At 40.4% G+C, this 144,179-nt stretch overlaps 2 protein-coding genes across 3 annotated transcripts in view; both read left to right on the top strand.

Annotated features, from left to right (window-relative positions):
- Window positions 1-28,427: 28,427 nt before the first annotated feature.
- On the top strand, window positions 28,428-124,907 carry LOC121528781 (PH and SEC7 domain-containing protein 1-like). 2 transcript variants are annotated; one of them, XM_041816372.1, is made up of 14 exons: window positions 28,428-28,546; window positions 31,140-31,607; window positions 48,541-48,735; window positions 49,382-49,462; window positions 53,197-53,309; window positions 56,337-56,395; window positions 58,330-58,419; window positions 92,844-92,887; window positions 108,920-109,110; window positions 110,174-110,244; window positions 114,198-114,355; window positions 118,145-118,289; window positions 120,298-120,441; window positions 122,044-124,907. In XM_041816372.1, exons 1-14 carry the CDS (start codon window positions 28,449-28,451, stop codon window positions 122,317-122,319), a joined length of 2,133 nt encoding a protein of 710 aa, XP_041672306.1. In that variant the 5' UTR covers window positions 28,428-28,448; the 3' UTR covers window positions 122,320-124,907. The 2 variants fall into 2 exon arrangements, with proteins under 2 accessions (XP_041672306.1, XP_041672305.1); XM_041816371.1 differs by lacking the exons at window positions 28,428-28,546; window positions 31,140-31,607 and adding an exon at window positions 41,385-41,706.
- Window positions 124,908-132,773: 7,866 nt separating this feature from the next.
- The window catches only part of LOC121528381 (inhibitor of nuclear factor kappa-B kinase subunit alpha-like), a 27,961-nt gene continuing 16,555 nt past the window's right edge, over window positions 132,774-144,179 (top strand). Inside the window, exons 1-10 of the mRNA XM_041815822.1 lie at window positions 132,774-132,879; window positions 133,388-133,506; window positions 136,123-136,217; window positions 136,670-136,787; window positions 140,411-140,480; window positions 140,554-140,642; window positions 140,730-140,819; window positions 141,571-141,695; window positions 143,780-143,887; window positions 144,037-144,172. Coding sequence (XP_041671756.1) covers window positions 133,402-133,506; window positions 136,123-136,217; window positions 136,670-136,787; window positions 140,411-140,480; window positions 140,554-140,642; window positions 140,730-140,819; window positions 141,571-141,695; window positions 143,780-143,887; window positions 144,037-144,172 — 936 coding nt within the window. The 5' untranslated portion in view covers window positions 132,774-132,879; window positions 133,388-133,401. The remainder of the gene's footprint in view (window positions 132,880-133,387; window positions 133,507-136,122; window positions 136,218-136,669; window positions 136,788-140,410; window positions 140,481-140,553; window positions 140,643-140,729; window positions 140,820-141,570; window positions 141,696-143,779; window positions 143,888-144,036; window positions 144,173-144,179) is intronic.

The following is a 144,179-nucleotide window of genomic DNA, read 5'->3' as shown; positions in this document are numbered from 1 at the left end:
TCCATTCCCTGGGTTTGTCAGGGGCCCATTTTCTGGGTCTGTCAGGGGTCCATTCCCTGGGTTTGTCAGGGGCCCATTTTCTGGGTTTGTCAGGGCCCATTCTCTGGGTCTGTCAGGGGTCCATTCCCTGGGTTTGTCAGGGGCCCATTTTCTGGGTTTGTCAGGGCCCATTCTCTGGGTCTGTCAGGGGTCCATTCCCTGGGTTTGTCAGGGGCCCATTCTCTGGGTCTGTCAGGGGTCCATTCTCTGGGTTTGTCAGGGGTCCATTCCCTGGGTTTGTCAGGGCCCATTCTCTGGGTCTGTCAGGGGTCCATTCTCTGGGTTTGTCAGGGGTCCATTCCCTGGGTTTGTCAGGGCCCATTCTCTGGGTCTGTCAGGGGTCCCTTCCCTGGGTTTGTCAGGGCCCATTTTCTGGGTTTGTCAGGGGTCCATTCCCTGGGTTTGTCAGGTCCCATTCTCTGGGTCTGTCAGGGGTCCATTCCCTGGGTTTGTCAGGGGCCCATTTTCTGGGTTTGTCAGGGTCCATTCTCTGGGTTTGTCAGGGGTCCATTCCCTGGGTTTGTCAGGGCCCATTTTCTGGGTTTGTCAGGGGTCCATTCCCTGGGTTTGTCAGGGGCCCATTTTCTGGGTTTGTCAGGGTCCATTCTCTGGGTTTGTCAGGGTCCATTCTCTGGGTTTGTCAGGGGCCCATTTTCTGGGTTTGTCAGGGCCCATTCTCTGGGTCTGTCAGGGGTCCCTTCCCTGGGTTTGTCAGGGCCCATTTTCTGGGTTTGTCAGGGGTCCATTCCCTGGGTTTGTCAGGGGCCCATTTTCTGGGTTTGTCAGGGTCCATTCTCTGGGTTTGTCAGGGGTCCATTCCCTGGGTTTGTCAGGGCCCATTTTCTGGGTTTGTCAGGGGTCCATTCCCTGGGTTTGTCAGGGCCCATTTTCTGGGTTTGTCAGGGTCCATTCCCTGGGTTTGTCAGGGTCCATTCTCTGGGTTTGTCAGGGGTCCATTCCCTGGGTTTGTCAGGGTCCATTCTCTGGGTTTATCAGGGCCCCATTTTCTGGGTTTGTCAGGGGTCCATATTTGGGTTTGTCAGGGTCCAGCTAATCCTGTGGGCAGGCATTCACACCACCAACACATGGAGTCATAGGACAGTCCTGACTGTACAAACAAAGGAAGTGTCTGGGTTATTTGTGGGTTATGAGAGGCTTTTAAGATGCAGCGTAGAGGGACTGCTCTACTACACTGAGGCTGAAAAAGTGACACACTTATCTCCTGTTCAACATTTGCTGCTGTTTTAGAGCAAACGTAAAAGTGTACCTAAAAACAGAGGACGTTTTTTGTACGTTTGGAGCTTTCATGTTTCTCCTGAATATTTCATTAGAGAGAGTGAGCGTTTACCTGTTCTGATGTTTCAGAGACTCTAAAAGGGTTTTTGTGAATCATAGCTCATGTGCTCCCTACATTTCCTTTGTCTTCCTTTGAAAACATTTTATATGTGGTAATGAGTTGATGTCTTCTGTGTTTACTCCTGCAGCATTAAGAGGAACTATGATGATGGAACTTCATGTTCTCTGTTGAATAATTTAAAGACAGCACAAAATAACATGGAGAAGCAGGGAACACTGACCTAAAGCTAACCTAACCTGCAGTAGATATGGATGTGTACGACAGAGTCTGGCAGCCTCATACTGTTAACATTATAATCATCAAATCAGATCTCACAGATAGATCTGCTTCTGGGTGACAAGCTCACAGTAAATTCTGTACTACAGAAATCTGACACTCTGGATAATATCGTCATTTGAGTAAACTCTGGAGAACACTGAATATATGTTACATGTATTTTACATGTATGTCCCAAATTGTGCATTTAAAAGAAGGCAAAATATGTCAACAAAATATGAGCATCAATGTGCAAGTGAGGTGGATGAGGTGTCAGGAGTGTCCTATGGAAAGAGTCTGTTGATTTCCACACTCAACAGAGGACGGAACAACAATAATAAAGATAGATATATGGCTTTCATGCTTGCGTCATACCCACAAGTTCTGCTAATCCACCTGTGCTGCATTCAGAGCCATAACCATTGGCACATTCTTGTACGGGAGAATAAAGTAGAAGGAACTGAAATAACTTTAAGGGAAAACTTATAAAATAACTGGGGGAAAAAAGAAAAAGTGTGTCAAAAGAGGCAATGTATAGGTCAAGAAAGGTTTAAAAGGAAGGGAAAACAGTAAACAGTGGCAGTAATTGGTTAAAAGATGCAAAAACAGGTCAAGAAAGGCAAAAGGGGCAAAAATGGTGAGAAAATGGTAGAAAGTGGCAAAAATGGGAGGTTAAATTGTAAAAAGTGGTTAAAAAGTGTTTTAAATGGGATTAAAGTGGCAGAATTGGTATAAGTGAGGAAAAAAGTGGCAAAATAAATGGGAAAATTATGAAAAGTGGTCAGAAAGTGGTTAAAATGAGGTGAAAGTGGGGAAAATGGGTTAAGAAATGCCTAAAGAGATCGAAATGGGTGGAGGAATGGTGAACATTGGTCAAAAAGGGGCAAAAATTTGATTTAAGAGGCCAAAAAATGGGTCAAATAAGTCAAAAAGGCAAAAATGTGACAGTTAATGGTGAGCAGTGGTTAAAAAGTGGCAAAAATGGGATAACAGAAGGGAAAATGGGTCAAGAAATGCAAAAAAGTTGCCAAAGCTGGAGGGCAAATTTTAAAACGTGGTCAAAAAGTGGCTAAAGAGGGACAAAAGTGGGAAAAATTGGTCCAAAATGCTAAAAAGGAGCAATAATGGGAGGGTAAATGGTGAAAAGTGGTTAAAATGTGGTTAAAATGGGTGGGGAATTGATGGAAATTGGGTATAAGAGGCAAAAATGGCTGAAATAATGCAAATATGCAAAAAGTGCTAGCACCAATGCTACTGATCCAACACACATGCATATATATATACAGATGAATCCCAGTTCTGTGGGCGGGCCTGATTGTTTTTTTATTGCCTGAGGTCATTAATAAACCATGATTTTAATCAAAGGAGGGTGTTATCACACACACTTACACCTTCTATTGGAGAATATATTCTGTTGTTTCACACTCAGGTAGCTAGCGGAAGGTCTACATTGGATGATGGCATTATGGCTGATAATCAAATCACTATGGAGAAATTAAATTGGATTTTGACTTCTCGATGAGCTCTATAGGCATACTTTTTATTTCTTAATGTGTGGCTTTTATATCAATATTGTAATGTAGAGCAGAAACATGAAATAGCACATATATTATCAGTCTTAGTTGAAACGTTTGCAGGAGTGATATCGACATTTATATGTACTGTGATAAGAATTTATCCATGCAAATTTCCTGAAAAGCAAACATTACCATGCAAACCGTCTGAAATTATGCTCTCCTCCTTTTTGGGTGTCTTTAGGAGTTCACACATGCTCCTTCAGAGCAGTCCTGATGTCCAGATTTCATCACTGCTGTTGTTTTTCTGTTTCCTTCATGCAGAGCGCCTCTCGTGCATTTTAACACCTAGTCTCCCCGCCTGTCTTGCATGTTCCCCTCCCTCTCCGGCACTTAATACTCTTCACTGACTCAGCATGCATGTGAGAGGCTGAAGGAGGGGCAGGGGGCGGGGCTGGGCGAAGCGAGCATGCTAACTGGCTGAGTGGGAGCAGTGAGCAGAGGAGGGAGGGAGTGAGTCTGCTGGTCGGACAGGTCTGTCTGCAACACTCTGCTGGAGAGGAGGAAGGAAGGAAGGAGTGAAGATGAGAGCAGAGGAAGAGGGAGTAAGAGAGAGGATGAGACCTGATAAAACATGTGGGAGGTGTAAATCCTGTACGGATGGAGCGGCGGTGAGAGGAGGAGGAGAGGTGAGTGTAGAACAGAGATGTTTGTGTTTGTGACAGCTCAGATAAACAAGCAGTGAGGTGGCTGAAAGCTTTGCACCAACATACAGATGATCCAGATGTGCGTGTCACTCTGCAGGATGGAATCATCGTTGGAGGGGACGTGGATCTTTAGGAGACTGTGTTTATGTGTGGGTGGGCAACACTGAGAGTGTGAAGGCATGAATGAGAGAACATGTGAGGCTGTGTGAAAGCAGGGACCACATATTTGTGCGTGAGCGTGTCAATACATGCAGCTTTACCAACGTTTAAGTTGACTTACTTGTCAACAGCAATGTCATTTACTCAGCTACTGATCTGCTTATAAATATTTAGATTCATATTTATCTGTGGTGTTAATTCTGCTGCAGTTTAGACTCTTCATGCAGTGGTCACTTTTCATGTATTTCTATATCCCATGTTGGTCCCTTTTGTTTAATCTCTTGTTTAATCTCTTTATCTTTTATCTGCTTTTCTCTATTTTTGTCTTGTCTTTTGCTGCCGGGCAGATATCACAGACTAAATATAGTTCTAAGCATGAAATAGCAGTAAAGTATCATATCCTGTCTTCTTTTTACTGCTGCAAACTTTGCCTTGAGAATATTTTTGTCATAGTAGATTAAACACTTCACAAGTCCTTTACATCTTAAAATAAGTCAAACGTTTCTCAGTATCATAAACAATTCAGAGAAATACACTATATGGACAAAATATTCGACAATTACACCAACAGAGACTGTAATGACACTGTATTTAAATACTTTAATATGGAGTTGGCCTCTCTTTTGCAGCTCTAACAGCATCCACTCTTCTCTGAAGGCTTTCCACAAGATTTTGGAGCGTTTGTGGGGAATTTGTGCCCATTTTTTCTGCAGAGCATTTATGAGGTCAGGCACTGATGTTGGATGAGAAGACCTTGCTTGCAATCATCTTCCCCAATTTGTTGCCACAAAGTTGGAAGCATGGCATTGTCCAGAATGTCCTGTATTCTGAAGCATCAAGATTGGCCTTCAATGGAGATAAGGGACCTAGACCAGACCCTGAAAAACAGCCCCATACCATTATCCCTCCTCTATCAAACTTCACAGTGGAAGAGAAGCATGATTGGCCACTCCACAGAATGTTTCCAGTGCTCCACAGTCCATTGTCAGTGCACTTTATACCCTTCAGTATGACGCTTGGTATTTGAGTTGGTGATGGGAGGCTTGCATGCTGCTGCTCGGCCATGGAAACCCTTTTATGAAGCTCCATTGCACAGTCTAAGTGCTTACATTATTGCCAGTGGAAGGTCAGAACTCTTCAGGTTTGGATTCAGCAGAGCATTAGTGACTTTTAGATGGCTTTTACACTAGGGACCCAGTCCTGCATCCAAGTGCGCATGAGCCCAAAGTCCAGTTCGTTTTGGTCGGTGTGAATACAAATGAACTGCACCCGGGCACTGGACACCAATAGGGGAGGTGGTCTCAGGCGCAGTTAAAGTGGACTCTGGCATGGTTTTGGATGAGATGTGAATGCGACTGTGCCCGAATATAGGACACAGTGTCATATAAGCTTTAGCTTTTTGGGCACATTTTTCCTCAATAAAAGGTGGAAATCATCAGAATAAAGTCAACGAACAGTCTGTTATGGCACAATTAAGGGTGAACAAGAGTTGGGAGTCAGTAAGATGAGATGCAAAGGTGATAAAATCTTCTGTCACCTCATAAGCCGCTGTATCCATGCAGTGTGAGCCATTCAATCCTCTGAGCTGTACATAGATGTGAAGATATGAACAGCGATGTTGCTGGCATCTTTAAAAGTCATTTTAAAAACGTCCATGGTGGCAGGATGGACTTTTTGCCAATTTAAACAAAAACAATCTTGTCTCAGGTCATGACCTGAGTGGTTGCTATGGTAGCTTCTTCTTCTTTCTCCTTCTTGGTGGGTTTGTAAACCAGCCATATGCATGCCGCCACCTGCTATTTCAGACTGAGTACATACGCAAGAGGGCCCGTGCGTGGATTGAAGTTAATGGGGGGAAAGCAAGCCAGCGGGCTGGAGGAAGGAGGGGGAGAAATCGCATCGTGGCGTGGTTCGAAACTACTGGACCTAGTGTGAAAGCAGCCTTACACACCATGAGCTTTAGCATTCGTTGACCCCGCTTTGTGATTTCACATGGTCTTCAGCTTCAAGGCTATGTTGCTGTTGCTCCCTCCAATTCCTTATAATATCACTTTGCATCCATCACAGTACCACGCTTGAAAGTGACTGAGCTCTTCAGAATGACACATTTTGTATCACAAATGTTTGCAGAGGGAGACTGCATGGCTAGGTGCCTAATAATACACCTGTGGCAACAGGTCTGATCAGGTCAGGTCTTTTTAAGGACTGAAATGTGTCATTTATTTCATCCTGAAACTTTAAATTATGGAGTGGACTCAGCTTTTCTGATTAAACTGCAGCTACAACTACATCTGAGCTAACCACACCAGCAGCAGCAGCAGCCATTGTTTACAGGCTTATATCAAAACCTCACCAGTAGCTACTGCCTTGTTCTCCTCAAATGATGCTGATTGGTCAGTGTGTTTCAGACCAGGCAAAGTTATTGGCCTTAACATATTTTAAAAATTCTTTAAGATTTTAAAATCCTCTGATGTGAGACCAGCATATAGAAAAGCTTTACAGCATTATTAGTTGCAGCCAACTTTTTTACATGAGCCCACAGATTTTTAAAAAAGCTGTGTTGTGTTTGGTCATAGTCATAGTATAAAAACTGTAATTTTTAATCCAATCCAAATCTGTTTTGACCATTTTAGTCTATAAATGACAGTGTTCTGCAGTCCTCTTTAAAGTTTAGTACATGGACCTGTTCAGCTGGACTTGACTGTGCAAAGGAGATAATTAAATGAGCAAGGTCACTCCCTGAGTTCTGATTTAATCTGAACCGTGAGTCACTTTCTGTTACAGTTTGAAGTCTGAGTTTTCTGGTTAGGATTCAGAATTTATGTGAGAGGATGGAGCCTGGTGGTGATATTAATTTGAAACCAAGAACAGCCTTCTTTTTAAATTAATTTATAATCTAGGTAAGTCTTAACTGATACTGATCAAATTCATGTCATCATAATCCCTGCAGAGTTCAGGATGTTCTTTTATGTCTTTAAACATTTTAAGCTGATGTAATACAAGCTCTAGGTTAGAAATATCATTACTGGTGTTTCTCCTCAGAGTTAAGTTTCACAAGTTCAGATTACATGTCTAAGAGTTCAGCGTTTATTTCAGTGCACTGAAAAAGTTGAATAAACTTTCAAAGAGCAGCATTCAGCAGTGACAGTGAAACCTTGTTACACATGCTCAGCCCTCCTCGGGGTTTCCTGACATTGTCTGGGTCAGCGGCATGTGTGAATGAAAGCAGCCACACTTTTCATGCTGACTTTTTCCTGCAAGCAAGAAGTCAGGGTGAGCAGATCTGCAGAAGCCAGGCAGCATGAGTTCCACGTCTCCTGCACAGATAATCAAGAGAATAAGCTGCATGCAAATCTGCAAAAACAGACATGAAAATGAGCACTGGAGAGCCTTATTTAATCAAGTTTTAGCAGAAATGCATGTCTGCATTGGTAGAGTATGTTTGCATTGTGTTTGTTCACAACACTGATGAAGGCCACAAGCTGGAAAGCACCCAATTCTCCAAACTTCAACTGTTGCTGAAGCTTTCTGATTTCATGGTAGAGTATGTCAAAGGGAAGGCTAGCACAGTATAATTGTCCTTCAAAAGTGAAAGCCTGGTGAAGCATTTACACGGAGAAACTCACCTCACCTCTTTTGTAAAGAATGCTTTTATTCTGATTTTTTCAGCTCAGTTATGCAACAAATCAAGTCACCACTAGGGAGACTGATTTAGGTAAAACATGTAAAGACAAGGCTGTGAAAGAAAGGAGATACAGCCAACAAGCAGCTTAGACAGTGTCACAGATGCACACAGCAAACACAGGTGGAAAGATGTGTACTGGTCAAATCTGTTGCTCTTCTTAGCTAAAATGTTAGGAATAGTCTTTAAAGTACTACACTGCGACAGTGTTGTCCTTTATCTGAAGTATATCAGTAGGCTAGTGTGATCAGTGTGATCTTAAAGTGTATGCCCCTCCAAAAATATCATGTATAAATTGCTTGGAGTTGTGGAAATTGTTGGTTTACAAGCACAATATACCTTTGAAATACTTAGCCTCTGTTGTTAGCGCCCTTCATGTTACTCAAAGGCCTTTGGGGAAACTGAGGACAGAGATGTAGCTACAGAATAAAACAGAACCAAGTGGTATTGATCAGCCTAACCTCCAATCTTCAAATACACCGTACACAGATGTACAGAAGTTTTGCTCTGAGTGTACACAAACTACCTCACAAACTGTAAGCATGTCTAGAGTGCTGTCAGTGCAGCCATGAGCAGATTGAGATGAGAAGCACAAGATCACAGGCAACTATGAGTCCACGCAGGAATAGTATATCAGTAGTGGATTATTTTGCCTTTTTGGGGTTGATTTGCTTTTCATTTTGACATGATTCCATGATTTTATTGCTTCCGCCACGGCTGAGTACATTATAAAGTTTAAAGGTTAATTTTAGCTGCCCAGGATGTGTTTATCGATATAAAATTATAAGGTTTTCCACCTGATAATTTAACTCTTCCTTGTCAGTGGTGCTGCAGTAGCTATATGAACCACTGATTATGTGTGATGATTTACTAGGGTTTTAATGGTTCACAGAGGTCACAGTTTGGTTTGTACCTCGATTTTAGGGTCATGGTTCAGAGTTCGGCTCACTGATAATTAAGGAACATGAGTCAGAGATTTATAATTCTAGGTTTCTCTTGCTTATTTTTTCTTCACTAACATGAGTGCAGCTCATACTTTGTCTCATCTAGCGTTATTTAGAACTAACAGTGTTAAGTGATGGATTAAACATGAGACAAAAAAGGAGCAAACAAAAGAATATGCAAAAAAGCAAAACAGAAAATAACAGCCCAATATCTCCTGATTTGAAGTAGGGCTGAACGATTCGCAAAAATAATCTAATTGCAATTTTTTTTTTCCTGATATTGTGATTTAATATGTGATTTTTATTAGATTACTAAACCCTTGCTTTTTTCTACAAATTCAAGCAATAAATCAATGTTATAACCTCCATTCAGTCAGGAATGCTTGTCATACATTTTACCATTTCATTGCAAAATTGACATAACCTACAGTTTTACTTGGCAGAGAAGGCCCTGCTCCAAAGCTGCTCTCTGAGTTAGTCCAGCAGCTGGCTTTGACTTTGCACAGAGTGCAAGGCTAGAAACCCCCATATGGATGAATACATAAATGACAATGTGTATTGAAAAAAAATGAAGAAATGCTAATTAAATATGTGCATTTTAGAGCTATGTAACATGTTTATGACTCATAAAGTGTGCTTTCACATAGTTATTGGTAAAAAGCTGGTGCAGTTGTTGCTTGTGCAGAATCTGGACTTGTGTTTGCCACTGTAGGACCCCAGACTGGCTCGTGTTAACACAGGATGTGACGTTGTAATGGAGCCTGAGCAGAGCACTTAAAACACGTTGAAGTCGGTGTTCTCTACTCTTACAGGTCCATGTTTTTAAAATGTATTAGCAGTGGTATGTCTTTGACGCTCTCTGCTTTCACATCCAGAGGCGATGTGCAGAGGCGATGGAGAAAAAGCCAGCAGGCCTGTCTGCTCTTCTTCTCTTGTAGCATCGGAGCAACATTTTCTTCTATGTGTGTTTTGTTAGGCCAACTTCTTCCTCTTATTCGTTGGTTGTTTGATAGCAGTCAGCAACACTTAGGAACATTACTGCCACCAAGATTGGTGGGTAAATACTTGTCACATTTGTTTGCTTTTGTTAGCTTTTTCGTATGCCCCAAATTGTGAACCAAATACCTTTGCACCCCTATGATTTACCATTGGGAGTATGTGCGTTGTGTTGTATCTTAAAGTTGACCTGATACTTTGCATGTTTTCCTGGGATCACACTGCTGAACGTGGATTGACACTGTTTGACAGTAGCATGTGCTGAAAATAGACCTTGTGCATATCTCTGACGTTGTAGAGTGGGATGGCACTTCTGGGATGAGCCCAGACTACGGGCAGTGGAACTGCCCTGATTGACTAGAGAGGGAGCAATTTGCTCTGCACTGTTCTTCTAGGACGGATCTAGGTGCAGGTTGCATGTGGAAATTGAAGGTTAGGGATACGTCATGAATCGGCCCTACCAGAATCAGATCAGGGCGCCCTTGTCCATTCTAGGGGCAGACTTTCCTAAGAATCTCTTGTGTTCACTTCTCAGAAGCCATTGTAGCAGGATTCATTCATTTTTACTCTGACTATAAGCCTAGTTGTTTCTTATTTAGTTGTGCCTGGATCTTGCAGCTCTGTCTTTTGTGTACAGAGCAGCAGCTAACCCTTTTTTAACCTGTAGTGGGAGGAGATTACACAGAAAGCTGTGCAGAAATAGAGCTGACAGCTGCAGTATTGGAGCAGAGAATGTGGACATCCATTGTATCCTGTGGAGCCGTAGTGCATAAATGCATTACAGAACAAAATCAGCCTGAGGATGTGGAGCCAAGAAGTTTGGTTTAAGTTTAAGCTAGCTGCTTTATAACCCCTTTAATTTCCATTATAAAGTAATATTTGTGTGAATTTGAGATTTAATTGAAGTAAACGTAGCTTCAGCGTAGCCTGCTCGTGTCAGGTGTGATTGGAGGAGCGTCAGCGTCGAGGTCACGGCCGGCGTACCGCTGATTGAATGCGCCTCCCTTCTCCTCCTCCTCCCATAATCACGCTCTCTGCAGCTTTCTTCTCACACTCTCTTTGTGAGTCTGCATGAGTCAGAGGACTCATCTCTTTTGTCTGACTATCTTTGAAGGCAGCGGAGGAGACAGCTCTGACACTTTAACTTCACTTCTTCGTGGGTTCATTCTGAAGGTTTTTGAGCTTCAGACGGGTTTTCTGAAAGGGCATTTGTTGGGAGTTTTGGAGGAGTAGGCGGCTAAATCCGGCGTGATGTAACGTGATGATACGTGCAGAAAAATCAATGGTGACTTCGATGTATGTGAGCAGTATTTAGAGGGTTCTTATTCCTCCCTCGGCACCCGTTTACAAACCTTATTAATCCCCCAGGCTTTCATATGTTAGCTGCAGAACCTGTCCAGTAGCTGAAATCGTATCTGCTTGTGCACAGTGCCAGCAACAAGCAAGCAGGGGGCTAATATTAGCACGAGAAGCATCCCGCCCACTGTATCGTATCCAGGGAGCTAATATTAGTGCTGCACACATTGCTGTAGGTTTAATTACCTGTGATGTGGCTGGTAAAGGTCCAGCACAGACTCTGCAGAGTTCCTCCATACCTGTGCATGTCTGCATGCATGTGTTTGTGCCCTTGTGTTAGAAAAGTGACCCAGAAGGACAACAGGAGGATGAGTCATCAGTGCTGCAGCTGTAGCCTCGTCTTTTTTAGGTATGTGCAGAGATGCTGTTGAAGTTTACACGCTGTCCTTCAGTTTCAAACTCTCACATCAGGTCTGTTTATAAAGAGGAAGACTGTTTTTGGAGATTCTTCCCAAAGAGGATGAGATAAGTCTCTCAGGGAGTAAAAGAGGAGTTTCTTCATGGCCAAACCCGAGACTCGCAGTAATTCACCCAGAATGGATGTTTGCAGCTCACACCAGCATCAAAGCTTTCTGCTCTCTCTCTCTGTCTGCCACATATGAATAAATGCACCCAGTCCCTTTTACACTCCTCTAAATACACACTCCTGCAGTCATCTTTTACTCTCAGCATTTACAAGTTGAGCTCATTTGTGGCTGAAGTGTTTCCCTCCTGTAAATCATGCAGCTATGGAAGATGGTGAGTGCTAACGCTCTGTTTCTGTTGTAACTTCTGGCACAGCAGTTCCACCAGAGCTGGAGCCAAACTGGACGTCCCACAGAAACACGGGCACGCAGTGAAACCCTGCAGCACAGCAGGCTTCAGCGTGATTTTATAGATCAGGGAAAATGTGGAGGAAGATGGCACACGTACGAGCTTATCGCCTAGTTTTCCACTGATATCTCTCCTCAAGTTTGCTAGAAAACACTCTCCATTAAAATAGAGTCAGGAACACATTGTTCTAATACGTTTTAAATCTCAAAGATTATTCATCTTGGACTACATGCAGGAACAGGATGAGCCTCCAGAAGATGTTGTTACTGTGGCAGTTGTGCTCTTTTGAAAACGGAGTATCTCTTTCATATCCACTGGTATTTAAACGGCCTGCATGAGGAGATAATTGAGGGGTTTGAGGAGGAAATACACTAAAGGATGGTTCGGTTAATTTGCGGTCCAACTCCTCTTCTCTGATCAAAGTCATCAATTATGTGATGGCTGTAAAGATTATCCTGCTGGATTTCCCTCTCTGTGAGGGTGTTAAAAGGAACCCGGCATATGTTTGTTTAATTAAATTAATGTCTTTTTTATGTATACTGTAAAAAGAAACACTTTAGATTCAACAATCAGGTTTACCTGCTGGCTGGACTACCCACAGAGTTAGCTGGACCCCTCACAAACCCAGAGAATGGACCCTCTCCATTTGGCACTTTTATCCCTTTTTTGCTTTTTGCTGCCCTATTTGTCACTTTTTTTGCTGTTCCCAGCACATTTTTACCAATATTACCACCTGTTGCCACTTAACAATTTTTTTTCTGTTTTTTTTTTTTGTTTTGTTTTTGTTTTTGTTTTTTTTTGTTTTTTGCCAATTAACGCCTTTTTTTTTGCAACCATTTCTCTGCCTTTCTGTCAATTTTTGCTGTTAATTCCCCTTTTTTGTCACTTTTTTTCCACTGCTAACCCGTTTTTACCCAATGTTGTGAAGTTTTGCCACATTTAACCACGTAATACCCATTTTTTTGCAGTGTTTGCTCATAAATGCCACAACTTTAAGCCCATTTTGCCCACTGTTTTGCCAATTTACATGCATTTGCCTCTTCATTTTGGCACTGTTATCACATTTTTGCTGTTTGTCTTTTCCATTTTATTCCAGTTTTGATGCTTATTTGGCCATTTTTACAGTTTGCTGCCGTTTTTGTCACTTTTTTATAAATGCTAACCTACTTTTGCCCAATATCTTTACTTTTTAGCCCTTTTTAACCAATGTTTGCAACTTAACGCCCATTTTTCCCATTGTTTTGGCACTTTACATGCACTTTTACCTCTACATTTCAGCACTTTTATCCCATTTTTTGCTGTTTTTCATTTCAATTTCAGCCCATTTTTGCCTGTTTTAACCCATTTTGTCACTTTTAGGCCTTTTTGCCTCTATTTCTGCCAGTTTGATATCATTTTAGCTTTATTCACTCTGATTGTTGTTGAGTGAATCTGTGTGTTTGTTGTGTTGTTTTTGTCTTTTTTTGGACATCTCACACTGTAAAAACTAAACTGTTGAATCTGTCATTATTTGCCATGTATGGGGTCTCTTATTTTTTAGGATAAGTTAGTATTTGAAAAATATGTTGCCTAGGTAAGGTAGGAAATGTGTTTCCGGAGATTAAGGAGAATAAACCCTTAAAATAACATCCTTTCTCTCGTTCTCGCTGCAGAAGAAGAAGTGTTGTGTTACATCTACGGTTGTGTTCCTGTTTCTGTTTTTCTCCTTCCTGTAACTCTACTCTCACATCAGTGTGGCCGACTTCCAGCAGAGCTCTCTCCTCTCCGTCATTGTGCTTTCCTTTTACTGTCACTGAAAGCCTCCATGTTTCCTCCTCTCTTCACTCTCTCTTCTGGGTCTTTATGTCTCTTTCCCCACCGCCGTCTTCTGTGATATATTTAGGGATCAATGTTAGAACATGTGAGTTTCAGGCTCTTCTCTGAATCAATAATGGCCGCTGTAAAGCCCAGCTCCTGGTGGCTGAAAAATCATGATAATCCCGGTGGATCTGCTCCTCACATCATGTACAGTTATATTTATGATGCAGCCATGAGTGAGTCTATATTTAGCCTGGCTGCTGCATCTGCACCAGCAGGTCATTGTCTTAATGATTTCACTCCACGATAAAACACTGAAGCAACAGAGAAAAAGGTTAAAATGCTCATTTTTTTGTCACCAAATCAAAGCTGTGTATCAGAGCCAATATTTGTCCAGTATGTAGGACAAACTCTCTGCTTACCCTGCCGCTCTCTGTTTCCATTTACACATACAGTTCTGTTTAAATATAGCTACAGAGTTAGACTGCATCCATGTCAAAGTCAGGGACTCCCTAAAGATACTTTTTACTTCTGTTCCTTATTTTTCTGATCATCAGTTTAATGAGTCCTGCTTTGATTGATTTATAAATGACAGGATCTTATTTTTGTATGTTTTAAACCTTCGTGCACAGAAGCAAATCAGAGATCAGTTTTTAAAAAATGTTGTTTTTGTGAACTTATGTGATACCACATCCTAACAGGAACTCTCATGAAGACCAGTACTTGAAAAAACAGTGAAGTTCAGTTATATTGATTGAGACATTTGGTGATTCCTGTCTTTATGTAGCAAAGATAATAATCTAAACCTGCCAACTTGTTACTGTTCAGGCGTTACGCCCAATCTGATCTGCCGGACTTTAAAGAGTTTCTCCAGAGTCAGATGAGCTGATGTGGTATGCCTTAAAGGGGACATTTAATTAAAAACATTTTTTTTTGTATTTGTGCACATACTCTGAATATCTGGAGTATCTACCAAACCAGAGAAATGTGAAATAAGCCAAGCTTGTCCTTTGCTCATGGTCTGAAACCATAAAGTCTGACAGTCCGTTAAAAATCTGTTCTGCTTATCTGGTATCTCCGTCCACTGATCTCCATCAAAGCACAAGAGCTAGTTTATACAGGATCAGATCCTTCTCTGGTGCTTTATCTTTAATGTATTTTTGCCAAAACATGGCACGGACGTCTTATTTTGACCACAGAGGAGTGTGTCGAATGAAGTAAAGGGTCCCTGTTAAGGACATTAGATCTGCGTTACCATAAGGATTAGGATACCAAACATTAAAATTCAAAAACCTGACGCCAAAATGTTTGGTAAAGCTGAGTAAACAGTCTGCATACAGGAAAAAGCTTGTTCTTCATGAAAACACACTAAAGCACCTAACATAGCTAAGGCTAAAGCTACATTAGCTACGTTAGCTAAGGAAGCTATATAGGTGACATTGCTTCAGGGCTGATGGAGCTAACATAGCTAAGGCTAAAGCTACATTAGCTATGTTAGCTAAGTAAGCTATATAGGTAACATTGCTTCAGGGCTAATGGAGCTAACATAGCTAAGGCTAAATATACATTAGCTACATGAGCTATGTAAGCTATGCAGGTGACAGAGCTCCAGGGCTAATGTAGTAAACAAAGCTAACGTAGCTACATTAGCCCAAGGAAGCTACATGAGCTTAGGGTGACCAGACGCTCCCTATTTCTGGGATCAGTCTCTGTTTTAAGAAACCTGTCCCCGCCATGTGCTCTCCCCAAAATATCCCTGATTTTTACTATGAATAAAAAAAAAAACTTCTTCTTTTAACACTACAAACTGACTGAAACTTCCCCAAATATATGTCAAACCGTTTCCCTGTCAAAAAATTCCTGAAATAATAAGTTTGTTGTCTGAAGCCTGGAGGCTTTTTGATGAGCAGTTGACTGCTAATGCTAAACTCAGGTATTTCCTGTAAGTAGTCTCATGTTCCTTCAAAATAAAAGTCAAGTTTTTTTTTTTTTTTTTGCTGGGTAAATGTTTTTAGTGGGAAACTGCAACAGCAGGAAAAGTTTGGTTTTCAGTAGCAATAACTTAGCTTTAGCTCTTTAATGGAAATTATTCAAATAACAGATAACATAATAAAATCCACTATTTTTGTTATTGATAATTCTTAACACAATAATCTCGGAGTAAGGCTACGAGGCTGTGTTTGATGTCTCTCAAATACATGAAACTTTAATTTTCTGTGTATCATCATGACAGTTTTTAATAGTTGTCGTCTGAAATGGAAACGTCTCCAGTTTTTACCTCAGAAATCTGGTCACCTTACATTAGCGATGTAAGCCCATGCTACATTTGCTAAAGTTCAAGTAGCTATGTAGCCATATTACCTATGTAGCTAACATAGCTATGTTAGCTTATGCTACATTTGCTAATGTTCAAGTAGCTATGTAGCTACATTAGAATAAGCCTGTTTCAGACTTGGCCTTGACATGACATGATGATAATTTCAGTTTGAATATTAACAAGTCAGGGCTTTCAATGGCCAGTGTGACCGCCACATCTCGCTTGGCTTAAATGCATATTTTAGGTGTAGAAATCAAGAGAAAAAGGGGGCTTACCTATTTTTCCCTGAGCTGTGTGCATCTCTCAGCAAACATAGACTGGAAAAAGAGAGCCATGTTAACTTCAGCATGTAGAAAGACTGTTTTCAATGTGTTTCTGGGGCTTTCTGTTACTGCCACAATATGTCAAAGGAAAGATAAACACGGTGAAAGTACACATCCAGTTTGTGCTTTTCAAAGTAAAAGCCAAATTCAGCATTTCTTTGGAGAAACTGCCTCCATTTGTTCAGAATGCTTTTGTTCAGAAGTTTTCTTGCTTCTACAGTCAGCCTCAAGCCAGCTCAACTACAGAGGATGCTTTTTGATCATACAGTCTTCTAACACTCTATTGTTTAGAGGCAGTTAGCTATAATTATGATTGCGTACCCATGCTTCTGCATGAGCTATCATATCATGCAGAGAGTGCATCTTCCAATCGTGCCAGGGCACATTACCTGTGTAGCTAATGTAGTACAGAGCATCATTGCTACAGGGAGGAGGAGGGGGACAACCAAGCTTCTGCACCATAAAAGGCACCTGGGCTTAGGATGAGTGCATCCTCAACCTCAGTCTAATTCACTTCAGTTCCTTTAAAGTTTTTTGAAAGTTTCCTAAAACATCCAAGTTCTCAATGATGAGCTTATGATCTGAATTAGCGCAGTAGTTTGATCCTCTTTGTCTCTCTCAGTCACATTTGATGATGATACATTAAAGGAGCCAGGTCGTCTCCCTCACACCTCCATAAACAATGGGACTCTGCAGAGCCAGCGACGCCTAGACAAAGGGCTTTTTTTTCTGTGAATGGTGGCGCTGTGGGAACTGTAGCTCTGAGGTGTGAAACTGAGTGTGACAAATGGAGGGGCAGTAAAAGTTCTGTGCTTATTAGAGACAGAAAGAGAAACATTGTTGGGGAGTTTTTAATTTAGAGAGTTTGGAATGGAAAAAAGCTCAATGAGATGTTAGATAGTGGATTTAAGTGTGAAAACCGCAGCAAAGAGACTGACGAATATGGCTGAAACTTCTCACAGAGAAGCTGGAGTAGCGATTAAAAGCCTGGAGGAGAATATGTGCCGATTGTTGAGACTGAATTTGGTCTTTTTCTCACATTAGTGGAGGTCAAGGAGGGAAGGTCTCTCTCTCTGCGTGCCAAGTCCGTCACAAGTCCTCTTTGTTCTGTCAAATTCAATTTTCGACACACACGTCCTCTCCCACCGCTACCATAAGGCAGCTCCAATCTGTCACTGCTGGCACCAGGCTGGAGTTCGCCGCCGTCCCTTCCTTTGAGATACTTTTTCTTCTGTACAAGAGTTCTGTTGTCTGCCGTGTTGCTGGCGTGGAAAGACGATCTGCATGCTAGCTAAACAGACGGGTGACGGCTGGATAGGATTCAGCTCGGTTTGGTTGAGTAATTGCCCGGGGATTGAGAGGAAAAATGGCTCTGGCACAGAATTTAATCACACCATAACAAAGACATATCTGTGATAAGAGTTTGAATGATGTGGAGGGTGTCCTGGATCTGATGTTTGACTTGTGGGTGACCCTCAGCAGTGTGACAGATATAGGTTTAGACAGTTAAGATTTTTTTAAGCTTTCTTTGCTGCATAAACGTCACAGTGAAACCCTAAAATGAACCATATCAGATCAGACAAATCATATTTACATCAATTATTTCTCTCTCAATCAGAGCCTCTGTCTTATGTATTCATCTCTGAATCCTTGCGTTGAATTGTCTCATTATTTATTTATATGAAGCACCATCAGCAGGTCCAATCAATGGTGAGTCAGAGAGCAAGTAGAGACATGGAGGGATCATTTCCTGTCTCTTCTCCCTGCAGAATGAGATCATGTTCCCTCTGACACCATGAAACACTTACTCACTTTACTACAGAACAGCGTATACATCCCACAAGATGTGGAAGTACAAGAGATTCCTCCTTTATGGACAGATGTATTAATGTTCATGTTTTTTGTAACATCTCTAGTAGGCCTGAGTGTTAAATCCATGTTAAATTGACACGTAAATCCACACAAAGTCAAAATGCAATGCTATTGTGGATAATTATTTTATGACCATAAGCTGGGATGTTCAAACTTTATTCCATCAAAGCTCACAGAGAAAAGTATTGTTAGAACTTGGCTACTTTGTTACGCCTCATCTTTATTATTATAAGTTAATAAAATCAATTCAGTATAAATTTAGACATGCTTAGAAACTGAAAATGCTTGAAGGAGTTGTATGGAGCTACTGTTGTTGCAAAACTATTTGCAAATGCGAGCACAGATCTGCAAATGTGTGCACCTTTGCCTTTGCCCGTCTCAGCAGTGAATACTGGTCCATGCGATGCATATGCTATGTGGCAGGCAGCCTTGCTTGTACACTTACAGATCTTAGTATACATTTGCAGATCGTGTATGGCAAAAGTGTTGCAAAATTTACGTGTGTATGACAGCCAATTGAGAGGCAGACTTCAGTTATAATTGATGTCTTGTGGGAATTTTGACGAGTGAGTTTTCTAGATCAAAATAGGCTACGTCCACATTTACAAATTGGTCTACACATTTGAAGATTAGTGCATGCATTTGTGGATCTTTATAAGAACTCACAAATCTTTTCACAGATCTGTAAATCTTTGCATGCGTTTGCAGATCTATGCGTACATGTGTGGATTTGTGAATGCATTTGCCAATCTTTCTATCTATGCATTTGCATATTTGTGCTCAGATACTGGCTCGTCCTGACTTCACACATAAAATACTAGCAGGCTTTCTAAAATACCCCTTATGAAGTCTAGGGAAAAAGTTGTCATGCACAAATGCAGCTCACCCAGACAAATTCAGAAAAATCTGTGCATTTGTCAGTGTGTGATGTTTTAGTGTATTTTCGTTTTGACTGAGATATGTTAACCAGTTGCTATATCTCATTCCCCGGAAGTCTACATCAGTGTTCCTCAACTCTGCTCAACCAAAGAGCCAAATTGTTGAAAAATAACCTTGCAAGAGCAACAATCAAAGTGGTGAAAAGGAGCAAAAATTAGTTAAAGTGGCAAAAATGGTAAAAAAAAAAAAAAAAAAAAGAATAAAAATTGGCAAGCAAGTAGCAAAAAATGGATGAAAGGGGGCAAAATGGGCATGAAATTGCAAAAAATGGCGAAAATGGGGAGAAAAAGTGGCAAATGATGACAAAAAATGAGATACAAGTCACAAAATGGTCAAAAAGCTGTAGAAATGTAACAAAAATGAGTAAAGAATGACTTAAATGGGCAAAAAGCAGCAAGAGTGGCAAAAAATGAAAAAAAAAGTGGCATTCAATGGCAAAAGGCAGCTTAAATGGGTGAGAAGTGGAGAAAGTTGGCAAAAAAGGGAGAAAAATCACAATTAGCAAAAAGCAGGATAAAAGAGACGAAAACTGGTTACAAAAAGGGCAAAAAATGGGCCAAAAGTGACAAAAGGAAGTGGCAAAACTGAGCTTATAAGGCAAAAAAAAAAGGATTATAAGTGGCAGGAAAAGGAAAAAAAACATTCCAAATAAGGGCAATGGAAATATACAAATGAAATAATAAAGGTTGACAGTTAAAGCCAACTGCATAAAAGTGGGCAACAAACTGATCAATGTAGCTTGCAATTGTTAATTTCTTAGGTCAAAGTTGCCCTTTTTAAGGTTTTCTCTGCAAAAAATATTTCAAATGAAGACATAGAAGAGCCACATGTGGCTCAAGAGCCAGACGTTGAGTATCACTGGTCTACATGTTTGGGTAAGATACTGAGCACAAAGATGCTCTCTAAGGTGGAGTATTCAGTGTGTAAATGTAAGTGAAAGCATGAATGTGATTTGTATTATAAATGGGCCTCCACAGGTCCATTTACCGTTTAACTTGTCTTACAAAGTGTGAATTAGCTTTTGGCCGGATGCCTCTGACTGCAGGGAAGTTTGGAAGCACTGAGAGATGACTAACACGATGTTGTTTTCATCTTTTCATTGGATTTGACAGTGATAATAAAATCTTAAAGAGCACAGGCCGTATCCTATCATGTTGGCTTCACACATGTCTCAAGACTTCACTGAGATCTGATAGAGAAGCAGAGAGGCTGGTCGCACCTCAAGCATTTTGTGTGCATGCATGACACTGAAATGTCCTGTGAGCATCTGTGCCCTGAGGATAAACAACATAACAGACTCTTCTCTCTTTCATTCACAGGTATGAAGAATAGGGAGCTGTTGGAGGCGTCCCATGGGCCTGTTTGTCCTCTGGCCATTCAGCCTGTGTGTCTCTCTTCACACAGATGCTCTGGGAGGGAGAAGAGAGTCGGTCTAAAAATAACTGACGCTCACACCAGCAGAAAAACAAAACAAAACAACAAATAAAGAGGACAGAGATTTTCCTTTTCTCATCGCTTAAACCCTGTCTGACTCTCTCTCTCTGATCCATTTCTGTTCCCGTGTCCTCAATACGGCCTGAGAGGAGGTCATGTCCCAGTCTGGAAAAGTCCTTCATTTGTATGTGGAAGTGAGGTCTGCCCCAGATCAGAACGGAGGGAAAGAAAACGGGGAGTTCGGGGAGAAAAAGGAAGGGATTTCTCAGGAGCATTCAGTCAAAGACAGTCCTACAGAGCTGCTCTCTCAGCTAACAAACCAGACAACCTGCAAAACCGCCAGCAAGACCTCCACACCTCAGCGTCTGGCTCAGGACTGCACGCACACGCACGGCATTTCTCCTTCTAGGAACAGCGTTAGCTTCCAGCTTCAGCAGGGCAGCAGCTCTCCTAAAGTCAACAAGCGTTGGAGCACACCATGTGATGGAGTTTACTCTCCTGGAAAGCTCACTAAAACTTCCCCCATGTGCCCGAGATTAAAAGAGGGAGAGGTCAGTGATGGTAGGCGGTCTGTGGTCACCTTCAGCTACATTGAAAAGTCAAACGTGAAGACCATGGACAGTCCGCGCAACTCTGCATGTGAGCGGAGAACCAAGGAGGATAGATCGACCTCCTACCACTTTCGTAAAAGACTCAGCGATCCGATTTGGTTTGGTAGTCCCAGTTCATCGTGCAGCTCTAGTCCTAAACTGACTTTCCGATCCCCAGGAAGTCACCAGCAGTCATTCTCTCCTGGCTTTCGCCAACCCCCCTTAGACCCCATCGGCAGGGCAGCTACCCAGAGAGCTGTAGAGGAGTTCGGCTCACCTTTACTGAGGATAAAACTGGCCCATGCTCTTGAGAACATACCGTCCTCTCGTTACGGTTACAGCCAACAGCCACGATGTCAATCCTGGGCTGGCTCTCCTGTTCAGCGTCAGAACATATACCCCAAAGACAACAACAAAGATAGGGGCCAGGCTGTTTGTGGCTTTCAGAGTCCAACGATCAAGTTTCCCCCAAAACCCAGGCAGTCCCTTCAGTCTAAACCTGCATCCCAAACAAGAGAGGACAGAGCTTTATCAGGCAGTCAAGCCAGTAAAAGACTTGTCCAAATGGCCTGTAACAGAAGCACTTCACCACAGGGAGCAATCCTTCAACAGGGCAATAACGTTATCGAGGGCTTGAACCAGTTAAGCGACAGTAAGTCTTCCTCCCCTGCTCAGAGTCCTGAAGTCGCCCGCAGGCTTGCAGAGGAGGCAACCAAAGTATCCTCTATTTTCACTGAGGCGAGAAGGTCCTCACTGCACAACGCTTTAGGCGATCCCGCAGGAGAATTTCACTCTTCAGCAACAAATGCACAAACACTCAAGATGAACATCCCTTTAAATGACCAACAGACGCCAGCAACCGACAATACTGATTCTCACCAGCTTGAAAACTCCACATTGCAGTCCCAAACACAAGAAACAAACTCTCACAACAACTGTGAACCCAACAAAGTGGAGTGCAATCAGAAATCCCAGCAACACAGCTCGGTTTTACCAGTGGCACACAGTTCCCCTGCCATTCCTTCACGAGTTTACCGACCATCTCATCCTCCCACAGATCTCAGCTCACCTTTAAGGGATCCAAGGTTATTCCAAGCTGAGATTCGAGCACCAGAAACCCCAACCCTTCATCGTCGCCAGCTCCCGCAGTACACCAGAGAAACTTGGGCCCCAATCCCAGACAGGGGAGGGGACGTAGGCTGCTTTGAGAAAGGGGATTGCACAGAGCTAGCTCGTAGGCTTTTTATCAATAGGAGTGTTGAGGAGACGCCAGTGAGCTGGACGTCCAGGCAGCAGTGGGGGAACCAGGTGGAGAACAACCAAAATCAAAGCGCTGAGACAGGAACTGGAACCGTGACAAACCAAACTACAGAGCGTCGATTCAATCGCAGACGCCGTCCGCTGAGTCCCACCACTCAGCAGAAACGGGCCGAGCAGAGACGGAGGGAGATCCTGCTTCTTGGACCAGTGGCGTTGGACTCTCCAGATGAGGATGAAGGCTGTGATGAGGAGGGTGAAGGTGATGAGGTGGATGGATTTGGGGCAGGGCAGCCGAGGGCAGAAGAGCCTGCAGACGGGGAGCAGAATGGCGGGATGGGAGGGTCGTCCTCACGGAGCTCCAGCGGGGTGACCGGCAGCTTGGGCGACAGGGACTGTGTGTCTCCAGAGTCTAGTCAGTCCAGTCACCAGAGCAATGAGACCGGGGCTGCAACCTCAGGAATACAGGTAGGCAACAGAAAGGGACCTGCAGGTTCTCATTCATCCAGGTCACAATTTACCAAATCTTGATCTACAGGGGCAGCTGGACTTGGTTGAGGTTCTTGAAGACATTTTGAAAGGGCTTCTTTAGTTCAGGACAGAATTGAAGAAGCCGTTTGGAGGGGAGACAAAATGTCTTCAAGGACCTCAGCTGAGTCCAGCTGCCCCTGCGGTTCAAGCTTTGGATAATCACTCTTTAGGTTTTGGTTCTTAAACTGCATGTTGTTATTCTAAGTCACTTTGATCCAGAAAATTAAAGGTACAGGTTTTGGGATGTATTCTTTGCCTGATGATAGTTGGACACAGATTTATTGGCTGCGACATGTTCAAAGGAATCCACTTCTTTACTATTTCAAATTTGGCAATTTGATCGAATAGGATAGCTGAAGCCAGAGCAGCAAATATGGGGTGGAGAAAGTGGCGATGGCATGTTTTAAAAGGGCTAAAGCTAAGAATCAAACCAGTGACCATCACTGTGCCTTTGATTAAGGGTCATCTTCTCTAACAAATTAGCTAAACCAGCAATCCAACTTTTGTTGTAGCCAGAAAGATAAGACAGTAAATTTCAACCAATCTTGTCACATTTGGTACTGTTGGGTCTCTCTATTTGTAGTCCTAGGTAGGGCCTTACAGCGAGTTACTTGACCCGTTTCGACACAAGGGTGAGTCAGGACAAAAAGTGAGAAAGGTAAGACTAAAACTGAAACAAAATAAAGATGCTGAGACTTGAACTAGAGCTACAGACAATTAACTCAGCCTTGCACTGGCAAAGAAAGCAGATGGAAATGCATAGCCATGTAAGCAACAGGGTTGAAAATTACTTTTTTGAGCCAACCTGACTGGTAAATCCATGTGGCATTTTCATGCATAATGAGTGTCAGACTTAAATGAATTAAATATTTTGTGCAAATTCATGCTGGAATTAAGACCTTGTAGAACTAGCTTGAACTTAAAATGACCAAACATTGGTTTGAAGACACCTTGAGCGGGTATACCAGTCGCATCACTACTTATACCAAGTCAAACCATACCAGCACACAGCCATCAGTAAAAATTTGAAACAGAAACAAAGTTCATAGAAACAAGCAAAACACCAGGACTCAGTCAATCTTGTTTACTGTAGCAAAGTCATTCTTTTACTTTTATTTGCCTGCTCCAATGGCTGGTACATTCACCAGACACTGGTCAAAGATACCCACATTTGGCTGATGTCTGGTATGCAACCTTTTAGAAGACAAGATAAGGCAGCTAGTTGACTAATAATCTTTAGAAGGACATGATAGATGCATTTTTCAGGTTTGGATCAGGTCTCTGTCTTCAGTCTTTATGCTAAGCCAAGCATCCCCCTTTATCTAGCTTTGTATAGACAGGATTGATGGTTTAACCATAGTCATGAAGACAGAATCATATCTTCCTTTTGTTGTGGGTTATTTTAAATATACGGAATGTTTAATTCAGATAGTCTTTGTTATTGTATAGAGGTTAATGCAAACTAGCTAACACTGGGCTATCCAGTGACTAGTCTGACATTTCAGCAGACACAACTCTGTTCTTTCTTGCTGACAAAGCAGTCACAAAGTTGAGACCAGAGTCATGTACTACCTGCACTTAGTATGGAGATTAACACCAGGTGATGATTAGCTTAGCATAGCATTAGTGTATGGACAAACAAACGCCCAGCTAGGCACACAATCCCCAGTAAAACAAATAAGAAGCAACAAGCTAGTCAGTAACCTTGGAGTTTGCAGAGAAATGATAGTTGTTCTTATCTGTCCTTACCTTGCCAAGCTAACTGCAGCCATTGGCTGTGGCAATTCTATGTGACCCTTTGATATCTGGACTGGCTGTTAGCCAAAGGTAGCACAACATATTATTATATGCTGATAACATATCTCTATTCATGACTAATCCTTCTGTTTCAGTTCAGTGCCTTTTCAGGGTGTAAAATATTTTTTCCAAATCTATTGCCATGCCTCTAGGTAGTTGGCACCATGTTCCTGGTTCTCCTTATTCATTTCCTTTTAGATAGTCTCCTGTAGGATTTACATATCTTTTTACTACACCATGTTTTAACCAGAAGAGCTGTCAAAATCAATCAGATGTGGCATGCTGGTCAAGCACCTGGTTGTCAACACCCGGAGTTACCACAGCTCAAAACAGGAGTCACTAAAGACAGCAAAATGAGCTGTTAGGCATTGGCGGAGATTTGGCAAATTTGTCATGGGCTCATCCCAAACATTTAGCTCTGCTGCTCATCCCACAAATGCATGTTCCTTAGAAATGTGGCGCCATTTTAAAGGGAAATAAACAGGCTCTCAGCAGTATAAGATTTATTGCCAAGAAGCATGGTCACAACAAAGAAACAATTTCCTTACTTTTTGTGCTAAGTTTAGAATTAAAAGCTAGGCTAGGCTAACAGCATTGCTAAAGTAAAAAGGCATAACTAGTTCATCTAACTTAAGACTCAACAATGTCCACTTGTAAGCTTTAAACATTGCTAAGGAAACATTTTTAACTTTGGAGTTCAGCTAGCTTGCTCCTTTTTATACCCTATCTAAGCTATGCTAAGCTAACTGGCCACCCCCTGGCTTTAGCTCCAAAATTACAGACATGAGTTTAATTTTTTATGAAGACCAAATGCTTTAACTGCTGTAAAAGTAGGTACAAAATCATGCTAATCTAGTGACTATTAAGCTAGTGCTAAGAGGCATTTAGCTTAACTTAGTTAAAGACGAATTAAGGGGAAAGTGTTAGCCTCATTGAGCTAACGCTCCCTCTGCTGCCAGTTTATATATTAAGCTAAGCTGATCCCTCTCCAGATCAAGGTCATCACTCATAACACAAACATAAACGTGGTAATCGTCATGTTTACTGAGTTAAATTAAGACTGTGTCCCAAAATGTCTGACTCTCCTGCTAATGCTCCACAGCAGGGCTAGCTTCCAGTTTGTCTCTGTCTGTGTATCTTTCAGACGGACAGTGGCTGTGCAGCACCCGTGCCCTCCCTCCACTGCCAGAGGATCGCTCGTGCCAAGTGGGAGTTTTTGTTCGGGACCCCTGCTGAGGAGGCTGCCAGCAGGGGGGAGAAAAGTGAGAGCATGTCCACCTCCATTTTTATCTGGTCTCGGCTCCTCAGCTTTCATCTTTTACCGAAGTGGATCATTTTGATTTAGTTTTTATTCTTCTTTAGGAAAATTGTCAGAGGAATCTAAAAGAAATAGAGAGGCTGGCTGTGTTTAATAACAGCTTGTGTGTACATCACAGAGCATTCATTCATTCATGAGTGATGCGTAATTCTGTGTGTTCCATTTGAAAGCCAAATAAATTATGTCTAATTTCTTTGTGCTAAAGAAACTCACTGCACCAAGTTTATAATGCAGAATCAGACAGAAATCATTCTGTAGCTGCTTATATCCACTAGAAAAGAGGTACCCATCAATTTCAGCTAACAACACCCCCCACGTAATATAAAACTAGAGACCCCCACCGTCCTCGGAGCTGGTTAAAGTATATCATGTGGCTGGAAGCAGAATACAAGGAACTGAGTGGACATAGAGCATTTAGTAATGCACAGGTGCTGTCTGTGCACATCTGCGTACATGTTCAAAGAGCATTAGACCCTAAGATTATTGCTGTCTTTTGTAAATTTGAAGGAATTTCATTCATGACTTTATATTCAGCATAAACCTCCATAATAGTTATATTTAAGATTTAATTAATTTTCCAGTGCTGTGAAAAGTACAGTAATGTCGCCTCCTGGTCATCAAACAATTGTTAATAGAAGACGAAAATAACCTTTGGTAAATTGTAAATAAAGTTTTTAAATGATAATTTGATTTCTAAGGGATAAAAGTTATCCAAACCTATCTGGCCCAATGTAAAATGTCATTGCCTCCTAAACTTAATATCTGGTTGTTCCACCCTTGGCAGCAATACACCTGCAAACAAGCATTTATACCTGTCAGTGAGTCTTTCACATCAATAAGGAGGAATTTGGCCACTCTTTTTTGCAGAATTGCTTTAATTCATCCATATTGGAGGGTTCCAGCATGAACGGTCCAGATTTCGACTAGGCCACTCCAAAAACCTGTTTTGTTTTGTTTTTTTGTTTTTTTTCCCCCAAGCAGTCAGAGGTGGATTTGCTGGTGTGCTATGGGTCGTTGTCCTGCTGCATAACCCAAGTGTGCTTAAGCTTGAGGTCGTGAACTGATGGCCGGATGTTCTACTTCAGGATTTTCTGGTAGATAGCAGAATTCATAGTTCTATCAATCATGGCAAGTGGTCCAGGTGCTGAAGCAGCATCACACTTCCACCACCATGTTTGACTGTTGGTGTGATGTTCTTTTGATTAAATGCTGTTAGCTTTACTCCAGATGGAACAGGACCTTCCAGAAGGTTCAACTTTTGTCTCATCAGTCCACAGAATATTTTCCCCAAAAGTCTTGACGATGTTTTTTGGTAAATGTGAGACGAGCCTTTGTGTTCTTTTTGGTCAGCAGTGGTTTTGGCCTTGGTGCTCTCCCATGGAGGCCTGCAGGTCTTTAGATGTTCTGGGTTGTTTTGTGACCTCCCGGTTGAGCCGTCGATGCGGAGTCATTTTGGTAGGCCAGCAACTCCTGGGAAGGTTCAGCACTGTTCCAAGTTTTCTCTATTTGTGGATAATGGCTCTCACAGTGGTCTTAAAGCCTTTGAAATGTCTTTGATTTCTAGATTCAACAGGTCTGGCTGTGATCTGGCCTGGGTGTGGCTTGTGAAACTTAACTCAGCTTTCCAAAATATGTGGTTAATCACAGATTTAACGAGGAGGGCAAATGCTTTTCACATAGGACCAGGTAGGTTTGGATGTCTTTTCTCTTTATAAATAAAATAATCATTTAAAAACTGCATTTTGTATTTACTCAGGTCATTTTTTGTCTTATATTAAAATAAGTTTGATGATCTGAAACATTTAAATTTGACAAAAATGCAAAAAAAAAAAAAAAAGAACTCAGGGAGGAGGCAAATACGTTTTCCTCATTGGTTACGGTGTGGTCGACTACTTGGAGCTCATTAATGGCCTAAATCTGTGTTTTGTATTATCAAACAGGGAATACTAATCTCTAAGAAAAATGTATATGTAAGATAATGTTTACCTCTCTCCTCCTGCAGATTCTCTAGAAACCTCCACAGCTCCTCCCAGTGGTAACTCCAGCGAGTCTCCCACCCCGACTCCCCCGTCCTCCCTGCCCATGCTCTCTGCCAATCATGAGGTGCAGCACGTAGAGGTCGAGCTGGTGACCCCTCCCCCGGCTGTTATTGGGACTTCACCCAAAACCGGCATCATTCGCCGCACTTTGAAGTACTCAGAAACCGACCTTGATGCCGTTCCTCTGCGCTGCTACAGAGAGACGGACATCGACGAGGTTCTCCTGGCCGAGCAGGAAGACGCCGACTCTGCTTTTGGGAGTAACCGCAGTGTTCAGGGTACCTCATGGACCGGCAGCAGCCCTTTAGGGGGTCTGGGTTATGGGAGGACAAGAGTGGAGGAGGGAGGAGAGGAAAAGGAGGAGGAGGAAGAGGAAGAAGAGGAGGATGAAGAGGAGGAAGACGAAGAGGAGATGGTGAGCTGGGCCAGTGTGAGGATGCAGGGAGACAACAGGAAGCAGCAGAGCGCAGCTGAGGAGGAGCCGGAGGTGTTCGGTCACCTGCTGAAGAGGTGAAACCAAAACAAGTCACACACACAGAGAATCACAGAATAGAAGAGATGTAGCCTCTGGTTGGGTGGGCTTTAACTCCAGCCTTTAGCCACAGTTAACTCTGATGTCTGATAGTCAAAGACAATAGTACTTGAGTTGGCCATAACTTAAGTTTTCTGCACCAAAATACCAAAAATATGATCACTAAGGATGACACATAATGCTAATCTCAAGGGTCCAGAATGAGGGGTGTTCAGAAACTGCTGATTGAAAAGTCTTTGACTTCCACTAGAAGTATTAATGGTTAAAAAAATAAAACATTTCAGAGAAGCAGGAGGATCTTCCCCTGACCTACATTTTGATCTGAATTTGGATGTCAGTCATAGCCTACTTTTCAACTAGATCATAAACAGGTTTGGTGGTTTTTACGCATGAATTTGTCACAGCTATCAAAAGCCCTGGGGTGCTGATGGCGTAGCGGTGAGGTCACAGCTCACGTTTAGAGGCAGTAAACCTTCAGTCAGGTGGCTCAGGTTTATGTAGGATTTGTGGCTCCTTTCCTGCATGTAGTTCCCTGCACTCGCTCTCATAATTTTCCACTCTCCTACCTGAGTAAAGGCAAACCCCCCAAAATAAACCTTTAAAAATGCTCTCTAACGCAGGGGTCATCACATTTGCACAAGGGCCAGATTTAGTCTCGACAGAAACTCTGGGGGCCAGACTTTCAAATACACAAAAATTAAATAAATATTTTGCTCTGAATGAAATATCATTGTGGTAGTATTTGTATTTTCTTTTAAGTCATTGCCAGTGAGATTTATCCCTATTATCATTAAGGAGACAGGCCTGACAACAGAGTTGGCTGAGCCCCTGAAAATCCCAGAGAATGGACCCTCCCCAATTGTGATTTAGTACCAGTATTAACTCATTTTTTAAACTTTTAACCCCTTTTTGATACTTTCTTGCCCCTTTTTGCTCTCTAACCCAATTTTTAACCCATTCAAACCACTTTTCCTGCATGTTTTATCCCCTTTGTGCTACTCTTATCCGTTTTGCCAGTTTTCTTCTATTTTTGCCATTTTTAACCCCTTTTTAATTACTTTTGTTGCACTATTTTTTGTCATTTGTAACCAATTTTTTTAAAATTTTTTGACCCTTTTTTCTCTTTTACCAATTTTTTGCCACATTTTAACCTATTTTCACAACCATTTCTGCCAATTTTTGTCCCCTTTTGCCACCCCACAACCCATTTTTGCTACTCTCTAACCCTCTTTTAGCCACTTTTTCCAGTAATTGTTGCAGCACTTCTGCCAACCTTAACCCTTTTTTAAATATCTTCTAATTATGACAGTAAATTTCAGTAAAAACAGATCAAATGTTAAGTCATTCTTGAATTATTTCAATATTTATTGTTTGTGGGATGGATTTAACAGCTGCAGACATTTAAGGCCAAAGGATACTCTTAAAATCACAACATCTTCTTTTCCTCCTTTTCTGAATTTAATGCTGTTTCAGGGGCTAGACTGAAAGCTTTGGGGGGTCTGATATGGCCCCCAGACCGCCAGTTGATGATCAGTGCTCTAAAGCCTTTTTTCAGGGTTACTCTTTATATTCTCTGCATTATTTTTAGATATTTGGAGACTGATGCTGTCAGGTACTTACCTCTGACACATGCACCCCACAGCTGGAGATTATCTCTGTTTAACTCTGAATAATCTCTGTTGGGTGTCAGTGACTGGGGTTGGCTGGGTTGTGTGAACATGAGGCAGTAGTTTTAACACAAAGCCCAAAAACTACAGTTATAGCTGACATAAAAGTCCAGCCTAAACAGAAAAAACCCTGAACTGACTGACTTTCATTTCATCAAAACGTACTGAAAACAGAACAGGGTATAAACAAATGACAGCTCCTCACTAATCCCTATACCACACAAGACTGGCATCTCATGTAGGACTGCTTAGGATTCCAGAGTGTGCATGAAGCCAGGAAAGAGGCAGAAACTTCAGGACCATGAGTAAAGAACAATGACCATGACTTTTTTAAAGTTACTACCACAAACCAGCAATGTTGCTCATAGACATTTACATTCGTAAATATTTGATAAGAATTATTTGTAGAAACAGCATTTATTCAGAATTAAAATGCAAATGAAGTCCACAAAATATCTGTTCTGTCAATGGTTGCGTTTTGCTCTTTATTTCATACAGAAAATGGTCCAGTTCTGATAGAACTGCAGCTTTACTGTAGCTTTATCTGAGCTAATCGCTGCACTAGCAGCAGCCATTGCCATCTGCTTCCAGTGTAACCAAAACACACTAGTAGCTACTGCCTCATTCTCCTAAAATGATGCTGATTGCTCCAAACTGTTTTCTGTTTGGCACAAATGTTGTAGATTGGAGCTTTACAAGATGTATTTGCTTGATGACAGACATCGAGTCTAGTAAATCCATCTGCTTTGCAGGCCCGCCCACAGAAATGTGGGTACCCTTGAAAGCCCAGTAAATAGAAAATTCACTAACATCAGTGTATGCAAATTGGCAGAATTGGCACTAGCATCCTTGCAAACATCTATGGCCTGACTCTGATCACCTTTTGGTCATTCTCTCTGTCTAGACCATCAGAAACGTTTTTTGACAACCACCATCCGGCCCTGAAATCCCCCATCCTGGTCACTGGCCCTCGTCTGGCTGCAGAAGACACCTTCAGCCGCCACTTCGAGAGCATCATGGAGTCTCACCGCGCCAAAGGGACGTCGTACAACAGCCTAGACAGCGAGGAGCTGCTCACCTCCAGCACCCAAACAGTCCTGACTTTTGACCTTCCCACACTTACTCCTGCCATCCACGCTCCAGTTTGTCAGAGCGCCCGGCAGATCGTACAGCTCAGCTTCGCCCCACTGGCGCACGACGAGAGGCCGAGTCTGTCTGATTCTATCTTTACCGTGACAGGGGACTCGGACGCCACCAGGGCGCCCTCCAGTGAGAGGCTGAGCAGCGGATCGGACGACACGCCGCACAGAGGTCAAGATGGCGCACAGCTGGGGAGCAGCTGGTACAGCAATCTAACTTTCACATTACCAAGGTGAGTTAACAACACTGGAAGTAGTCATGATACACCTTACTGACAAAAATGAAGCATAAATAACTCTGAATCCACCATTGTCTGACATAGTTGTGTCTCTGGGAATAGTTGATAACCTGTCAGGCTCTCTGGTGTAGTCAGGGGTCAGAAATGACTTCCATTTGCCACTTGGCGGCAGTGTAACAAGCCGTCAGTATCACTGATGAATAGTTAAATGCTCTTTTGTTTAACATGCCGCACACAGAGCAACATTAGCCTCTGTTCATCTGCCAGGACGTTTTATTTGTCCTCTATTTTGCACCTTTTTGTTCTCCACCATCTCCAGGAGAAAAGAGCTGATTCCTTTTGCTTCTTCGCACTTTCCTTGGACTTTCTCTCTGCAGCCAGGTTTCAGATTTTGTTGCAAGGAGCTAACACTGATGCGGATCTTATTGGAAGGCGAAGTTTAACAGTCGCACCGAGTTTTGATATTCAGGGCTCACATACATACTTTTTTAGCTAAAAATGTTGTATCTTGAGGAAAAGCTTTAATGTGGAAATGTCTAACAGAAGTGAGAAAAGTAGCTGACAGTGTTAACAGCTGATATGCAGATGACCTGTGCTGTGATGATTCAGTGAAAATCTGGGTCATGTTTGTTGTTGCATATTATTTTCCTCCTTTAATCTGTTTATCACTACGCTACTCCGCAATACAGCAAGAGTTAGTGCAGTATAATTATTCTAAACTACATTAATATTATATCTCTTTCCATCTTCAGTCATACTTACGATAAGAAGAGTAAAAATATGTGGGCCTGTCCATAGAAAGAGCCCAGATATGAACCTTGTCTCATTTCAACATGTTTTATTTAACATAGTAAGTAGCTAAGGAAAGAACAAAATCTTGATACTTTTTTTGTTAAAAGGCAAAACATGATATGTATCTTGATTTTTCTCTTTCTGTAAAGAAGTATCAAATAGTTGTCATCAAGATCATTATAACTTTGGATTATTCATTTGTTTTTATTTCATTTTCATTTCTTTGTTTTCAGTTTTAGATTAGTTTCAGTTAGGGTGGAATGATTTGGGAAGATAATCTAATTGCAGTATTTCTCCCAATATTGCGATTTGTCATGCGATTATTCCTAAAGTTCCCCATCTTATGTATTTTGCCACAAACACAAGCAATACGTCATTCTATATTAAACCAACACAATATTAGATTAAACAAGGGCTGAACCATTTAGAAAATATATATAATTGTGATTATTTTGACTCATATTCTAAATTGGATATGAAGCGTTGTATTAAAGGGAGTGATATTTTTTTATTTAATTCAGAAAAAGAACAGTGTGTCATAAGAAATGAAGTAGGACTTTTTTGTAGACTAGTCTAAAAAAAATGTAGCACTTGAATGATTGCATGGTATGTAATTCATAACATCTCTGCTGCAAGAAAGTTTTAAATCTGGATTTTGACACAAATTTCAAGCTGAGGAAATACTGCACCTTCTGCGATTTGAAAATCGCAGCAGGCCGTATTGCAATTTAATCTAATTTTCCATTGATTTCCCAGCCCTCATGTCAATTTGTATTACTGTTGGTTTTTACTTTAGATTTTAAGTTGCAAAAATGTTTCATTTTAATTTTGTTTTTATTAGTTTTAGTGGGTTTTTTTTCATTAAAAAATATATGTAAGTAACATAGAGTGTAGATGGCCTAGCGGTTAGGTTGCACCTGCAGTTCCTTGCCCCCATGCCCCTCTCTCTCTTCCACATTACCGACTCTATCCACTGTCCTTCCCTCTGGATAAATGACATATATATACGTAACATGAAGGTTGGCATTTTTCAGATAATATAGATATTGCAGTGTAAATATTCTACATACTGTGCATTCAGATAACAAACTTTAAAAATTGACATTATTTTGACAGTCAGTGGCTTCAAAAAGGACAGAAATGTATCGATCTTCAGCCATATTTTAAACAAAACAGAGGAAGAGCATAGAGTTTGCACAAATATGTTGCAGACAGTTTGCAAGAATTTGCCAGCACTTTTCACTCAAGCAAAAAAATAACCCAATAATGGGTGTTTAGGACTTCTACTTTTGTTGCTGAGGTATCAATATCATTTGATGTTTTCTAATAATATAAATGTTCTTAAATTAAATAACAACGATGCAATGATAAATCCCCATTTAGACTTAACATTTCAAATAGAGTATCTTGTGGTTACTAATCATATTAATATTTGTGGTTCCGTCTATTTTTTTTACCAAGCATTAGACAACATCAACAGAAGCTATGTCAAAATGAACTTGATCTTGTTTGAAACTGTATCCATATGTTTAAAACCCTGATGTGTTGTTAGGTCTCAGAAGGATCATTAGAATCAGTTTGTGGCTTTTTTAAAGTCCATGTTGACTAACTGTGGTTGTGACTGCCTTCTCTGAGGTTAGTCCTCTGTTCCAGTCTGTTGCTGGTCTCCAGAGTGTCTGTGTGAGTCGTTCTCCTCGTGCTGAGCTGTGCTGCAGAGCTATTCTGGCGTCCAGAGTGAAGGTCGCTGCAAGGCTGTGTGCTCGCTCTGCTGTGTGTCTGAGTGTGTAGTATGTTTAATATCCATCTGTGCAGATTTTCACTGATCTGCATGTGTTTAAGTGTATGCATGCACCTGTACCTCTAGGTGATGTTGGATGGCTGTGTATTAGATGTGTGAGCTTACTTGATTGTGAGTCTGTGTTATTGTTGTGTGTGTGTGTGTGTGTGTGGGGGGGTGTGTGTGTGTGTGTGGGTGTGTGTGTGTGTGTTTCTCTCTGAATGTGTGTGGTCCAGGCATGTTTGGCTGAAGCAGATGGCTGCAGCAGAGACTCACCTTGACCGTCTGAGTCCCAAACACTTTAGTTTATCTCCTCACAGACTCCCACCTGCAGCATATCACACTTTATATTCTTCAAGAATCCTTCTTCTTAATGCTCCATATATTTGTTTCGCCTTCTTGTATGATCCCAACTTTTTTATTAATCTGTAATCTTCCTATCTGCAGGAAACAACCCATGCATCGATGTGATTTATTTTAGATGACAGTAGAAATGTTGGACATCAGTCTGCTGTGACTTTAAAGTGGCTGCTCCATTATTTCTTCTTCTTTGTGGCGTTGAGGTAGATCAGCTCTGTGAAAGTCACCCTAACTTACTGTGACATCACTGCAGAGGAAGAATGACTGCATGGGTCGGTCACCTTGCTTCTTTGACCACTAGGTGGCGGGAGAGGACAGCAATCATGCTGCAGAGGGCTTTTTGATGAGAGTGTGAGGTTTGGTCAAATAGAGCTGCAGAGACAGAGGGATATCTCTCTGTAGGTATGATTTGAGGCGTGTTTAGAGAAAAAAGTGTTGGAAGAACAAACTTATTCGTAGCTTATTTAGAGGTACATTGCTTAAAAACATCTTTATAGAAGCAGAGGTGTTAATTGGACCTTTTATTGAACTTAAAGACCGTATTGGCTGCATGAAAATAATCAAAGCAATCTGAAGGATGCTTAGCAGCAGTTTTTATGCAAAGCTAACTAACCATGTACATATTTAAAGACCAAATAACCAGCATCAACTTTGCTCCATTTATGTCTAAGTCTTTCTTCTGACATCACATCCTCCAGACACCCATTCACAGTCACCGTCCCTCCCTTTGTGTTAATACGGCGTAGATGCAGACTGGAGAGTGGATTAAAAGTTTGTTTGCCGATAGTATGGGTTTGATTTTTGCAGTGCTTTTTAACTGAAAGAAGCAGGATTGCACAAGCTTAGTGAAATTATTTTTGATGTTAGTGAAAGACGGCACCAAGGTTCCCGGAGCTCACTGAGCTTGGCACTTCCTTGTGATGACACCAGCAGTGTCCACAGACACTAATATAAACTGTGCCATTTATCACTCATCTGTGAAACCTTTCATACAAAGCATTGTGGAAGGGCTGGCCAATCAGAGCAACAAGTCAATATAAGGTAGTGAACGTGCAGCTTTAGTAGTAACCTGAGCTCTACATGCAGGCGCTGCTGTACTTTGTGAATGGTAGAGCTTGTTGGTGAATAAAACTCATGCCAAGGCCAGTCGGGAGAAGTGCGAAACATCTTCTCCACCAATAGAATAGTTCAGTTTGGCTCTTTGCTCTCATTTCAATAAAGAATTGTGGCCCAGTTCTGATAAACTACCATGATGCTATAGCTACATCCAAGCCGATTACTGCTAGCAGCTTCTAGCAGCTTCCAGTACAACTAAAACATGCTCATAACTACCGCCTCATTCTCCTTAAATGATGCTGATTGGCTAGACACATTTTCAGGCGTGGCACTATTGTTGTAGACTGGAGCTTTGCACGACAGATCTCCCTGTTGACAAACACGGAGTCTGGAAAATCCATCTGCTTTGCAAGGTTATAAAGGTAGTAAGGTTTTCTTGGTTTTTCAAGTTTTTCAAGCTATTTTCTGCATTATTTTAGGAAAACAAAGATGGTTTGAAGTTAAATCTTCTTGTGATTTTGAGACTTATCCTGAGGTCTTCCTGTCATCTTTGGTTAGAGTCCAGTAGTTGTACTTTGTAACTGTAGACACACCAAACCTTTGGCCAGATAAGAGGGCTCTGCTTATAGATGAAGCAAAATTTTGAGTTCAGTGGTCAAAGACAGCATCTGAGCAAGGCTGCAGGGGAAGAATCAGGGTTTGCACAGGCACCTAAGTGCTTCAGTTTAAATGTTGGTGTTTCATTTCAGTAGGATGCTTGAAAGAGCTTGAAATCATTGAGTGCCTGTTTGGGCATTTGGATTAAACAAAGTTAACATGCAGTGTGTATTTACAGATGACAAATTTTGAAACATGACATTTTTCTTTTTCTTTTCTCATTCCTCTGAAGACTGTCATCATGAAACACAATTAAGATTGTTTATAGTATTGTTCCCCATAGGGCTGTCAGAATTCATGCATTACGTTTGATAAATTCATGCCGATGATTAGTGCATGACAGCGTCTCCCTGCAGCCACAGTGATGTAAAATAAGTCAACCACTGCTCCTTAATGTCTCATTTCATTAAAAAAAACTCAAAGACACCTCAGTGGACAAATCAGAAGTCATCTGACCCTTGAGTTAAGAAACATTTACCTTGTTACTGCTCCATTAGTTCTTTTTCAATCTTTTTCTGTGGCTGAGCTCATGTCATGAGCTAGTTACAGTATATCCTTCTTTTCTTTCAAAATAAGAGCATGGCTTTTTCAACACAGGAAGTGAATTATCCCAAGCATAAGAGGACAAAAATCCAGAATCGACAAAAACAGTGTTAAATGCAAAATAGTGTAATTTTCAAATACATTGAAAATATGAGATTATTCATGATTAACCTCACAAATTCTGAGATTTCAATCCTGTGACAGCCATAGTTCCCAATTTAGGATAAGCGGGCCCCCTAAGAGGGGGTTCCAAAGATTGCAAGGGGGCATGGGGCTCTGCCAGCTCCGTGGTTGTCATGAGTACATTTGGTCATGTACAGTCATGTGCATACATTTTAGGCATGTAGGCTGCAAAGGATTGGCCTGATGTGCCACAACCCAGGGCGGGAGGAAGGTGGGTAAGACGGCATCTCTCTTGTCAAGGCCTTTTCACCTGTGGTAAACACCCAGGGGTCACTGGTGGTTTTTGGGCCCTTGGGACATCCGCAGAAAAACCCGGGGCTTTTGCAACCAAACTACAAGCCTGGATGGCTAGAATGTGCTTACTCACCACACCTTCACCTCACTGTGTCCTAAAGGTGTGGACATTATTATTTTGTCAACTGATTATTATCCCATGCTCCTGGCTATGTGCAAGCACATCCAGAGCACTGCTGGGGTTGTGTCAATCCTCCCTCCCTCTAGATGGTGCTCTCAGGCAGGCTTTCTTGCTACATCTATGCCAAACATGCCTAAAAGTTCTGCACAGTACTGTATTAAAAAGTTATCATGATGCACTTAAGGGATAGTTTATAAAATGTGTTTATGGCAGGATTTTCATCATGTATCATCATATTCCTTTGCATAAAATCACAATTATATTCGCTTTAAGGTGCTGGAAAAGCTTAAAAACATACCTTAAGAATGCTTAATTTGACCTTTGGAAAGCTAAAAGAACCCTGAAGAATGTAAATCTATATAAAATACACATTAAGGGACAAAAGTTTACGTAAAGTATGTGCCACACCAGTCATTCTCAAGTTTCAGGCAGTCATGCTCGATTAGTCTCTCTAAGCTGCACAACAGCTTCGTTTTGTCCTCTTTTCTCTCCTTTTTGTGTCTTTAAACACAAACTCACAATGTTTTCTCTCCCCTTCCTGATAAAACCCTTTCTATGAGAACCAAATCACTGCCGACTCACTCAGGTAAATGTTTGCTCTGCACTGATCTTATCACAGTTTTTATAACCAGCCCAAACGCTGGCAGCTCTGCAGCTGAGGAATCCAGGAGCGAGACGACCAGACAAATATTTCTGAAGGCTTGTCCATACTTTGATAAAAGTTGGAATTTAAAGCCCCCTCCTCGTCCACCTCCTCCTCCTCCTTCTACCCTCGCATCAGCCTTTTCAGATGCTGCTCCATTAGACAGTGGCTCATTGTGCAGGGCTGCCCAGTGGACTGAGAAGGGGTGCAATTATGCGAGGGATACCGTTAAAGCAGAGGCTGACACCGGTAGATTCTCCCAGGACCTTTCTGCATTGTACTGGCTCTTCACCAGACAATGCAAACAGGTGGCAGAGCCTAAACTGGAGTGATTATGAAAACCGCTGCAGGCCCCGATGCAAGCGTGTGCTGTAAACAGACTCCACAATGGCTGCAGATGCTGACAAAAGGCCAACGTTTTATTCACCCAGGCAGAGGAAGCAGTGTAGAAGCACACACCCAAGACAGAGCCCGAACCTGACACCTGCAGTCTTTGTTTTTTATGAAGGTGATAGGGTTGTTGCCATACCAGAAGTTTTGTCATTGTGATGATATTTATAAAAATCAACAATATCAATACCTCTTTCATGGTGACAAAAAAGTCCTAGTCAGCAGGTACTGGGTTATTTTTTGTTTCAGTCATTGAAAATTGCAGTGTAACTCCAACACACTGTCTAAATTGAAAAATAATATAAACCAATCTGCAATATTGCTTCTTGTAAACATGGACAATAGTCATAAACAGGGCTGCAATCGAGGACCCATTTTTTTTATGGATTCATTTCTTTAACACACATTTATTTAATGTAATAGTGTTTAAAGCTTTGGTCGTTTTTTAACTACAGGATATTACACTAGAGAATATTTTGTTTTCAAACATGTGGTATTGCATGTATGGTGGCCCTAAAGGTCAAAGGTACAAAAACATTTATTGAAAACAAAAACTTGTTGTCAACACAAAAACATTTTGTGAAACACACACACACACACACACACACAAAACATTTAAAAAAGGAAAAAAGGCCATTAAATGCAAATGAATTTTGGGAAATAAAAACATATTTTAAGACAAAAAAATTTAAAAAAAAAAAAAAAAAAAAAAAAAAAAAGTTTCAATGATATAAATGTATCATAAAAAACAAAAACATTTTATGGAACCCATAAATGTTTCCTAACCCCCCCCCCCCAACAAACAATCATTCTACACTAAAACATTTCAATAAACACAAAAAATAAATAATAAAAGACCCAAACACATTACAGGAAATACAAAAAAGTTTCATGGAACTCTAAAAAATTTCATGAAACTCTTAAAGACTTTTGAAACAAAAAAAATGTCTCCCCAAAAGTATTTCATGAAATAAATGATCTTTTTATTAAACTCTAAAACAATTTCATGAAACACAAAATATTTTATTTTACCTCTGAAACATTTTATGAAACACAAAAATGTTTCCTGAAAAAAAAATCCATAAAAAACAAACACAATTTATGGAAATTTTAAACATCTGATGAAACTCATTAACTAGAAAATCAAACTAGAAAATCATTTCATAAAAAACAAAAACATTTTATTAAACAGAAACACATTTTATGAAACACTAAACATTTTAATAGAAAGCACAAATGTTTAAGGAAACACAAAACACATAAATCACAAATCTAAAACATTTTATGAAACACAAAACATTTCATTAAAAAAACATTTAGTAAAACACCAAAATATTTAATGAAACTAAGACATTTTAAAAGTGTTGAAAAAAACTTTGATGAAACTCTAAAACATCAAAATCAAAAACATTTCATGACCCCAAAATCATGTTATTAAACTCTAAGACATTTCATGAAACAAAATATTTCATGACAAAAACCCTGTTATTAAGATCTTAAACATCTTGTAAAAAACTTTTTTATGAAGCACAAAATATTTTATGTACTATTTTATGTACCTCTGAAACATTTTATGAAACACAAAACGTTGTTTTCTGACCCCCCACAGTTCTGAAACTCTAAAATACTTTATGAAGCACAAAACATTTCATAACACACAAAAAAATCATTTCATGAAACAGCTGTTTTTTTTTATCAAACCCTAGGTTTTCAGGAAATTCAAAAACATTCAATGAAACACAAAGAAAATTTATGAAACATTTAACACTTTAAATAAAACCTCAAATGTTTTATTACACAAAAACATCGTGCAACATTAAAAAAGGTTAAAAATGGTTGGAAAAAATAAACACATAAAACATTTTGTAAAACAACACATTTCATAAAGTACATATCGTGAAATGACATGTCATTGAAAGTAAAAATATGAAATCAGAAACATTTCTGAAACACAAAATCTTTTAGTGAAATGAAAAAAGTTTCGTTAAGCACAAAAATGTTTCTTAAAAGACTCAAACAACATGTCATGAAAAACATAAAACATGTAAAAAAAAATGTATAAAACCAAAAAACATTTTACTAAACCCAAAAAAATATCAGGACATACAAAACTGCTTAATGAAAAACAAAAATTCATTGAAAACCACAACAACATTGTATGAGACACTAAAACATTTTGTAAATGAAAAAATGATAATTATTGATGAAACATTCCTTTAATGTCTTGTTATTGTGATGTTTTTTCTATTCACAACATGTTTTTGCATTTTGCAAAATACTGTGGCATTTCATGAAGTCAGTCAGAAAATGTTCTTGCTCTTCATGAAATGTTTTTGCGTTCAGCTATATGTTTTTGCAGTTGACCTCTCGGGCCTCCGTATAGGTATTGAAGTATTATTTTGACATTTTGACAAACTTAGCAGGAAAGAAAACAAATCAGTTTCGTTTGTATAGCGCCTAATATTACTCAAAATTATCTCCAGACTCTTCACAGAGAGGTCAGGTCTAGACTGGACTCTCTGTTGGACTAGTTATACTGATAAACCCAACTTTAATCCTCCATAAGCTCAGCAGTGAGCAACATTTAGTATCAGTGAAAAACTTCCATTTAGCAGATCCAGCTAAAATTTACACAACACCAGAGGATGCCCTAACAGTGGGTGTAATGGGAGATGTAATGAGAGGGAGAAAGAGGGGGAATGAATGACGGGAGGGGATTTTAGGCGATAGACGAGCCAAGTTTCATGCCATGCTTCAATCCAAGGTCAGTGGGGGACAGTGAGCGTTTACACAGTGGAACAGGGAGGGAGAGAGGGAGGGAGAGAGGGAGGGAGGAGGGGAAAGAGAGAACAGAAACAACAGCAAACAGACTCAGAGGGGAAAAGATATAGAGAAGGAGAGGCATTCAGGACAAACAGCTCTGTGAGTTTGGGGGAAGGAGACTCGCTGTGAAGATCGGATGACGGCAAACACAGGGGAGAGTGAGAACGGGGACTTATGAAGTCTCAGTCAGAGTCCAGGAGGAAGCAGAGACATGTCGGGCCTGTTTGGAGCCAGTCCAGGTGTTCTTATGCGTTAGTTCCCACTCTCTGGGCTGGACGGTGATGCGTTCAGGTAACCAGGCCAGGAGAAGGGGAGGAGGAGTCGTACGCGGTGGCAGTCAGAGGCATGGTGCCGGTCAGGGAGCCGCCATCAGGACTCCGTCTGTTTTCTGCTGTAACGGCTCAGCTGCAGTGGGAGAGGAGAGGTTTCTGTCCATGAGGCGGTCTTGTCACAGGTACGTATCCACCCAGGAAGCTGTGTCACCTGTAACAAGATTTGAATATCATGTTTGGCCAGAGGGAAAATTCAAATAATCTCTTTTTGGAGACAAGATTCGTGCCGACTACCAGTACTTTATTATTCCACGTTAATACTACCATTCACAGACAGGGTAGATCTGAGTCAGGTTAATAATGTGACTGTTGATGTTTCACTTTCAAACTGAAGGCCTCTGTATTCATGGTTCAGCTAAAATCAACACTAAAAGACACACTGTACTGTAAACCTACATGTGTGAGCTCAGAGTAGAGTGCAGCTTTCAACACCCTGGCTCATGAAAAGTCATGTCACACAAGATCAATGTGGCTTTGTATGTCACATTTTGGCTGAAAATGGACACTTGAATTTGCATAGTGCAGCATATTTATTTCCTGGTACTCTTCAAGGGAAGCTGTACCTCTCCTGGAGCCAGTGAAGGACTCAGGATGTTTGGGGGTCATGGGTGAAAATAATGAAAAGGGCTCCTGCTGCATGCAGACCAGTGCAGAATTTTTTTTCAACAAACCCAGACCCAAAGATCACTGCAGGGATTTTATATCTAAGCTGGCCTGGGAATCCCCAGATCCCCAGGAGGATCTGGAAAATGTAACGCCTGTTTACTACAGGTGTGTTTTGCTGCGTGCAGCCACTGCACGTGTCTGCTCCGGCACGCACCGCCATACCTTCCTTACCAAGCACGTATGTGCTGTGTGTTGGCTGTGTCTCCCTGCTGTCACAGCGCTGTCTTTCTCCATAAGTTTAACTTTAATAAACCTCCCACAAGTGACTTGATTCAGTGTAAAGCTGAGAAATTCAATACTGGGAAAGAGATGTCTGCCCAGATCCGCCCACAGGTTTGTCTGGGCCCCTGACAGTCCCAGAGAACGGTCCCTCTCCATATGTGATTTATGATAGCATCAATGCATGAGCACTGGATAAGTAGCATTGGTGCTAGCATCCTGGCTAACAGTTACATCATTTCAGAGCTGACTTTTTCAGCCCATTTTTGCCACTTTTCATTAATTTTATGCACTTTTCCCCCTGATTTGCCTCTTCTTACCCATTTTTGCCACATTTAACCTCTCTTTTCCACCTTTTCTGCCATTTTTGTCACTTTTGACCTGCCACGTCCTTCCTGTTTTTTTTTTTTTACCACTATTAAGCCTTTTTTCCCACTTGTAACCAATTTTTGGCACTTTTACTCGTATGTTACAACCTTTGCTGCACACTTTACTATATTTCTGCCATTCATTCCACTTTCTGCCCTCTGCATTTCTGCATATCAGCCTTTGCTACAGTCATTTTTGCCATTTGTAACACCTTTTCACCATATTTAATGCCTTTTTTAACCATTTTAAGCCTCTTTGTGACTTCTAGCCATTTTGCTGATGTAAACCAATTTTTACCACTTTTAACCCCTTTTCACCACGTTATCTGCCATTTTGTCACTTTTGATCAATTTCCTGTCACTTTCTTCCTGTTTTTGTTCCCTTAATAACCCATTTATCTTACATTTTATTTCAACACATTTGCAGCACACTGCATTAATGCCAAATTTTCCACTTCTTGCCTTCTGCATTTCACCATTTGTTGGGCTCCTTTTTGCCATTTGTAACCTGTTTTCACTGCTTTTTCTACTTTAACAATTTTTAAGCCTTTTTTGTAACTCTTTGTCTTTTTCCTGCCCATGTTAACCCATTTTGCCACTTTTTACCCCTTTTCAAAACTTTTTATGCCAAGTTTTGCCTTTTTTAGCTATATTTCACCATGTGTTATGCTCATTTTTGCCACTTATAACCTGTTTTCACCACTTTTTCTGTCAGTTTTTACTATTTTAGCCGGTTGTTGTGACTTTCCACCTTTTTGTTGCCCCTGTTAAGTAATTTTTACCACTTTTTACCCTTTTTCTACCAATTTTTGCCTGCTTTAACAATTATAAAGCCTTTTTTGCAACTCTCAGTCTTGTTCCTGCTGATGTTAACCCATTGTTGACACCATTTACCCCTTTTCACCACTTTATATGCCAATTTTTCCACCTTTTTAACTACATTTCACCATGTGTTATGCTCACTTTTGCCACTTGTTACCCCTTTTCGCCACTTTTTCTGCCTGATTTTACTATTTTTAAGCCTTCTATGCACCCTTCTACCATTTTGTAGCTCATGTTAACACATTTTTGCCACTGTTTACCTCTTTTAATCTTTTTTTTTTTGCCATTTTTTCGTAATTTTAGTCGCATTTAACCTTTTGTTTTGCTCATATGTGCGACTTGAGACCCCTTTTCACCACTTTTCCCTGCCTTTTTTTTTTTTTTACAATTTTTAAGCTTTTTTTGACTTTCCACATTATTGTTGCTCATATTTGCCCATTTTTACCATTTAACCCATTTTATTCTGTTTAAGAAAAAGGGTTGACATTTTGATGACGGCTCTAAAATATGTCATACGTGAATTAATAATTTATTTGCTGCTTTGATAAGAGTAGTTTTTATTCAGGTACTCCAGAAACTGTCTTTGGAGTTGAAAATGTAATACAAGTTTCTTAGCAGCTTGTTTTTAATCTCTCCCTCACTTACCCTGCAGACGATATTCAGGCTGTAAAAATATCCATATCTAGAAGTACGCTCTTAAAGCTGATGGCCTTGTTTGCTTTTGAAGGTCGTTCAAAGGCATCAGGATTTCTTTCAGTCTGTTTGTAAGCAGATAAAAACTCCTCTAAGGGCTTTCTATCAGAGAAGTGTGTTTGAATAAATGTATGTAGGTCTATCCCGGGTTTATCAGCGTTTAGCTCAGAGCCCTGCAGCTCCTGTTGTCTGTCTGTAGTTTCAGCCTTATTCTGGTGATTTCTCAGAACTTTGTGAAGTCAAAGTTGGTCATTGAGCTGTTCTGCCTTCTCGTGTGTGTTATTAATTTCTGTTTTCTCTGCTATGATTCGGACTGACTCATGTACAATATGAAGATGTGTAAGTGTGGGAAGCAGAGCCCGGGGACTGTGGGTTTTCTTGGCTCGTCCCTCATGCTGAGAAAACCAAATGAGAGCTCTGCTTGTTTAGGAAGTGTTTTCTTGCTTTTTTGAATCGCGCTCTCAGCTGTTGGACACTCATTGTTTTCTCTGGACGGCTGGCGTGACCAGAATCATCACACAGCTCTCGACTGCGGCGACAAATGTCAGCAGCATGTCGAATTCTAAGTAAGTGAACTCGTAGACCTCGTTCCTGTCATCCACATCCAGACAGGAGCCAGAAAAGCAGCTCTCGTTTAGCTCCGAGTGACATAACGTGCTTAAATTATCATCACAGTATAATTCAGATGTAATAAGTTTCCACTTCTGAACTGACTAATGCTTTGAAGGAGCTTAATTATGGCATGATAACAAGAGAGAGAGAGAGAGGAATGCTGGAAAAAAGAGGAGATTTATTAGAGAGAGGTTAATCCTTTTGAAAGTGTGTGAAGCAGTGGCGATACTAGAGTCTGTGTGGGCCACAGGCAAAAATTCACAGGGGAGGCCCTTCCATCCCTCCATCCATCCATCCATTCATCCAAAATGTCATAATGTATCTCTGGAGTAAGTTTTGTTGTCTAAAGCCTGTCCAACATGAATAAAATGCCTGTAAAGTTGCGGAATTTCCCTGAGTGAGCTGCATGTGTGCATGCAAAAAGCCTAATTTTTCATTTTGGCTTTTCCTAGAATTTTTCCTGCCAAATCTCTTCCACATTTTAAAGTTGAGGTGAGCTGATATGTTAATGCATCAGAAAATGTTCAGGAAAATTTGCCATGGGCAGCAGGTAGAGGTGATGGTGCTTATATCATGCAACCAACCGCAGACTGTGCTCTGTGGTAATAATGATAATGATCTCTTTGCATGCAATCAGGGTGCATCATTATGTTTTCCCTTCACTAGTATGCCCTCATGGCAAATTACACCTATATAAAGTCAAAATATTACATTATAGAGATGAACAGCAGACTCATTTTCTTCAAGTTCCTCTTCTGCACCATGCGTTTTACATCTGCACCTGCTATGAGGTGTGAACAACCAGATCAGGGAGATTCTGAAGACAATGTGCCTGAAAATTTCCTAAGACTTTCAGGACTGCACATATGAAAACAGTTATCATGGCAGTTATGACCAGCTCCTTTAGTCATAACATTAAAGGAGAGAAAGAGAGCAGGCTGAGGAAGTCTGCTTTTATACATTTTACACCTTTCACCAGATAGATACTTCATTGTCATTTAAAAAAAATACCACAGGTGCACAATGAATGAAAATTCATTGCATTTGCTCCAAAATCTCTGGCCTAAGATGTTGAACTAAATACACAAATAAATACTCTAAAAACAGCTATAAACAGGAAGAAACATGTGTTTCATTTGCAGGGATGCTGCACTCAGATCTACACATAAAAATCATGTTTGGTGAGGGAATCAAAGTCCTACTCCATTTGAGTTTAAGAGTCTTAATATTGAGGAATGGACCTGTTGCAGAACCTGGCTGTTCTGTACTTCAGGCTGTAGTCTCTCCTGCCAGAGGCCAGCAGGGAAAACACTCCATGTTGTGGGTGTGTGCAGTCTTTAACGCAGCATTTGAGACCAATGCCCTGGATGCAGGGAGAGACGTCCCAGTGATTTTCTCTGCTGTCCTCTCATCGCTCTGAAGGCTCTTCCAGTCTGCAGCTGAACAGCTGCCACACCATGCAGAGATGCATTTTGTCACTATACTCAAGCAATTAGCAATTCCAGGTAGACAGCACCTCCAGGTTGCCTGCAAGTATGCCACCAGATGGAGCCAAAGCTCAGCAGCAGATAGAAATGAATCAACAAGGCGAATACAATATAACCAGGGTAATCATATGCCTGTAAGTGCTGTAGAGTTATGGCTTGACTTGCATTTTTAGTCATTTAACATTATCTTTAAGATTTTTTTTTTACCTTTTCTTGCCACTTGCAGATAAATAATTTTTCTTCATTTGATTTCAGAGGGTTTCACTATCAAACTTTGATTTTCAGGGTAATGATACATGCAGCACTTAACTGCAGAACAGGAGTGAGTGCTGTCTTATGGGGCCCCCTCAGGGGTTTTTCCTACTGTCATTGCAAAATTTGCACATTTTGAGCCATTGCTGAGGGTTACATTTTGTCAGCCTTTGAGGCGCTATACTGCTCTGAGGCTCCATGCATTTACCTGCCTTGATGATTGATGAGCAGCGCTATTGGTTTCAAAATAAAATAAAATGTATATTTTCTATTGAAGTTGGTAGAGAAGTAGTCAAATAAAGGCTTTATTTACTACTGCAAATGCATTCTCAGTCATTCCCTGCTTAAACTACCTCCGTATTTTAACTCCTTAAAGTCACTTTCACTGAATGTTTATAAAATCTGATTTTAACCAACTAAAGCTCTAGATCCAGTCATTTTATACAGTATATGAGTTTTTACATTATTGTGATACCTCACAATACAACTAAAAATCACTATAGATATTGATGAATTAAATGGACTGGAAACATTATTCAGTATTCATGAAGCTCATACGCCCGGTTGTGACCAGCTGACAGCCAGCTGACCCTAATTGTTGCCTCCCAGCTCCCACAGCCAATCACAGCCCTTTCTGTCAACACAGCAGTGTATTTAAATATGACGCACTTCTCGCTAATCCCCGCATGCATTAATGCTGATTCAGCATGTCATTGCTGCTGCTGCTGGCAAAGCTTCACCTCCTCCACCCCAGCCTCCTCCTTTATAGCATAAAGCTTGTTGCACCCTCATTCAGATTCATGCTACTATGTATTCATTGCTTTTGAACTAATTTTATTTTATGCGATATGCAATGACAGAAATGTATCTATCCATAGGGGGGGTTCTGGCCCTGGAGAGTCAAAGCATGCTGCTTGACTAACCCAGGGAGCATCTTTAGAGCAGAACCTTCTCCGTCAAGTAAAACTGTAGATCCACTTTGCAATAAAATGGTAAAATTTATGATGAGTGGTCCTGACTGAATTAAATAAAGCAATGCTTAATAAAGTGTTGGTAAATTCTCAATTCATCATTTATGAGCATTATTATATAATTGATATTTCATGTATGAACACAGTTATAAAAGCTTTTAGAGGGTGCTGCATTGGGGAGCAAGCTCACAAGAGTGAGTATTAGAAAATTCTTAGAAATTCTCTTTATTAAAAACTAAATTGCTTTGTAAGAGTCCAGTGAAAAAGAAGCTTAAATCTAGACTAAAGACATGTTTTACTGGGCCACTGTACATGTAGCTTAGAAAGGACTCATGATCATGAGTTCATATCATGAACGCCATATTGCATCCATGTTATTCTTATAAATTACAGTTTTACTCATGGAACATGCTGTCATACATTTTAGGCTTTTTCTTGCACATTTGTGTTTTATTCCTCTTTACAACCGTCTTAACTTCAGATATTTATCCCTCTTTAAAGCCTCTTTGTCACTGTGAGCTTCACTGTTTTTCTCCCTCCATGCATTTAAGTATTTTTGATGTTTAACTGCACATACAGCCGGAAACTCAGATGTAAGATCAGCGCTGCACAGATCAGATATTTGCATTATTAAATTATTGATATACTTGAGTTATTAGTTTTATTATATCATCATTCATTGTTCCTCCTTTTATCCCTTTTTCTTTTTCCTTTTCAATTATTTACCAATCCGCACCAGCCGTCCTAGTTTCCCCTCCCGGAGCTGGAAATATCCTCCATATCTCCTCTTTCCCTTTCTTAAGATATCATCTCAGTCCATCTGTTAATGTCTGATTTTATTATCTGCTCTCTCCATGAACTCTCAGCAGGGACAAGGCCCGTCTGGCGACAGATTCAGAGCTGGATCAGGACCTCACTGACCGGCTGGGTCTGGGCAGCAGCGAAACGCTCACCAACGGAAGCAACCGGGCGGACGTGGCCGCTGCCAAACGCTTAGCCAAACGTCTCTTCAACTTGGACGGGTTCAGGAAGTCTGATGTGGCACGACACCTCAGCAAAAAGTGAGCTGATAAACATTTATTTATTTATTTATATTACTGTTTATTGGCACACACTGCACAGGGGATGAAGTTTTACCAGACTTGTTCCCTATCATTAATTCTCTGATTTTATGCCACACTTTTCATCCAATAAAAACAAAACATGTAAGAACAAAAGAACCTGTATTATATGTTTGAGCTCCCCTCTACTGCATCTCATGGATATTTAATGGATATAAATCTAGTAGTACAGTGTAGAGCAGCTGTAAAACTCTGCTGTAAGCTTTCTGACTGTGGTGTGTCAGTAGATCTGTATTCTTCCTGTGCTCCTCAGCTCCATCAGCCGTCAGTCTGTCAGCTGCTGCTCGTACTGATGAGAGAGAATTTAGGATTAAAGGTTTTCCTCACTTTCTGACAGATGCACCCTGTGAATCTTTCCCTTTTTTCCTATCCTGGTCTCCGGTCTGCGTCTCCAGCTGATTTCATGGACACGCTCTGACTGACTGATTGACACATCAAACTGAGACGGAGGAAGCCGGTGTTTCGATGTCTGATTGACGTTTTGTGCTTTTACAGTCACCAAAGATCCTCCTGCTTTTCATCTCCTCTTCCTATTTTCTTCATATCCTCTCCTTATATGTTATTCTGTCTCTCTGTCTGTCCACAGCAACGACTTCAGCCGTATGGTAGCAGAGGAGTATCTGAGTTTCTTTAACTTCACGAGCCTCGGTCTGGACCAAGCACTGAGGTGAGGAAACAGAGTAAAGGGCACATTCAAGCACATATAATGACCATAAAAACACTCATATTTAATGTATCTGTTATCTGAGCTGAGGTAGAGAAAGTAAAATGTTCATCCAAGCTTGTTTATTTCATAAAAGAAGCCTATATAGTCACTGTATTATAATTACAGTAAATAGTGGACTTTCTCCACTGTTAAACACTGCCCTCTAGTGGCACTCTATGGAGTTACATCTACAATAAAGATACAATGTACAGTATCTACAGTAGGTAATCAATTTTTCAACATTTGACTTTAGAATAACTCCAGATTAAACGATTTATTATTATTATGTGAAAGTATTTGATATCTAACGCTACTGTAAGTAATATTTAACAGGTCTGGGTAGTGTACAGTAGGAAAGCTTGTTTTACTAACAGGGAATAAAGCTGTCAGATTGATATTGCAGGATTTTGAGGCATGTTTGGGCCAAAAATTGAGGCTGGATTATGGCATTTGGCGAGTAAGCTTCCTTAGGGCAAGGGTTCTCAACCTTTTCAGCTATAAGCAGTACGTGAAGGTAGTTAAACACCAATGCGCATTCAAGAATAGTCATGTGCAGTGGAGACCGCCCATGAAGGAGGATAAAGGGGAGATTTTTCTGGGGCCCAGCCAACCTGGGGTCCCATGGAGGTCATGGTCCATTGTAAAGTTAAGCTGTGACACCCATATTTTCTATTTAAACTAAATAAAAAAGACTATTATCAAAGCAACAAGTATACTTTTTACCCATTTGTGCTGTAGTATGCAGCCATCTTAAAAATGTAAATCCCTTTTCATATAAACAAACCTAAAATGGTTTAAAAATGGCAAAAAATGATGGAAAAGATGGTGAAATAGGATTTAACAGTAAAATTATTGGGGGCGGGGAGGACTTAAATGGGGTTCGGTGGAAAAACGAGCGTAAAAAGTGGGAGAAATAGGTTTAAAGTGGCAACAACAGGTGGAAAATTTGGTGAAATTGATTTAAAAGTGGGAAAAAAGTGGTTTAAACTGACAAAAATGGGAAAACGTAGGCGGAAAATGGGCAGAAACAGGCAAAAATGGGCATAACAAATAGTGAAATGTGGTTAAAATGGGCAAAACGGATGAAAAAGTGGTGAAACAAAAAGGTCTAATTGTGGCAATAGTTGATCAACAGAGGCAACTGCAAAAGGAAAGTGGCAATAATTGCTGTGGAAGTGGCAAAAACAGGAAGACAAAAATGGTTTTAAGGGTTAAAAAGGGAAAAAAATGGGCTTTAAGTAGCAAAAACAGGAAGAACACATTGTCTCAAGGGGTTACTAGTGGCAAAAATGGGTTTAAAGTGGCAAAAATGTATAAAAATTTGGAAAAAGGGGTGGAAAAAAATGAGGAAAATGGGTTTAAATTTGGCGCATTTAGTAGAAAGTGGCATAAGTAGGTAAAAAGAGGCAAAATGGGTCCAAATTGTGCAAAAATTGATGAAAAGTGGCAAATTATAGTTGCAAGATTGGGTGGGAAAAGCTGCTGAAAAGTGTCATAGATAAATTCATTCAACTTTAGAAACCATTAACAGTTTGACAAACTTTTCAGCCCCAATATTAGGAAACAGTTACTCAGGACTCTAGCACCAATGCTGATAATAAAACACACATGCATTTATCATCAATCAGTCACAGCTGGGGAGGGACATTCTCTGGGTTTATCAGGGGCCCAGACAAATCTGTGTAGACACTTCCTTTTCACAGCTTTTGTGATTACTTGGATTTTAGCATAAATCTCACCAAATGATCATGGTTTTTTCCATTTAACTAATTTTATGCATACATCTGCATAAAAATGGGTAAAATATACACTTAAATAATCTAAAAATTATTCTCGGTTTTTTATAAGGTATCTGATGACCCCCTCTCAGTGTCTTGCGACCCCCACGCTGAGGACCACTGGCCTTGGGCATTGGTCCAGGCATCCTAGGGTGTGGTACTAGAATGTGTCCAATATGAGCATTAATATCTTGAATTATCATGTTCCTTCCTTGTCTTTTCTGTGATTCTCCAGCATTAGTGAATATTGAAGAGGAAGTAGCCGAGGGCTACACTGCAGATGATGAACTACCAGAGATAGTAGTATTGGCTTTTAGGGACATGTGACCAAACAACTCATGATGACTTCCCACACTGCCCATCTTTAAATTTATGGACATTTTCAGGAGTGAAAACAGCTTTAGATACTTTTGAATCTCTGGCAGCTGATTACTTTTGATTACATAAAATTATAATCATTAATATTTATTCAAAGCAGCCAGACTGTTATGACAGACTTATATAACTACAAGATGTTTTTACATAAAAACATCTTAATGAGAACAGAGAGATGCACAGTAATGTAACACTGATTATTAACCTTTCAGTCATTTTTCTTTTCAGCAGCCATGGGCACATTTAACGCTGGACTATAACCCAGCCACCCTCCCATCCATCCATCCATCCATCCATCCATCCATCCATCCATCCATCCACCCATCCATCCACCCACCTATCCATCCATCCATCCATCAATCCATCCATCCATCCATCCATCCATCCATCCATCCACCCACCCATCCATCCATCCATCCATCCATCAATCCATCCATCCATCCGTCCATCCATCCATCCATCCATCCATCAATCCATCCATCATCCATCCATCCATCCATCCATTCATCCATCCATCCATCCGTCCATTCATCCATCCATCCTTTACCTGTACAGCTTATCCTGTTTGGGTTCAAAGAGGCTGGAACCAAACCATTAAACAAGAAGCTGGGTACACCCTGGACTGATTGCCAGTCAGTCACATGGCTGGCATACAGACAAATGAGACACAGGGTATGGTGCTTTTCCACTAAGCAGTCTGGTTTGGTGAACCCTGACCTTGCTTTCATTTCTGCAGCCAGTCATACCCTTACATGGTAGGCAGGGGTATTAGCTGGATGGAGACAGCCATGTCAGCCATGCACAATTTGGGGAAACATGCAAAACCCAAAATTAGACCCTTCCCTTAGTGAGCAAAATTGGCAGATATGCTGGCACTGGGAAGGCTGTTAGAGTAATCCAGGGAGGGTTGCCATGTCTGATGGTATGGTGCAATAGCACCCTTGGTGCTCCTCTGATTTTAAATGTGCCTTTACTTCTCTATCCCACCAGGCGTGTAAGGGCAGAGCCTGGTCCTTCCATTTCAGAGGAATGAGTTTGTGGCAAGAGGGGAAGCAAATGCAAATTGAGATTTTGATAGGGACCTCCCTTTTGGGGCCACACTGAACAAAACTGTCATAGGATAAGGTGGTATATTGCAGGAATACCTGCATGAAAAAGTGTCAAATATGGAGGCCGAAATGCCCCTTGCCCCTTGAACAAAGTGGTAAGGGGTAGGGGTTAACACCTTCCCTTAAGGAATGACATGCACCACACACAGCCACAGCTATTTTGGGACAAAAAGAAACATAATGACCACAGTTGACAGGAGAAAAGGCCAATATTTTCATACGTTACCAAACCAACCTGGCCTGGACTACCTGGTAGAGTCACCAGTTAACCAAACAAACACGCCATGGAACATGCAAACTCAGAAAGGCCCTTTACAAACCAGGAACCCCCCCCCCGCAGCCCTGTACCAAAACCCTCCTTACATCTAACCGGTCATTTTTAACATGTTATAGTAAAGTAACTGTCATGCTTGCTCTCTGTGTTTGTTTGCAGGACCTTCCTCAAACAGTTTGCTCTGATGGGGGAGACTCAGGAGAGAGAGCGGGTGCTGTCACACTTCTCTAAGCGTTATTTTGACTGCAACCCGAGAGTCATACCATCAGAGGGTGAGTACTGAAGAGAAGTGTTTCAGCTATGAAAAAACAGGAATCAATATCCGTTCCTGAGCGTTTAAACCATTCTTAAAGAGGCTGTTATCCCTGTTTTATTATAAAAATGTAAGAACAATGCTCTCTGTAAGAGATCCCAGCTAAATCAAAAGCTCATCTTGGCTCTGTGTAGCTTTTTATCGATTCTGAGCAACAGTTTATCCCTCCAGAACAGGAGTTTACTGTTTTATTCACACTCAGCGCTCTCACTGAGTTGTTTTTAGCCACAGCAGGCAGCTTGTTGAGAGAAAGGACTCTCAGAAACCTGCTACTCTACCTACAAACAGCAAACTGATACAATGAAAGAGTAGTGGGTGAACCCACAGGAGCATTCAGCAGCTAGAGTGAGATACTCTCACTGACCACTTCATTAGGTACACCTGATGAGCTGCTTATCCGTGCAGATATATTATCTGCCAATCACATGGCGGAAGCCAATACATTTAGGTCTTTAGAAACAGTCAGCTGAAGTTCAAACTGAGCATCAATATGGGGATTTAAGTGACTTTGAACATGCCGTGGTTGTCGGTGCCAGACGGGCTGGTCCAAGCATTTCACAGCTGATCTACTGGGATTTTCACCCCATCACCATCATCTCTGGGGTTTACAAAGAAAAAAAGAGAGAATATCCGGAGAGCAGCAGTTCTCTGGGCCAACATGCCTCACTGAAGAGGTCAGAGGAGACTGGCCAGACTGGTTCAAGCTGATAGAAAGCAAAAATCCTCACAAAATAACTGCTTGTTACCACAGAGGGAAGCAGAGTAGCATCTTTGAACATGCAACACATCAAACCTTGAAGCTACAGCAGCAGGAGAAGACACCAGGTGTCACTTAGGCCATAATTACATGAGAATTATCCACGGAACTTTGTATTTTAAAAAGACAAAGTTGAGAGGTAAAAATACAAAAAAAGGTGAACCTTTGGGCCTTTCTCAAACCCCTTCTCTAACCTTCACCTACACAGTTCCTTTAACCATAGCCTGAGGCTAGAATTAGCACAGGCTCTTTAAAAACTGGACAATAAGAGATTTAAAAGTGTTGTTTGGTCTGATGAGTTGGGTTGTCCACACATACTGTAGGCACGGCTGCCCCAGAACTGGCTGGACCCCTGACAAACCCAGGGAATGGGCCCTCCCTGGGTGTGATTTATTCACGATGTCAGTGCAGGTCTGTTGTTCCAGTAGCATTTTGTGCTAGCGTCCCGGCTAACAGTTACTTCATTTCTTATCTGAAAAGTTTGTCAAGCTATTATTGGGTCTGATGATGAAATTGTTTAATACATTTTTAACCCCTTGCCACTACATTTGTGCCATTTATAACACAGATTCACATTTTTATTGCCACTTTTCACACCTTCTTTGCCACTTTTGCTCCATTCTCGCCACTTTTGGGCCACTTAAACCCTTTTTAACACATTTTTGCAACTTTTAAACCATTTCTGCCATTTGTTGCCACCCTTAACCCATTTTTAGCCATTTAATGCCACATTAAACCCATTTTAGCCACTTTTAACCTCTATTTGCCACGTATGCAACTTTTTAACCCATTTATGCCAATTTTCAGTGCTTTTAACCTAATTTCACATTTTTTTTCCTCTTTTAACACCTATTTTTGCAAGTTTAACCTATGTTAGCATCTTTTTTTACTTTTGGCCCATTCTCACCACTTTTGGGCCAATCCAACCTCTTTTTGCTACATTTTTGGAACTATTAATCAATTTCTGCCACTTCCTGCCACTGTTGACCCTTTTTCACAGTTTCTTTGCCACTTTTAACATTTTTTCTGCAACATTTTTGCAATTTTTAACTTATTTCTGCAACTTGTTGCCACTCTTAGCCCATTTTAACCACTTTTGTGTCACTTTTTACCTCTTTTTGCCCCATTTGCAACTTTTTAACCCATTTTTGCTGATTTTCAGTACTTTAAACCCAATTTCAAATTTATATCAACAATTTATTAACCTATATTAGACACTTTTCTACTTTTAACCAACTGTTGTCAACTTAGAAAGTTTTCACCATTTTTATGCTATTTTAAAACTTTTTTTCAACCACTTTTTATCACATTGAATCCATTTAGGGTTAAGCCCATTTTTTTTTTTAACCTTTTTTGGCACATTTAACCCTTTTTTTGCCATTTTTATCCATAGTAGGTAGTTTTTTTTGCCACTTTTAGCCATTTTTATAGCTTTTGGACCAATGCCAACCCCTTTTTGCCACATTTAAGCATCCTTTCACAAATTTCTGCCACATTTGCCACTTTTAACATCTTTTGCCACTTTTTTGTGACCCTTTTGCTCAGTTTTGCCACTTGTTGCCCATTTTTCAGCATTTTGCAATCATTTAATTATTTTTCTACCAAAGTTGTCCCAGTTTCTCCTGTTTTTTCTGAAATCTGACATTTATTTCCAGATAGTTTAGTTCAGTGTTGCTCTCCATATTACTATTATTACTTTAAGAAAACACTAATTCTGTTTTAATAAAATGGGTTAACATCTTGAAAGAGGTTATATTGTACTTGAGCATAAATAAGTAAAATTTAGTGTTGCTTAGATAAGAATGGTTATTCTTCAGGTTGAAAATTCCATATGTTTTTCACAGATTAACTTTACAATGGACCATGATTTTGCTGAGCTCCATGGGCCCCCCATTCTGCAGAGTTGTTTGGTGTAAACAACATAAAAACATGTGAAAAAGTTGTCAGCTCATAAACTGAACGAGTTGTCATTTTTAAATCATTTTGTTTACTTTGTCTTTGCTTCAGTGCTAGGTTTGCAAAATCTATTAGCATCAATAAAAACATCACAGTATTGTTTTATTTCTCATAAATCCAGACTGGCTGAATCTTTTTTGACATGTTCTCTCATTTTGGTGGGGGTTACTTTATTTATGTAGCGGCTCAAATTGCATTTGATTCTCTTTTATTCTCAGGTCAGTCTCATGTTGCAGCCTGAGCTGACTCTAACTCTATGTTTTCCTCTTCTAGATGCTGTCCACACTCTCACCTGTGCTCTCATGCTGCTGAACACAGATCTACATGGTCAGGTGAGTAAGTGAACATATAGAGTACACCTGTATGTACAAAGATGTTGCACAGTAACCTTACAGGTGTTGCAGCTTCTTCAGATGAAACAAATGAATGAAGGTTTGAGAGCTGGACCTTTTAAGACCTCTTGGTTAAGATGAGATTTGGGAATGGGAGTCTTATCATGATTATAGCTGATCTGTGTCGTCTGAGCCGTTTCTCTATTATTAATCTGCTGCTGTTATAATCAGAGCCTGCTTCTGTTAATCTGGACTGGCTGCTCTCCTCGGTCATAGTTCAGCTCTCTCACAGTCCTCATTAGTATTATAGCTGCTACAAGATGAGACTTTTTGAAGTATTACACCTGTAATCATTTTTACAGCTATGAAAAAAGCCCGGTCTAATATTCCAAAGTGGACTTGTTGCAGTTTCTTCCCACATTTGATGCCTCTATGCTGGTAATACAGTAGCTGAAGCTTGGGGCTTTATGTTTGTGGGTCGTCAGTCTGTGCCTACAGTGCCTATAAAAAGAATTCAAACCCATGAATGTTTTACTATTTTATTGATTTTATAAATCAATTGTGGTCAATATAATATGGCTGGCTGTTGAGAAGCATCCCCACAGCATGATGCTGCCACCACCGTGCAGTGGGGATGGTGTGTTTGTGGTGATGTGCACCAAACATAGCGTCTTGATGGCCTATGAGCGCCATTTTGGTCTCATCAGACCAAAGACCTTTCTTCCACTTGACCATGGAGTCTTCAACATGTCTTTTGGTGAACTCTAGTCCAGATATAACAAGCTTTTACTGGTGAAGAGCCCAGGCAACAGTTGTTGTCTGCAGATTCTCTCCCATTGTTGCTGTTGAAGCTTGTAACTCCTTCAGAGTAGTCATAGGTGGATTTAACTGAACTCTGGGAGATGTTTAGTACCTTTGAGTCTCTTTTGTATCCATCCCCTGACTTATCCTTCTAGTAACTTTTTTTTCTGAATCACTCAGAGTGTTCTTTTGTCTTCATAGTGTAATGGTAGCCAGGAATACTGATTAACCAGTGACTGGACCTTACAGACACAGGTGTTTTTATACTACAATCACTTGAGACACATTCACTGCACTCAGGTGATCCTCATTTCACTATTTCTGAGACTACTAGCCCAATGAACTAGGTCAGTCACTTTAAGAGTTTTTTTTTGTCCAAACATCATGATTTAAGACACTGTAAATCTTTCTTTCTCTCAGGCAACTTTAAGTTAAGTATTTAATCAAATATCTGAGTTTTTTTTTTTTTACAGGTTTGGTACTTTTCAGTACTATGAATTCATTCAGAAACACTCTCACCATACATTTAACCATTTTATTGTAAAATAGATCTATAGTTTTACTTGGCTCTGCTCTAAAGATGCTCCCTGAGTTAGTCAAGCAGCAGCTTTAACATGCATTTAAGTTCTAAGGAAATTAATCCACAGTAGCATGAATCTGAATATGAGGATGCAACAACCTTTATACTATAAAGGAGGAGGCTGGGGTGAAGGAGGTTAAGCTTTTCCAGCAGCAGCATGGTGCATCAGCATTAATGCAAGCAGTTATTAGTGGGAAGTACATCATGTTTAAAAACACAGCTGTGTTGAGAGAAAGAGCTGTGATTGGCTGTTGGAGCTGGGAGGTGATAATTGGGATTGGCCTGCCATCAGCAGATCATGGCTGGGCGTTTGACTACGGTGTCCTGCATGAACTAACACTGAGCTTCATTAATCAAAGATTTTGACAGTCCTGTTTTGTATATAGAATTATATAGGAACCAATAATAGGGAAATGGGATTGTTTTTATTAATTAAAGCATGAAAACTGAGTTAATTCATCTAATCTACATCTAGATTAGGTTGGTATTAAAAAAAGACAATAAAAGAGTATTATTATGAAACAAAAGTATATTTGTATTTCTCTTATTTCAGAACATTGGCAAGAGGATGTCATGCACACAGTTCATCTGCAACCTGGAAGGACTGAACGACGGCCAAGATTTTCACAAAGATCTGCTCAAAGTAAGACGCTTTCAGCTCTAAAATAGCACACACGCTGTCACACACAGACCCAGCACCCCGAGCAGCGTGTGCCAGCGTTGTATTGTCCCTCAGATCAGTGCGATCCAGCCTGGCTGTCTGGCCCGCGCTCGTTGCCAGCTGGCGCTCGCTTCATCTCCAGAGGCTTCCAATCGGAGTCCTGCCTGGGCTCGCCACTTCCTGGTACTCTCACGGGCTGGAAGACTTATTGTTATGCGATCTGGAGACACAGAGATCTGGACTCAGCCGCCCTCGGGGCATCTGCGCGTGACTCCAGCAGCATTAGATTAGACGATTAGCGTAATGCAGTTGAGTTTAGCAGCAATACATTGTGAACCATCAGACAGGGCTCGGACGGAGGCCTGGGGGCCGCGTGATGTGGCGAAATAACCCAATCAGTGAGGCTGCATGTCCATTGGCTCTCTTAATGATGGTGCCGTTGATTAGTTTTGTCTGCAGAGTGGTCCGTCAACATGCCACAGAGCCCCAGAGTGCAAGTCAACAGGTTGTAATGGAGTATTTATAATGCATGAGGGAGAGAAAGGCCGCAACGTTTCTGCTCCGATGACGGGAATGAATTCACAAATGAAAAGCTCTGTGTTACCGAGTCCATGCACCGTGAGCCCCGCCAGCTCCCATAGACTCACATTAGCTGTTTTATTAATGCTTTTATACAGATCCAGGAACAGTCTTTTTAATCATGCCGTCCACTTCCCACCAGCTCTTTTATTCTTTTTCCTCTCAGTGAGACTCTCCTCTTCTCACCCTCCAGCCTGACTCTCTTTTCTGCTGTTCCATCTCACTCTCTTGTTCTGTGATTCTCTAAATGTTCATCCTCCTCGCTCTCTTTGCTCCTTATCACTGCTCTGTTAAGCTCCGGTGCCGTTTAGTCCCTTATCAGCGGACTGTGACTCACTGCGAACTTTATCTGCTCTCTTTCACCTCCACCCAATCCTGCTGTCTTTAATTCATTTCTCCTCTCTCTATCCAAACTTTTCCTCCTTCTAGGTCTTTTTGATAGCAGCTTTTATTTCAGTTTTTGTTGCACAAACAGAGGCATGTATTGGCAAGGTTAATATCTGGTTTTATGAAGTTTTTATAAAAGGAGAGATTTGATAATTGCTGTAAAACTTCAATTAACAGCCTGCTATTTTTATGCCCTGCTTTTATTTAGGACAGGCTTCAACAGCAGACTGGCCTTTCATTATTTAGACACAAAACTCCAAAAACAAAGTCGATTTTATTTTAGATTGTATCTCCGCCATTGCTGTTGACAAAGCTGGTATCAGAGTCCCCCTTCTTGATTTTGATTGGCCACTGAAGTTGTCCAACTGAATTAATTTACCAATTAGGTGGCAAGCCTGGGTTAATCTTCTACAGAGAAAGAAAAACAAGAAAATAGGAAAGATGCTCTGCTGTTCGGGGAACAATACAGAACAGACTTCACCTAATCCTGTCAGAATATGACTGTCTTTAAAGATTACGGCACTAGAACACTGACTGACAGCTGACAGTGGTCATGATACCATTGTTAAATAAAGTGAGCTTGCTAATTAGCACTCACTCATGCTTAATGGTGAATTCTTGCCCTTCATTTACAAACTACGGCATTATTGACCTAAACACAGGGTACGTACATACATTTCTTTACATTTTCTCCCATTTTTAACACATTTAACAGTTTTTAACCCATTTTTATTCTGTTTTTAAGGAAAGGGATTTCCATTTTTAAGATACTATGACACAAATGAGTAAAAAAAGAAACGTGATGCTTTGATAATAGTGGTTTTTATTCAGGTTAGATATAAAATATGGATACCACAGCTTAACTTTGTAATGGGCCGTTATTTTGCTGACCTCCACAATCCAACAGATTGAGGTAATATCTCTGCAGCTGTCAGGTCATGTAAATGCTTTGTCTTGTAGATATGGATAATAAAATGCCGGTGCTGCAGCTCGACGTCGTGTTCAATGGCAGCTGCTGCTGTTCCAAACTTCTTTTGACCTTGGTGCCCCCACTGGTCTGATAACTACAAATGAGTGTTATGAACTGGTGAATCTTTGCACCCATAGACATCACCAGTAACGGACAAGTTTGATGTTTTTTGCCATCAGGTTTTAAAGTTCAGGCTGTTAAATACAAAAATAAAGCCACGTGTAAGTGTGAACTTAAAGCCCCCTCGCTCTGCTCTCTCGTTTTCTCTTATTGCTCCATCATTTCCTGCTGCCAAATGACTCCTGTTCCTCGCCCCCCGCCATCCTCATATCCCTCATTTCCTCCGCTCGGTCTCCTTCCCTCCCATTTCCCCTTCTTGCTCCTGGTATCTGTGTTTGTATGTGCAGTAAATACATTAGCAGAGAGCCATAAGAATCACTCAGCCTGTCTCATTTTCTGCTCAACAACAGCGAGCACGTTTGGTTAGCGGCTCTCTCTTTGTCCCGAACTCGGTGCTTGTTTTCTCTGACACCATTTTACTGCGGCGTCACAGCGCTCATTGTGCTTCTGTCACAACTTTCCTTCGTTTCTCCTCCATCCTTCTGTCGCTCTGTCTGTCTATAATCATCGTAGATCAGTAAGTGGTGCAGAGGGCCCATGATGAACCATACATGGGTTTGATTTGACGTTTTCTGCATGTTTTTAAAGCTGGGTGAAAAAGATCCGCTCTGCTACTGTGTTCAACTCCATCATCAGCCACAGTATGATTATTAAAGGATGCACCATATGTTGAAGCTTCTCTGATAGAGCAACTCTGCAGAGATGCTAAACTATTGAGCCCTCTAGCTAGAAGAGAAAGCTGCCTGTGGACTGAAAACTAATGAGAGGCTCTGCATCCCCCTGACAACCCCCTCCCCCAGGTAGACTCCCTCTTTTATCATCAATTAGTGCCTTTTTCATGTGTTTATGCTTTTTTATTCTTAAGTCATCCTCCTCAACGACTCTCTCCACCCTGGTCCCTTCTTTCTCTCTGTTATCCCCTCTTGACTCAGGCTCTCGTTCCCTTTTTCTCTCGCTCATCTTCAGTTGATTAAACCTCTTGATATGTTTCCCATTAACACCACAATGGAGGAGCAGGAATGAGAAATCTCCTTAACAGAGAGGGCCAAGCTTTGGCTTCAAAAAACCCTCACTAACACACTTTTCAGCACACAATGGACTCATCTCCTTACTAAAGTGTGCTTTTCTTACTATAATTTAGTCTTTGGAAAAGTGGGAGGTAACAGGACAAAGGTTCTGAGCCGGACAAGAAGATGAGGTGACACGGCACCAAAGTAGATCAACATTAGAATAACTGAGTAGTGAATTTGGTCAAACATAGACTGGTTATATCATTTGCAATTTTTACATTAATCTCAAATCACTTTTTTTCTGCAGTCTGGCATCAATTCCTTCTCTTCAGTGTGATCACACCCAAATTTGGGTAAAAGCGAGCCCAGAAACTACATAAATATCCAGTGCCTGTAAAAAGGATTCACCCCCTTGGTTGTTTTTCCCTTTTATTGATTTTATAGATCAATCATAGTCGATAAAATGTGGCTTTTTTGACCCAAAAAAATGCAAAACAAACTCTTTAACGTCAAAGTAAAAACAGATTTCTACAAATTGATGTCAATTAGATACAAATCTGTTATGGAAAATAAGTGACTGCATAAGTATTCACCCCCTTCAGGCCAGTATTTAGTAGAGTCACCTTTGGCTGTAATCACAGCTCTGAGTCTGTGTGGATAGGTCTCAATCAGGCTTGCACATCTGGACTCTGCAATTTTACTCCATTCTTTTTTGCAAAACTGCTCAAGCTCTGTCAGGTTGCACAGGGATCAGGAGTAAACTGCCCTCAAGTCCAGCCACAGATTCTCTGTTTGGTTGAGATCTGGGCTTTGACTCAGCCACTCCAGAACATTCACATTGTTGTCATTTTACCCTCTACCTGTACAAGCTTTCCAGGGCCGGCTGCTGAGAAGCATCCCCACAGCATGATGCTGCCACCACTGTGCTTCACTGTGGGGATGGTGTGTTCTTGTCTGGTGGCCACAAAGCCATTGTGGTCTCATCAGATCAAAGAACTTTCTCTCACTTGACCATGGAGTCTCCCACATGTCTTTTGGTGAACTCTAGTCCAGATTTAATCAGAGTTTTCTTCAATAGTGGCTTTCTCTAAAGCAGGGATGTCAGACTCAATCACAGCAGGGGCCGAATTCTGAATTTAGGTCTAGCCGATAACAAATTATAGGGTAACAAAAAAACAAACCAAAAAAAAAAGTAACATTGATGATAAAGGATTTTGAGATTTAAAAAAAAAAGTTTAAAGTTTAAATCGTGATCTTTAACAGTTAAAATACTAACAAAAAAAAATCAAAATTAGAAGTTTTAAATGACAAAATATGAGATAAAATTCAAAACCATGAGTTTAAAAGGTCAAGAGATGAGATAAAAAATGTAAAATTTTGAATCTGTGATCGAAATTTGGGATTAAAAGTTATATTTAGGGGTTGAAAATGTCAAGATATGAGAAAAAAAATATAGATCAAGAGTTTAGAAGGTGAAATTATGAGATAAAATTACAAAACAAGAGTTTAAAAGGTCAAAATATAAGATAAAATTCTAAATAATGAGCTTTCAATGTCAAAATATGTGATTAAAAAAACAAAAAATACTGAGTTATAAAGGTCCAAAGACTAGCTAAAAATGTAAGATTTTAAATAGAAAAGGTTAATATTTGCGATTAAAATTCTGAGTTAGGAGATGAAAATGTCAAATGTAAGATAAAACTCAAATTCATGAGTTTAAAACGTCAGAATATGACTTATGAATTAAAATTGTAAATCTAAAAGGTCAAAATATGAGATAAAGGTCAAAATTATGATTTGAAAATGTCAAAATATGACATTAAAAGTCAAAACTATAACTGCAAATTAGAAAATACAAAATGAAAAAAAAATTTTAAGACTTGTTATCAAATTATTTTAACTCTTTACTATTTCTAATTCTTATGACTTATCAAGGATATTTTCAATCATCAAGGTTATGTTTACATTGATATACTGTAGGAAATCTGCAGAACTCATACTGGTGGGCCAGTTATAATAAAAACATGATCTGATCTGGTGGGCTGGGTGTAACTGTGCCGGATTTGGCCCCCAAGCGTTGAGTTTGATACCCCTGCTCTAAAGCTTTGATTGTTGAAGAACCCGGCCAACAGTTGTTGTCTGCAGTCTCCCCCATCTCGGCTGCTGAAGCTTGGAGCTCCTTCAGAGTAGTCGTAGGAGTCTTGGTGGTCTCTCTCACTAGTCTTCTTCTAGTCTCCATGCTCTGATCTAGGCAGATTTAGGCATGTGCCATATTCCTTCATTTCTTGATGATGGATTTAACGTTAATGTTTTTTTCATCCATCCCCTGACTCATACTTTTCCTTAAACTTTTCTCTGAGTCTCTTGGAGTGTTCTTTTGTCTTCATGGGGTAATGGTAGTAAGGAATACTAATTAATAAAAGAGTAGGGATGACACTAGTTAAAAGAGCCACAGGTTGGACTCTAACCCAGGTTGCCTGCAGTCAAGCGGTGCGACCTAAGTGCTAGGTCATCTGCACACACAGTACTTCTCTCTGCTGCAGAGCCAGAGCATTAACCAGTGATTATTGAATCATCTACATCATGTGCTAATCTCAGTCTACCAATTAAATATTTTTGATAATAAACAGACAATAATGAATGGTTTTGATCAATCTGGGCATCCCTAACTGAAAAGTTTGCTTCCTTGCCTGAAGTGATTTCTGTTTTATTGACTGTGTTTCTTTCTGCTCGGTTTTGTTCTGTTTAGACTCAAAGCAGAAACAGTCATCAATCATGTATTAGTTTCCGGGCCATATGCTCAAGTCGCTTGATAAAAAATGATTGCAGCAGAGTTTTATGTTAATCAAATCTCCAGTATTTTCTAAAGAAACTGAGCTATTCCTTTATGAATAAGAAATCTCTTATCATAAATGCATTTCAAGGGATGTCTTTAGTCTAGCACAGAGGTTCTCACCCAGTCCGTCCTCACTTGAAACCTCCTTCATGAGAAATTTAGACCCAAATCTCATTATAATTTCAATCATTCTTATTTATTCAATGAAAAATGCTACGGTAGATAAAAGAAAAGACACGACTGATAAAAAGAGGAAGGGCAAAATAAATGTGTTTGAAAGTGCGTCATTGAAGACGCCCTGGGAGGACACACATGCATTCAGTTTTACTTCTTTTCTCATGATAATGAGAATTTCGGGACATTTTCTGAGATCTCAAGGAATTACCTCATAAATATGAGAAACAAGTGAATATTAGTTAAGGGCTTCCATACATTATAGACTTATTCCCATATTTATTTACTCTATGTGGACAAAAGTATTTGGCAACACCTGTTAACTCATTGAGTGCCTGCCCTTTTATAAAATGGAAAGTGGCTTGTGCCAGTGTTTTTGGCCATTTTGAGTCATCTTTCAAGACCTACAGAATATTTTGTACTATGATTCTGAAACACCAAATAGCTCAAATGAAAGAAGAAACTCTCTATTTCATCATGGAAACAAACGTTTGTTTGCACCTTGTTCCGTTCTTGATTTATCTGAAGTTGAATAGAGGCTAGTTTCACCAAAAAGACCACTCTTTTCTAGAAAGCTGAGAAAATGCATTTTTGTGAAAGAGAGTCTGTCAAGCAAAACACTGATTTGAATGTTATAATTATGCCTTCAATGACATAAAAGACATCTGAAAATTATATCACAAATGTTATTTTATTGTAAAATAGATAACAATGCTTCCACTTGCTGTCATGCTATTCACACTCTGGAACTGGACGGCCTCCACGGGACCTCCCTATACGCCCACGTCCTCTCCTGCTTGCGTGTCCCCTGGCACTGCCTGTAAATTATAGAATAATATAATAGCTATATAATATGTTTTATATATATAATATATAATCTATAATATAGATTTTTATTGTTCTTACCTCTTTTTCTGCCAAGAGACGGTGTTGCAGAACTGCATGGGGCTTGCTCTTCTCTCAGGTCTGCTTCTGAAATCACAGGTGCATGAGTGTTGGTTTCATTCGATAAATTTGGCTGAATAATCAGTGGGTTCCTAACGTTAACTTACCTCCATTGCTCTGGGATGGAGAACAAGATCCGCTCCGCTCATTCGGCAGCCATTCCTCAGAGTCTGGGTCGGAAAAGTCCATCTCTGAAGTGTCGTTGCTGTATGCATCCAGCTGGCGAGAGGCTGCTTTATTTCTCTGAAGCACGGGGGGAGACCTGGCGGCATTCTTTAGTCTCTTGGCCGGCCGAGGCAGATGAATGAAAGCGCTGATTCCTGGATTTGCTGTCGTTAAGTTCAGTGTCAGTTTGAGTGAGTACGCGATTTCTCAGGCAAAAGTTAAAAGTTTCTTCCAGCATCTATTTTTAGAACTTTTAGCTTAGATAACTACGGTGGCCGAGAAGTCTCACACGGATGCAAATTCAAAATGCTTTGCAAAAAGAAAAAACACGACGACATTTGAGAAAATCACAAATACAAAAACTTACTGCAGCGCATGAATACAAACACTCAGCGCCGCGCAAGGATACATAAACTCGGCACAGCGCGGAGGCAAACAGATTCCACAACAGCACAAAAATACAACAGCTTGGTGCAGCAGATGCAAATGAAAACTCACAACACAACGGAAGTGGGGCCGTTATTAGGGTCGGACCTGATAGTCTGCTAGCGGCTCCGTTAGCAATAGATACCGTAGATAACCTCTGTAACGATCGCTCTGCTCTTTGACCCCAGGGTCTCCACCTCTGATCTCTGTGGCTTTGATCTACCTTCTCTTCCGACTGTAGTGTTCCGACTACTTATCCCAGAAGCCCCAAAATTACTCACAGGGAGCGTGAGAGCGCCCCCTTGTACCAGCCGCCGAAAAAACACTTTGATGTATATATACATCAATGGAACTCAAGCGTTGGTTTTTAAATGAAGTATATATATTTGAATAGCAGTCAATGAGTTAATAATTGAATTCAAATGTTTCAATCAGACCTGGGGTATAAAATCATCACCTAGCCATGCAGTATCCATTTTCAAACATCTGTGATCCTAAATGGGCCGTTATGAAAAGCACTGTGACTTCATGCGTGGTACTGTGATAGATGCCACCTTTGTAGATGTTTTGTGAAATTTCATCCCTGCTGGATATTCCACAGTCAAATCTAAATGATGTTTTTAGAAAGTGGAAGAGTTTAGGAACAACAGCAACTCAGCAACCACGTGGAAGACCGCGTAGCGCGTAAATGTGGTCAACACTCGCTGGTTCCATAGCTGAAGAGTTCTGAACTTCCACTGGCATTAATATAAGCATAAAAACTGCAGTGGGAGCTTCACGAGTGGGTTTCCAAGGCCGAGCAGCTGCATGCAAGCCTCAAATCACCAAGTCCACCAACCATCAGATGAAAAATCACGTTTCACATAAGCGAGTCTGGGTTTGGGGGATGCTGGGAGAATGGTCTGGGGCTGTTTCTCAGGCCCCCTATCTCCAGTGAAGGCAAATCTTAATGCTTCAGCATACCAAGAGATTTTGGACAATGCTGTGCTTCCAACTTTGAGGCAACAGTTTGGGGAAGGCCCTTAACATTCCAACATGACTGTGCCCCACAAAGAAGGACTATAAATACAGCGCCCTTACCTCAAGCCCATCTAGCACCTATGGGATGAACCTGAACTGAGATTGTGAGCCAGGCCTTCTCTCCAGTATCAGTGCCTGACCTCAGAAATGCTCTACAGAATGAATGGGCACAAAAGAACTTGTGGAAAGCATTCAAATAGTAGTGGAGGCTGTTATAGCTGCAACAGGGGGGCAACTCCAATGACAAGTCTAAAAACACTAAACAGACACTAAAAACAGCTTCACGGCCCATTTTCAGGTCTTGCATTTTCTGGGTTTGTGATTATGTCCATGTGAATCGTGTACAGAGGCAGGTGGTTGATTTCGATTCAAAGCTGCTTTCCTGCATGTCATTTCCCACTCTCTCTCCCTTGTTTCCAACAGTACCCTCTATCACGCCTCAATAAAAGCATTAAAGCTTAAAAGTACATGAAAAATTGAAGCAATGATAGCTGTAGTTCCTGGTAAAATCTTTGCGTGTGTCGAGTTGAGTTTTATGAATCAAAGCCTCTTCTGTAACACATCCTCTCTTGTAATTAACCCACTTGTTTATTTATTTCTGTGCTTCCTCCTTTCTGTCAAACCCTCTGCAGATCCTATCAGCCTTCTTTTGCACTGCAGCATTCAAACCAAATGTGTCCATGTATGATAAGTGGCTGGCTGTTTGTTGGCAATTAAAACAAAAATAAAAAGATTGATACGAGTGCTCCCGATGCTGCAGTAAGCCTTTAAGCCTTCATCGCTGCGTGTTTTTCGCCCCTCTGTTAGCAGTGTGCTCCAAAAACATGGCTGCTGTGGAGCTCCCTGCAGAGCATGAAGCTCTGGCTGCAGGCCCAAACTGCTGCTTTGGAGGAAACTTTGTTCCTTTATCGTACAGCTGAGAGATACAGAGGTCTGCTCTCCATCCCTCTCTCTCTCCCTCCTCAGCACCGCTCAGGGCTTACAGCTTGAAGTGGGAGCTAATGATGCGCTGAAGTAGGTTACCAGCCCGCATTAGAGCAGGAGAACAAATTCTGCTGAAATGAAAATGTTGCACGGCTCAATGAGGCGCCGAACCACGCTGTTCAAACAGTAATTAGGTGCACTGATGTTATCGATTGTGTAGCGGCATCGATGGCGAGGGAAAAGACAGATGACTTATTTGTTTCTGTAAATGAGGGGGGAAGAAATCGTTCCCCCTCGTGTGGCGCTGCCGTCGCTCGGCTCTGTGGTTGTGTCTGACACGTGCGCAGGCCGGTGAATGATGGTCGGCCTCATGAGCTTTGGCTAAGACAAGCAGGTCATGTCTGAGGAGGGAGAAAGATTCAGATCTTCAGCTGCAGAGTGGACGGAGAGGAAATATCCTAGTTTAAATCATGAATAGAGGGTCTGTTGTGAGGATTTATTAAGCCTGGCGAATGAGCTGTCAGGATAACGACACGGATGTCAAAGGAAAGAGGGAAATGGTAGCAAACATTACAATGAGATTGTAATGAAAACTCTAGCAATCATGGAATTAGCATTTACATGATCACATTAATATGATAACAGGGAAACCTGATTTAGCTCCTCAGTAATACTTTATTAGAGAAATAAAACCTGATGCTGTCAATCATTGGACTTCTAAGGCCTACCTGTCAATGATTTAGACGAGGCTGCATCACTTCCCTCTGGTTTTTAAAGGTCTGTGACCCAGAAGATCTTCAAGAGCATCGAAACGTGGCTGGATTAGAACCATTTAAATCTGGTCTACACTTTTGCATGCACCAAATGTAGCAGCATAAATGCAATGAATAAAACAGATTATTGGGCACTGGGTGATATGGAGTTGGCCTCCTTTTTGCAGCTACAACAGCCTCTACTCTTCTTGGAAGGCTTTCCTCAGGTTTTAGGAGTGTTTCTGTGGGAATTTGTGCCCATTCATTCTGAAGAGCGTTTATGAGGTCAGGTCTGGCTCACAGTCTCCATTCCAGTTCATCCCAAAGGTGCTCCACTGTGTTTAGACCAGGGCTTTTATCGTGCACTGGGGCACAGCCATGTTGGAATAGAAAAGGTCCTTCCCTAAACTGTTGCCACACAGTTGGAAGCATAGCATTGTCAAGAATGTCTTGGTGCTGAAGCATTAAGATTGAGCTTCACTGGAGATAAGGCACCTGAAAAACAGCCCCATACCATTATCCCTCCTCCATCAAACCTCACCTTTGGCACAGTGCAGTCAGGCAGTGATGTTCTCCCAGCATCCGCCAAACCCAGACTCACTTATCTGACTGCCAAACAGAGAAGCGTGATTGGTCACTCCACTAACACGTTTCCACTGCCCCACACTGTCAGTGTGCTTTACACCACTCCATCCGACGCCTGGCATTGAATTTGGTGATGTGAGGCTTGATGGCATGAATGTTGAGAACGCTTCAGCCATGGAATCAGCAGAACGTTGGCGACTTTTACACACTTACCCGCTCTGTGGTTTTACAAGGTCTTCTGCTTCATGGCTGAGTTGGTGTTGTTCCTAAACTCTTCCACTTTCTACTAAAATCACCTACATTTGGCTGTGGAATATCCAGTAGGAATACTGCCCAGGTGGCAACCATTACAGTCCCACGCTTGAAATCACTGAGCTCTTCAGAACGACCATTTACGATCACAAATGTTTGCAAATGGAGATTTTATACACCTGTGGCAATAGGTGTGGTTAAAATTGCTGAATTCAATAATTAGCAGGTCTGGCCAAATACTTTTGTCCACAAAGTGCATTTTGGGACTGAACAATCCCTAGATTATTTGGATATTCTAAAGATTTTAAGGAATTGACTTTTTTTTTTAGATCCAGCTCTTTAAAAGTTTGGCTCTTTAAACATCCAGGTCATAAATAACTGTTTACTGATGCTTAGATTAATAAAATAACACCCGTCTGCAGACACAGACCCCTGCATGATGAAATGGAGAGAAAGTGTAAATTCTGACATTTATATGTATTAATTGTGGAAAATTTAAACTCACAAATACTGAAAATATGCAGTGTGTTCTGTAATGATCTTGCAATTATTACACTAAAAGCTCAGGACTTAGGAAAATTGCATTCTGCTGCAGAGATATAAACAAAAAGGAAGAGTTTGGCTGACTTTTCAGCTGGTAAACAAAAGATTTAAAGCAGAGAAGAACCTGAGGTAGAAAAAGTCGAGCTGAGTCAGCACATTTTCTTCTAGTTATAATCTAAGTGTTTTCATATTTTCATAGATATTTTTGTGAGTTAGTTATGCCAATTTTCCTTCTCCTTGTTTTTTTTAATGTGGAAATTGTATATATTTCCTACATGTTTTTGGTCATTGTTTATTTTACTTTTAAACTGCTTTTTGTGTTTTTTGTGTGTTTGTGACTTTCAGCCAAAACCAAGAAAAAAAAAACAAAAAAATGCCTCACATAGACAAATAAAAAAGAAAAAGAAGACAAGAAATACAGAGTTCTATCATTTAGATTTTTATGTTTTCATCTGATAAGAATATATCAGCATGAAGACCTGCCTACAAATCTGATAAAATTAGAATAAAAAAAGTGTAATGACAGTGAGGTTAATAAAAAGACAGTTAATTTAACATTTGATTTTAAGATGGAAAGTAGAAAATATCAGATCATAAATCATAGTTTGATAGTAAAATTATGAGACTAAAAATCAAAATGATGAGATTAAATATCAATATGTTGAAATTAACTACTGAGTTATGAGTTAAAAAATGTCTTCATTCTCAGATTAAAATCCAAATGATGAGATTAAAAATCCAAACGATGAGATTAAAAATCTAAATTATGAAATTAAACATCTAAATTCTGAGATTAAAAATCCAAATGCAGAAATTAAAATCCAATGATGAGATGGAAATGTAAATTATTAGATTAAAAATCTAAATTTTGAGATCAAAAATCCAAATAATGAGATTCAAAATGTAAATTATTAGATTAAAAATCTAAATTATGAGATCAAAAATCCAAATAATGAGATTCAAAATGTAAATTATTAGATTAAAAATCTAAATTATGAGATCAAAAATCCAAATAATGAAATTCAAAATGTAAATTATTAGATTAAAAATCTAAATTATGAGATCAAAAATCCAAATAATGAGATTCAAAATGTAAATTATTAGATTAAAAATCTAAATTATGAGATTAAAAATCCAAATAATGAGATTCAAATTGTTAATTATTAGATTGAAAATCTAAGTTATGAGACTAAAAATGTAAATAATGAGATTAAAAATGTAAATTATTAGATCAAACATCTAAATAATGAGATTAAAAATCTAAATTCTGAGATTAAAACTCCAAATGATGAGATTTAAAATATGAATTATGAGATAAAGTCCAAATTATAACATCAATAATCAAATCTAAACAAATTAAAATAGAAAAAGAAATGTTTAAAAGGCAAAAATATAATAAATGCTTCCTTTAAAATGTGTCTAATTGTAAATGCCTCATAAATGACTTCTTCAGTTTAAAGATATAGAGAAATATAGTTGTATCGTTTAGATAGTTATTTTTGAACATTTTAAGAATTTATTAACAAACAAATTTCCCTGCAAATTTGTATAAAATGGGATAATAAAAGTTTTAGTTGTCATACGATCTGAAATGTTGTAATTTCTCAGTTGCAAAAAACCTCCACCGAACCGATCATAGAAGAGACATATCCAAACAAACATTGAGTAAAACACAAACCTCACACATTTTTACTCTACAGATTTAAAATATAAAACGCTGCTGAGGAGAAGAGACAGAGTCTAAAAACGTGTGAAAAAGAGACAGCTGCTGGGGTCAGCGCAGACGTGTGACGGCTCTGGGTAAACTCCCCCGTCTCCCCGAGCTGTCGGGACGCTCCGGGGGGGGGGGGGGGGGGTTTAGATGGGACGTGAAATACTGAGTGAGGGAGGGTGGACTGACAGCAGACGGGGGCTGATTGAAGATGTAGAAGAAGACAGAAACATTCACTGTTTTATCTTATGTTTGCTGATTTTGGCACACAGGTGTTTCCCTGCTCTGACAGCTCTGATTGAAGAATTCTGAAGTCAGCAGCTTTGCTCAGAGGAGATACCAGAAGTGGAATTAATGCAAAGTTATCACTGGACAATAGCGAGTGGGTGCAGAGATTTTTTAAGGATTTAGCTTAAGCCACAAGTGTCATCTGACCTCAGAATAAGTGAAGAGGAATCAAACAGGAGGATGAATCAAAGGTGACAGCAGCTAACACTGAAGCTTTTACCTCCGTCCTGAAGAACAGGCCCTCATGCAGGTTCTCATGGGTCAGATGCCTCTGATGGAGTCCCGACAAGCCTCCACCCTGCTGTCAAAAATCAGATACTGACCACGAGGGAGGGACTGCTTCTTTTACGGCCTGGGCCCTCGTTAAACTTTTATTCTGACGTTTTAAATTTAGAGGAAGAGCAGGAGCTGTCGAGGTAGTCAGGAAGTCAGCAAAGAAACACGGCTACAGTTCATCACACGAAGCTTTGACTTCATCAAGTATTAAAATTAACTACCTAGTGGTTTAAAGCCTCAGTCAGCGAGACGATTAGACGGTTCTATAGATCAGTGTCTCATATATAAAGACAGGGTAACTGAAGACGGGATTTAGGACGTTAAAGTAATCTAAAGGAAACAGAAACCTAAATCCAAACAACAGCAGGTGAGCTGCATTAACCAGAGGAGATCACGCTTAAATTATTCAATAAAGGATCATCGTATCAGAGAACATCTCTGTAAATCTTTAACAAATGGTTCCTTGTCTCTGAGGGAGTTTTCATAGCTGGAATGTTTGGATTTGTTAAACTCCAGTCCGTTCATCGAGATAGTCTAAGAGCCAGTGTCTGCCACTGAAAATTATAAGGAGAGTAAGGATAATAAAAAAGACGATTAAAACCTGACATTTGATTTTAAGATAGAGATCATGAATCATAATAATCAAAGCAAAATCAAAAATATGAGATAATAGAAATGAGATAAAGAGAAATAATTGTGGGACTAAAAATCAAAATTATGAGATTAAAAATTTAAATTCTGAGAATGACAGTAACATTTCTGAGAAAAAAATCAGAACTATAAGATGATGTCAGATTATGACATTCAAAATCATGAGAAAAAAAATAAAATTCAGAATCTAAATTATGAGATTAAAAAAATTAATTAGAGATTAAAAATAAAAATGATGAGATAAAAAAAGAAAATTATAGTTTTGAAATCTAAATAAGGAGAGTCAAAATCTTAATCTTAACACTAGCTAAAGTCAAAATCATGATATTAAAAATCAAATTATGATATTAAAAATTAAGATTATGATATTAAAAATCAAATTATGACATACATTTTAAAGTCTGACATTAAAAGGCAAAAATTGTGAGATAAAGGTTAAAATTTTTCTATTAGAAATCTGAATTATGAGATTAAAATCTAAATTATGAGAATAAAATTCTGAATTTTACTTTAAAGTAAAAAAAATTATGAGTAAAAAAATCATAACTATAATATAATGTTAAAATTATGACATTGAAAATCAAAATTATGAGATGAAAAATCAAGATTATGAGATTAAAATCAAAATATGCTTTAAAATTCTGACAGTAAAGGAAAAAAAATGTTAGATAAAGGTCAAAATTTTACCATTAAAATCTAAACCATGAGATTGAAAATCAAGAAAAGAGAATAAAATTCTAAATTTTTAGGTTAAAGTAAAAAACATTATGGGTAAAAAATCCAAACTATAATATAATGTTAAAATAAAGTTATGAGAAAGGAATTGAAATTCAGAATCTAAATTATGAGATTAAAAATAATAATTAGAGATTAGAAATTAAATTGATGTGATAAAAATGTAAAGATTATGGGTTTTGAATCAAAATAATAAGTCAAAATCTTGATCATGAGATCAAAATCTAAACATTAGATATAGTCGAAATTATGAGGTTAAAAATCAAGATTATGAGATTGAAATAAAATTATGACATACATTTAAAATTCTGACATTGAAGGTCAAAATTTTACCATTAAAAATCTAAACTATGAGATTAAAAATCTAAACTATGAGAATAAAATCTAAACTATGAGAATAAAATCCTAGATTTTTAGCTTAAAGTAAACATTATGAGTAAAAAATCCAAACTATAATATAATGTTAAAATTATGATATTGAAAATCAAAATTGTGAGATGAAAAGTCATAAGTATGAGATTAAAAAAAGTCACACAGTGAGGATAAAAGTTTCTGGGAGTTGACAGTGTTAGATTTAAAGTCAAAATAATGACAGATAGTTATGAAATATTAAGTCAGAATTTTGATATTGAGGTTGAAAAAATGGGATAAAAAGTCAAAATTATGATAAAAGTCATTATGAAATGAAAAGAATGAGATGACTGTGGTTCTCATGAATTTGACTTCAATTTTCTCAAAATAATGACCTTCTAATTTTTATTGTCATCTTTTTTCTTTTTTACGTGACAGAAATTAGTTTCCATAAGTTTGTGCCGTTCATTTGAAAGCTCTCAGTTAAAAATCTGTATCAGACCAAATAATAATTTTTAAACTGTTTCAATGGCTGATCTCTTTCCGTTCTGTGACTCTGGTGTTTTTAACAGACTGATCTAACCTCGATCTGCCCTAACCACAGGAAGCATTGAGCCTTTTTGGATTACACGAGCTACCGTAGGCAATCAAACATGTGTGACCACAAATATACCAGAGCCAAAGCCCACCTCATCCACACATGCCAGGACCTGGAACAAACTGGACTCTACAGCTCAAAAAAGCTTGGGTATGGTTCCAATCACTGGGTGCAATTCCACACTTAACTAGAAATTTTTAAAATTCAGACCAGAGCATCTCGCTCCTACCTCCCATATTTTGGTTGTGAATGCCTCTGTGTGAACACAGACCAAACTGGAGGCAAAAATGCAACAACAGAGCAAACTGGTCCATGATTTAGACCTGAGGAAACCAGATTTAGGTGTGAAAACAGACCATTCATGTGTCCATCCATCCATATATGCAGTCATCCATCCTCTCTAAGTCCAGGGTCACAGGGTAGCCAAGAGACTCTGGAGATTACTGACTACCCCTTGGAAGACTAAAAACTAAAGTTGTAGCATCTTGAACACCAAACATGTAGCTCCTAACTGACCCAGTGACCTAACCCTACAAAATTATATTATTTCAATCACTTGATCGTATACGTTTCTCAGAACAGTGGACTGAATCTTCAGCCCCTCCCCTCTACATCCTCTCAGATCAATTTAAAGCACAACAGTGTGTAACCGAGCGCTGTGTGCTTTTGTTCCTTTTGACTTTAGATCACTGAAAAACCATCTAATCGATGGCCGTCGTCCCAGACTGACATAGTCATTAAATTTTCGGTCACACTCCTGCAGCTCCAGATTCACTCACTGTGGAGTCAATAATTCTATTTGGTCGATTTGTCTTTGGGGGAAACTCCTCCTTCATTTATCATGTGAGTAAAGGTCTCTGTCTCTGCTTTCTCTGCTGTTTTTAGTCTGTTCGTTGTGCCATCTTAGAGAGGGATTTATAAATCTTCCTCCACATCATTAGAATGGCCTTTAAGTCTAATTTTTGGATTTACTATAAAGGTTACTTCCTATTCTTTCCAAATCTGATGTAGGGAGAGCTTAAATGAATGCAGAAAGATGAGATTATTATCTTTATTAGAACTTTATGGGAAAAACATGATTTTATGCAGGTACTGCCTATTCATTCCTCAGGGTAACGACATCTTTACATGCAATTTTAGCATCTTATACCCAGTGGGAAGTAGCTGTAAGATTTATGTTATAACTTCATCTTATATTTTAGTAGTTATTATACTGTAAACTTGCAGAGCTGATGGAATGACCAACATTGGAGGTAGTCTCTGATAAACCCCGCTGTGTGGGGGCGATTATTGTCATTTTGAGAACAGAGTTCAGTCCCACACTGTGGAGATATGGGGAGAGTCTCATCTCGATATCTCTCTGCATTGAGATCGCCTCCAGTGATGTCAAGCCTCATTTTTCCAGCGAGGGAGATGCCGCCCCACACCATCACACCGCCTCCACCAAAAAAAGTTTCTCTATCGGTGCAGCAGTCAGCATTACGTTCTTCTCCATGCTTCATCCTTTGGTTCAACTGCACAATCTGGACTCATCACTCAACATAACGTTCCTCCACATGTTCAGGTTCCAGTCTAGTGTTGCTGATACCAGTGCAAACTGGCCTGATGGTGAAGGACAGTCATGGCAGGCCTCCTTGGAAGCCCTATGAGACCAGAGATTGGCCGTGTGTAGCTTGTTTTCGATTGCCTGGGCAAGGGGTTGTCAGGCATATTGTCCTGAAAACCTTCACTGCATATCTGTAGAAGACACCCTACAGTTGGGCAGGGTGAGGTAACGTCTTCTTAGGACACCCACTTTTCAGCCTGACTCCCCCATTATATAGAACCTGGCCTTCAGTTTGGAGATGGTGCTAGGGTTCACTCCTAACCCCTCATATACACCAGATAAGTGATTGGTTCATCTCCACTCCAGCACAGCAACGAACCAGATACGTTTGAGTTTGAGTCACTGACAGTGCTTCCACCAGCTCTGTAAGAGCTCTGGCTGTCCGGAGCCCTCCGCAGCAGATACGGACTTCTATTTCTGCTGGACGTCGGTGACCTGCGCATAAATTCAGCACAGAGCCAATCAAACGGGACAGGAAGTTTCGCCGTCACCAAATTAAAACATCCGGTTAAATTTCAGAATAAAATACTTTGTGTTGATGCCAGACAAATTCAAGACCATATTTTGTTTAAAAAAAAAAAAAAAAAACTTCATAATTGGGTGTAGCAGAGCCTGTAGTCAACTGGTCAGATCAGCAACAGTCTTAGTGTTGGCAGCTATTTTTAATTTTAGCCTTTAGATGAAATATCTGTTAGTATTAGCCACATTTTAATCATTTCTACCCTTTTTAGTTTTAGTCCAGTTTTAGTCCATGAAAAGTCCTCAAGTGTTAGTCTTTACTTTTAGTCCAAGCATTTATTTTCTTGCCTAAATCTGGTACCATATTATGGTAGTGTGTTCTCTGCACTCTGCCAAACCAGGGGTCTCTGCTTTCTACAGCTGAGAGGCAGAATAGCTACAGCTGCATTGTTTTTTGACAGATTTATCACCAGTAGAGAAATGTCACCGATTTTGAATGTCCGACAAAAACTACGTTACATTTTAGTCTAGTTTTAGTCATCTTGATGAAAACTAAACTTAGTTTTTGTCAGTTTTAGTCATCACAGTTCTATTTTTGTTAGTCTTAGTCTAGTTTTTTCATGGAAAAAAAGGCTGTCGACATTTTTAGTCATAGTTTTAGTCAACAAAATTAACACTGAGGAGCTAGAGGAAGCACATTTATTATTAAAGGGTTACTGACCCATGGTAGAAGCACATAAATCTGCATGAAAGGACAAAACAGAGACAAATCAAAGCAAGTTCACTACTCCTGCAGTTCTGCAGCCTGTTGCACCAGCTACAGTTCTGCCTTAAGTTATGATGTAAAGTCCACGCTGAACCTTACGTTGAAACCAGTAAAGTTCAGACTTAAGTTGTGTCATTGCTCAGTTGCACCACAGAGATGTGAGGTTGATCTTACTAGTAGAGATTTACGTCCAAACTAACCAAAATATTGTCACAGATATCTCCTACTTTAACAAATCACTGAAAAGCATTTTTTAACCCCGCGCTTGCTACAGATGCTTACGGCTAAAAATAACGTTTGCTAACTGCCATTAATCATCAAACAGCATCCAGTGTGTCCAGCATCCATTTTGCCTGTGTGAGTTTTGTGAAGCCTACAGCCTAAACCTAGAGCCAGTATAAGATAACAACACTGACATCGAGCGGTGAAATCGCCAATAACATGAGATAATGTAACAGTGGACGGTGGAAATGATCTCCGCCCATGAAAAACAACAGTGTTTCTGATCATGGAGAATGCAGTGCTGACTCAACATTTCCAGTAAAATCCCTCATCACCCTCCGGGTTATCACGTCTTTTAGAGCTGTCACTATGACAGTCATATTCTACGGAGGACTTTACACCTAGTATGGGTTAGGTGTAAGATTTGAGTTATAATTTACGCCTATGTTGAAATTATCTCAGCTGGTACAACAGCTTAAATGTTAGGAGAGCGTAAACTCCATCGTAAGAACTTACATTCAAACTAGGCTGCGTTTGAACCTAGCACAGCCAGTGCAACCCATAGCAGAGTAATAGCTTCATGTATGTCCGTTATGTTTTATGTCACTTCAGTAGTTTCTACTCTCATGGTCAGGTGTGATTCTGTAACTACCACGAAACTCCTCTGCACTAAACTGTAAGCGCAGTCACTGGGTGTTGAAGGATGGCGTGACACGCAGTCAAACTGCAGCACAGCTGTGAGACGTATCTGGTGTATTTTAGGGGTAATAACGCTGCAGGTTGGTTTTGTGTGGTATGCCGGTTCTTGGATCAGACTGTAGCAGGGCCCATGCTCACAGGTGCTGACAACCAGGTGCCAATCAGCAACTGGGGGTACCAGAAGCTCCAAACTAGAGTAGCAACAGTAGAATCAACTGTTTGGCATCGGCAGAGAAGATATGGCAAATTTTTCATGGGTGCAACCCACATACTCAGCTCTGCTGCTCATCCCACAAATGCATGATCCTTACAACTGTGGCTCCATTTAAAAGGGAAATAAACAGGCTTTAAAACAGTAGAGGATTTATTGCCAAGAAGCATTGTTACAACAAAGAAATAATCTACCAAACACAGACGTCCTTACGTTTGTGCTAGGTTTTTTGTCCTTATTTTTAGACATACAGATACATTTTTTGATCACTATCTAGATTTGAAGAGAAGTTTTAAAAAGCCTTCTCTAGTTTTAATACACCAATCTGTGACTCTCTTTTGGAAACTGGATGCACTTATTCCCAAAATGTTGAACTGTTCCTTTAATACAGTACAGTAGCAATGAATAGACTCACTTTCCCCGTCCTCACACCGTTCCTGTGCTGCTGATGTTTTGCTTATTTCTCTCTTCTCACCTCCCAGTCGTTCCTACAAGACCTCAGCAGAATACTGATTTACATGATGAGTGTATTTATTAAAAAACCTCACCTGTGTGTGAAACCTCGCCTGTATGAGAGTGTGTGCTGAGGAGGCATTTGGGAGACTGTGATTTGCTGGCAATGACTGAGAGAAGGAGGGAGGGAGGGAGGGAGGTACACATTGACGAAGCGAAGGCAGAGGGAGGCAGAGCGAGGGAGAGCGCCGTCCCCATCAGCTTCTCTTTCACTCCGCGATCCAAGCAGCCAGCTCTCCTCTCCTCTCCTCCTCCTCCGCATCAGCAGCCGCACGGAGACGAGAGGACCGCCGGGTTGAAGGGAAAGATTGCAACAGATTGACAAAGCAGGCTTCTATGAATGAAGACGAGGAGAAATCACACATAAGGAGTGGGAATTTTTTTTCTTTCTCTTACACCCACACTGAGGAGAAAATCCAGGCTGGGAGAAATGGGATCGTTTAAATGGGAGAAAAAGGAGTAAACAATGAAAGCGGAGCTCCACACATGGACAGAAAGACAGAGGAAGAAGTGAGCGAGTACGAGCCTGACTCAAACTGATGGGATCCATTTTACAGCAGGAGCAACAGGACGATTTTCCCTCAGATAAATCCCTACATTTTTAGCTTTTTGTACATATTTTTGTGGTTTTGTGACGAAATCGGCGGCTGGAATCCCTGCCCCGAAGTCCGCCGTCCCTCCCACCCCTCTGTATCTCCCTCTATTGTGTGTTTGTCTTCATACAAGCATTAAAAAGCTTCTTGTGTTCCTCCCTCCTCACTTCCACGTTTGGCACCCATCTGCTTCATGCTGCCTGTCCGTTCACACCTCTGCCAGTGTTTCATACCATCTGTGAGAGTGTCATTTCTGTGTTGTTCAGTGTGTTTGTGAAATCACTGGCTCTTTGCTGAAAGGCAGCAGCTGGACAGGTGTCACCTTTGGGTAACTTGGCATGCCCTTTTAAAACCCCTCACAGGGAGGGAGAGGTGTTCTTGTGGAGAAATGACACATCTTACCGCCTTAATGTGCAGCTTTATGGACATGTAAAGTCGACAAACTGGTGGAAAAGTGACGGATTTATTGGCTGGAAGAAGAAAAGGGCTCACTGTCATCTTACAGTGAAGGAGTTGTTTCTCTACATGTATAATACATGGCTGTCTTATCAATAATTCAGCGTCAGGTGGGCACCCCCATGTTGCCTGGTGGGCGTTGATGAAGACGTGGAGAGCTGTGACTGCTGGGGTTTGATGCCTGCTGATAGCACGGTCCGCCGGTGCCGCTGACAGCCTCCTGACGATGTGTCGCCTCCCTCTGCGACTCCGCTGATCACCGGCTGCTTTCTGTAACAGCTGACTTCACTCCCAGCTGTCTCTTGGCGCCTCATTTCACACTTTTTGGATCAACTTTGTCCTGAATCATTTGCACCAATCACCGCCCTTTCTTTTTTTACTGCTCTGATCCATGCACCTTCGCCTCCAACTATGATCGGTGTTAACAGCCTGCACTCGGCCGGGCGCCTACGCTCACGCTCTCTTTGCACTGTGCGCTATGGAAGGGACTTCAGGATGATGGACCCGTTCCGGTATCCCAGAACCCCTCGCTCACGCTCCTTGAAGCCCCTCGTGTTCCCAGACCTGCTGGGGAAAGCTCAGGACGGACAGAATCACCCGCAGGCCCGGAAGAGGAGGAAGGTACTGATCTGTTAGCTGTTTTTTTCTTACACGTCATTCATCTTCTTAAAAGTTCAACACTCATCTTCTGATGAATCATTTCGTAGCAGCGTGAAACATGTCACAAAAGGTGATATCTCTCCTCACAAAGCGCTTAAAAAGCAGCTCATTGTCATTCAAAGGCAGTTGGTTGAATTAATCAGAGTCCTGGATAGGGATGGAGACTGAGACCTGGTTTTTTGAACGAAACAGTTCTGCAAAACCCAACTATCATTATGTTCAAGCTGAATGATACTGCTACCAAGTCTTGTGAGTCCTGTAATGTGAAGTTATAGTTGAGTCTCATCATTTAGACAAATGATTGTCTGATCATGCTTATGAGTTTTTGCAAATCAAATTAAACCTGAATGAGACATCTTTGACTGAGTGACTTAGTGAAACTAGGGATGGCTCCTAGGTGTATAGTTTTCCATCCAATTATATGCAGAATATACCAAAATACATATTTTTGCAAAAGTAAAACAATGTCGAAGATGCAAAGTTGGCTTGCAGAGTGTGCCTCATGATAGCAATGCTAGCATTGCCAGTTTTCGATCCTCTTTGCAGGTGAACTTCCACATTCTTGTGCTGAATATCGTCACTCAGTGTTTCCGTTGTATGTGAGTATAACTTGAAACTGCCTCTAGATAGCTTATCCACATTTTCTAGATCAAAACAGTGCTCAACCACTCTTTCTATGATGTGCTACCAATGTCATAGCAGTTAGCGGTGTGGCAGCAAAGCAGTAGTCCTTAAGAACAATTATAGTGGCTACCAGAGGTGGAAAAAGTACCAGACTATACACATGTCAAGAGGGTTTTTTCATAGGTCTGGTGATGATCCACATGCAGATCAAGAATCATAAGCCTATGTCTAAAGGAGTGTGAGGGCAGGTGTTTTAAAGGACAAATAAAAAATTCAGAGAAGGACATGCTTAATTAGCAGAAGGGGTTTCTGTAAATTGATGCACAAATGTATTCAGAGTCAAGGTGTGCTCATCCCTGGTATGTTTGCTGATGACTAACAGAAGCACTGTAGAGTTATGTAGAGTCAAAATAGTTGGCACACTTCAAAAAATACAGAAAAAAGGTTTTACAATTTTGGGCCCTGTTCACAGCCCCACCCTATGGTGAAAACTCACTGTTTGAACAACTTTAGATCTCCATCTCGTCTAGAATAAGCTCAAAAAATTTGGAGACAATCTGAAGAAATCTGTAGGTGGATAACCTTCACACGTGACAACTGTGATGTTGCCCAAAGCTGCCAAAAACAGCTAAAATATGACCTTTAACTGTTTGTAGTGCATTTCCTTTGCATATTAGAGGATGGTCCCAACTGACTTTTTATTTTGGGTAGATCTGATACATATGTGTACCAATTTTCATGCATGTTGCTCATACCCAGAGGTAAGCCACAGAGGTTGCCAAAGCTTAGCTCCGGGTCTGGTCTTCACTCACCTGGAAATTTTTAGTGGAGCCACAACCTTACAGGTGTGGGGGAGTTCAGTGTTACAGGATGAGGTTGGGAAATGGAAATCTCATCCCATGTCAGATAATAATCGTGCTTCATGACAAACAAGCTGCACAAACATGAATAAGATACAGCAACAGAACGGCAGCTTCCTGTAGCACTGCCCACCACATTATGTTGCCATTTTTCACATAACATCCAATTTATTAATGACAATGCTAAAACTATGTGTCTGTCATGGTCACTATAACTAGGCACATCCTTTAAGAACTATAAAAATCAAGAATTTCTATGGTTTTGAAAGTGAAGCCTGTGAGCTAGTTCAGGGAACTCGAGTTGCTTTAATTCATATTCAACCTGCGTCATTATCACATTCTGGTCTCACTCGTGTCCTCTTTCCTTTTCGTCGTGCCATCTCACTGCGGTACTGTTCTTCAAAAATCCCCACAACCACCCCAGCATCAGCCTGCAGGCTCAACCTTGTTTTTTTAATTTATTCATTCATTTATCATTTTGTCAGGGGCTGCATGGCAGCACAGGGGTTAGTGCTGTTTCCTCACAGCAAGGTTCCTGTTTCAAATCTCAGTCAGGGTCTTCCTGTGCAGTTTGCATGTTCTACCTGTGCATGCACAGGTTCTCTCCTGGTACTTTGGCTTCTTCCCACAGACCAAAAACATGCTCGATAGATGAATTGCTGTCTCTAAATTGCCCGTAGATGTGAGTGAGAGAGTGCACAGTTGTTTGTCTCTGTAAGTCAATCCTGCGACTGACTTGCGACCAATCCAGGGTGGAACCCCACCTCTTGCCCAATGACAGCTGGGATAGGCTCCAAACCCCATGACCCAAAAGAGGATAAACAGTGTAGAAATTGGATGGATGGATTTGGATGGACAACACAGAAGCACTGTTGCATCCGATTGGAGTACAACAGGTGCAAGAATTCTAGCCATGGTTTGACTATAAAAAGATTTTCAATCTAATGTTCATTCCTCAATTTCTTCCCTTAAAATAAATCAGCCAGATGTGATGAAGCCTGAGCCTTCATACCAAACTCAAATCGACTGCTGCTGCAATAAAAGCTTAAAACATTACAAACATGAGCTGTCTGGCTGAGATATCAACATGTCTTTGCAAAAATTCTATTGATACGCTCGATATATGCGATGTGATAAAGCTAGTTCCCTTACTTAGCGAACTAATTTAAGCTTATATTACGATGCATTTAAGTTTAGGTTGTTAAAATGATCATTTATAGTGTACCACTCATACCTCCTGCTTTACAGAGTAAAAAGAAGAAAATTTGTAACTTTAAAAAACAGGCAGAAAGGCATTTACATTAAATATAGAAAAATAGCAGCAAAAATAAGAGAAGAAACACAACATATCTTCTGTAGAGTTGGTTAAATTTGATGTTAGGTAAACAACATGTTAGCGTAATTTTGTTTAAATGTAACTTTAGGAAAAAGAACATTTAGGTTTTGGTAAGAAAAAGCAGTAGTTTGAGGGTGAAATTGTACTGTCAGTGAACTAGTACTACCAGTGAAGTCAAAAACAAATGTCTAAAACAGCTTTTCTATAAAAATAGACACTGATAATCATATTGGAAAGGATTCTGATTGTTTAGGAGTGCAAAAAGAGTAAATATCTGTAAAACTTACTGATCCCATTCCTTACCTTTGTGGTGTTTATGGTGTATTTATTGTTCCTTATCTATTTTTTACCTCCTAATCTTCCTCATACATAAAGATGTTTCCATTTCCATCCTGTCATTGTTCCATAGTTTGATTTAGATCCTCAGCTCCATGTATGCAGCTCAGATCATTAGATAAAGGAGGTCTGGTCGACTGCCAGGCCCTGATTGCTGTACACCTCAGCTCAGTGTTGTCTAAAGCCAGCGCTCAAGGCTAACGGCTCTCATTTACTGCCACTCTGACGTTGATGAAGCAAGTAGGTGAAGGTGACGAGCATCCATCTTTAGCTCAATGAGCCTCCAGACTTGAATGAGTCTGACTGATGCTCTTGATTTACACCCCGACATTTGTCTACCTTTATTTTTATTTACTTACCGCCGTCTTCAGTCTTTAAATCCACTCTGAGTCTCCCTGCTGTTGGTACTGTGTGTTCCCAGAGGATTTACAGACCTGGTGGTTTATTTATGTGCAAATATTCTTCAGTGAGTAAACTCAGCTGTAGCTCCGTTTGAAAAGTCTATTTTCTGTTGGCTAAGGTAAGATAAAGACACATAGGTGTACTTGTACATTAATAATAGGGTGATGCTTCTTTTAGCACCATTCAAACAGCAACTTTTACTGACAGAGTCAATGCCAAATGAAGCTATAGAGGATTTATTTGTAAGACACATTCAAGAACATGCCAAAAAAAACTTGAAGGTTTTCTTTTATTTCATTTAAAGTAAAAAATATTTAAGCTACGGAGTGTCAATTGGACAAAAAGAATGTGTTACAACACTTTTACAGCTATTTTTACACATTTTATATACAGAGTTTTCACGCCAAGAACATTTTGTCCTGATAAACTAGTGAGTACTCGCAGCTCTATACTGACTGTGTGGATGATTATTGTTGAAGCATATACAAACAAGGACAAACACAGTCCTCCACCAAGGCTAATAGTCCCGTCTGTGATGTGCAAATCTGCAAGAGCTGCTTATATATGTGGTGCAGCTCAATTAGTTGTACATTATTAGGGATATTAGGAGCATTTCTGCCTTTTATTTCCTCATGCACAGTCGTTAGATGACATATCCTCCAGGTAAATTATAAAAAAAATGTTTGTGTTGCATATGTTCGAAATACAATGGTTACCATTGTTCCAATTGGCCTCCATAATTCTAGGGTGGAAGAAGTTTGGCACAACCAGGAATCTTCCTAGAGCTGGTTTTCCAGCCAAACTGTGCAACTGGGAGTCTTAGTAAGAGAGGTGACCAAGAACCTGATGGTCATTCTGACTGAGTTCCAGAGATCCTGTGTGAAAATGGGACAAAATTCCAGAAGGACAACTATCACTGCACCAATCTGGGCTTTATGATAGGGTGGCTAGACTGAAGATTATCCGTGCATAACACAATAAAGCCCAGCTGGAGTTTGCAAAAATACTCCAAATAAAACCCAAGTAGGTTGACATACACCAGTTCAAAAGTGTAACTATGCTTATCTGACACAGATTGCAAGCTCTGTGATTGGTCTGCTGTGTTGCACTGGCTAACTGTTGGTCTCTGAATAATAAAGCAAGATAACTGGCTGCAGACGGCGATGCAATAAGTGAAATCTGCTTGCAAGCATCCAAAACCATCAGACGTGTATTTTCCTCATCCATGTTTCTCCAGTAGCCAAACGAGTGCAAACAATTCCCAGTCTCTGCTCCAGCTAAATTAGTAGACAATAGATATTCTTTCCATCTGTTTTCTTCTTTGCAATAACTGCTGTGTAATCAACTTCTGCTCACTATATTTACCAGTTCCAACTCTGACATAATGTGCTCAGCTTCAGTCCACGGGGTTTCCTGTACACCAATGAGCCGGAACTATGCCGACAGGACCGGGAACTCCCGTAGAAATCACACTACCATTTTGGTGGATTATTGCAGAGCAATACAGAGACAACAATGCACAACTATGGCTGCAAGCAGCACTGAAGGGCCCTCGCACCCCAGTGCACGAGGTGTATCACAACTGCAGGAGTGTGGGAATAATTAGGTGTAAGCAACCCGAGCTGTGTGCAGCAGAGCACAGGAAGCATGGCGATCCTCTGGGACTGTTATTTATCATATAAAAGTAGGAAAAAACAGGACATTATTTATTAGAGATGCTTCTGCTTTCTTACAGTAGCTGGTGCACTAGCAAAACACGTCATACATATTTAAATGCACATTTAGATATGTAGAGGGGCCAACTCTCTAGTTACAGTGACTTTCTGTTAAATGGCATAATGATGAATTGCTGGCCAATAAAGAAATGGCCCAGTTGTGTCACTTCTTGTTGCCAGCAGGGGTGCTACATCAAAATGGTGAGATTAACCTTTGAATATGTAGATGGCAGACCTTGATCCTACATGGGATTGAAGGCAATCAAATGTTTGATATGAAAGTTGTGTGTACTTCTTGTCAAATTAGGGTGATATTAAAATGCTTGCCAGTGAAACTGAAATATATCTGTGTTGTGGCCAATTATTAAAGGCTTTCTTTGTAATAAGCGCTCAATAGGTTAAGCACAATAAGAGAAATGAAGATATGACCCATTTGTGTCACTTTCAGTTGCCACTAGGGGGCGCTGTGATGAGATGTTTGCATGTGGGTGTGTTCAGTGTGATACTGTTTTCTTGCAAAAAATAGATGATCATAGAATATTGTATACTAAAGTTATGATAGGTTTAAGTCATTTGGCACCATCAAAAACGCCTTATTTTGAAATTGAGATGAAGCTGGTGGACTTCCTGTTGGGTTGGGCATGGGTCCTGGAGGCTTTTTTGTAGGTCATATGATGACCCATATGCAGACCAAAAATCATAAGCCTAGGCTGGATGGTGTACAGTGGCTGAATTTTTAAAGAGAAATTTTCAAAAATCTGAGGCAGAAATGTTCAATTGCCAGTAGGGGGCGCTATGGAAGAGTAATGATATTGATATATAAATGTGTTCAGAATCAATGTGTGATCATCCCTGTGAAGTTTGGTTTAAAAGCATTAGCATTGACATTAGCATTTAAAAGTTATAAGGCATTATTTGTGTATTTTCACAAAAAAAAAATTTAAAAAAAAACGAGTTTAAATTTGAGCTCCGGTCATGGCCATGCTTTATGGTGAAAACTCACAGTAAACACAAGTTTAGATCTCCAGGTTTTCTAGTATGAGCAAAACAAATCTGGAGTCAATCGGCAAAAATCTCTCTGACTAGTTTGTTAAAATGAGAAGCTTGTGAATCGCCCAAAAACGCCAAAATTTGACACTTAGCTGTTTGTAGTGCACTTCCTGTACATTTTAGAGGATGGCCCCAATAGACTTTTGCTTTTGTCTAATCATGATACATATGTGTACCAATTTTCATGCAGGTATCTCCTACTCAGTCGCCTATTTCATATTTGGGTCCTCTGTGGGGTCCCTGCTTGTTAGACTTGCATTATTCCACCAAAAGATAAACATTTTTTCTGGGGGATGATTTTCTATAAAGTTTGGGGAGTTTTTGAGCATGTTAAGGCCCCCAAAATGGTGGGGGAAAAAAGATGCATACAGATACAATAGGGTCCTCGCTGACCCTCGGTTGTTGCTACCCTACGTCAGTGCTCGGACCTGAAATATGCAGTTAAAGTGCCCACAATGCATCTGCAGCATTTCAAAGCATTTCAGGAAGCAGCAAGATGATTGTGCTCGGTTTGGTCAAGTTTAGTTGCTTTATGAGAATTCTACAAGCTTTTTAATTAGATGGTTTTTCCTTTTCCTATGTCGCACCTCTTTATAAAGTCCTTCTGGGCATACAGACAAACAGCCCTCAACAAAGCCAGATTTCTTAAGTTTTGCTTCATTGTGAGCCTTTTTCTCACATTTACACACAATGAACCTTTGCAGAAAGAATATGATGCTGTTGTGCAGATCAGTCACCCTTTAGAGCTTCTGTGTAATATTTAATGTCCAGATTTATGCAACAGAAGCATATTTGAAGTCTTTTACTTTGTCTCGGTAAGCTCAGCAGAGATTATTCAAATGCATGAGCACTTTTACTTTGAAACAGTGAGGTTTTTACCGTGCAGCGTATGGGAACCAGAACTAGATCTGTAATGTTTTTTGGGCTTGATGGGACATAAATATTCATGACTTTCTGCAAGTGTTTCTGATTAGCTGCACTTTCAAAGAAAACTCTGGGAATGAACCTGATTATGCGAACAAAATCAAAGCCCATTAAAGAAGCAATTTCATTTGACTTAAAGACACAAAGCAACAAAATGAGGCTGAGAGTCTAAAACAGGCCAAGACCATCAGCAGCAGTTCTTTAATCAAAGGAATGAAATGGAAAATGATCGATTTTAGCTGACTGGGGGGTTTCCTGCTCCCTCATGGCCATTATGTGGAGGATGTAGAGGACAAGTTTTAGGGGTCTACGAGGAGTCCAGAGGTGAGCGAGGTGGTGATGAAGTGCCCTTAAGTGTCCTCTCCATCACCTCAGCTGTCACAGCTGTCCATCAGCTGAGTCTGAAACACGACGATCTGATGGCTTCATGCTGTCCCACCTACCCCTCCTCATTACACCAAGCTGGTGTGATGTTCAGGGTCATTAGGGGGAAGTTGGAGGAAGAAGTGTCCACAGATCATGGAATAGGGAATTGGTTTCTATAAAGCTTTTCAAGGCAGAGATGCAGAATCACTTAAACATTTCCACTATTCTCCTCACTCTGCAGGTTTTTGCACATGTTGATTAGGATGCATTGATTGTTTGGTGCAAAGAATGACCCAAAAAAGATGAAGCAAAGAAGGGTGAAACCATGCAAAATTGCAGAAACTACCCAGACTTCTGAAAGCAATTGCTGCAGCTAAATCAGGAACCCTGCCCTCTACATCACAAATATCCTTTTACAGTGTCTGTGGTTATAATACACCATAATGGCCATGCTGTAAAGATCTTCTTTAAGGACTTTCCCTTTGATTGATTGGGTTTTTAGCGTGATGGATCTGAGAAAATGTGACATTTATGCCTGGTGGTTTTTATCCATTAACAGTTTCTACATTGATTTTTTAATAAATGTAGTGTAACGTGATAAATCACCAACTCCAATGGACGAGCACTGACCAGGCTCCCTGTAGAAATCTAACAAGCTCCTACTGTACTACAGTATTTATAGTGCTCCTCACATCAGCACCAATAAGTTTTAATTACAATGAGGCAAGGGCCAGAAACAGGATGGTAAGCCACATATCTGAAATGGCCAAATAATGTACCTTAATGCAGAAATATGCAGCTTTTCCACTTTAAAACACTGCATTTAAACCAGATCTAACAGTGCAGTAACTTTCTATAGGGAAGTCAGCATGTATCCTATTTCCACAGAGGGCCCTGGTTCCCTGATTTCAGAACTGTGTAACTGTGCTGTGCTTCTTTCATGAGAACAGCTTTACAGCACTAATTCACACACCAGCCTTGAGCTAAAATAAGCCAGTTAGCCTGTCAGTACTGGTTGACACAATTGTCAACTCAAGCTCGCCATGCACGGCTTTCATTTGAGGTGCATGTATGCTGTAGCTGGTTGTGTCTCTCTGCTGTCACAGCCCTGTGTTTCTTCTCAGTTTTACCTCAATAACTCTCCTGACTAGTGACTCGACTCATTGTATAGCTGAACTGAGCCGGGTCTGTGTCCACAACCGATGTTTTTTAGTGCTTATTTCGGTACAAAGCCAGGGCCCTGAGCAGGAACAAACCTTGGCACCCTTGGCTTCAACCACACTCTCATCTGAAAACAGTTCAACTTTTAAGACAGCAGTGCGCTCACCTGTGTCACTTCTTCCTCACTGACCACTCAAACTTGGGACTTGTGATAGCCATGAAAGAAAAAACTATTTGGCATGTCTTTTCGAGGTTAAAGAACCTTGATCTAGACCTGCTACTTACGTCAGGACAGGGGTCACGTATTATCTTAATGTTTCTTGGTGATATTTCATCAAAATAAGAGCATATGACGCACACAGACCTATTTTGAAACATTATAGTGAAGCCAGCATGTGATGTGGTCCCCATTTGGGTTATATGCATATAGTAGGTCCCAAGTTTGTCTGCAGGTTTCATGGTGGCCCCATCTTTGATTGCCCATGGAGACTTCAACCTACATAACACCCATCTCAAGTAGACATCCACATGGGAAATCACAGTTGGGGCCACCATGGAACCCACAGGCAAATCCACTTGGGACCCATATTTTTAGTCCGTGTATGACCCATACGGGGCCCACATGGATGTACTACTGTAGGGGTGCATCCATCCAGATACTACTGGATGGGTACTACAGAGGAAAGCAGGGCTCAACTCTTGTAAATGATGGTTAGAAGCAGTGTCTCCACAGAAAGACAATTACTTTGAAAAGCTGTTGATTTTGACAGCTATTTTTAATTTTAGTCTTAGTTTTTAGATTAGTTTTTAGTTTTAGTCATGTTTTAGTCATTTCTACCCTTTATAGTTTTAGTCTAGTTTGAGTCGACAAAAACTCAAAACATTTTAGTCTGGTTTTAGTCCATAGAAACTCCTCACACTTCAGTCTTCACTTTTATTCCAAATATTTATTCTCTTGCATGAATCTGGTACTGAATCATGGTAGTGTCTTCTAAGCACCCTGCTAAACCTGGGGTCCCTGCTTTGTGCAACTGGAGGCAGAAGACAGGCAGATTGTATTTCGACAGATTTAGCCACAGTGGAGGAATATCATTGATTTTAAATGTCTGATGAAAACTAAATTATATTTTAGTCTAGTTTAAGTAATCTTGATAAAAACTAAACTTTTTTCAGTCAGTTTTAGTCATCAAAGATCTTTTTTTGGGGGGTGTTAGTCTAGTTTTTCTCATGGAAAAAAAGTGCAACTATATTCTACCTATGTGCACATACATATCCACTAAAACAAGGTAAATATAGGTCTCTAGCTATCAGTTTCCTGTCTATTTTGGTGAATAGCTGCAGGAAAAATAGGCGAGCCCTCTATTCTATAGATTCTCCATGTGCAAGACACCTCTTTCAGGCGTGTTAGCTTGGAGCAGTCTGACAGCCCTAGCTTATAAACATGCAAACCAAAATGAAAAGATGTGCTACTGCCAAGATGCAAAACTCATGCAATGAGTCTGAAATGAGCTTTTGAGAAGAGAGAGAATGGTAGAGGTTGAGGGCACATTCACACCAGAGCTGTTTGGTCCTCATTAAACAAACTCTTGTCCGTTTTCCCGGATAGTCCGGTTCGTTTGGAGTTAGGACTCCGGTCCGCTTGAAAACAGGGGGTCTCGGTCCGCTTCCAAACGAACCCTGGAGCGGTTCATTTGAGGTGTGAAAGCAAAGCAGACCGACTTGTGAGCCAAAGGCATGAAGAGGCATAAAGCATAATTATATACGGATTTATATGTGATTTAATACACTCAAATACATGTCGGTACCTCGCTTGGCGTCTGTGTAGCCATAGCAACACGTCGTACTCGGTGCTGATTTATTCGTATTGTGTAAAGATTGACATGCTGGACAGCTCACCACCTCGCTGGCTGCTCATAATGCCCCTGTGCAAAAGCAGAAGACCCTAAGACAGCGTGAATTCAGTGTTTTTTCATTGTTTATGTGGAAAAAAAGACCAGCAGAAGTAGATGAATTTCAGGTTTCGTCTTCTTCTATGCCGTTTTTTCTTCCTGGTTGCCATTTGTTTTGAACAACAGCGCCCCTAACAGGCAGAGTTTGTAGGTGTTCAGACGGTTTGGTCAGTTTGAGCCAAGAGCGATGTGAATTGGAACCAAACCAAAGGAAAGTGCAACAATGTTGCAATTTTCATTTCAAAACGGAACAAGTCCCCCGGACTTTCAGGTGTGAAAACAACCTGAAGCTAAGATGAGAAAGAGAGGGAGAAAAACGTTACATTACACCTGCACCCTGCAGATATTTCTCAGAACAGATTGTAATATAACATTAGACTGTATCAATGAATGAAAAGCAGTTGAAATTATGTTATTCTGGAGGTTTGCTGGGCTCTGCCTTAGAGATATGGCGAGGAGCTCACTGTTACCTTCACACTGAAAGGAGTCAGCTGATGTGGTTGGGGCCTCTGATCAGGATGTCCCCCCTGTAGAGGTCTTCCAGGCCAGTTCAGCAGTAGAGCCAGAATGCACTGGAGGGATTATTCACTATATGGACGAAAATATTTGGCCACCTGACTGTTATGACAACAGAAACTGTGATGACATTGTATTACAGTACTTTAATATGGAGTTGGCCCATACTCCACTTTTCTTGGAAGGCTTTCCACAACATTTGGAGTGTTTCTGTGGGAATTTGTGCCCATTTATTCTGTAGAGCATTTATGAGGTCTGGCACTGAAGTTGGATGAGAAGGTCTGGCTTTCAATCCAGCTGATCCAGCTTACATTTTTTGTCCATTGCTTTATTTTCATGCTCATGTGTCTAAATCTGTAACTTAATTTTGTTCTGAGCGGGTCGATGCACTTGCGTCAAAGCCTAAATTATTTACCAGCTGATTGATCTGCTGCTCTTTTCACTGATGGACCGTCTGCTCACTGGATAATGGCTCTGTAACTGATGCGGTGGTGGTCGGCTGATTGGCTGATTGATGGATCGTTTGGCAAAGAAAACTAGTAAAGCTCGGGCACAGGGTGGTTTTAGCAGCGTATGAAGCTTCCTCACAGAACACACTTGCAGCTGTAATAACTGATTTTATCACTACAACTGAAGCTAGCTGTCATATTCATCTAAAAATGTGTTTTTTTTCTCCCTCTGCAGGCGCTGTACAACTCAATCAAGAATCAAAAGCTGCAATGGACGCTGTAAGTCATTTTTTATTCCTCCCCTGTGGCTGTGTCCTTTCCTTTCACAATAAAACACTGAAATGTCATCATGAAGGGCGGGAAACAATCAAAGTTATTGATTAGCTTGTTAGCATCCTCATTAGTGACGTGTGTGTTGTCTGGCATGTGAAGGAAACATTAGTGTGTCAAGGGTTGCTATTCTGGATCGCAGCTCTGGAGTGCCTCGGAGATGCCAATTAAGTCACTCGTTTTCCAAGCTTTGTTGCCATAGTGACGGCACCATGGATACGACTCCATAGCTACCGCATTGCTCTTTCCATCCTTGTGTTCTCTCTGCTCAAACACATTCAGCAGCATAGATGTAATGCACATGAAAAACGCTCACCGGAGCTGCATTTGTGAAGGTTTTTGTGTTTAAACACAGAGATAAAGGTGCACAATAGAGGCTCTGTTTAAACGTCTCTTTACCTGCATCCCGTACAAAGGTGTGACCACAGCCTCCCACTACCTCTCCAAAAATAGCTGCAGCAGCGCTCCCGAAGCAGCCGAGTAAAAAGTGGTCAGAGGAGCAGATCGAGGAGGAGATCCACAGAGAGGCAGGCGATCCAGTTCAAACATCTCCGCTGACATATAGACAAGCTATTTAAACACTCGCCGCCGCCGCACAGGGGGACAGAAGAGGTGTCATTTTTAGTAAACACCATCGAGCAGAGAGAGAATCCACCTCCAAACAAAATGAAATACAGATTAAGAGATTCAACCCACAGCAGTCTGCCATTCTTTTTTCTGTTTTGGCAGTGGGGAGTTGCACATGTTGGTTTTTTAATATTTTAGAGGTGGAATAGAGTAAATTCTGTCTGTGCTACAGCTTCACTTTGAAAAAGAAGGCAGTTTGGAAGCAGAGCTTAGTGTCACTCTTTGCCTCCTCTTTCACACCCTGCGAGCTGGGTTGATGCATTTTTTATCACACAGGACATTTCTTCACTTGCAACTCATTGACTGCGATCACAAACACTCGCTAACAGATCCACGTCTGTTCTGTGTTTGATCCCGGGCTTTAAAGAGAACAGAAACACAAACACACACTAGCCTTTACAGGGTCTTATTTACATCACAGTTGGCATTCAAAAATACTATAATGAAGTTCTAACCCAGAACTGAGATACTGTCACTGTTTATCTGACTCTGCACTCTCCCTTATAGGATTAAAAGGCCTCATAAAATGTTATGGCTCAGTAGGAGAATATCAGAATGTTACAGACATGGTTTTAACCTTGCAAAGCTGATAGATTGTCCAGATTCCATGCCTCTCAAATTCATCTTTCAGAGCTTCAATCTGAAACGGTTGTGATAGGTCTGAGAAGGGACCAATCAGCATCATTGGAGTAGTACAAGGCGGGAGCTATAGGCAGGGTTTAGTTGGACTGGAAGTTGCCGAGGGATAACAATTAGTTCATAGGTAGCTACTGGAGGGAGGTCTGGGCTGTATGCTTCTGGTCATTGTCTTACTGGAAATTAAATCTTCTCCCAGGCTGTAGTTCTCCTGCAGACTGAGGCCCCATCCACATGGAAACGAATTCAGGTGTAAACGCAAAAGTTTTTTGTTGGATTGGCATTTCATCCACACAGAAACGGCGTTTCGGGTGACTGTAAATGATACTTTTTGAAAACAGGTCCCAGAGTGCATAAATCCATAAATGACTGCCGTTTCATCTCCGTGTGGACAGCTATCCGCATCTTTCTTGAAACGATTACATCACACACAGCATAGCTCTCTTGACTCCTGCACGGGTCCGACCAAAACAACAATGGCTGAATACTGGGTTGTGTTTGTGCTGCAGAGGCTACTGAGCTTGTTATGGATTTAATAGCAAAGTCTAATGCTCCTTTACCACCACCAGGAAACGCATACACCATGTGTTCTTAAATCCAACGCGAAGAACAACCAGAAGGGCAACTAGAAGAAAGATTGTGTCAGTTTTCTGTGATCTTCTTCTCTGGTTTGGTGAATGTCCGTGGCAGCATTACAGCACCACACACAGGCTGGGCATATGCACTGCAGTGTTTTCAGCGGTTCCATGCTTACGCGGATATTTCCCGAAACAATTCCATCTTTACGGAAAACTTTTTCAAAACAAAACGGAAATATATCATTTCCGTGTGGATGGGGCCTGAATAAGATTGTCCTCCACAAGCCTTCCAGGCCTGGCTGCTGAGAAGCATCCCCACAGCATAATGCTGCCACCGTGCTTCTCAGTGGAGATGGTGTGTTTGTAATGGTGTGCAGTGTTTGGCTTCTTCTCTGATGCCTAAAAAGCTCCATTTTGGTCTCATTAGACCAAAGAACTTTCTTCCATGTGACTATGGAGTCTCCCACATGCCTCTAATTAAGATTCAATCAGATTTTTTTTCAATAGTGGCTTTCTCTTGTCCACTCATAAAGCTCTGACTGGTGAAGAACCCATCAACAGTTGTCTGCAGAGTCTCTCCATCTCAGCCACTGAAGCTTGGAACTCCAGAGTAGTCATAGGTGTCTTGTCCTGGTGGCCTCTCTCACTAGTCTACTTCGTGCACAATCTGATCTTGGCAGATTTACACGTGCCGTATTCCTTCCATTTCTTGATGATGGATTTAACTGAACTCTGGGGGATGTTTAGATATTGGAAAGTTTTTATGTATCCATCCCCTGACTACTTTTAATAACATTTTCTCTGGATTGCTTGGAGTGTTCTTTTGTCTTCATAGTGTAATGGCAGCCAGGAATACTGATAAACCAGTGACTGGACCTTCTAGACACAGGTGTCTTTATACTACAATCACTGAGACACATTCACTGTATGCAGGTGGATGCTGAACCTCTGTTGAATTAGATCAGTCACTTGAGAAGGGTGAATATTTATGCAGTCACTTATTTTACATTACAGATTTTTGTTTAATTGAAGCTCCAACATTCAAATCTGCAACAGCGCCTTCCTGCCAAGCTCACATTACTTCAGCTGAACAGGCACTACATCATTTTATTTTGTCGCTCTGATTGGCCCGTAATGATCATCGCAGAACGTCCTCAAATCACCGTCAAGGATTCTTTTGAAAAAGCCCTCCCCTCCCCAAACACTTTTTATGGGAGCTTTCCCAGATGAGTGTGAAATATATCCATGCAGTGGATCTATGGCGCACTCTATTAGAAATGTCTGGTTACATGGTTATAGGATCTATTTGATAAAATATGTGTAACTGCCAGGAGGAATTAAAGGAGTTTGTAATATTTGTAGGGCTGTTAGATGATGAAAATTAAGTGAACATGATGCAAGGTCCAGGTGACATCTGACTAAGTGAAATGAGACATTAAAAACAGTTGTGGACTAATTTTACACCACTGGCTGCAGGGAGACATTGCAGTGTGCTAAAGGGACAGTACAGTATGTGATAAAATTTCAATACTTGTTCATGGTTAATGCATTACATTTACAGCCCTAAATAACTTGTATGTAGTCGTTTCAGACAGGATGTATGAGAGCTTCAGTTTTAGGAGTACTGGCTCACAATGTAGGGCTTTTAGACTGTGTAAGGACCCGGTCCAGCACAGCTAATAATATGTAGAGCTGTAGTCAACCAAAGAAAAACTTGGTCCACTAAAATCGCAACACATCATCAATTAATCGATTGGTCGTGGGACGGACCAAAATCACCCTTTTTAACAAAATGTTGCCACACTGCTGACTTTTTCGACATGTTGTCAATTAACGGGAAACAGAGTATAAACGTGCTTAACGGGCTTTGCTCTCCTTGAAGGTGGGATGGTCCTAGTGACGTTTTGACTTTCTGGGTATTTAACCAGTAATTAATTACCCGTAAAGGCACAAGTAAATTATATTTGAATAGTTATATTCATAGTGATTTTTTTTGTAAATTATATTTTGTAACACTAGATAACTGAAAAAATAAAAACACATGACGTCTCCCTTCTCACCCCTGCAAAAAATGGATTCTTCCAATTAAAGTAGCACTTGCGATTGTTCGACCAATTGGATTTTGGTCAGACATGAGGTCATCGACCAGTCGACTTGAGCTGTCAGCCCTGATAATATGTGCTTTAAGTGGCGACAATTGAGAGAATAGACAACCCCAATGTGTAATATTTAAGTTGTGTTTTTGTCTACAAAGAATATCAAAGTTTCGGTGCCCTGTTGTCACCCAGTGCAAAGCTTTTTGTCTGTGTGCTTTGTGTGGTATGTGTCTTTCCTGTTTGCTTCCGATTCGTTGTCTTTTTTGTGCCAAATTCTTGATTTGTTTAACATCAAATGAACTTTTGCTACTGTTTGTGGTGTGTTTGTATTTAAGTCAGGTGTGGTCTTGCTGGCGTATCTTGAGGATAAAGTAAATGACTGCACCTTAAACCACCAAGTTTAGGCCTAAAGTCTGTATGTGGTCTGATATTCCGAGGATGAGTTGTGTTTTATTTGTATTCAGCAGCACAATGAGGACAGACATTTAGGGAGTCTTGTTTATTCAAGAATAAAGAAGGAAATCCGCAGTGTAAATACAAACGCACCAGCTTGCAGGTGCACCTAGCTATTTCAGAGAATGAGAGCTGACATTGATTCATTTATGTTATGCCCAACATAATCACTAGTATAATCAAGAGGATTAATCCACTGTCTTTGCCCTCTGCACATGGCTTTGCACTTAGACTATTCTGTGTTCATACATGAATGTAAGACGGACACGCCCACGCTGTAGCAAGATTGGAAAATCCAAATGACCAGTAAAACATGTAATTAGTCCCTGCTTCTTTCTCATTCCAAATTGAGAAGTCTTGATCACATGCATGCATCAAATACAGGAGCAGGTTCAAAAGTGAGGAAAGAGCAGGAAAAAGGGTAAAAATTAGATTCCAAATTACAAAGACAAAACTGTGACTTTTCCACAATTGTGTGAGGAGTCATGAAGATTTCAATCAATAACAGATCAACTGAAAACACAGCCTTAGGATCTGGTCTTAGCTGCAAAATCTTTAAATAGATTTTTTTAAATTTGTGTATTTTTTAGCCTTTTTTGAGTGATAAGAAAGTGAAAGGACTAGGACCACCATCATAACCAAGGCCAGAGGCATTAGGTGCTCAGGTTGTCCGTCCGTTTGTCTCTCTAGGCTAGGCTTGACTGATTTTCAGCTTATTGTGCCGGAATGCTCACCCTGGCTCGAGGATGAACTGATTTGATTTTGGAGATCATGGGTCAAAGGTCATGCCATTGGACCTTAAGTTTATCCCTTGCTTTCTTGGTCATATGGAAATGAGATATTGTCAGAACCTTTGGAAAGGTTTCCTCCAAACTTTGCACAAATTTCCATCCTCACTCTGGATGAATGTTTTAGATTTTGGTGGCCAGAGGTTAAGCTTCTCATGAGGCCTTGCTCAAAATATTTGCACAAACCACATAACCTCAGAAAATGAGAGGTATCTGGCTGCAGACCTCTATGGTGGGGCGTTTTGGGCTCATCTGTTGCCGACCTCTACAATTGGGTGACCTTGACTGTGGGGTGGGGGGTAACGGGGTAACTCTTGTCAGGTTTTTCCTTTGTTTTTGGTGTGTTAGTCTTAGTATTATCCCTCTCCCCTTACCCTAACCGTTAAGGTTCAGGTGCCTAACCCTATCCCATTTTGGGTTTTCCTTTGTTTGTGATCTGTTGAATTTAAAGGAAAAAAAACACCTGAAAAATAACCATAACCTCTGACAGCGAGCAGAAAAAATATACTTGGGATAAGTACGGCACTTCCTGACCCATAGTTACGGTCACCTTATTGTAGAGGTCTGCAGTCGGACGTCCCGACATAGAGGTCTGCAGCCAGAAGTCCCAACATAGAGGTCTGCAGCAAGACGTCCCACCATAGAGGTCTGCAGCTGAACGTCCCACCGCAGAGGTGTGCAGCCAAACGTCCCACCATAGAGGTCTGCAGCAAGACTTCCCACCATAGAGGTCTGCAGCTGAACGTCCCACCATAGAGGTCATCAGCCAAACGTCCCACCATAGAGGTTCTGCAGCTGAACATCCCACCATAGAGGTCTGCAGCTGAATGTCCCACCATAGAGGTCTGCAGCTTAATGTCCCACCATAGAGGTCTGCAGCCGAACGCCCTACCATAGAAGTTTGCAGCTGAATGCCCTACCGTAGAGGTCTGCAGCCAGAGATCCCACCATAGAGGTTTGCAGCTGAACACCCCACCATAGAGGTCTGCAGCTGAATGCCCCACCATAGAGGTCTGCAGCCAGAGATCCCACCATAGAGGTTTGCAGCTGAACACCCCTCCATAGAGGTCTGCAGCTGAATGCCCCACCATAGAGGTCTGCAGCTGAATGCCCCACCATAGAGGTCTGCATCCGAATGCCCCACTGTAGAGGTTTGCAGCCAGATCTCCTTGCAGAAAACACCCCAGTCCAGCAGTTGAAAACCTTAGGACGGCATATCACCACCAGACATTGCACTATTTTTTTTCTAGCTTTTCTTTCTTTTATGAACTTTATTTCCTCTCAGATTTTTGTTCAAGATTAATGCCACATTCAGCTTTTTTCTACAGTTTTATATTGAACTCCTGCAGCCTGTCAACGCTGCTTTTCTGTCATCTTTAGCACACTTTGTTAGGAAAGCATCTGTTTGTGCATTTGCAACGTGCAAATGGTAACCACAGCAGGATGAAGTCTATATTCTATTTTATCCTGTTCTATATGTAGACCCTCCCAGCATCGATTTACTAATTTACTCTCAGATGGAGGCTTTAAAAAGAACAGCTCCACACAGCGCTGTGATCGAGGTGTGATTTTCAGACTCTAAAACAAACGGCACTCTGTGATGATATGAATCCAGATTGTGTTTGTGATATCTGCTGTGTACATCTCATTACAGGTGTGTGTGTGGGTGCACACTTCAGTGTGTGTTTTGCTGCCATACACAAATAAAAAAAAAAACAACACAGCGATGGATGTTATTTCACACCCCCACAGAGAGATACACGCACATGGCCACTCTCGACGGTGCAGTTGGATGCACCCACATGTTCTCCTCTCCACACGCAGAGAACACAGACGTATACAGAACACACATGCTTCCTCATTCAGGAGCGGGGGTGGAGAGCAGAGGGGGAGCTGGTGGTGAGCCGTGCAGAGAAAAGAGGGACGCAACAAGTCGTAGATGCAGATAAAAACAAGTCAAGGAGGGAGCGGAACGACCAGAGAATCATTTCATTAACGGATGCAATGAGAGGGGAACGAAGCATGCCGAACAGCGAACGAGAGGCGCAGAGGGGAGCCATCTGCTCTATTATTCTTTTTATTCTGCTAATCCCCTCTCTCCTCCGCCCCTCTGTGGTTCTAATCAGCTCGTCTTACTATTGTCTGCTGCCTCCACCTCTCACCTTCGGGGAGGGGAGAGCGTGTTTACTGTCCACTCATCATTTAATATTTAACAGTAGGGCATGGTGTCACAATATGTCCAAAAAAACCAGATAAATAAATCAGCACAAGTCACATCATGTTACCTTTGATATGATCTCTATTTACAGAGGCTGCAAAAATGTAGAAGCAGAACTTAAGGGTCTGGATTTGATGTTTTCTGGTTGCCTTTTGCTGATGTTTGCAGATTCAGAGGCACTGACCAATCACGTATAAGCAGGAAAACAGGTCTATAAAGCGAGCAAAAAAGACTCAGCCCACCAAAATGACATCCAGACCCCCATCACCAGTAACTCTGAAGGCAATTATTTCTCTTTTTGATGATAAATCTGCACCAAAGCTTTTCCTTGCATGATCACAAAACTGCAAATCTGCTTAAAGCTGTGTTATTACAGCACTGTTTATCTCTTAACAAGTGTTCTTAGTTAATATATTGGCTTCATTTCATTCCTTGAATAATGATGATCATATCAGTTATTTGAGTATTCCTACCCATCCTTATCCTGGAGCTATGGCATTTACATGCACACTGAGAAACCTGGTTACTTATTTCCAAGGAGGGATAGCTTTCTGGGGCCCAGCCAAATGGGGCAGCCCATGGAGGTCAGCAAAATCATGATTCAGTGTAAGTTTAATTATGAATTTATTTATTTATTTATTTATTTTTACCTGGATAACAACCACTCTAAGCAATGCAACAAATTATTTTATTTATTTATTTGGTTATTAATTTGTTTGTTTGTTTATATTTATTTATTAATTAATTTATTAAATAATTCATTTATGCCATCGTATATAGCCTTCTTCAAAATATCAATCCATTTTTTTAAAAACAGAATAAAGATGGGTTAAAGGATGCAAAAATGCATTAACAGAGGCAAAATGGGCAGGGAAAATAAGGACAAAAGAGGGGAAGTATGATTATTAGAGGCGAGAATTGGGCAAAAATGGGTTTTTACCTGGGCAAAAAATGTTTCTAAGTGGGAAAAAAGGGTTTAGAGAAGCAAAAATGGGCGCTAAGTGGCAAAAACAGCAGTAAAAGTGGTGAAAAGCGGTTAAAAAGTGTCAAAAATGGATTTAAAGTGACATGGGTTGGGACAAAAGTGATGAAAATGGGTTGAAATGTGGCAAAATTGGTACAAAGAGGAAACTTGGGTTAAAAGTGCACCAAAGAGATGAGAAGTGGCAAACAAAAGCTGCAAAAATAGGCTGAAAAAGTGGTTAAAAGAGGTTTAAACGTGTCACAACTTAATAACTTCACCATCAGATCCAAGCTTGACACACTTTTCAGCTCCAAATTGTTACCAAACTCCAAACTGTTTGCCAGAATTGCTAGCGCTAATGCTGTTGATCTAACACACATACACTGATATCATCAACTGGGAAGGCTCTATTCTCTGGGTTTGTCAGGGGCCTAGTCAAGTCTGTGGGAGGGTCTGCTTATGTCCCTGCATCAGGTTTCTCAAAAACAGGATAAGGGCTTCTCTTGGATTCCAGAATAAGGATGGGGACATTCCTAGTAGTCATCATGATTGGAGCAAATAAGAGAGTAGGGTAAAAAGAGCAGAAAGGTTTGTATAGGGAAGAGGTGAGTGGGGTTAAATGGGTCTCAGTCTTGACTATAAATGCACCCACCCGGCACAAAGTAAACTTTGTCACTGTGTTTCACTAAATCCACACATATCAGTTTAAGAGATTTCGTCTTCTATCAGAAAAAAACAGAATGGCCAGCTGTTTCACCTGTACGGAAGAGTATTAGGGCCACTGAAAAAAAAAAATTTTGAGACAAATTTTTTTTTTTCAGTGGCCCTAATACTCTTCTGTACACCTGAGTATGTCTGACGAATGGACGTTTGAATATTCTACAGTTTAAAAGTTGAAGAGTCATTTAAAGTTTCCAGACTGCTTCTTAAACTAACTTGATATTGAAGGACTAGAAGTCAATCAATCACAAGAATTAAAAGAGAACAGAATCAATTTACTTAAAAAAAAATTAATTACCTCCATTCCAACAACGGCATTTAAGAACAACTTTATAAATCTAATAGCCAGGTTAAAGTTTGTTTTAAAGACGTAAATATGGAGGTTGTTGTCTGTTATCATGTTTGATTCATGCAGATGAACAAACACGTTTGATGCATGCATGTGAACAAACATGTTTGTTGCATGCATGTGAACAAACATGTTTGATGCATGCATGTGAACAAACACGTTTGATGCATGCATGTGAACAAACAAGTTTGATGCATGCATGTGAACAAACATGTTTGATGCATGTATGTGAACAAACATGTTTGATGCATGCATGTGAACAAACATGTTTGATTCATGCAGATGAACAAACACGTTTGATGCATGCATGTGAACAAACACGTTTGATGCATGCATGTGAACAAACATGTTTGATGCATGTATGTGAACAAACATGTTTGATGCATGCATGTGAACAAACATGTTTGATTCATGCAGATGAACAAACACGTTTGATGCATGCAGGTGAACAAACACGTTTGATGCATGCATGTGAACAAACACGTTTGATGCATGCATGTGAACAAACATGTTTGATGCATGTGCATGCATGTGAACAAACACGTTTGATGCATGCATGTGAACAAACATGTTTGATGCATGCAGGTGAACAAACACGTTTGATGCATGCAGGTGAACAAACACGTTTGATGCATGCATGTGAACAAACACGTTTGATGCATGCATGTGAACAAACACGTTTGATGCATGCAGGTGAACAAACACGTTTGATGCATGCAGGTGAACAAACACATTTGATGCATGCATGTGAACAAACATGTTTGATGCATGCATGTGAACAAACATGTTTGATGCATGCATGTGAACAAACATGTTTGATGCATGCAGGTGAACAAACACATTTGATGCATGCATGTGAACAAACATGTTTGATGCATGCATGTGAACAAACACGTTTGATGCATGCATGTGAACAAACACGTTTGATGCATGCAGGTGAACAAACACGTTTGATGCATGCAGGTGAACAAACACATTTGATGCATGCATGTGAACAAACATGTTTGATGCATGCATGTGAACAAACGCGTTTGATGCATGCAGGTGAACAAACACATTTGATGCATGCATGTGAACAAACACGTTTGATGCATGCAGGTGAACAAACACATTTGATGCATGCATGTGAACAAACATGTTTGATGCATGCATGTGAACAAACGCGTTTGATGCCTGCATGTGAACAAATGTGCAGATGAATCTGTCTTACTCAGCTGTTTTTCAATAGATCAATAGATTGAGTTGAAAAGTGGTCTGGACACTGCTTTTTCAGCACTAATATCCAAGCATGCATCTTTCTCAAGAGGCCAACCTGCTTAGCTGACTTCTGAAAGTTAGAGCTGCACTTTTCTCTTCTTTTTACTCTTTTTTTTGTGATCTTCCCTCTCTTTTAACCTGCTCTCCTCTATTTGACTTAGATTTTCTTGTCTTTATCTCCATGTTTTTCCTGATTTCACTTCTTTTTCCGCTGGTCTCACCCATCCATCTTTCTCTCATCTTTTTCCCATTTTTTCTTTTCTTTTTCTCCTTTTAACATTTCTGTATTTTAAATTTCCTTTCCATTCCCATCACTTTCTTTCTCTCCCAACATTTTCCCGCTCCACTTTTGATTTCATTCACCCTCTTCTTCCTCCTCTCGCCTTTCCTCTCACTCGTTTTATTGTTGATAATTTTCTGCCATCTGAGAAGGATCATCTTTGTCTTTTTTTCTCCCCCCTCCTTACTCTCCGTCTCCTCACCTCTCCTCCTCCCTCCCCCCTCCAGCTCCTCTCTGCTGTGTCTCTGTGTAGAGCGAGATTCAGGCAGTTACCAGGCAACAGGCTGCGTGCTCATTGGCTCCATCACTCTCCCTCTCTCTCTCCCTCTTCCCTCTCTCTCTCTCTCTCTCTCCCTGGCTTCTGCGCGGGGTTAACTGCTGTTATGTTCTCGTTGGTTACTCATAGCATGGTCTCGGGGGGGTTCGGCATCCAGCCATCGTTCTATTTTCAGGCTGAACTTTTGCATGGGTGCCGCCTGGTGAGGTAACAAGTGGGATTGCCGCGTTCGCTCGGCAGGCTGCAGCTGCAGAGGCTCGTTGCTGTTGATGCCTGCGGCTCCGATCATCTCCTAATGTGACAAATCCCTTTAAAACACTAAAAAGAACTGAATACAGTGAATTATGTGGGATTATCAGGAGAATGGGATTTACACTGCGGGAGTAATGTGTGGCGTAAGATTGTCTGTCATTCAAATACAATAAAAACACATTTCCTCTCACTTATAATAAATTCTCTAATAGGGCTGTGCATCTTCACTGGTGACACATTTCAATCATGCTTTTTAAAGCAGGGATTTGATTTGATATCAGGATGGATTGCATCCTGGAGTTTCTTTTTATTTAGAAAGCCCTGAAATCATAATCAGTATAAAAGTTTTTCTATTGTAAATCAAAATGGAACTCTTTAAGTCATCTACAACATCTACATTCATATCTGCACATGCATGTGCCACTTCACATTATCTCCTGTTTTAGAATAAAAATCATGCAGGAAACAGCAGGACCGGTTAATATAAGAGGTAATGCACGTAAAATAAAACAACAAAACATTTGTGATGTCCCAATCATCATCTGACAATTTTCTTAAGGTTTATTTTCGGGCTTTTTGTGCCTTTATTAGATAGAAGAGGACAGTGGATAGAGTCAGAAACAGGGTCAAGAGTGGGGTTGAGACATGCAGTAAAGGGCCTCAGGCCGGATTCAAACCCGGGCCGCCTGCATACATGGGGGGCGCCTTTAACCACTAGGCCACCTGCTCCCCATTATCTCACAATTTTCATCTAAATTATGTGATCAGGTGATCATATTAAAGCTTCTGCTTGCTGATCATCAAAACCGATCACCTGTTTTTAGTACTTTGGGGTCTGTGACAGAGGAAACCACTGAGTTTTCAATGTACTGTCACTGTAAATGCTCGCAACGCACCTTTGACTGTCAGCCTGGCAAACCTCACCTTGTCTGTTGGTCAGTCATCCTCCTCCACTCAAAGCAGCTGTAAGTTACAAATATTACTGTATAACTCTGTGTATAAGCTGATTTTAATACTTATTACTTTGACTAAAAAGTTAGCTGCAGATTATATACCTTAAATACCATTATTTAAAGCTAAAACACATGACGACATTACACGTGTGTGGAGCTGCGACCAGTATGCTCAGTTCAGACCAAAGATTTGCAACCAAAGAGATGGTTTTAGGATGTTGCTGGTGACAATCACAGCAGGCTGAACTGAGCTGTTGCAGATTAAAGCGATTCAGCTTGTTAGGTCACACACAGCTGGTTTTAGAACATTGCAGGCAGATAAATGTAAAAAGGGGACATATGAATCTTGTTTTAAGGGTTAGAAATGCCAGCTGTGTCAGATAAAGTCTTAAATAAAGCAGCTGATTCACTGATCTGAGACAAGACGGTTTGCAAATTTTAGCTTATCACATAGGTTTAATATTTTGCTCAGTCCGTTAATAATTATGTCACATAAATGCACACCAGCTGCTACAGCTTCAGTTATGATGAGTATTGGTTGTAGTTTAGGCTGGTCTCATGCATGATAAATATTTTATATTATATATAAATAAATGTGATTAGTGCATCCACTCATTGACAGTCTTATATAAGCCTCACATACAAGAGTCTACACACAGTAAAGTATTCAAATACTGGGGAAAAAAATTGATATTTAAGTTTTTAAACAGAAAAAAAGCAAACATAAAGCAATGAAATGTGTTTATAAAGCAATAGAATGAATGAGAAAGAAAAGAAAAATACTATTAATATGTTAATAAACTGTGCAGAAATCATCATAAAATAAAGATGATACAAATAGAAAAAGGAGACAAAACTAAAAATAATCAATTGAAACTCTCAGCCTGGTAATAAGAATGTAAAACAAAACTAAAAAGAGCATATAGACAATGATATTTATTGAGATTCAATCTGTGTGATTAAAAAACTTAAGAAAATGTTCTTGAAAACTGTTATCATGATATAGATGAGAAATTAAAAGAGAAATATGGCGGGTTGAAAGGAGTGAGCACAACAAAAATCTTTGATCTTCAAAACAGAAGTCAAAAGTGCTGCTTGGTTTCTGATAAAAAGAACACTCAGACACTGGGAGCACACCAGAGTGCTTATTAAGAAATGAGGCTGCGTTCAAAGACGGCAGCAGAACTGAGCGTCTCATCAGACTTTTCAAAGATGGCTCCTCGGGCCGGACTCTAACGAGCGGTGTTCACCAGAAACTTCACATCCAACAGAAACAACTTCACTGTAATAAAAAGATTAAAGAAGTCTGATGGATTAAATCGTAATCTGTCTGAGCTTCAACATTATCTCAAAAATGCTTTGACAGATTTTCTTTGACCTTTAGACCAGTGGCTCTCAACATGAAGGTCATCATGAGAGACTGAAAGGGGGTCGCCAGATGCCTTAAAAATGCTAAAAAAAAATTTTTTAAATGATTTCAAACTGTATATTTTACTCAATTTTATGAAAATATATGCATAAGATTAGTTAAATATAAAAAAGTGAGGTTTATGCTGGAATCATAGTCTTCACAAAAGCTATAAAAGGTAATTCTGCACACAGATTAGGCTGGACCTGATAAACCCAGAGAATGGGCCGTCCCCAGCTGAGATTTATTGATGATATCAGTGCATGTGTGTTTTATTAGTAGCACTGGTGCTGAGTGACTGTTTCCTCATTTTGGAGCTGAAAAGTTTGTCAAACTGTTAATGGGTTCTAATGTTGCACGTATTTATTTGTGCCACTTTTTAACAGCTTTTCCCACCCATTTTTGCCACTATTATTTGCCACTTTTCATCAATTTTTGCACAGTTTAGACCTATCTTTTTACCCACTTGTGCAACTTCTTAGTTTTCATCACTCCTTCTCACCCATTTTTGTCAATTTCAACACATTTTTGCTACTTCAAACTCTTTTTTGGTCAATTTTAATCCCTTTCAATTACTTTTTTCTTCCCGTTTTTGCCCATTTTAACCCAATTCTTGACTTTTTCCACCTGTTGTTGGCTCTGTTGACCCATAATTGCCACTATTTTCACCTTTTTAACCACTTTTTACTCCCATTTCTGCCCATTTTAACCCAGTTTCACTGCCAATTTCTGCCCATTTTTCTGCCTCAGCTGGCCCATATTTGCTAGTTTTCACTTTTTTCCTCTTTCAAATCCCCTTTTACAAAATTTCCTACCCATTTTTACCCCTTTTACCCCAATTTTTTCCTATTTTTTGGTCACTTTTATCAAAATTTTGGCTCTTCTAACCAATTCATCTACTGTTAAAATATCATTTCACCATCTTTTTCATCAATGTTTGCAATTTCTAACCAATTTTAGCCATTTTTATCCCATTTGTCAGTTTTTAAGAAAAGGCATTTGCATTTTTAATAAGGTTATTTACTATGACACAAAGGAATAAAAAAGGTATTTGTTGCTTGGATAAGAGTTGTTATTATTCAGGTTACATATAAATATGGATATCACAGCTTAAGTTTACAATGTACCATGATTTTCCGGACCTTCATGGACCCCCAAGTTGGCTGGGCCCCAGTGAGCGCTCCCCTTTCTCCCCCCTTATTGGCAGCCTTGTCTGCACATGACTGTTCTTAAATGGGCATGGCTGTGTTCAACCATCTTCAGGTACAGTGGGAGTCCTCAGTCTCTAGCACCTTTATTTTGAGGGTCCCGGGCTATAAAGGTTGAGATTCCCCGCTAAAGACAAATGCTCCAACTTAAAAATAAATTGAATACCTCACTCATTATTGCCCAAAAGCCGTTTCTGTTGTTGGCAGTGCTGATTGTGCTGTTTCTCTTTTCTTTATTCATTTAGTCATCTGAAAGATATTTTCAGAGAGGAATCTTAATTCTCTTTTTTGTCTTCTTTATTCTGGTTTCTGTTGTTTGACCCTTCAGAGCCACCATACACTGAGCAGCTCCTGTAAAGAACATTCAGGTTGTGTTGGTTCTGGCGTCACCTGTCTGGAGTCTCCTCTCATGTTTTGGTTGTGGAGTATCTGTGGGTTTCTGTCCTCTTTAAAGGCTCCTTGTGAGCATGAAGAGCAGCAGTGATGTGTCTGTATCTCTGAGCAGGATGTTGCCCCCTCCCTCGGGGAAAGATGCCCCTGTTTCTCACCTCAAAGCTGAAGGAGATGGATGATGGTGTCACTCTTTAGCTGTGGTACTTTTTGATCACGGAAAGGACGCCTTCTCAGGAGAAAAACACTTTGAAGACAGCTCCATTCACTCAGGTTTCCCCTGATACACAACGCTTTGTATTTGTGTTGTGTAACAAAACCCCTGCCAAGACACAACATTACTCATGTGTACTGTATGAAATGAAAGTAAGAGAGAGCCTGTGAAATCCGTGGACCCGGTGTCCTCTGCTGTTCTTGTGTAACCCAGCAAGAGCAAACAGACAGGATGAATGACGACGTGTTTGTTCGCCTTGCTAATGAGACATGACACATAAGTGTTGATCTGATTTTTAATGTTGTCTCCAAAGGGACGAGGAGGAGCTACGGAAGTCCTTCTCCGAGCTCGGGGACAGCCTGTGCGACTCCAACACCTCCAGATCCATGAAGCGGGTGGGCAGCAGCGGGAAGCCCCTGGACAGGACGGAGCCTTCAGGAACGCTGCTGTACAAGAACGGGTTTCTGGTCCGCAAAGTCCACGCCGACTCTGACGGGAAGAGAAGTACGAGTTGATACTCCAGTCTCTGACTCTTTTTTACCTTTAAAATCAGCCAGAGTTAAAGTTTTACTCACTACTGAACACACCCATGCTGTCACGTAGAGGATAAATCATTCATTCATGAGGATAAACGCCCTCAGTTGTACTAAAGAGGCCTTTCAGAGATCACATTCTCAACATTTTTGCAATGAAAATTGATAAAGTATGACAGAATATTAGTTTGACTTTTAAATTTAACACAAGGTCCTTTTACTAGCTGCTCTTTCTGCTAAAACAATCAATGGACTTTATCTGTCTTCTTAAACTGTACATATTCTTGTCTCATACTGGATACTGGATAGCAATGATGCACTGACACACTATGATACCACATCCTGCAGGAACGTTCTTCCTGCATACGTTCAGCTACCTCATTTCATCGCATTAATAGCAATTAAATAAGGTTCACAATGAATGCACTTTTTATTGGATGTTTTATTGTCTCTTTCAACACAGTCTGGCTCATCCACATCAGCATCTCTCTGCAGCCACTGTGATGTAAAGTAATTCCACCATTGCTCCTGAAAAACAAAATTAAATGTGTTAACTCGGACCAGGAGATCTCTGAAACCACACAGAGGGACACCAGTATTCTGTGCTCTTAGTTACATCAGCAATTAAGGTCAATTCAAGGAAAGACAAAAGAGAAACTCTGCTCCATGAAATGACCTTTAATTCATTCTCCATTCAGTCATTATCTTTTTCTTTCTGAGTGGAATTAAACAGCCATCAGACCAATCAGAGGACGCCCTCCTAAACACTGTGTGGTAACAAATTTCACACCAATTTTCAGTCATCAGCGATCAAACCAAGCGACTACATCTCTGTCGAGGTGTGAAAAGACTCACAAAGGAGGATGACACATAAACCAGCTCATGGTTCATCCTATACATTAGTCATTTAATGCCATTTATTCAACATTTCTGGAAAGCTTCACCGAACTTTCCTTTGGCTAAATTCACTGCATATTATTGCTTTTATGTTCTTAACCAAAACTGCAGCTTTAACATTTTTCTCCTCCTCTCAGCACCGCGAGGGAAGCGAGGCTGGAAAACCTTCTACGCCATCCTAAAAGGGCTCATTCTCTACCTGCAGAAAGTGAGTCGCTCACATTATCACACTGTTGTCTGATAGAAATGTATGTTTTTGTGTCAGACTGTGTGAGGAGCATTTTGTAACAGCTACCACTTGATATTCATTATTCAACCTTTGAAATACCAGGTGACTTCATCTCCATAAGCTTTCTCGTTAACTTTCAAAGTAACAACACATTTTTACAGAAGGTGAATCTTGTTCCCTGTGGCGCATAACAAATATTTTCTAATGCACCACGTCAACCACTAAATCTTTCCCTTTTTTCATCAAGTATTCTGTCCAAAGGAGGCCTGTTGTGGAGCCTATTTCCTGTTTACTCATCCAAATACTCACTCTGATATGTTGTCCAGGCCGAACAGTCGTGTCCTGGCACCATGTAGGGGTCTGGCTGTGGTAAGGGGAGACCTCTGCCAGCTGAACAGACCGCCATTCCTCTAGATAAAAACAACATTTATAGAGAGGATGTCACTGCCCATGTTGTTGAGAATTCTCTTCTTGAAATTGAGATTTAATCCTGTAGCCCTTTACAAAACCCTTATAACTTCTGGAACTGACAAAAATGTGTCAATGTGTCCTCAAGGAGAATATTCCAACAGTTTTCAGAACCAGAGAAATCCTTATTTTATAGTTGTATCACTTCCCTATTGTTACTGAAAGCACAGCAAAAGAACCCTCTTGGATGCCCCTATGGTACATCAAACAAAACATGACATGACATTATGATGTGCCTCCCAGGGTGCACTTCCAGTAGACAAAACATGGTAAAGTGCCCTCTGAAGTACCCTTTCAGTGGAGAAATAATACAGCGCCCTTCCATTCAAAATAAGCAATGAAGTGCCCTCCAGTAAAGAACATGTGGTAAAGTGCTCTCAAAGGTGGCCTTTCATTAGGCATTAAGTGATTAAATTCCCTCCAAGGTGTGCTCTTAGTTGATATAAGGCAATAAAGTTCCCTCTAAGGTGCCCTTCAAGTGGACAAAAGATCATGAACTACCCTTCCTTCGATAAACGATAGTGCCCTCCAGGATTCCCTTCCCTTCACTTAAGGGTGCACTTCCACATAGTAAAATGTGAAAAAGTGCCCTCCATTGTGAACTTCCTTTGGAGAAATGAAAAAGTGCCCTCCATTGTGCAATTCCTTTGGAGAAATGATAAAGTGCCTTCCACAGTGCACTTCCTTTGGAGTAAAAGATTAAGTGCCCTCGATTGTGCAATTCCTTTGGAGAAATGATAAAGTGCCTTTCACGATGCTCTTCCTTTGAAGAAATGATAAATCGCCTCCATTGGCACTTCCTTTGGAAAAATGATAAAGTGCCTTCCATGGTGCACTTCCTTTGGAGAAATGATAAAGTTTCTTTCATGATGCACTTCCTTTGGATAAATGATTAAGTGCCCTCCATTGTGAACTTCCTTTGGAGAAATGAAAAAGTGCCCTCCATTGTGCAATACCTTTGGAGAAATGATAAAGTGCCTTCCACAGTGCACTTCCTTTGGAGAAATGATAAAGTGCCCTCCATTGTGCAATTCCTTTGGAGAAATGATAAAGTGCCCTCCACTGTGCACTTCCTTTGGAAAAGTGATAAAGTGCCTTCCACGGTGCACTTCCTTTGGAGAAAAGATTAAGTGCCCTCTATTGTGCACTTCCTTTGGAGAAATGATAAAGTGCCTTTCACGATGCAGTTCCTTTGGAGAAATGATAAAGTGCCCTCCATTGGCACTTCCTTTGGAAAAATGATAAAGTGTCTTTCACGATGCACTTCCTTTGGAGAAATGATAAAGTGCCTTCCACAGTGCACTTCCTTTGGAGTAAAAGATTAAGTGCCCTCGATTGTGCAATTCCTTTGGAGAAATGATAAAGTGCCTTTCACGATGCTCTTCCTTTGAAGAAATGATAAATCGCCTCCATTGGCACTTCCTTTGGAAAAATGATAAAGTTTCTTTCATGATGCACTTCCTTTGGATAAATGATTAAGTGCCCTCCATTGTGAACTTCCTTTGGAGAAATGAAAAAGTGCCCTCCATTGTGCAATACCTTTGGAGAAATGATAAAGTGCCTTCCACAGTGCACTTCCTTTGGAGAAATGATAAAGTGCCCTCCATTGTGCAATTCCTTTGGAGAAATGATAAAGTGCCCTCCACTGTGCACTTCCTTTGGAAAAGTGATAAAGTGCCTTCCACGGTGCACTTCCTTTGGAGAAAAGATTAAGTGCCCTCTATTGTGCACTTCCTTTGGAGAAATGATAAAGTGCCTTTCACGATGCAGTTCCTTTGGAGAAATGATAAAGTGTCCTCCATTGGCACTTCCTTTGGAAAAATGATAAAGTGTCTTTCACGATGCACTTCCTTTGGAGAAATGATAAAGTGCCTTCCACAGTGCACTTCCTTTGGAGTAAAAGATTAAGTGCCCTCGATTGTGCAATTCCTTTGGAGAAATGATAAAGTGCCTTTCACGATGCTCTTCCTTTGAAGAAATGATAAATCGCCTCCATTGGCACTTCCTTTGGAAAAATGATAAAGTGCCTTCCATGGTGCACTTCCTTTGGAGAAATGAAAAAGTGCCTTCCACGGTTGCATTTCCTTTGGAGAAGTGATAATGTTCCCTCCATTGTGCACTTCCCTTTGGAGAAATGAAAAAGTGCCCTCCATTGTGCAATACCTTTGGAGAAATGATGAAGTGCCTTCCACAATGCACTTCCTTTCTAGAAATGATAAAGTGCCCTCCATTGTGCAATTCCTTTGGAGAAATGATAAAGTGCCCTCCACTGTGCACTTCCTTTGGAGAAATGATAAAGTGCCTTCCATGGTGCACTTCCTTTGGATAAATGATTAAGTGCCCTCCATTGTGAACTTCCTTTGGAGAAATGATAAAGTGCCTTTCACGATGCAGTTCCTTTGGAGAAATGATAAAGTGCCCTCCATTGGCACTTCCTTTGGAAAAATGATAAAGTGTCTTTCACGATGCACTTCCTTTGGAGAAATGATAAAGTGCCTTCCACGATGCAGTTCCCTTGGAGAAATGATAGTGCCTTCCACTGTGCACTTCCTTTGGAGAAATGAAAATGTGCCTTCCACAGTTGCATTTCCTTTGGAGAAGTGATAAAGTGCCCTCCATTGTGCACTTCCTTTGGGTAAATGTTAATGTGCCCTTCACAGCGTCCTTCCCTTGGACAAATGACAAAGTTCCCTTCAAAGTGCCCATTCAATGGACAGAATATGAAAATGTGCCCTCTTAGGTACCCTTTCAGCAAACACTTGATAAAGTGCCCTCCAAGATGGCCTTTCAACTGGCAATAAGCAGTTAAGTGTCGTCCTGGTCTCTCTTGATTGACAGAGTGTGATAATTTGCCCTCTAGTGGCCCTTCCATTGGACAAAATATGATCAAGTGGCTTTCGGAGTGCCCTTCCTGTGCACAAATGTGATGAAGTGTCCATCAGGCTGACCTCTTATTGGGGCGAAAACATGATATAGTGACCTCTAGGGTTCAGTCCCAGTGGAAGGACTGTGATGAAATGCCATCTAAGCAGATGATAAAGTGATGATTAAGTGCCGTTCCATTGAATTCTACTTTGACTCTAGCACCCTGACTACTCCTATCTTGACTAAGATTCTTAATATAATTAATAAAGTAATTCATTTTCTGCTTTATTACAAATGGCAGGTAGGTATATAGTAATCACATAGTAAAAATTATGCTGAATTCATAACAACTTGTTGTGCTCTGGCCAACTAGATGTTTCCAATTCAGGTAGAGATGCACTGCTCACCTCTGCTGCTTTCTTCTAGAATAAAAGAATAAGGTGTATAACTTGATAATCCCATGCTTCGGGACAAGTAATTTTAAAGATGCTGCTTCTGTAAACTCCACTCATTGTCACCTCATCAGCCTTAATGAGTGTGAAGTTCTCCTGGTTTCAATCTTAGCACTCATGTCCTATTTGTAATTATTGTGACTCCAGGGGGAGTATAGGCCTGATAAACAGCTCTCTGACGAGGACTTGAAGAACGCCGTTTCCATCCATCACTCTCTGGCCATGAAGGCTTCAGACTACAGCAAGAGACCCAACGTGTTCTACCTGAGGACCGCTGACTGGAGGGTTTACCTCTTCCAGGCACCGTGAGTCACGTTTCAACTTTACATGTGTTTATTTTCTGGCAACAAAGGGTTAAATAGTCTTTAACCAAACTAATACTAGTGCTATGTGCCTCTGTAAAATAAAGAAATCACAATTTTTACATTAGAAAACCTTCCTGTGGCTGAAGGTTTCTCAATGAAGGAAATGTGTTTGGCCCTTGGTTTCAAATGGAGGCAAATCTTATCATACGATCAATGTTTACATGTACAGGAATAACAAAGCTCCTGTAAATATGCGTGGATGCAGCACATCAGTAATCAGATTCTCTGCTGACCTTATTTTAGACACAGACAGAGCGGCGCTTTACTAACAGAGCAAATGTGTCCGAGATAGACAAAAATCAAATATTTTGCTATGCAAACTGCATTGGATCTGTTCTAGAGTGTTTTCTCCCCTATAGTAAAGTTGCTCTAGTCTGAATCATTGACCAATTTGTTCCATTGTTGCATAATTAAGTCCATAAGAGGAAGGGGAAAACACTTCATTCAGCATCCTTTTGTCTTTAATCATAGTTATTAATTAGCTCTTACGCTTTTATTAATATTTGGCGGTTTGGCTGTCCTGAGATCCCCCTGTCCTTCCCGAGCATCTGTGGAAAACATCAAGCAGGAACAGGACACATTCCTGCTCTTCCTGAGCTGATAAGGAAAGCCTGAGGCAGGGAGAGAAACGGCGAAACACCCATCAATGACAACAGAATGACAGTGATTAAGTCAGAAGCAGGATGAAGGAGGAGCTGGGGCGGAGGAGGGTTGCAGAGAGTGACAGAGCATAGCCAGGGAGAACAATTTAAATAGCATGCTTAGAGTAAGTCAGCTGATAAGGACTTGTGTGGGATCAGCTGATCTCAATTATGGCAGTGCTTGACATCGTGGCCTGCCTGAGCTAACGCTAAATGCCTGATTTGTGCATTTTTTTCCCTGAAGCACCTACAGGTTTGCCTGGGGTTTTTAACATGTCTGGCTACGGTGGCTGGTTTAATCCAAGAAGGCTCAATGCTTTCTGCAGCGAGGGTCCGATTAAGGCTGGTGTGCTGACTTAAAACAAACTGCACCTGAGTCGGGTTAAAAGCCGACTGAGAACCACAGTTTATGCAGTCTCGGTCTGGTTGCTTGGTCACACCAGGGTTGGCTGACAGCTCTGGCAGGCAGCTCAAAGAACCTCAAATGGACTTGAATTTGTTTCAACTGAACCAAACAGGTTAGGTCAGAATGAAAACACCTTGTTCACATTTTTCAAAATAGAAGACTTTGGCTGCCGTCCAGCCCATGACCAGGAGGGTCTGGAGGTTTCAGAGAACTCCCCCTCATAGGCATAGGTCCAGAATTCAAGTCTCTTTTCTTTAAGATAAATAAATGTGTCCTTTTTTTCTATAAAGATGATCAATAACTCAAGACGATGCATTTGTTCCCAGTGTGAGAATGACTGAACCAATCAGCATCGTTTTAGGAGAAAGAAGCGGTAGTGGCAGTGGTGTGATTTTGCTGAAGAGACCATAAACAATGGCGGTCAGTGAGGAGATTGGTGCAAATGCAGATATAGACACAGTTTGATCAGAACTGGAGCACATTTATTGATGAAAAGAGCTGCATTTTGTAAATTATTCCCCACTACGTTATATGTTTAGTTGCTCTGATTGGCCTGTGAAGAATTTGACAGACATATTCATCTGATCACACTATGACAGTGTTCATTTTGGCAGCTATTTTAAATCTGGTGTTAATTCATTTTTACTGACCTACCTTTACATGGAGATTGGAGAAATGTGGTTTTTGTATGTCCAACAGTCCAGCATGAGCATTTTAGAATTGCTTTAGTCTCCTTGATGAAAGCTAATCTTACTTTTGTCAGGGTTATAATCACTGAAGTTCTTTTTATGGGATTAGTGCTGTGCTCAAATTTACCAACATCTGAAGGAAATCAATGAGCTGCTGTATGGCTGCAGTGATGTAAATGCACAGTGAATTTTTATTTCTAATGTTCACACAAAAAAATGCAATTCTGTGCACAGCACGTTTTGCAGATGACATTTCTTGCATATGTGCTACTGTTAACCAGTTTCCAGTTTCCATAAAGCCATTTCTACATGTAAACGGAAATTAACTGTTAAGAGAAGCACTGTTTATAACCTACATGTGTCAAAACTTTAACAATCTTCTACGCTGCCTCTCTTTTTTTCTCGATCAGAAAAAGGAGCAGAAAAAGCCGACAGAAATTACAGACACCGATTTGAACTGGATTAGAATTACCTGTGTGCGCTGAAATATAGTAGAAAATTTCCCCTGGAATTTTTACTTCACAAATTAAAGACATGGTTGTTTTGCATGGGATTAAAACACAGTCATCTTGTGCGATTATTACAAATTACCAAAGGTCCCTAGGTAAGAAGAATCCCATGCGAATATGGCATTAATCTCATGTTACTCCTGGAAATAAAACCTTTTTGTTCATAGTTTATGTCAACAATGAGATTTCTGTGAAAGGTGCTGCCCTTCTCAAGCATGTATGAGCTTTTGCTCGGATAGATCTAAAATAAATCCATGGATATGTGGAAAATTCTATCTGGCATTTCAGGTTGCTAATATTCAAAACTAAACTTCGAAAATATGAAATATCTAAAATACAAAGAAACTTTTTTTGTTAAAAGCAGACCTTTTCGTGGTTCTTCTTCCTTTAATAAATAAGCTCATTTGACAGATTATTTAGTATGGCTGAACGTCATTTGAAGCTCCAGATACTTAAAAAATGGGGGGAGAAATGGCAAAAAGGCCCACTTTGGGAAAATAATCCCTCTTTCCACAAGTCTGACTGTTAACAAGGCGTTCAAAACACTTAAAAAAAGGGAACATTTTTAAAGACTCACCAGAAAAGCAAACTTCAAAAGGCCACTGCAGTAACTGCATGTTTTGGCACCTCTTCCTCAGTGGTGTTTTTTTGCCCTGGAGGTTTCTGCGTGTGCCAAACTAATCTGTTGTGTTGGTAAACTTGGCTGACAGGATGTCTGGACCCAGGCGAGGTTTCATCATCAGGTGGAAAGCATGAAACCAGAAGAGTTGAAGCAGCCACAGCAGCAGTTAAATGCTCGCTGTTTTGGAAGAACAAGTTGAGCGATTAAATATGCATGCAATACTACAGTTACAGCATTGTTTCAGTAATGTAGCGTAGCTGGATGTGGGTATCAAAGCACCTGAGCATCAAACCTCAGCTTCAAACATGCAGCTCCAGCTGTGCAGATCAGCCCACACAGAGAGCACACGGATCGATGCTGAGCACTCAGAGTGTTTATAGTTGCAGGGAAGGTGGAGGTGTGCGTTATCAGGATCCAGGAAGTGGCACATGAGTGGCCACATGTTTCAGCCCCCTGGAGGACCGGCTCTGTGCTCCAGTTGCAGTTTGCATTTGTCCCAGATACCAAGCTCCTCTCTCTCTCTCTTCTCTAAGTCTCTCTACCTCTCCTCCTCTCTCTCTCTGTCACTCCCTGGAGATTTAAGCGAGGTAGTCTGACTCAATCTGATATTTCTCCTGGGCCCCTAATAGGTCTGTTAGTGTAAAACAGGCTCGTTTCTCTCATGCATTAATTGGCTCCAAAATAATTTCTTTGTCAACAGCAGGGCTGCGTTTTTCTGATAATGACTCCTTTGATGTTTGCAGCTGCTGCTGTGAGTGTGCTGCACCACAGAGAGGATCTACTGTACTCTCAGTGTGTTTAACATCTCTTTCTCTTCTCTGTTTGTGTCTCTGCTCGTGTGGGCGTGTATGATCCATCGCAGGAACGCCGAGCAGATGCAGTCCTGGATCACACGGATCAACACAGTGGCTGCCATGTTTTCGTCTCCTCCTTTCCCGGCAGCCATTGGATCCCAGAAGAAGTTCAGCCGGCCGCTGCTGCCAGGAACGATGTCCAAGCAGACCGAGGTATCTTCATGTTCGTCCAGACTGAACCTGGTTTTTAAAAGCCCAGGATCATGTGAAATTTATCTGAAGGAGCCGATAGAAATCATTCAGAATAAGAGTAATGACCCATACTGTGTGACCGCTTTCAAAAGGAGTTTGACACCTCATTTTTCAGAGCTCAATAGCGGCGTAATTAGAATTAAATTTTCATGAATAAACACTCCACTTAACACAAATGTGACGTATTAGTTTGCCTCTAGTGGATCTGATTGCGGGCGTTTCATTCTTCTTGTTGGTCAGATGTGAGTGAAAGTGAAAACACATTACTGCCTGCTGTGGTTTACAGACATAAGAAACAAATGAAGCCATGTAGTTAACCCTGTGAGAACAAAACCATCAAATATTCATCTGACAATTCTTCCAATCAGAAGTCTTTGCTGAACAGTTTACAGAAATGAAATCAAACAAGGCAGTCCATGTTTGAGTTTGGTTTTATATTACATCTGACTGATCTAGAGGGTCAACGTGAGCTCAACACAGTCAGGCTTTCTTTGGGTAAATGGGCTCAACAAAGCTATAAGCCCCTAAACCGTTTCACCAACAGGGACTGTAATGACATTGTATTCAGACACATGTACTTTTATATGAAGTCCGCCCCTTTTTGCAACTATAACAGCCTCAACTCTTGGAAGATTTTGGAGTGTTTCTGTGGGAATTTGTGCTCATTCATTCTGTTGGATGAGAAGGCCTGGCTCACAATCTCTGTTCCAGATCATCGCAAAGGTGCTTGTTGGGGATGAGGTCAGGACTCTGTGCAGGCCAGTCATGTTCTTCCACCAAGAACTCATCAAACCATGTCTTTATAGTCCTTCTTTGTGCACTGGGGCACAGTCATGTTGGAACAGAAAAGGGCCAAGTTGTTGCCACAAAGTTGGAATCATAGCATTGTCCAAAATGTCTTTGTCTGCTGAAGCATTACGATTTGCCTTCACTGGAGATAAGGAGCCTAACCCAAACCCTGAAAAAGATCCACATACCATTACCCCTCCTGCACCAAACTTCACAGTTGGCACACAAACCCAGACTTGCCCATCTGACTGCCAAACAGAGTGTAACTTGTCTAAGAACATGCCTCCACTGCTCCAAAGTCCAGTTTTGGTGTACTTTACACCACTCCATCCAGCGCTTGGCATTGGACTGGGTGATGTGAGGCTTGCATGCAGTTGTTTGGCCATGGAAACCTGTTAATGAAGCTTCTGCTGCACAGTTTTTATACTTACATTAATGCCAGTGGAAGTTCACTGAAGTTTAGAACTCTTCAGCCAGAATATTCTTTTGGTCTGTTCCAAAATCCGATCTGGGCCAGGCCAGTGAGACATACAGAAGGTTAGCCCCAACACTGCTGATCTGATGTATGTTCATATTATTGATTCCTATATAAGGGAAGCATTCCTTAGGCCTAACACAAACAAAAACTTTTATTTCTGCTAACCATCTATCCTAGGTTTCATCTGAGACAAGAGTCGGAACAGACAACCTCAGTTGTATTATTCTACCAGATTTTTTTTGGTGATAGTATGAGCTTTAATAATAAAGAGCTAGAAAATGAGCTGTGTAAAGGTGTAGATCCTCCTGCAGGTATTGTCTTTTCATACCAGATTTCCCCTTTTTGTCTCTTTGTCTTTTGTCTCTGCACCTTAGCTTCCGAACCTTTCAGGGAAGCACAAAGTGGAAATCTAGTGCTAATAAAAACAGCTGTCTCTTTGATTAGAACAAACAAGGGAAGCAAAAGGGACAAGGCAGCCAAGCACTGAGCCAGAAGAGAAAACAAAGCTGTGATACAAAGCCAACAGTGGGCTGATCACTGAAACGGAGGGAACATGTTCGGTGAAGACAGTTATGTTGGTTGATCAGGTGACCAGACAGGAGTCAGTATGATGGAAAGGGAAAACAGAGAGAAAGTGTCACTAAAAACAGGTGTTTCTTTCATCTTCCTCATAATGATCTGTGCTGTCTTTGTACTTCACAGGAGGAACAGGTCAGATCTCATGAAGCTCGCTTCAGAGCTCTCTCCACCGAGCTCGCCGAGCTGCGCTCTTACCCTCCTGACCGCAAAGTGAAAGGTCGTGAGCTGGAAGAGTACCGCCAGAGAGACGAGTATCTGGAGTTTGAGGTGAGTCAGAAAAGAAATGGTAGAGGCAGTGAAGCATGGAATCATTTGTAAAGGATGTGAGGTTTAAGGAAAATTAATGTTTGAAAGACACGGCCAGTTATTCAAAGAAATGTAGGAAATTCTCACAGATGCTAGGGATATGCTTGATGCTAGCAAATAACCTTTGCCATGCTAGCAGATTTAGCATCATGTTGCAGTAATTTCAACTTAACCTGATTTTCCTGGCAGTGCTAACTTGAATTGATTGTTAAACTGATTCTCAGTTTCCTAAACTCTGTATCCCATCATGGCAAAGTGAAAACTACATTGTAGATTTTTTTGCAAATTTATCAAAATTAAAAACTGAAATATTACATTGATGTAAGTATTCAGACTCTTTCCGAAAAACTCTAAATTTAGCTTAGGTTCCTCCCGTTTCTCTGGATATTTGCTGAGATGTTTCTACAACTTGATTGGAGTCCACTTGTGCTAAATTAAACTGATTGGACATGATTTAGAAAAGCACCCTCCTCTCTATAGAAGGCCTCACAGCTGGCAATGATATCAGAGCAAACAACAAGCTATGAAGTTAAAGGAACTTCCCGCAGAGCTCAAAGACAGGATTGATGCAAGGCACACATCTGAAGAAGGCTACAAAGAAGTTGTTGCCTCACTCAAGGTTCTCAAGAGCACAGTGACCTCCATAATTCTCTAAAGGGAGAAGTTTGGCACAACCAGGACTCTTCCAAAAACTTGTCGCACGGCTACACTGAGCAATCGGAGGAGAAGGGCCATAGTAAGAGAGGAGACCGAGAACCTGATGGTCACTCTGACTAAGATCCAGAAGGACAACTACCACCGCAGCCTTCTACTGATCTGAGCTTTATGCCAAATGGCTAGACGAAAACCTCTCCTCAGTGCAAAACACATGAAAGCTTGCTTGGAGTTAGCAACAAAGCACCTGAAGGACTCTTAAGAAGGGACCGGGATTGAGCAGTTTGGCCCCAGTTCTAAACTTTACGAAGGAAACCAGGCAATGCTCATCACCTGCTCAATACCATTTCAATAGTGAAGCATGATGGTGGCAGCATCGTGCTGTGGGGATGCTTTTAGCAGCAGGGACTGGGAGACTAGTCAGGGTCAAGTGAAAGCTGAATGGAGCAAAGTGCAGAGATATCCTCAATGAAAACCTGTTCACCTGGACCAAATTAACCTTCCAACAGGCACAAAATTCCCTAATCCAGGTTTGCAAAGCTTGTTTTGCCATATTCAAAAAGTCTCAAGGCTGTAATTGCTGCCAAAGGTGCTTCAACTAAGTACTGAGTAAAAGCTCTGAATACTAATGTCAATGTGATATTTCATTTTTAATTTCTAATAAATGTACTCATGCTTTCTTTTTCTTTAGTTTTTAATGGCAGTTACAAAAAAGCTTCTAGATGCACTCCAGCCTCTTTCTGATGGTAGTACCGTATTACAGCTAGATGCAAAATTGATAGAAGATAACACATTATTAGGATGAGATAAAAGTCTCATGAAAACTTAGACTTTTATTAAATTAGTAGCTGTTTGAATTTTTAAAATCCTGTCCTGCAGCTGAATGTTTCTGTCGTATAATCCTTGCAGAAAACACGGTACGGGACCTACGTGATGCTGCTGCGAGCTAAAATACGGAGCGGCGAGGAGGACCTGTCTGTGTTCGAGTCCCAGCTGCTGGAGGACAGCAGTCTGCAGAGAGCTCACTCCAGCCCCACGCTGCAGGACAGCAGCCAGGCCAGCCAGGTGAGCCAGGTCAGCAGCTCACGAGACGGAGGCACCAGCAGCAAAGCCAGCGCCTGCAGCAGCAGCAAACCCCGACAGGAGGGCCAGAGACACAGCTACAGACAGGCCGTGAAGAAGTGAGGCGGGGCGGGGGCGCCGGGAGCGGCACAGCGTTGCACTGCCAGCGGCGGGCTGTCTCCCTGCATCGGTTTTTATTTGAGATCCAGGAGGGTTTGGAGCTCTGCTTGAAGGGGGAGCTGGAGTGAGGGTGCAACCCCACGCCCTCCCCCGACCACGACGCCCCACCCGGCACCCCAATCTTCTCGGCTACAGAGGAGGGCTGGGAAACAGCAGCCAGGATGTTGGTGCAGGAGGTGGGAGGTCACAGATGTGCAGAGACAAGGTGTCTTTGGTGCAGCAGCAGACTGACCTGCAGCGAGACAAAGATAAAGACGGTGCTCACAGACTGAACAGCAGACAGGAACAAACACCCAGCATCCTTTACTTTTCTCCCTTTTGTTCTCTCAAAGCACCTCTCCAGTCGAACTCGTTCTCCCACCTTTATCTTGACTTTTCTCTCCGTTTTGGGACCAAACATTTTCAACCATCACATTTTAGACGACTGATTGTTGGATTTCAGTTGGTTTAAAGTCTGACTTTGAGGCATCACCAGGTCTTACGGAGCCATTACATTCCAGCTCCTTTTTTTGCCACATCCCGTGGTGCATTCACATTCCACACAGGAGCAGGACGTCACAGCTTTAAGCTCACTGAAGGTGGTACAAAGACTGAGCACCACATATGATGATGCGGGTGTGGCTGCAGAGTACGGCGTGATGCGAGGGTGCAGCTCGTCTCTCCTCTTCTTAGATCGCTGATGGCCAATTAGAGGCAAAAGCATCAGTGGAAGTTGCTCCTGGTGTGCAGCGATTAAACTGCATCTTATTAAGAGTTTTTTTTTTTTTTGCTCTACTTGAACAGGCAATCTCTTTCTGCTTCTGTCCCGTGGTTGTGCTTCTGTTCTCTATTTCTTGGCCGAGAGTTTGTTTTCTCAGTGATCCGCATGCCTGCATCCAGCACAGCTTCTTTTAGGCCTTTTACTGCTTCGAGGACAGAAGTCGTCCTCTTTTGGTTTCCATGCCGGTGCCATAACCCGACACGTCTGTACTTACATTTATAACCCCCTATTTTACCACTCACCAGGCAGACCCTGAATGTTCTTGTTTTTTCAATATTTTTACAGTATTTTACAGCCGTTTGTCGATGTTGACCCTTATCCCACATGTGTATGTCAAGTGTATGATGAATATTGTAAAAGGAAATATGTTACCCATACTCTTTGTAAGCATCGAGGATATGTTGTATATATAATGCACCATTATATTGTAGGATATATGACGACAAAGTATATTTACAATATATTCAACACTTTATTGTGAAGAAGCATTAGAGTCCCAAACGCGCTACACAATAATTGTGTTCTTTTCTTACATGGCGGTAATAATTCAGCACAATATGAGTATTATAGTGAAGCCTATGAACCTATCAGAGATTAGTAAGTGATTTAAAGATGTTTGTGGAGAAGAGGGAAGTTTTTCCAAAGACGGAGCATGGTTGGAGATGAATAAGCATGACTTTAAAGGAATCAGGGTTGAAACTGTGGAGAGAAATGCATGAAAAAGATAAAGAATTGAGGGTGGAGAACATGGTTTTGGTAGCCATACACACCTCATAGTCGGGCTGGGCGATATGAACCAACAATTATAGCTTGATATTTTTTTAGTGGAATTGGGAAACATGATATATATCCCATGTAGGAACAAGAAATATTTGTCACAGTATTAGATTCAGAGATTTTGTTATGATTCTTGTTAAATCAAACAATATTATAGCCTGTTTGATTCCACAGCAACAAAGAAAGTCCTAGACACTCAACATAGGGCAGTTTTTTTGTTTTATATGTTCAGAAATATGCAGATAAACACCTACACACTGTCTACCTTGTAAAATAACATTAGAAACATTTTTAGCTAATTAGGTTGTTGAAGTTTTTTATTCTCTTAAACACCATGAAAATAACTCAATTTTTTTAACGATCAGTGGTGAAAAAGTACAGAAACAAAAAGATATTTAGTCGTATTTCTAACCAAAAGAGAAAAACTTTTTTCCAAGTTTTTCTACATTTTTCCCTTTCCTCCCATTTTTTCCAGTTTTTAACAGCTTTTCACAATTTCCCTCCCATTTTGCCACTTTTGTCCCATTTTAGCCATAGTTTTACCCTTCATGACTGTTTCTGCCCTTTTTTCTAAGGTTTTTTTTTTTGCACACATTTCTACTTTTATCCTAGTTTTGCCCATTTTTAACCTCTTCTTACCATTTTCCCTCCCATTTTTGCTCCCTTTTGCCTTTCTTGACCCATTTTTTCCACTTATATCCAATTTAGCCACTCTTTTACCCCTTCTCATCACTGTTTCTGGCCATTTTTTTGAATTTTTTTTCTAATTTTATCTCATTTTTGCCACTTTTTAAATGCTTTTCACCATTTCTCTCCCCAGTATTTGCCCCTTTTGTCTTTCCTGACCCATTTCTTCCATGTTTATCCTATTTTAGCCACTCTTTACCCCCTTTTCTGCCCATTTTTTCCATAGTTTTCCACTTTCACCCCCATTTTTTCCTGTTTTTAACCGCTTGTCACCATTTCCCTCCCTTTTTTTTTTGCACCTTTTTGCCTTACCTGACCAATTTTTGTCTCTTTTATCCCGATCTTGCCACTTTTTACCTGCTTTTCACCATTTTCTCAAGGGCCAATAGCAATGCTTTTTTTCTTCATTGCTACTTTTGGTGTAAGACTCCTACAATGCAGACAGTTTCCCATGTTTGATCATAAAACAGGTCAGTTTTTCTTACCTGTAGCACTAAAACAGTTACACAATTTCAGCAGTAAGACGTGCTAAATGTCAGTATTAAATCAGTTTAATACAACAATAAACGTCAGCTACTGCCATCTGTTTATGCCACATTATTAGCTGATAAGTGATGTTTAAAGGGCCAATATTTCTATAAGGATGTTTGAAATGATGCCATGGTGCATACCTAGTTTCAACCAAACCACACCTGTAGCTACAGCTTCTTTCTACTAAAATAAGGCTGATTAGTCCACTCATTCTCTGATTGAGAACAAGCTTGAAGCTTTGCTTTGTAAGTTCACAACTCTAAATATTGTGCAATCAAAAATTTGTGCCGTTTAGACAGTGTTCAGGAGATTTCTGCATTTTTAATATATTAAAACTATAAATTTACCAGTTTGTCTACAAGATATTTTTATGCTGTGGTTACAAACAAGGTATCAGTATCATTTGTTTGAAATTTAAATAGATTATTGTGTGGTCAACAAGCATATTACTGTTATTGGTTGTCGCTGTAAACAGTCTTTTTGCTGAGCATTAGGCCTGGCATTAATCAACATAAACAATATCAATATAAATAATACTGTCTTACCCTTTATCTCATTTGAAAGTAAATCTAATTATCTTAAAAACTGGACATATCGCCCAGCCCTACCTCACAGCATCATTGATGTATAGCCATCCTCTACTCAGGCTTTAACACCTTGAACAGCCGCAGCGCTCATGTCCGACCAGCAGGGGGAGCTGTTCAGTTTTTCAGCCATAATCACACCTGCTGCACCTGCAGTGAATATGCATGGCATCGCCCGCTCACCTGAGGCCGGGGATGGAAACCGCAGGGCTCAAACCAGACAAGAGCTGTTTGTATTATGAACTCTGGATGTCAACTCTGTGTGTGTTAGTGTGAGTGTGTGTTAGTGTGTGTGTAAGCGTGCATGCCGAGACTGCGCCGGCCGTTCAGACGAGACAGTTTCACATTGTTTCTCCATCCTTTAATGTTCTTTGGATTTGTTGGAGGAATTTTAATAATCGGGCTTTTGCAAATCATCATGTTTGCCTCTTAGTCACGTTCTGCCTGCAGATTAGAGCCATTTCTGTGTGAATCATCAATGAAAAAGCCAAACATTCTGAGTATTTCTCTCTTTTTCTTGTCTGGTGTGATATTCAAACAGATAATCTTTAGGTTTGGGACTGTTAATCAGACAAAGAAAGCAATTCAAAGACATTTACACTGCCATTTTTCACTTTTCTCTGACATTTGCCAACTTAATAAGTGTTGAAAAATGAAAATAATTATCACCTGCAGCCTCATTTTATTCTCTAGTTCTCATTTCACTCCCTACATTTCTTGTCCTTTCCTTCCTGTCTTTTCTCCCCTTCCTTTTCCCTCTGATGGCTTTAAAGAACGTTTATATTGTTGCCATAGCTGACATGTTGTTGCTTTTATTGGGTATGAGACTTTGCATTTCACTGCTGTATTTATTAATAATGTTTGAATCTGCTGTTTCTAATATGTGTTAATGAAGGAGAGCACAGACCCACTCTAAATGCCATTTGTGGTCTACTGAGGGGGACAGATGAGGATTTTTTGTTCGTAAAGAGCTGTTTGATTCATTCTTTATCCACCTACACCATAAAAATCCAGATACTAAACAAAAAGCACTTCTTATTTTTATCCTGGATTAAAATGGCATCAATCCAACACTCTTTGCATACATCAGTGTGTCCTAACAGCATGCAAGTGTCAGATATCATCCATCACCATAACTCACTGTCCTTGCAGTATTCATTACATATTTAATTCTTAGCAATTTTCCCCTAGGAAAGGGGCAACATAACAAATACGGCCTGCTGTTTCAGCAGCACTCTCTGGCTGCCAGGACACTTGTGTTGCATGCTGTTAGAACACCCTGTTACACCTTTAACAGTGTGTCCTAACTGATCCTGTGCCAGCGAGCATCAGCGACAAAATCAGCCGGATTATCATGATTCCTACTGTAGTGTTCTGACATCTAAAGACTGATGCAGCATCCTGCCGCACGTTGCAGCATCATGCAGCACTTTGCAGTGTGATGTGGCACTGTTTTACCCATGACACCCTGTCTCACTCTTGTTGAGATGGGCAAAGAACAAGGAAAAAGGGAGCTGACAAGGCACCAGGAGTGTCTGACAGGAATATTTGCATGATTTTCCTTCACTTTCCTCTCCCAGCAGAGCTTGTTAGCTTAGGTTAGAAAGTGAAAATAGTTGTATATCCTTGTCACCAACCTTACTTGCTCAACAATTCGTAGGACTGCACTTTTCTCTCTTCTTGTTCAAAACAGAGCACTGGTTTTATACTATTTACACATGGAAAACTGAAATTTGCAGAGCAGAGAACTAAGAAGGTAACGGATGTATTACAGACAGCTATCGTGCGATTCTGCTTGATGCAGCATTATGTGTGATGATTGCATAATGTTAGGACTGTGTCATTTTAACAGATTTCTGGTAGAAGTGTGGTTTTAAAAGGGTAAAATGTCTGGTGTGTTCTACTAAAAAAAAGAGGCTGGGGAGGTGGAAGAAGCACTGGGAGTTAGATATGGGGCACTGGGAAAATGGAACAACAAGAAGCAAGGTTATTTTCTTCACAGAAATCTTCACATAAACCTTTAAAGACAGAGCAAGAGTTTGAGCCTGTTACCACTCTGGACGAAGGTATACTCCAGCATTTTCCTTGCTTCAGCTTGGAGCATATATATAGTCAGGTGCTGATTACTTCAGATGACAAGCAGCTGTGTAGGGCGGAGCCTCAGAGCCTTTGACCACACCCACCAGCCTGCAACACAGAAAGAAGAGACACAAAAAACACAACCTCCAAAACTACAAAGGGAATACAAAGCATGACAAAAAAAACAACCACTAGAAAATAATTAAAAATTACACACAAAGAGTCAAATCATCTCAAGCACACGGTGTCATCCCTCAGTGCTCAGATGTACAAAAACACATGACTGAGTCTGACCATCACCTGCTGATTGACTCATGTGACATGAATGCTTGATAAAGTTTTTAGGGTGATTTCCTTCTACAGAGCACTTCCTTTTGATTTTCCCTTTATGTTTTTAAGGTACAGGCTAATCTTTCAACCACATAAGAGAGATTTCAAAAACTGTGAGTCAATCAAAAACTAAACTTCCCTGCAAAAATCCAAAAACATTTTGCAGGAATTTCAAAGTGCTTGGGGTGTCGATGGCCCAGCGGTTAGGTCAAGCCCCATGTGCACAAGCAGCCTGGGCTCAAGTCCGGCCTGTTGCTCCTTTTCTGCACGTCATTCCCACTCTCATCCCCATTTCCAACTCTATCCACCACCCCCCTCTATAAACAAAGTCATGAAAAGCCCCCAAAATAAATCAATAATAAATAAAGAATACTATACTTAATCTAGGCCATTATGTATTCAAGGCTAGACTAAGATTTAGTCACAAATTAAAAATTACTCAAAAGCAATCAATCATTCAAAATTGATCAATTTAAATACAAATTTTTCTTGCAATCGTGGTCAACTTTGGGGTAATTTGTGACCTTTATTTGCCAATTTTTCAAACTCCTTTTGTTTTTTCTTTGCAGTGTACAACCATGAATAGTAATGTGCATAATTTTTAACATATGGTGCATTGAGGATACACCCTGCAGAGATGACTTTTTAAAAGTAATAATCATTGTTTCCAGGTTTTATTATGAAAGTTTATCACTTATGTTGGACTTCATGAAAGTTGCAGCAATTAGTCAAGTAAAAATAAAACCAAACTGCAAAAATCCATCAAATTTTGCCAAAATGTTAAGGTAAAAATGACATTGCTTTAATGCTGCTTTTTTGCAATATACAACCATGGCTAAGACTCATCAATTTAAACTTTTAGCACATTTCACCTTCTGAAAATTGCCATACTAAACAAATCCTATCGCAAAAGCACTCCTTTCTCACTTAAATGTTGTAATTAGTTTCTGTAACAGATTTTTTTGCTCAAGCTTTTTAAGCAGGACTTAAAGAATCTGATTTTTAAATGACATTTTACCAATTTCAGCCCTTTTTCAATCATTATACTTTTTTTTTTTTTTGCTTCTTTACTACAAGAATTTGTTGTTTTTCTATCATGAAGAATAACCTGCACACTGGTCCAACAGAAGAAGTTAAAGCTTTGCTTGTACCTGCATCAAACCACCTCCAAACAGTGCAATAACCTAAGTTGACAGTATGTGACAGGTATTCTAGGAACAGGCTCCATGTGTCTGTACAGTATGGATGGATGTGGTATATACAGGGAGGCAGCTCCACCTTGACAAACTCTCCAAGGTCCCTCTCTCTCCTCCTCCCTCCCTCTGTGTTGTCTCCATCCCTCACATCAAAGAGCAGCTGCAGGATCACCGTGGCTCTGCTAGCATGGATATATGTCTGGTTCCCCTGATGACGGCTCTGCGATGCTCGTGTGAAAGTCACCCTGTGGTTGTGTGTGTGTGCCCGGCTGCAGGATTTACCTCTGTTAAAGCCGCAGTGCATGTCTGCAGCCGTCTGGACAAACTGTTCTGTCCATGGACGCCTCATTCTGAATGTAAATAAAGCATGAGATATTACGGCCTGCGTTCATTTCTATTATGGTTAGAGTATTAAACGAAGGGTTAATATATAAAGTAGGTCAACATTTTTTTCCTGTCCTTGAGCTCATGGTCATTTTTGTTGTTTTTGTTTTGATTTCTCTCAATGTGAATGAAGGAATATTTAACGCTGTCGTATGCTGTTGTTGTTTTAGAGAATCGAGTCAGCTCAAATGAATCTTTTTACACGTAGAGGTCTGATATGATTGTCTCTGTGTTTCTTTTTTTTTTTCTTTTTTTTTTTTTTAGACTGGTGCAGGTTCAGTGAGGCAATGTTCATTTTATGCTACACACTCAGTGAGCTTCATGTGTCACTGCCTTGTTTTAAACTCACCAAGGAAATGTTGTTTGTGAGCCTCTCGTTTAGGGAGGCTGAAGATGAAAATAAAGTGTTTTTGGAAGGTTACCGTGTCTCGGCATTATTGTGTGGTGTACCTTACATTTACTTAGAAGAAATACCCAACATTTCACACATTATTTATGCGTCTGTTATGTATTTTAATACTTACAATTTTTCTATGCAGATGATAATGAGCCATATCCGGGGCCGGGTCGTGGCAGCAGGCCAAGCAAGTCCACCTAGACACCCCTCTCCCCAGCAACATTTTCCAGCTCTTCCTGGGGGATTCAGGGGCATTCCCAGTCCTGATGAGATGTATTATCTCTCCAGGGAGTCCCGACTCTACTTTGGGGCCTCCTTCCAGTTGGACATACCAATAAGACCTTCACAGGGAGGTGACCAGGAGGCATCCTGATCAGATGCTGAACCACTTCAACTGGCTCCTTTTGATGTGAAGGAGCAGTGGCTCTGCTCTTAGCTCTAGATGTCTGAAATCCTCACTCTATCTCTAAGGCTGAGCCCTGACACCCTCCGGAAAAAAAACAATTTCACCCGCTTGTATCCTCGATCTCATTCTTTCGGTAATTATCTAGAGCTCATGACCATAGGTGAGGGTTGGAAGGAAGGTTGACAGGTATCTCTAAAGTTTTTCCTTTTTACTCAGTTCCAGAAACACAAACTCAAGATACTTGAACTCCTTCACCTGAGGCAGACTCACTCCCCACCCTCCCCAGGGGGCAATCCACCTTTTACCACAGCCTCGCATTTGGATTTGCTGACCCTCATCCCATCCGCTTCGCACTCAGCTGCAAACCGCCCCAATGCCTGCTGAAGGTCCCCAGCTGAGGACGCAAACAGAATCACATCATCTGCAAAAAGCAGAGATGGAATTCGCCTGTTATAGCTCCTAAAAGGCTAAAGTATGGTTAAAGGTCACTGTGACCTTTAACCTCTAAAATCTATTAGTTCACCCTCAAGTCCAAGTGAAATTTTGTGCCAGATTTTGCAAAACTTTGTCATTGCATTCTTGAAATACTGTGTGCACTAAATTTGAATTCAAGCAACCTTTGACCTCCAAAATCCAATCAGTTTATCCTTGAGGCAGAGTGGATATTTGTTCAAAGTCTGATGAAAATCCCTTTATATATTTGAGAGACATCAGGTTCACAAGCAAGGGATGATCATGAGGCCCAGTGATCTAAAGAGGGCCGCCTGCACAAACAGCTGGGCCCTTCATTTAATGGGCCCTGCTGGGATGCTGTTTGATGATACTAATGCATTCACATTAGTTATCAGTCCTCTGGTAATCATTCACTTGCTGGGCTTGACTCCAGTCAGCTTTGGAGTGCAATGATAAGAAATGTGGTAGATGTTAGCATGGCTATATATATTCACATTACAGTCCTAGAACAATGGCCCATCCACAACATAAATATTATAAAAATTTAAGTGTATAACATTTTAAGAAAGGGGAACTTGCAAACATCCATGGGCCCTTTCATGACTTTTGGCCCCTGAGAGCTTTACACTTTTACCCCCCTAATGGGTGGCTTTGCCTCTTTAAAGCAGAGAAAACATTTTTGCAAAGTTTGTAGAAAGTCCCTCAAGGTTTTCACAAGGAATGACTACTTACCCTACTGACCTTGACCTTTGACCTCTGATCTCCAGAATCTAATCAGTTCATCCCAAAGGCAGGCTTGACATTTGTGCGAACTTTAAAGAAAATTCAACGAAGCATTTTTGAGTACTATACTTAATATACCTTTGATTTATCTTTGTTTTTTTTTTTTTAATCAAATTATAACTTTTGTTATTGTTAGTGATATTGTATTGAATTTGTTCCCATATAGCTCTAATGCAACATGTAGGACATAAACACTGTTTTATTTTTTTTGCATGTGAAAACAGATGCAAAGGTTGCAAAATGAAAACAGTGCGTTCAGAAGCTGTTCAGACTCCCTTCGCTCTTTATAAATTTTTGTTATGTTACAGGCTGATGCTACAGTAGAAAAAAATCCTTTTTATTCTCATCCATCTTTACTCAATACCCCATCATGACAAAGTGAAAACAGAATTTTAGAAATTGTTGTAAATTTGGGACAACCAAGCACACAAGACACATCATGTCACAGTGGGTGAGAATGTCTATGATGGTTTAAATTAATGTTAAAATATTTTTGTACAATGAAAAAGATACTTATTTCACAGCAAGGCTGTAAGCATCTATCGTGATTACAAATGATCACTGTAAGATGTATTGATCATAAGTAATAAACACTACAGTACACAGTGTGACAACCTATCCCGGTCTCCTGTACATGCGTGCAGGCTAGACTTTTCTCTGGTGATGCACACTGTAAGAACAGTTAAATACAGATACTAATTGTGAAATAAATTAGAGATATTTGAAATTAAAGAGACTACAGTTCACAGCAAAACTTTTTGTGTCAGCATCATGCACTTTCTATTGTCAACATTCAAAATTAAGTCTCTAATTGTTGTTTATATGTACTCTTAAATGTATTTATTGTTTATTTAAAGTCTTACAGTGCAGTTTTTCTTCTTCTTTACTAAAAGTGTTAATATTTACATACCTAAATCGATCCTATTTGTTATTTTAGCGTTACCTTAACAGCAGCAGGTGCTGTTGTTGTTGAACGCGCCCTCGTTTCATTTTCTACGAACGCAGCCGGGCTGCGTGATGACGTCACTCTGGGAAAGTACACATTCTCACGGTGCTGCATTGACCCGAAAACAACAAGACAGACAGCTACACATTTCTACCAAGAACGGCCCATGTCACTTTCATAGAACCAAGACGTAAGTCTATAAACTCTCTTTACTTGAAGCATATAATGGAAACAGCCAATAAAACGTCAGTTAACTGGCGTCGACGCTTTCGTTTTCAAATCCCGGAGTGCTAATCGTAAACGGTTGGGTCTTTTTCCTGGAAGCTAGGCTGCTCTCCTGTTTTTGAGCGTTAGCCTCAAAGCCAAATTTAAAATACCGTTCTGCTTGTGAGGCTTTCTAATGCCTTTTCTCATTTATTAAAGGTGTCAAGTCTTTTAAATGTTGAGGCCACTAGTGTCTCTTAGCTTCAAAACATTGGTGCGACGTCAGTGTGCTAATAACGCTGTAATGTGACGTTAGCTTGGCATCCGTTCCAGGATGTAGCCATATCCTAATGCTTGGTAGTGGTATTTAACTGAAATAAAATTCACAGACTGAGCTCGCTTGGTGTGCTTGAGTGGTTTGAATTAATTATAGCTGTGTTGTACTTTTAGAGAGGAATATATAAAGGCTGTTTCTGTGTCACTCTTTGGTCCAGCTTGCGTTACAACAATGGAGAAACCTCCCTTCAGGCAGAACCAGAACTGCGGAGACTGGGAGCTGAAAGAGAGGCTGGGCATGGGCGGGTTTGCTCATGTTTACCTCTATCAACATCATGTGAGTTATAACTAAATCTCTGTCTGACACTGCACACGTGTGACACCCCACGTCATCTATAAATGAGCCCAAGAAAACATTTAAGTAGCTTTACCTCTTACTACATGCTCTTTTCTTAATCTTAAATGCTAAGAAAACCCATATGCTCATTCCCAATCCCTAGATAGGGCAAATCTCTACACCTCCAATGAGAACTCAGGTTTCATCATACAGTATATTAAGCATTTAGTTGGATAAAACGGTATACCTTTGGATACACACAGAAAATCCAGTGAAGAAGCTTAAATCAAGATCAGGTGTTTATTTTAGAAATAAACCCTGTTTTAACCTGTTTGCCTGGAAACATGTCTGTAGGCCATATTTTTGAGTGTACTTAATGGAATAAGATGTATGAGAAGATCAACATTTATTAATCCCCCATTGGAGGGAATTTGGTTGTTATGGTACATGACAAAGTAATGAAAAGAAACACCCTTTCAATAATTAGATACAACCCCAATTCCATGATAGTTGGGGCGCTGTGTGAAATGTAATTATATTTAAAAAATGCTATGATTTGTAAATCTCATAAACCCATGATTTGATTCACAATACAACATAAAAACATATCAGATGTTGAAGCTGAGGCATTCTAAAAATATTTGCTCATTTCGAATTTGATGGCAGCAAAATATCTCAAAAAAGTAGGGACAGGGCCATGTTTACCGTTGTGTAGCATCCCCTCCTCTTTTAACAACAGTCTGTAAACATCTGGGAAGTGAGGAGACCAGTTGCTGTAGTTTCAGGAGAGGATTGTTGTCCCATTCTTGTGTAATGTAATTATTCTAACTGCTCAGCAGTCCTGGGGCTTCTTTGACAGATTTTTTGTTTAAGGGTGCTCCAAATGTTTTCTATTGGTGATAGGTTTGGACTGCAGGCAGGCCAGTTTAGCACCTGGACTATTCTACTGCAAAGCCATGCTATTGTGATGGATGTGGTTTAGCATTGTCTTGTTGAGGCCTTCACTGAAAGAGACACCTCTGCTTTTCAGTAAGATAGTACCTTTCCAGATGTGTAAGCTGCCCACGCTATAGGTACTAATGTAACCTCATACCATCAGAGATTCAGACTATTGAACTGTGCGCTGAAAACAAGCTGTATGGTCCCTCTTTTCTTTACAGTGTCCGTAATTCCCAAAAATAATTTTACATTTTAATCCATCTGACCACAGAACAGTCTTCCATGTTGCCTCAGTCAATGCTAAATGAGCTTAGACCCAGATAAGATGGCTGCATTTCTGGGTTGTGTTCACATATGGCTTCTTTGCATGTTATAGCTTTGAGTTGCATTTGTGGATGGCACAGCCAATTGTGTGGACATACAATGATTTCTGGAAGTGTTCCTGAGTCCATGCAGGGATTTCCAGCACAGAATCATACCTGATTTTAACGCACTGCCACCTGAGGGTCTGGAGATCACCAGCATCCAATATTGACCTTCAATCTTGTCCCGTGCTCACAGAGATTTCTCAGATTCTCTGAATCTTTTGGTGATTTTATGGACTCCTAATGTTGGGATAGTCAAAGTCTTCAACATTTTATGCTGAGGACCTTTTTCTGGAATTGTACTGCAATCTTTGGATAAAGTTTTTTACAGATTGGTGAACCTCTACTCATCTTTACTTCTGAGAGACTCTGTCTCTCTAAAATGCTTCTTGTATACCCAGTCATGTGACTGGACTGTCGCCAAGTAACCTAAGTAGTTACAAAATGCTTCTCCAGCTGTTTTTTTAAGTAGCTCCTTTTACTCTCCTGGCCTTTTGTTGCCCTGTTCCTACTTTTTTCGATGTGTTGCTGCCATCAAATTCAAAATGAGCCAATATTTTTCATGAAATTGAAAGATGTCTCAGTTTTTAACAGCTCATATGTTGTTCATGTTCTGTTGTAAATAACATATGGATTTAATTATGGAATTGCATTCTATGTTTATTTGCATTCTACACAGCGCCCCAACTTTTATTTCCAAATTTTGGTTTTACATGAAGAGAAGCCTATAAAAATAGTGTTGACATATTGACAGATATCCACCTTCACTTGTGAAAGGGCAAAAAAAAAATCATGTTTATGATATCACTTGGTCATAAGATGTTACCAATTAAAGTGCAAAAAATACTGATCTATCTTTGGATGGCTGAGACATCTGTAGTAGAAAAAATCACATGGTGAAGATTCTATAACTTACATACCTAATACCCTATATGTGAAAAATCTAGCCCCATTTTAACTCATGTTAACTGTCCATTTAGCTGAAAAATGTAATTGTCCCTTTAATGCTTTCCTGTATGTCATGTTTAGCGTGTTTTACTGTCTAGGCCAAATCCCCCTGAAAAGACTCTTAAACTTAAGGGACTAACTAGTTAAATAAAGGCTAAAATTAAAAAGAATAATGAAAGGAAGAAGAGGATATTGGAGTACAACTATACCACATACTCCCCACTGGGATGAAGTTCTGTATTTGTCTAGACGGTTTATGAAGACATACGAGAAAAAGCTCCTCCACAACTTCACAACAACTGCTATTTTTGGACATGCTTTTATGTGCTGATAAAACAATGAGTTTCTGTTGTCTCTCTTGCAGGAAACAAATGAGAAACTAGCTGTGAAAATGTGCCGTCTGGAACTCACACCAAGAAATAAGGACAGATGGAGCAGAGAAATCCAGATCATGAAAAAGTTAGACTTATTTTTGTACATTTTTTTCCTCTTTAGTGGCAGTTAAGTTGTAGAGAAATGTTGTGATATCCAGAAAATACTTATGAATACAGTTGACATGATAGAAGAATTTTAAATTTTGATATAACTCTGGTAAAACTCAAATAATGTTGATGTTTTGATACCAACATAAAGAGAAGCCATCGGTTCACAATATTAGGAACTTTTTAACTATAAAGAATTCAAGCAAAGTCTTGCTCATTTTCTAAAATGCACAAATATGTTGTCAGTGTTTGGTACTGAGACATTCATAATGGTTTTGTACACAAATTATTTGGTAGAAGTTTACCTGAAAATTATGTTGGATTTATTTCCCCCTATAGTATGTAGACAAGCTGAAGTAGAAGTACAAGGTGATTGTGCAGCATCTGTATCCTTAAATTGTGACATACTCCTTTTTTTCCCTCGCTCAGGTTGAATCACATTAATGTCGTGACAGCCCGAGAGGTCCCTGATGAAATAGAGCACATAGCCCTGAACGACCTTCCATTGTTGGCCATGGAGTACTGCTCAAGGGGAGACCTAAGGAAGGTGAGAGGATCTTAGGAAGGATAATGCTGTGTGAATGTCCACATTTCAGCTTGGTTTATACTTTTATATTATATAAATCGATGCTGTCATGAGCACAGCATACTTGTACACTGGTGTGTCTGCATCGCTCTGCAATATTCTGCCCTGATGCTACAGGGCAGGGTCGTTTTTATGCCAGTTCCTGGTCCCGCCACCACATTTCCTGCTTGTTTGTGTTCAGGAAACCACAGCATCTGATAGTAGATGCATTGTGCTGGAGCTGGTGCAGGTAGATATTTAGCAGCAGTTGATTGAACTGCATTTGTTGCTAAGATGAAAGAGAGGAGACACTGGAGGAGATGGAAAGTACAGCTGCTGAATCAGCTGAGAGGACGGGGGGAATTTTTTTGCACTCATTTGGCAACATGAATGAGGAAATGCTCATTGCTCCTTCACGAAATTTGTCACGTTATTCCCTTTAATCTGGTGAATATGCATGCAGCAATTTGAGGCAGAAATTCAATGATGTAAAAGGAAAACTTAATCTTAACCGACTTTCTATTAACAAAACATAGCTACCTTATGTAAAAAGCTCTGCACTGCAAGATCAGATCTGTTATTTTTAATTTAAACTAAAAATTAGCAGATTTAGACATTTTCGTAAGAGAATTTTATCTTTTAAACTATTAAATCAGATAAAGACTAAATTAAAAACCTGAAGTAGGTCAGAAACCCTTCACAACACCCATCCTTTTTCTATTCTGTTTATCCTATTCTAGCTGTATTTGGCAAGAGACAGGGTACACCCTGGACTGGTGGCCAGTCAATTACAGGGCTAAACACCCAGGCATTCACACCTACGGCCACCAATTAACTTAAAAAGCATGTCTTTAGTGGTGAGAGTGAAGCCAGAGTACCCGAAGGAGAACATGCAAACAGAAAGGCCCTGAGCGGGAAGCGATTCATCGACTTTGTTGTTGTGAGGCAACAGCACTAACTCCTGCGCTGCAGTGCAACAGTCCAACTAAATATCGAATGAGATTTTGCCACAATATGGAGTTTACACAGTAAATTTACCCGGGTAAATATTAATCAACATGAATAAAGTTATACTCTGAAAATTATCACATTTGGTCCCAGTCTGTTGGAGTAACATTTACTCTGCTTACAGAGAAATTTTTTCAGAGTTGATTTTATTTTAAAAAGTGTTTTTTTTTTTTTTTTTTTAACTCTAAATGATGATTATGTACTCCACAATGAAAAAATAAAAACAACCCTACAGCAATGACTCAATACAGAGTAATACAGAGCATTGTTTATTAATTATAGAGGTGTTTTTGACTCAATCAGTGTCATATTGAGTCCTCTCAGAGTTGTTTTTCATTCCTTAGAGAAATTTTCTGCAACCCATGAAACAATTTCATCTTGATATAGAATTTGATAACGCTTATGTAGAGCTGTATCTTAGTCTAAATTGACTGATGTTCTTTTTTATATAGAGCTACATTTTTCTCTTAATATATAATTCTGCTACCTTCTACCTATACATGATATAAACATATAGAAGTATAAGACAAAGTGTTCTAATATTATAGAAACAATTGCGATGAACATATGATGAAAACGTAGGAGCAGAGCACGAGATGAGGCAGTAAGGTTAAAGAAGTTTATACAACAGTAGTGCAAATGATGGTGAGCTGCTGGTGGTTGACGGAGTCACTTGCAGAGAGATGCCAAAAAAAAAGGACAAAAAGGAGTTAGACAAGGCAAAAAAACTCACTGAAACAAGATTTGAAGGTTAAAGAGGAGCCAGGTTGCCTACTTAGATGCTGTAGTACTCTAGTGTCTGAAAGTTCACCAGGTGAAGAGATCTTGATTGCCAAGGATTATCTGCAGCTTGGACAGCTATCGAGCTGCAGCCATAACTGTCCATGAGTGATGGCAGCTGAATTGAAATATGTTGGTGTGGTGAAAGTTTTACTCCAGCAGAATTTCATCTGTGTTTTAACTCCAACTCTGGCAGTGGCTGGTGATAAATGCACTCAAAATAGAGTTGATTTTACCATTCTTGAGTGAAATATTTTTAACTCGGTAAAAATTAGTCCCCAGATTTTTCTGTGTGCCTTTGTGTTTGTGTTTCAAAGAAATTTTTCTTATCTAAAATTACTTCGTTTTAAAATGATACATTTAATGAATTTAAATTGTGCATAAAATTCACAATTTGTTAGTCAAGCTATTTTATTAAGTCAATGATACAAAAAAGTAGTTGACGTTATTATAGTATGTAGTCATTATGTAGTCACTAGTCAACTGTTTGGCTGTCAAGGAGTGAAGAGCAAAATAAGACAAAAAACCTGATCTGCGACACACATAATTCACATTTTTTAAACTTATTCATGACCTATTTATAAGCCTCTGTGTCATTGATAGGGTTGGGAGTCAGTTGTTTTTTTTCCAGTACCAGCGCTAAATCGAGTGTTGCCTGAGTCGATACTTTGAATAGAAAAAACTTTCAGAAGTCAGTGGGTAAATAAAAGCTGACTTGTGTTCATTACTGATAAGGAGAATTTTTTTCTCTATATTTAATCTGTGGCTTTTTGCCTTTATTGAATAGATAGGACAGTGGCTAGAGCTGGAAACAGGGTTAAGAGACTGGGGAAAGAGCCACTTGCCCCAAGCTGCCCGTGTACATGGGGCATGACCTAACCACTAGGCCATCTGCGCCCTGATTTAGAGAACTATCTTAAAAAGACGCCAATAGAGCAAAGGGAAAGAAAAGGAAATGTATGTAGCTTATTTATGTAAGAGGTGGAAAAAAATTCATACAAAAGAAGTTCATGCCCTGCTGAATTAAAGCGAGTGAACACAAATCACACAAAGTCCATAATGTATTTCATGACTTTCGTTTGGAGTGGTGGTAGGATACTGAAAATAAGCAGTGAAAGACAAACAGTCAAAGCCAGAAGTATTATGTTTTTGGAGTTTTCTGCCCAAGCCATTCTTGTGAATGGGATATCTCAAGAACCCTTTGATAGATTTTCTTCAGAAGATGATTTATTGCACTCCACTTAAACCCAAGGAAGAAAGTGGAGTACACAAGTCACTTTTTGCAGTCTAACAAGGTGCAATGACTTCAGCATGCACTGCATCTTCATGAGAGTCAAACAGAAGAGAAGCGTTCTGAAAAAGTTAAATACCCTCCTCCTCAACTCTGACTGGCTGCTCAGAGTCGAGTGTAAGCACTGGTATACTGGGAGGGAGAGATCAAAGAAATAACTAAGCATCCTAGTGCCTGTTATCTCCAGTCTGTCCAATCATCTTTTAAATATCTCCGTTCCTTTTCTGAGAGCATTGAAGTCAGAGGTTATTGGGCCTCATGGTCAGCCCTAGCCAAAACACCACAGCCTTCTTCTTGGGCCACAGCCACACTTTCACTGTCTGGCAATTGGACACCAGGCGGAGGCACTTAACCATTAGGAAGTAGTTGTGGTTCCATGTATATGCTCGGTCTGTCAAAGTTTTAAGTCATTATGAGTCAAACTTTGTTTAATAACTTTGTTTAATAGCATTGTTCTATGTGTCGGCAGCAGGTTTTTGCTGTACTGTTTCACCCACATGATACCAAGCTTTTGTTTTGATTACAGATGCTGAGCAAACCTGAAAACTGCTGCGGTCTGAAGGAGAGTGAAGTGCTCTCATTACTCAATGATGTTGGTACGTCAACTGTTCATTCAGACATGTCTTTTAAAATCTTATCATCCAGTTTAACCTCTTTGTTCTGCTGTAGGATCCGGTATCCAGTATCTGCACGAAAACAAGATCATACACAGAGACCTTAAACCTGAAAATATAGTGCTTCAAGATATCAACGGGAAGGTAAAGTAGCTCTTATTTGTTCTCCACCTGTTCTGCTTTACCTTAAACTTTGACAAGTGTGTGAAATATCTACATTGTCCTTGATAGTTGGTTCATAAAATCATTGACCTGGGCTACGCTAAAGACCTGGACCAGGGCAGTCTGTGCACCTCCTTTGTTGGCACGCTGCAGTATCTGGTAAGCAGACAAGCCATGAATTTTATCCTCAGATGCACCTCACTGTATTGATTCTGTCACTCAGATCTTTTGATCTTTTCATAATCTTTGCTTCTTTGTCAATGACAGGAAGGTAAAAAAAGCTGTGTTGACAGGGATCAGAAAAAGTCAGATTTTCTTTAATTCATTACTTTTCAGTACCTCATGTGTCTAAACAATAAAGCCTCCTTCATTTTAATGACTGATTGTATCCAAGAAAAACCTTGAAGCTTAAAAAATTAAGATCTCTGTTCACGTTATCGTCCTGAAGCAGCTGCGTGTGAAAGAGGGGGATCACTGTCTGAATTGCACAAATGCATTGGAAGGCTTCATGCAACTCAAACATTGTGCAGGAGTTCAGATGCCTTTGAGGCAGATTTGGAGGCACATATTGGTAAACCTTTACCGGAGGATAACCGGGATAAAAGCTTGAAGTATGTCCATGCATAATAGACTAAAGCTTGTAAAACCTTTCTATGCCTTGATACGTTTTAATACCACATGCTTTAGATATATAATATCCATTATTTTTACATTAAGTGATACCAAAAGTACAGATGTTTTGAAGAAAAACCTTTATATTCTGATTTTTAAAAACTGATTAGAGAGAGAGAAGGGTAGCATGCAGCTTTGGGTTGAAAAATAAAAGTAACAGTCAGTCAATATAAAAATAAATAAATCTGACAACCCCAGATCAAGAACCACATATTAAAATGCACTTTTCTCTCTGCAGGCGCCTGAGCTCTTTGAAAATAAACCATACACCGTCACTGTGGACTACTGGAGCTTTGGCACCATGATTTTTGAATGCAGTTGTGGTTTTCGTCCTTTTCTGCACAACCTTCAGCCTGTGCAATGGTAAGATGACCTGATCAACAAAACATTTCAATATGTAAGCTTAGTTCAGAACTGTTTCATTCAAGACAGTCATTGTCTGTTGGATTAAATGTTTATTTAAGAGTCAGGGAAGCTCATAAATCACTGAACAGTTTCCTTGATTCACCTCTCCAGACGGCGGCAGTTTGATCAAATGTGAGACACGAGGAAAAGATAGAGGGCGAGGTGAAAGAAAGGCACATGCAGGTGTAATAAAAACATCAGAAGGTTCATTATTTCTGTCTGGTGCTGATATGGCAGCTCATGAACACCTTCAGGAAGTAAAGCAGCAATAGAAAAGAAAGGTGTGACACTTATTTAGATCATGGAAGAAGTAAAGAAGTGCTTCTGGTGTCCTTAAACCACATGGAAGGGTACACATTAGAAAATGGGGCAATCTTTCAACTTTGTTTTGAATAATTTGGGTCCAGGCGTTCAATGTGATTAGAAAGAAAAAGTTATTGAAAGTTTGTCCTATTCACCTGATTTTATAGTAAGTCAGAATAAATGTATAACATTGTTTTATCACTAAAGAAACTATTGATATAAACAATATAGCCTTACCATACATCTTGTTTGAAAATATTTATCTCAAACAATAAATATAAACTGTGCTAAAAGCACAAAAGTATGTAAATTTGTGTTAGGTAGATTATTTTTTTGTTTTAACAGTGCCTCTTGGCAATGAAACTTATACTGTTGGAAAGCCTGTTTAATTCCCTTTTAAATGATGCACATTTGTAAGGAACATGCATTGGTGGGATGAGCAGTAGAGCTGAACATGTGGGTTGCACCCATGAAAAATTAGCCAGCTCTTCTCTGCCAATGCCAAAAGCATATCTGTATGAATAAACAAGACATAAGGGCATTTTAACAGTGAATTCATTCAACAAACTGGAGCTTTAGTAGCATGAGGAAGAACCATACACAGCCACAACAGCCTGGCACCTCCTCCTCATGCTGGTCACCAGCCTGGTCACACACTGCTGTGGGATGGCATCCCATTCTTCAACCAGCATTTGTCTCAAGTCAGCCAACATGGTTGTGTTGGTCGCTCCAGCACTGAACAGCACGCCCAAGCTGATCCCATAAGTGTTCAGTGAGGTTGAGGTCAGGACTGCTGGCAGGACATTCCAGCCTCTCCAGTGAAGCATTGTTACAACAAAGAAATTATCTACCAAACACAAGTTTCGTCCCCTCTCCTTACTGCAAAGTTTATATGACCTATAGGGAAAGAATCTTGCCACAAGCATTGATAGTATTTTTTCTGGAAACAAAATCTCCCTTTTGTTTTGGTGCTTGATAACTAGAATGTTAACTAAGGCATAACTAAGAATTTTTGATTTAGCATACCTTAAGTTGAGCTGTCTTCCCCACAGCTTCATGACAGTTTTTGCAAGAAAGTTGATTTGACCTCCTTCAGCAATATTGGCTAGGTGCCCTTTATAAGACACAGCTGTGCTAAGGTACTACAACATCTCCTACTAAGCCTCATAACATGCTGACAAAATATGCAAATGCTAATTGCTGATTGTTGTTTTGGTCAAAAATGATTTTGCTTCCTCATGTTGTTAAGAGCCAGAGATAGATAGCATGCTAACTGTTGTGAGAAAACAGCAGCTTAAAAACAGCTCGACAGTGATGATTACATTGATTCCTATTGTAGTTTTCTGACAACCATCACCGGCTCAAATCTTCTGTCGCTTGCATTGGCATGGTCAAGGAACGAGGAAAGAGGGAGATGAGAAGGAGCCAAGAGTTTCTGACAGTAATATTTCCTTGATTTTCTAACGGTTCCATCGCTCAACAGAGCTTGCCAGCTTCTTTACAAAGTGGAGATAGACTGGAGACATCTTTGTTGTGTTTCTCCACATTCAAAGTAAAAGCACAAGATGTTCGAATGATTGAAGAAGGAAACAGAAATTTACAGGCACTACCAGGACATGGTGTGAGGTCAAAGTTTTCATTGCTCTGATAATTTCTTGATACTTAATGTTTGAAATTTGCAGTGGAGTTATATTGAATGTCAAACGTTCTTTCCTCCTCTTGTCTTTGTTCATTTAAAGGGCCAGCAAAGTGAGGAATAAAGGTCCAAAAGACATCATGGCAGTGGAGGACCTGAATGGAGAAGTCAAATTTTCCACACACCTCCCCTACCCAAACAACCTCAGCAGGTGAGCAGCCAGTCGCTAAAAATACATTGCATTGTTCTCCACCGGTCACTGAAATGAAAAGGAAAATGGACTTAAGCCACGGCCTTTGTGCTTCGTGTATTTTCTGCCAAATCTTCCCCTTGAACTTGTTTCAATTGCTGTTTTTTTAGGACTCTGTTGGAGCCGATGGAGGCTCTGCTGCAGCTGATGTTGAAGTGGGATCCGGTGCAGAGAGGAGGAAAACAGAATCCTGATACAAAGAAACCCATGTGCTTTGAAGTTCTGGAGCAGATTCTGAGTATGAAGGTGAGAC

Source organism: Cheilinus undulatus, linkage group 20, assembly GCF_018320785.1.
Source record: "Cheilinus undulatus linkage group 20, ASM1832078v1, whole genome shotgun sequence".
NCBI lineage: Eukaryota > Metazoa > Chordata > Actinopteri > Labriformes > Labridae > Cheilinus > Cheilinus undulatus.
The sequence above is the reverse complement of the archived record's forward strand: the minus strand, read 5'-3'. Positions and strand labels throughout refer to the sequence as shown.

Bases quoted from the DNA above. Each gene is read 5' to 3' on its own strand.
- LOC121528781 (XM_041816372.1), top strand. From the start codon at position 28,449: ATGGTGAGCTGGGCCAGTGTGAGGATGCAGGGAGACAACAGGAAGCAG. The intron at 49,463-53,196 runs GTGAGGAAACAG...GTTTGTTTGCAG, and splicing joins GGTCTGGACCAAGCACTGAG to GACCTTCCTCAAACAGTTTG. The intron at 92,888-108,919 runs GTAAGTCATTTT...TTGTCTCCAAAG, and splicing joins CAAAAGCTGCAATGGACGCT to GGACGAGGAGGAGCTACGGA.